The 124,272-nt window shown below is 41.0% G+C and overlaps 2 protein-coding genes across 2 annotated transcripts; both read right to left on the bottom strand.

Annotated features, from left to right (window-relative positions):
- Positions 1-4,925: 4,925 nt before the first annotated feature.
- On the bottom strand, positions 4,926-46,010 carry APH1B (aph-1 homolog B, gamma-secretase subunit). Its single transcript, XM_081227085.1, has 7 exons — positions 45,998-46,010; positions 45,594-45,733; positions 44,058-44,228; positions 38,956-39,026; positions 38,013-38,135; positions 21,929-22,056; positions 4,926-8,833 (listed from the first exon to the last, which is right to left on the bottom strand). The coding sequence occupies exons 2-7, from the start codon at positions 45,704-45,706 to the stop codon at positions 8,666-8,668; spliced, it is 774 nt and encodes a 257-aa protein (XP_081083211.1). The 5' UTR covers positions 45,707-45,733; positions 45,998-46,010; the 3' UTR covers positions 4,926-8,665.
- A 6,354-nt stretch (positions 46,011-52,364) lies between these two features.
- RAB8B (RAB8B, member RAS oncogene family) lies at positions 52,365-119,334 on the bottom strand. The gene is made up of 8 exons (XM_081229378.1): positions 119,142-119,334; positions 71,320-71,380; positions 68,174-68,234; positions 62,920-62,997; positions 61,827-61,916; positions 60,540-60,605; positions 57,581-57,631; positions 52,365-56,660 (listed from the first exon to the last, which is right to left on the bottom strand). The coding sequence occupies exons 1-8, from the start codon at positions 119,263-119,265 to the stop codon at positions 56,568-56,570; spliced, it is 624 nt and encodes a 207-aa protein (XP_081085504.1). The 5' UTR covers positions 119,266-119,334; the 3' UTR covers positions 52,365-56,567.
- Positions 119,335-124,272: the final 4,938 nt, after the last annotated feature.

The following is a 124,272-nucleotide window of genomic DNA, read 5'->3' as shown; positions in this document are numbered from 1 at the left end:
ATTTTGAAACTGGAAGTTTATACCTTACTCTCCCTCACCTATTTCCTTCCTCTCCCCACCCCCCTCTCCTCTAACCACCTGTTTTGTTCTCTGTATCTATAACTGTTATGGCAAGATTTCATTCTTTTTATGGCTGAGTAATATTCCATGGTGGGTGTGTGTGTGTGTGTGTGTGTGTGTATGTATGTATCACACCTTCTTCACCCATTCATCTACTGATAGGCACTTGGGTTGCTTCCGTATCTTGGCTATTGTAAATGCTGCAATGAACACAGGGGTGCATATATCTTTTCTAATTAGTGTTTTTGTTTTCTTTGGATAAATACCAAGGAGTAGAACTGCTGGATCATATGGTAGTTCTATTTCTAATTTTTTGAGGAACCTCCATCCTGTTTTCCATAGTGGCTGCACCAATTTACACTCACCAACCATGCAGAAGGGTTCCCTTGTTCTCCACATCCTTGCCAACACTAGTTATTTGAGGTCTTTTTGACGACAGCCATTCTGACAGGTGTAAGGTGATATATCACTGTGGTTTTGATTTGCATTTCCCTGGTGATTAGTGATGTTGAGCATCTTTTCATGTGCCTGTTGGCCAGCTGAATGCCTTCTTTGGAAAAATGTCTTTTCAGATCCTCTGCCTGTTTTTTTAATTGGATTGTTTGGGGGGGGGTTCTTTTTTCTTTTTTCATTGCAGCATTTATAATAGCCCAGATATGGAAGCAACCCAAGTGCCTATCAGTAGATGAATGGGCAAAGAAGATGTGATACATACATACATACACACACACAAACACACACACACATATACATATGTTGATGTTGAGTTTTATGAGTTCTTTATATATTTTGGATATGAACCCTTTATCAGATATATTATTTGCAAATATCTTCTCCCATTCAGTAAGTGGCCTTTTCATTTTGTTGATAGTTTCCTTTGCTGTGCAAAAGCTTTTTAGTTTGATGTGGTCCTGTTTATTTTTGCTTTTGTCTCCCTTGAGACATATCCCAAAAACTACTACTAAAACTGATGTCAAAGAGAGTACTGCCTATGTTTTCTTCTAGAAGTTTTATGGTTCTGTGTGTCTGTTTTTATGCCAATACCATACTGTTTTGATTACTACAATTTTATAACATATCTCCTTTTTTTCGTTTGTTTTATTAGAGTTTGGTAGAATTCTTCAGTGAAGCCTTCTAGGAATTTCTTTACGTAAACTGCAAATTCGATGTCTTTAATAGATTTTGGGGATTTCTGGTTAGCTCCAACATGTAAAGAGCTTGAAAGCTGTCACTCTCACACTTACAATAAGAAAACACTAAACACATTGTAAAGCAATTATACTCCAATAAAGATGTTAAAAAAAAAGAAAAAGAAAACACTAAACAAACAGAAAATCAGTAATATTTCTCACCCCCATTAGAGAACTGAGGTCTCAAGACAAGCCATCATCCTGAAATCTGGAGAGACAGATGAATCCAGAGAGCCACAGCTGAGATTTGCTTACCTAGAGCAGAAGTTGGTGGAGCCATAAACAGGTAGGGACACTTAAATGCTAATTTTGACAAATTGCTAGAGCCTAAGGATAGAATAGCTTAAAAGTGAGAAATTCCTAAGACTAGAACAGAGTCTTAAGAACCCCACACTTTTGAGGGTTTTACCTCCAGGAGCCCTGCCAAATTCTCAGTGAAGAGCCCTCTGTGGCTCTGGCAGGGAGAGGGTAAGGATAATCATTGTAAAATATGCCCAGAGGGACTTCCCTGGTGGCTCAGTGGTTAAGAATCCTCCTGCAAATGCAGGGGACACAGGTTCAATCCCCGGTCTGGGAAGATCCCACATGCCGTGGGGCAAATAAGCCCATGTGCCACAACTACTGAGCCTGTGCTCTAGAGCCCGTGAGCCACAACTATTGAGCCTGTGTGCCACAACTACTGAAGCCCGCACGCTTAGAGCCCATGCTCCACAAGAGAAGCCGCTGCAATGAGAAGCCCGAGCACCGCAATGAGCCCCCGCTTGCCGCAACTAGAGAAAGCCTGCACGCAGCAACGAAGACCCAACACAGCCAAAATTAAATAAGTAAATTTATCTTTAAAAAAAGAAAAAAAAAGTAAAATATGCCCAGAGCGTTCTCCATAACAAAGGCCTACTTTCCAGGAGAAAAGACAGTACAAGAGCCTTATCCCACCTAGAAGAAGGGCATTTCTCCCACTCCAGCCCCCTTTAGCCTTCCTGTCTCACCTAAGGGGAGAAATAGAACTAAGAGACACTTAGTTAAGAGATGTAGCCCCACCAAAAAACTGAGATTTAGTCTTAAGATTATAGGACATGGCCCCTCTCCCACACCAACCTTATTGCTACCTCAGTAGGGCTCCAGTATAAAAACAGTGGGTTACAGTTCAAAGATCTGCAAGACATAGACTTTCTTTGAGAAGGAGCACAGGGGAAGCCCAAAGTCAAGAGGGGAGACAACAACAAGGACACTAGAGGAACTTGAAGCCTCTGGTACTTAGAGCTGCAGCAAACATTAAATACAGTCCAGGTTTTGCCCAGACTGACATAAAACTTACACTAAAGGCCTATTTACTTCAGTTCCTATTACCTAATACATGATGTACAGCTTGCAATAAATAATCACAAGGCATATTACAAGGCAAGAAAAAACACTCTGAAGCAATATAGCGATAGTCAGATTTTCTAGTTCTTCTTGAGTGAGCTTTTTTAAAAAGGAATTTGTCTACTTCATTTAAATTTTTAATTTACTGCCTTTAAGCTATTCATAATATTCCCTTTTTACTTAATAATGTAGAGGCTGTATTGATGTCTCCACTTATTCCTGATACTCATAATTTGTGCCCTCTTTTTTTCCTTATCAATCTGGACACAGCTTTACCAATTGTATTGATTTTCTCAAAGAACCAGAGTTTCCTTTTATTGACTGCTCCATTGTTTTTTCTGCCTTCTAGCTGACTTCTGCTGTTCTCTTCATTACTTCCTTTCTTCGGCTTATTCTAGCTTTAGTTTGTTCCTCTGTTTCTAGTTTCTTAAGTAGAAGTTTAAGCTCTTGCTTTTAAACATTTTAACTTATCTAATGTAAGCATTTAATGCTAAAAAACTTCCCACTCTATTCTCTCCTTAGGGACTTTGCTTTGGCAACTATCCCCTCTCTTGCATCAATGTTTCCCTTTCCACTGAATCATCCCCATCTTCATATAAACATGCTGTTACAGAGAAAAAAGAAAAGAAAAGAAGAATGCCGTCTCTTGCCCTCACATCCTCCTCAGGCTATCATCCCATTCCCCTTAGTTATACGGTTATCTGTACTCTACATGCTGTGGCTACTTCCTTATCTCCCAATCTCTATAACCCACTCCACTTAGATGTTGACCCCTACACTAAAATTGCTTTTATCAAAGTCACCAGAAAATTCCATCTCTCCATGTGCAGCAATCAGTTCCTACTCCTCATCTTACTCATCGCTCAGCAGCAGTTGACATACTTCCCCCTGGCTCTCAGGCCACCACACTCCCCTGGTTTTCCTCCTTTCCTCAGTGATGACCCCACCTGCCCTTTCCTACCTGTCAAGTGGAGTGCCTCAGGGTTCAGCCCTCAGTCCCCACCTTTTCCTTTCAACATAACTCCATGACCCACCTGCCCTTCATCCACTCCAAAAATTTTAAGTATCATCTTATGTATTCGAACTATTCTATATTATTTCCTAATTTGTAGTGCCTTTGTAGCTGCCTTATGTATTTCCTAAAAACAAAGATCTCCACCATCTTCTTCTTTTCCATCCTTTTAAAGTATCTCTCTTTCTCTCTCTCTCTCTCACACACACACACACACACACACACACACACACAAGATAAAGTATCTAACACAATGTTCTGTGCATGGTAAGCCCTGATTAAATGCTGTAGACTCCACCTCTGATTTTGCTCAAGCACAGAAAATATGTATGGATTTACTATTAGGTATAAGCAGGATTTACAGTGACCCACACTTAAGCAACAAGTACCACCTACTAATTATTGAACCTTAAAGCCAGGACCCACTCAGGGCTCATAATCTACTGTTGTCCCCTTAGAATGTGTCAAATCCCCAATTCTTTTACTAAGGCTGAGACCATAAGCCAGGTGAGTGGTTCCTTCTATTCAGCATTTTCAATAAGGCGAAGGTAAAATATGTAGTTCTTTCCATTGGGGGTTTCTCATATGTTGAGGCTGGTCACAGGGAAATCCCTGTTCCAACTAAATATCAAACAAATAACAATTAAACTAGAGTCACGATTTCAGTGTGGAACGGCCAAAGAAATTGTACGTGAATCTGGGCTGTTACCTGAGGAATGTGCACCTTTTCCATTACAAGTTAGACCAAAGAGTCCTTGATTCCTGAGGATATTTCATCTAATAGTACAATTAACATAAACCTGGAACAGCCTCAGTTCAAACCAGAGTGAAAAGGCATCACATGGTTTTGCGTTTCAGGCCCTAACAATTCTCTGTGTAGCATGTCTGATGGTGAAGGCCAAGCTCAGCCCCTTAGTTGCACTGACTCCTCACCAAGGGAAGAAAAAACAAAACGACTCTACAGGCTGCTCAGGGTCACTGGGTAGAAACTAAATTGTACTCTCCTAGTCAACCAACTCCCACCTTTAGCCAGTATTCCATGATGGTTTATACATTCACTATTTTACGATTACTTAGGAGACTTCTCAAGGGCTTTCAGGACCTTTGAGGATTCTCCTCCATTTGGTTTATGACACCTCAAGGAACTTCTCTGCACCAAATTGCTTCTGAACACACAGGAACGAAACAGGCCTTATAAATTTTAAATCAGATACCAAAGATTTCTCTTTGAAAAGAGTCTCCGAGTTGACTAGTGACAAATAACATAATGTACAGCCAAGTTTTATAAGAGACAAAAATTGTAAAACAAATACTGCAGGATACACTATTCCAAAGAAGAGGAAACATGAGAAACAAGTAGTGACAATCTTTTTATTGTTTACTGAAAAATACAGCTCTGGAAAGAGTCTATTGCATTGTGTACTGAACACAAGGTCTGACATTGCAAGTATACATGACGTAACAGTATAACTTATATAAAACGATACATATTGTACATAGAGACGGTGCCCACCCCTCTAAACACTAAAATTTAATGGAATGAAGTCAAGTCTTTTATTAAATGAGAAATGTAAACATCGCAACCATAAACAAAGTGCTCTAAGCAAAGAACTTTGAGATTGTTTTGTTGTGACATCTATCTACCTGGAGTTAGGAATGGTGTGGCCTAGGAAAAACTTAGCCAAATAGAAAGCTAGCACTCTCAAGAAGCTCGTCCCGGGGAGTGGGCTGCTGATGCCTGAGACAGGCTGCCACCCTGGCTTCTGCGGAGCCCTCAGGTCCACTCTGACCATTAATCCATGTCTTGGGGCTAGTTTGAGGCGAGTGGGAAGAGGACCAGGTAAGAGGAAGCTTCTGTCATGACTCCTTATCCTGTACCAACTCTACAGGATAAGGACACCTAGCATTTTTGACGTGTACCTGCCACTCTCAGTAAACAATGAAATGTGCTTGAGAAGAAACATACTAACATTGGGAACAAAAGCCATCTTCTATACAGTCTTCAGATTCCTTTCAGCCATGTTTTCACTAAGCTGCTTGAAAAGAGGCTGCTACTATATTGCCAGTCACACAGGCTAGGATCAAGGGTAACAAAACTCCTCCCATTACAACTGCTAATTCAGATGAGTTAAAACTAAACACAGGGACTTCCCTGGTGGCGCAGTGGTTAAGAATCCCCCTGCCAATGCAGGGGACAAGGGTTTGAGCCCTGGTCCGGGAAGATCCCACATGCCGCGGAGCAACTAAGCCCGTGTGCCACAGCTACGGAGCCTGCGCTCTAGAGCCTGCGAGCCACAACTACTGAGCCCGTGCCACAACTACTGAAGCCTGCGCTCCTAGAGCCCGTGCTCCACAGCAAGAGAAGCCACCGCAACGAGAAGCCTGTGCACCGCAACGAAGAGTAGGCCCCGCTCGCTGCAACTAGAGAAAGACTGCATGCAGCAACAAAGACCCAACGCAACCAAAAATAAATAAATAAAATTTATATTAAAAAAAAAAGACTAAACACAAATTTATTAGAGAACCAAAATCGATCTCAATTATTCACATGGCAACAGAGTCAGGTGCTGCAACAGCATTCACATTCCAAGGTCAGCTTTAACTATAGCCACACTTCCCTCCAAACTGAGAAAGCCCCGTGTGGAGGAAAACATACAAGACTACCACCACCAGCTCCTCTCCAAATACTATCAGGGCTCAGAAAGCTCAGTAGAGATAACAAACGCAAAAAATAAAAATTAAAAAAATAAAGCACATCTCAATATATACACACAACAGAGGAAGACTACTCTCCCCCTGGGCTTCCTTGGCATTAGGCAAGCAAGGCTACTTGCAATAACAGTGCCTAAGCTGACTATGGCAATGCTCACAAGAGAAATAAGGAATTACAAAGTTCCTTTATTCATAGGTAATCAAGGATTATTAAATGAGCTATTAAATAAAACTAAGACAACAGTCTCACCATCAAAGGAAATTTTCTTCCTGCCCGAGATGCTTTTATAAATGAGATGTCACAATATCCCAGATTCCTTACTTAATATTAAACTATTAATGCACACAGGACATCCTCAGAGCTCAAGCATGAGTAACATTAATATTCTCAGATATTTCTATACTTTACGGATCAGCAAATATTTAACCAGACTATCCGTTTAAGAGATGTGTATGTCACCAGTAATAACCGACTCTATATTTTTCTTAACCTGTTCATCAAAGAATACCATGCTCCAATAGGAATGAAGCCCAGTTCAGTGGGTATCTTGTTCCCCTCAACTCTGCACAATAGATTTCACTATTCAGTCTCTATGTCCTTGCCTCTTCTATGACTCACCTAGTTTAAAAAAAATCTTGTAACAAGGTGGAAAATTGTAAACCCCAGCAAAAACATTGGTATTAGTGCTGAAGTAAGCCTTGGCGGAATAACTATAATTGCTTATGGGACTGTTTACAGCCTTGCTAGAAACCCTATTCCTCCTGAATCCCTAGATTGAAAAATTCAAATAATTTAAACATGAGAGGGGATTTCTCTGATAAAGGTCTAGTTCACGTGTAAGGTTCTGGTCCCTGGAATGATGTGGGGCTATAAGCCAAATACTGGCTGCGTTTCCATTTTAAACATGTCTGTTATTCTCCCCACCACAGTACTGTCAAATTCTCCCATCTCTCACATCACTAGTGAGTCCTCTCGTTCGCTGCTTCTATTTCTTTTGGCTGTTCTACTGCACATAGGGGATTCACTGAGCTTCTCACTTAAATGTGTAGGGAATTTACATTTCACACTATCAGCTTCCTAAAAGCCATCAACTGGGAACAATGGCTCTTTACAAAGGAAACCAAAAGCGTTGTTTGGAAGCTGAACAAACATCTTAGATACTCCTATAAAGGGAATGCTGTATCTGTCAGCAAAACCCAGAGACATTTACAAGATCTAAAGGTTATATGGGCTATGTTAAAAGTGTGAATTTGGCAGTTTAAGTCCAATTTTTCACTACACCATTTGGGGAGAAGTACTAGTCAATATCACAGGAGCAAATTATAAGTGTCAACACCTCCCTACTAGCTTGTTTTCCTCCTGCTTTTCGTAAACTTCTGCCAGCTCCAGGGAAGCCTGTTCCAGGGTACATCACTCAGCAACCTGCAGAGCTGCTCAGAGATAGAACAACAGGCTTCACCTCAACTAATCCAGCAGCAAGCACTCAGCTGGTAAACACTGCCTTGGGGCAGAGCCCATGGAAAGCCTTGAGCCCAGGAAAGACTTACAGAACTTGCACAAAAATTCTTGGTTTTATATCATCTTCCCAGGAAGTTGGAAAATAATTGGTTTTTAGTTAAAGAAACATAATCTATGCTCAAAAATGCGATGTAATGTAATGCTTCAAACAAGCAAAATCGCGAATGAAAAAACTAGAGGAAAATACAGTCTAAATCAATAGCTTACTTTGGTTAAATGATCATAGTTAGTCAGTGCAATGTATTATTATAGTTAGAAGCACGGCCTACCATGTTCTCATAAAACAGGGTACCAGTGAAGGATGTGAAAACGGTTCACAGAGATAATAGCCCTTTAGCCTTCTGTGACTTCAAAACTCGAAAAGACAAAGGCTAACCAGGATTTGACCTTCAGATACTTACTTGCCCAACACAGGCCGAGTTAAGAGACAGCTAAACATCTGATTCTTATTCACTTACGGTGTTCTCAGGGAGTTCCTGTTTGGACACTGATGGTTCTCAACCTGGCTGCACATCAGAGTCATCTGGGAAGCTTTAAAAAATCACCAAATGCCCAGACCAATTAAATCTGGAGGGTGGAGTCCAGAAATCAGTATTCTTTATGCTTTCCCAGGTAGTTCTTTCTAATGTGCAGCCTGGCTGCACACCACTGATGAATCCCTTTCAGAAAGCTGTTGCATGAAAGCCATGCTGTATCTAGATAGTTTGTTTTTTTCTAATTCCACCAGGAAAAGGGATTTTTAGAAAAAGGCACCGTTGCGCTTCCTCTAAAGAGGCAGCTTACTGTTTGAGAAGCGCTGGTCCTTGGAGGTTATCTGGAGCGCTGGTTGAAGAGGAGGGAGTCCTTGTCTTGGCAAAGCAGGCAGAGTTTCAGGCTTCGGCAGCTGCCTCCAGAGACAAAGAAAGCCCAGATGCCCGTGAGCACCAGGATGATGTATGCCAACACCAGATTTAATCCAGAATAAGGACTTATGAAGGTCTGCAAGGGGAAAATAACAGCAAGCTTATTAAACATGTGGAGTAACCAAAGAAAAAGGAAAATATGAAATACTTTCAATAGCTGAGGTGTGTTTCACCAAACATGTGATGTACGTCATGCACCCACAAAGACACATAGGACTAACCTAGTCAACAGACACTAGCCCGTAAGTCTGTTTCTGTGTAAGTGAAATGGGACTGAGGTGAAACTAAAATAACACCGTAAGGCGCTTATGACAGGTTCTGGCACAGGGTATCTGAGAATAGTCCTGATAACAATCATTGCCACGTGGGGCAGAGTTAGTGTTGTCCCAGCTTCCCCAAGTCCTCCGTGTTGGTCTCCATGGCACACGTGGCACACTGAGGGCAGCAGCAGGATGGGCCATCGAGCGTGCCCAAGGTTCTGTGCTGTGTACTTATCACCTGGATCACACATTCCAGTCCCACGATGATAACCTGTGAGCTAAGGGCCCATTTCATAGAAGAACAATCTCAGATTGAAGGACTCGACAGGCTAGGCAGCTAGGAAAAGTGAAGCCAGATCTGGCTCTCAGAGTGAAAAGATGCTGGGTGTAGGAGAGCTTTTGACTAGAGTGAAGCAGGGGGCATCTCTGTCTAGCTGAGGATGGGCAGGGAAGTGCCCAGGGCTGGTGAAGATGCAGGAAGGCTGAGACGCGGAGAGTTTATTTGCCTTGAGCAAAAGGACAGCTTTTTAGAGGTGGGAACTGTAACCTGGCCGCCAAGCTTCCCTTTGGGTCTGTGGAGAGAAAATACTGGGTTGGCCAAAGGTTCATTCTTCTTTTTCCCGTAAGATGGTTCTAGTAGCACTTAGTTGTCTTTCACTTCATTCAAAACAATTTTGTTAGATTGTATGTGACAGCTGTCATATCGGCGTGCATTTAAAAAAAGACATCAAAATTGGTGACTTTTTGTGTAGCCATCTTAATATTGAAGATGGAGAGAAAAAGCAACATTTTCAGCATATTATGCTTTATTATTTCAAGAAAGGTAAAAACGCAACCGAAATGCAAAAAAGATTTGTGCAGTGTATGGAAAAGGTGCTGTGACTGATCGAACGTGTCAAAAGTGGTGGGCAAAGTTTCGTTCTGGAGATTTCTCGCTGGACCATGCTCCACAGTTGGGTAGACCAGTTGAAGTCGATAGCAATCAAATCAAGACATTAACTGAGAACAATCAATTTTATACCAGGCGGCAGATAGCCAACATACTCAAAATATCCAAATCAAGCATTGAAAATCATTTGCTCCAGCTTGGTTATGTTAATCGCTTTGATGTTTGGGTTCCACATAAGTGAAAAAAACCTTCTTGACTGTATTTCCACATGCGATTCTCTAGTTAAACGTAATGAAAACGTTCCGTTTTTAAAACCAATTGTGATGGGCAGTGAAAAGTGGATACTATACAACAGTGTGGAACGGAAGAGATAGTGGGGCAAGCAAAATGAACCACCACCGACCACACCAAAGGCTGGTCTTCATCCAAAGAAGGTGACGTTGTGTAGATGGTGGGACTGAAAGGGAGTCCTTTATTACGAGCTCCTTCCGGAAAACCAAATGATTAATTCCAACAAGTACCGCTCCCAATTAGAGCAACTGAAAGCAGCACTCAACGAAAAGCGTCCAGAATAGTCAACAGAAAAAGCATAATCTTCCATCGGGATATAATGCAAGACAACATGTTTCTTTGATGACCAGGCAAAAAACTGTTACAGCTTGGCTGGGAAGTTCTGATTCATCCACCACATTCACCACACATTGCAGCTTCGGATTTCCATTTATTTCGGTCTTCACAAAATTCTCTTAATGGAAAAAATTTCAATTCCCTGGAAGACTGTAAAAGGCACCTGGAACAGTTCTTTGCTCAAAAAGATAATCAGTTTTAGGAAGACAGAATTATGAGGTTGCCTGAAAAATAGCAAAAGGTAGTGGAACAAAACAGTGACTACACTGTTCAATAAAGTTCTTGGTGAAAATGAAATATGTGTATTTTGACTTAAAAAACCGAAGGAACTTTTTGGCCAATCCAATATATTCAAATGGCAACCCTAGAAGGTAATCAGAAGCCAGACCTAATGAAATACCCAACAGAAGATAGATGTTACATAACCAGGGCCCAGTTTTTAACCATTTCTGTGTTAACTGGCTCTTAGAGTTAGCAAGAAAGTGAGACAAGTCCAGGTTACTTTAGTAAAAATCCTTAGTATTAAGGGAACGTGAGGGACTAGCATCTTTTTCAGCTGCACAATTGCTGAGGGTTCCAAAAGTTCATTTAAAAACTGCTGATGAGATGCTGCGAGGTACTAGTGCAGACCACAGTGCCCATCCTAATGAAGCTTATATGCCAGTAAGGGAGACAAGTAATGAATGAAGAAACAAATAATTCCAAATGGTGATGAATGCCAGGACAGAATAACTACAACTGAGATGGTGCTAGCATAGGTAAGAACAAGGCGATCTACCTACGGGGCGTCAAGGAAGGCGCTGAGGAAGCAGCATTTAATCTGAGACTTACAGGAGGAGGAGGGAGCCAGCCTGGTGTAGACCAAGGGAGGGAACCAAAGGAGGGCAAAGAGTTCATTGCAGCTGAGAACCTGAGAGTTGATATAAATGATGTGTAGGGATGGAAGGGCAAGCACTGAGATAGGAGAGGAAGGCAGGGGCCAGCTACACAGCCTGTTGGTGAGGAGGGTGAATTTTATCCTCAGTGCAGTGGAGGTGCACAGAAGGGTTTTAGGTCAGGGAGCTGAATGATTTTAGATTATTTATTTGTCTATTTTTTGGCTGCCCTGCACTTGTGGGATCTTAGTTCCCCGACCAGGGATTGAACCCGGGCCATGGAAGTGAAAGCACCAAGTCCTAACCACTGGACCACCGAGGAAGTCCCATGATTTTAGATTTTTTAAACTGCAGATAATGGATTCAAGGAGGCTATGGTGAAAGCAGGGGGACTAGTCAGGAAGACTCTGCACTGAATGAGGAGGGTACAGGTTGGTGACTTAGTCCAGGGTAATGGTGGCAGAGATGGAGAGAGCAGATGATAGGAAGTGATGGGAGTTGCTGGTGGATGGAATGTGAGGGAAAGGGAGAGGCCAAGAATGACTTCCATGTTTCTGGCTTTAGGCAAATGGCGGTGCTATTTAATGAGATACAAAAAGACTTGAGGAAGACCAAGCTTAAAAGACTTGGACTTAATAAGAACCTGCTGTATAAAAAAAATAAAGCAGTCTTAGAAGCGTGGTTGGACAGAAGGCAAAATGCGCTAGAAGCATGAGAGAAGAAGCAGAGACAGAGTTTGCGGAGATAACGCTTTGAGAAATTTTGCTGCGATGGGAACCAGAAAAAAAAGTCATAGCTCGAAGGAGAACAGGCAATAATGAAGAGTTTTATTTCAGATATGTCTATATGCTGGTGAAGAAAGGGATAGGCTGGTGATGTAGGAGAGAGGGCACAGTCAAAGGAGTAAAGTCCCTAAGTAGGAAGGAATTAGGTCTGAAGCCCAAGTGGAGGGACTGACTGGCCTTTTTTTTTTTTTTTTTTGACTGGCCTTTGATAGAAGAAAGGATACTTCCTGTGCTGGGCCAGGGTAAGGTGGGGAGATGGGTTCTTCTTAACAAACAAGAGGCTCTGACTGGGTCAGTCTGTCACCTCTGCCCAGCAGGGGTAGCAGGGGGAGTGCCTCCAAGGCACCTCACCGTCCTCACCCTCACCCTGCCTGCACATGCCCTTGGATTCAGGATACAAAGAGTGACAAGATAAGGTCCCATCACTGATGATCAAACTCTAATTAGAGAGGTAGATGCAAAAACTGTATCAAATAAAATAATGCTGGCCGGGGAGAGGGGTTATAACACAGCTGTAAATAAGGGCTAGTGATAGTGCTGAGTCAGAAATGTGCACCTTTTCCAGGGAGGCCTCAGGTGAAATGCTCAGGAGTTTTCCAAACTGACCTAGGTTAGCAGTCATTGCAGATAAACCAGCACGAACAAAGGCACTCCCAGCTGGGGAGCCACACTGGATCAATTTAGATGGAGGGTACGGTGTGAACCATGGGGACCAGCAAGAGGTAAGGTGTGCACCAGTAAAATCAGTAAGAGGCTTACGTCAAACAAAGAAGTCTGGGTTTTACTCCACTGGCCTCTGCTACAGCTCTTCACCCTCTCCTCCCCAGTACACCTGGCTTCAGGACACCTGGCTCCTGGGGCTCTGCTACTTCACTAAGTTGCTCCTTCTCAGTCTCCTTTGCTGGCTCCTCTTCTTGCCCCAACCTCAAGGCTGAAATGCCCCAGGCCTTACTCCTTGGGCCTGTTCTCTTGTCTGCTTATACTCACTTCTTGTAATCATCTCTTCGAGCCTGGATTTCTCTCCCAAACTCCAGACTTTTTCATCCAACTGCCTAACTGACTTCTCCACTTCAATGTCCAATAGGCGCCCCCAAGGTAACGTGCCCAAAGAGAACTCCTGATCTCCCTCACAAGCTTCGCCATCCCAGCTGATGGCAAGTCCATCCTTCTAGTCATCCAGGCCAAAAACTTTGAAGACATCCTGGGCTCCTCTTCTTCTCTCCCTTGCCTTATCCAGTCTGTCAGGAAATACTGTTGGCTCTACTTTCAAAAATATGTCCTGAAACTGAATATTTCTCATTATTTCCACTGCTATCTCACCCAAGTTGTCACCATCCTTCTCTTGATGACTGTAATCTCTTCCCCCATTACAGTCTACTCTGAACACAGCAGTCAAAATGATCCTTTTAAAACGTGATTCAAGTCATATCCCTGTACTCAACACCCTACAATGACTCCCATTTCACTGAGAGTAAAAAGCTCAAATCTTGCATTATCTAGATGTGGTTCTCATTTCCAACCTCTACTTCCACCCCCAACTTCAAATCTGTGACAGTATCTGCTACTAACTTACCCAGGCGCACTGGTTCTGGCCACCCTCACTTCCATAAACATGCCAAGCATGTTCTTTAGTCTTAGGACTTTGCCACTGGCTGCTTTAGTCTTGGATGCTCTTTCTCCAGACAGCCACATGGCCAACTTGACTTTTTTGTTCAAGTGTCATCTTCACAATGAAGCCTACTTTTGACTACATAGTTCAAAAATTCAACATCCCCAGCCCACACAATCTGGAACCCTTTTAACCTGCTCTACTTTCCCTTTTTTTCCCATAGCACCTATCAATTTCTAATATACTATAAAACTTTTTATTATGTCTATTGCTTACTGCCTCTCTCTCCACCAGATGGTAAAGGCAGGGTCTTTGTTTTTTTCACTAAATTGTTTTGTTCGCCTAGAACAGTGCCTGGAATATAGAAGGCTATTTGTCAAATGAATAAATGGCCAACTAGATCCATAAGGATATTTTCTTTTTCTTGCAACTTCCTTTCTGTTTATTAAAGTGTACATAGTAGAAAATTTGGAACATACCAAAAACCATAAATAAAAGAATCCACCCAAAAATGAAAGCTGTTAATATTTTAACACACTCTCTCACCAGTGTTTTTTCCATTAAGATTTGCCTTTATGGTCCTGAACCAAGATGGCGGAGTAGAAGGACATGCTCTCACGCCCTCTTGCGAGAACACCAGAATCACAACTAGCTGCTGGACAATCATCAACAGGAGGACACTGGAACTCACCAAAAAAGATACCTCACATCCAAAGACAAAGGAGAAGCTACAATGAGACAGTAGGAGGGGCACAATCACAGTAAAATAAATCCCATAACTGCTGGGTGGGTGACTCACAGACTGGAGAACACTTATACCACAGAAGTCAACCCAGTGGAGTGAAGGTTCTGAGACCGACGTCAGGCTTCCCAACCTGGGGGTGCAGCAACGGGAGGAGGAATTACCAGAGAATCAGACTTTGAAAGCTAGTGGGATTTGACTGCAGGAGTTCGAGAGGACTGGGGGAAACAGAGACTCCACTTTTGGAGGGCACACACAAAGTAGTGTGCACATCGAGACCCAGGGGAAGGAGCAGTGACCACAGGGAAGACTGAACCAGGCCTACCTGCTAGTACTGGAGGGTCTGCTGCAGAGGCAGGGGGTGGCTGTGGCTCACCATGGGGACAAGGACACTGGCAGCAGAAGTTCCAGGAAGTACACCTTGGCATGAGCTCTCCCAGAGTCTGACATTAGCCCCACCAAAAAGCCAGCTAGGCTCCAGTGTTGGGTTGCCTCAGGCCAAACAACCAACAGGGAGGGAACCCAGCCCCACCCATCAGCAGTCAAGCAGACTAAAGTTGAGCTCTGCCCACCAGAGCAATAGTCAGCTCTACCTACCACCAGTCCCTCCCATGAGGAAACTTGCACAAGCCTCTTAGATAGCCATCTCCACCAGAGGGCAGACAGTAGAAGCAAGAAGAACTACAATCCTGCAGCCTGTGGAACAAAAACCACATTCACAGAAAGATAGACAAGATGAAAAGGCAGAGGGCTATGTACCAGATGAAGGGACAAGATAAAACCCCAGAAAAACAACTAAATGAAATGGAGATAGGCAACTTTCCAGAAAAAGAATTCAGAATAATGATAGTGAAGATGATCCAGGACCTCAGAAAAAGAATGGAGGCAAAGATCAAGAAGACGCAAGAAATGTTTAACAAAGACTTAGAAGAATTAAAGAACAAACAGAGATGAACAATACAATAACTGAAATGAAAAATACACTAGAAAGGGGCTTCCCTGGTGGCGCAGTGGTTGAGAGTCCGCCTGCCGATGCAGGGGACACGAGTTCGTGTCCCAGTCTGGGAAGATCCCACATGCCGCAGAGAGGCTGGGCCCGTGAGCCATGGCCGCTGAGCCTGCGCGTCCGGAGCCTGTGCTCCACAACGGGAGAGGCCACAACAGTGAGAGGCCCGCGTACCAAAAAAAAAAAAAAAAAAACCACTAGAAGGAATCAATAGCAGAATAACTGAGGCAGAAGAACGGATAAGTGACCTGGAAGACAGAATGGTGGAATTCACTGCTGTGAAACAGAGTAAAGAAAAAAGAATGAAAAGAAATGAGAACAACCTAAGAGACCTCTGGGACAACATTAAACACAACAACATTCACATTAGAGGGGTCGGTCCCAGAAGGAGCAGACAGAGAGAAAGGACCAGAGAAAACATCTGAAGAGATGACACTTGAAAACTTAACTAACATGGGAAAGGAAATAGTCACCCAAGTCCAGGAGGCACAGAGAGTCCCATACAGGATAAACCCAAGGAGAAACACGCCAAGACACATATTAATCAAATTGGCAAAAATTAAACACAAAGAAAAATTATTGAAAGCAGCAAGGGAAAAACAACGAATAACATACAAGGGAACTCCCATAAGGTTAACAGATGATTTCTCAGCAGAAACTCTACAAGCCAGAAGGGAGGGGCATGATATACTTAAAGTGATGAAAGGGAAGAAACTACAACCAAGATTACTCTACTCAGCAAGGATCTCATTCAGATTCCATGGAGAAATCAAAAGCTTTACAGACAAGCAAAAGCTAAGAGAATTCAGCACCACCAAACCAGCTCTACCACAAATGCTAAAGGAACTTCTCTAAGTGGGAAACACAAGAGAAAAAAAGGACCTACAAAAACAAACCCAAAACAATTAAGAAAATGGTCATAGGAACATACATATCGATAATTACCTTAAACGTGAATGGATTAAATGCTCCAACCAAAAGACACAGACTGGCTGAATGGATACAAAAACAAGACCCATCTATATGCTGTCTACAAGAGACCCACTTCAGGCCTAGGGACACATACAGACTGAAAGTGAGGGGATGGAAAAACATATTCCATGCAAATGGAAATCAAAAGAAAGCTGGAGTAGCAATACTCACATCAGATAAAATAGACTTTAAAATAAAGAATGTTACAAGAGACAAGGAAGGACACTATATAATGATCAAGGGATCAATCCAAGAAGAAGATATAACAATTATAAATACATACACACCCAACATAGGAGCACCTCAATACATAAGGCCAACTGCTAACAGCTATAAAAGAGGAAATCGACAGTAACACAATAAGAGTGGGGGACTTTAACACCTCACTTACACCAATGGACAGATCATCCAAAATGAAAATAAATAAGGAAACAGAAGCTTTAAATGACACAACAGACCAGATAGGTTTAATTGATATTTATACGACATTCCATTCCAGATTACACTTTCTTTTCAAGTGCGCACAGAACATTCTCCAGGATAGATCACATCTTGGGTCACAAATCAAGCCTCAGTAAATTTAAGAAAATTGAAATCATATCAAGCATCTTTTCTGATCATAACGCTATGAAATTAGAAATCAATTACAGGGGAAAAAACGTAAAAAACACAAACACATGGAGGCTATATAATACGTTACTAAATAACCAAGAGATCACTGAGGAAATCAAAGAGGAAATCAAAAAATACCTAGAGACAAATGACAATGAAAACACGATGATCCAAAACCTATGAGATGCAGCAAAAGCAGTTCTAAGAGGGAAGTTTATAGCTATACAAGCCTACCTCAAGAAACAAGAAAAATCTCAAATAAACAATCTAAACTTACACCTAAAGGAACTAGAGAAAGAAGTACAAACAAGACCCAAAGTTAGCAGAAGGAAAGAAATCATAAAGATCAGAGCAGAAATAAATGAAACAGAAACAAAGAAAACAATAGCAAAGATCAATAAAACTAAAAGCTGGTTCTTTGAGAAGATAAACAAAATTGATAAACCATTAACCAGACTCATCAAGAAAAAGAGGGAGAGGACTCAAATCAATAAAATTAGAAATGAAAAAGGAGAAGTTACAACAGACACCACAGAAATACAGAGCATCCTAAGAGACTACTACAAGCAACTCTATGCCGATAAAACTGACAACCTGGAAGAAATGGACAAATTCTTAGAAAGGTATAACCTTCCAAGACTGAACCAGGAAGAAATAGAAAATATGAACAAACCAGTCACAAATAATGAAACTGAAACTGTGATTAAAAATCTTCCAGGGCTTCCCTGGTGGCGCAGTGGTTGAGAGTCCGCCTGCCGATGCAGGGGACACGGGTTCGTGCCCCGGTCTGGGAAGATCCCACATGCCGCGGAGCAGCTGGGCCCGTGAGCCATGGCTGTTGAGCCTGTGCGTCCAGAGCCTGTGCTCCGCAACGGGAGAGGCCACAACAGTGAGAGGCCCATGTAACGCAAAAAAAAAAAAAAAAAAAAATCTTCCAACAAACAAAAGTCCAGGACCAGATGGCTAAACAGGTGAATTCTATCAAACATTTAGAGACGAGCTAACACCCATCCTTCTCAAACTCTTCCAAAAAATTACAGAGGAAGGAATACTCCCAAACTCATTCTATGAGGCCACCATCACCCTGATACCAAAACCAGAAAAGGATACTACAAAAAAAGAAAATTATAGACCAATATCACGGATGAATATAGATGCAAAAATCCTCAACAAAATACTAGCAAACAGAATCCAACATCACATTAAAAGGATCATACACCATGATCAAGTGGGATTTATCCCAGGGATGCAAGGATTCTTCAATATATGCAAATCAATCAATGTGATACACCATATTAACAAACTGAAGAATAAAAACCATATGATCAACTCAACAGATGCAGAAAAAGCTTTTGACAAAATTCAACACCCATGATATAAACTCTCCAGAAAGTGGGCAGAGGGAATCTACCTCAACACAATAAAGGCCATATACAAGAAACCCATAGCAAACATCATTCTCAATGGTGAAAAACTGAAAGCATTTCCTCTAAGATCAAGAGCAAGACAAGGATGTCCACTCTCACCACTATTATTCAACATAGTTTTGGAAGTCCTAGCCATGGCAATCAGAGAAGAAAAAGAAACAAAAGGAATACAAATTGGAAAAGAAGAAGTAAAACTGTCACTGTTTGCAGATGACATGATACTGTACATAGAGATCCTAAAGATGCCACCAGAAAACTACTAGAGCTAATCAATAAATTTGATAAAGTAGCAGGATACAAAATTAATGCACAGAAATCTTTTGCATTCCTACACACTAATGATGAAAAATCTGAAGGAGAAATTAAGGAAACACTCCCATTTACCACTGCAACAAAAAGAATAAAATACCTAGGAATAAAACTACCGAGGGAGACAAAAGACCTGCATGCAGAAAACTATAAGACACTGATGAAAGAAATTAAAGATGATACAAACAGATGGAGAGATATACCATGTTCTTGGATTGGAAGAATCAATATTGTGAAATTGACTACACTACCCAAAGCAATCTACAGATTCCATTCAACCCCTATCAAATTACCAATGTCATTTTTTATAGAGCTAGAACAAAAAATCTTAAAATTTGTATGGAGACACAAAAGACCCCAAATAGCCAAAGCAGTCTTGAGGGAAAAAAACGGAGCTGGAGGAATCAGACTTCCTGACTTCAGACTATACTACAAAGCTACAGTAATCAAGGCAATATGGTACTGACACAAAAACAGAAACATAGATCAATGGAACAAGATAGAAAGCCCAGAGATAAACCCACGCACCTATGGTCAACTAATCTATGACAAAGGAGGCAAGGGTATACAATGGAGAAAAGACAGTCTCTTCAATTAAGTGGTGCTGGGAAAACTGGACAGTTACATGTAAAAGAATGAAATTAGAACACTCCCTAACACCATACACAAAAATAAACTCAAAATGGATTAGAGACCTAAATGTAAGACCAGACACTATAAAACTTTTAGAGGAAAACATAGGAAGAACACTCTGACATAAATCACAGCAAGACCTTTTCTGATCCACCTCCTAGAGGAATGGAAATAAAAAGAAAAATCAACAAATGGGACCTAATGAAACATAAAAGCATTTGCACAGCAAAAGAAACCATAAACAAGACAAAAAGACAATCCTCAAAACGGAAGAAAATATTTGCAAACGAATCAACAGACAAAGGATTAATCTCCAAAATATATAAACAGCTCATGTAGCTCAATATTAAAAAAACAAATAACCCAATCCAAAAATGGGCAGAAGACCTAAATAGACATTTCTCCAAAGAAGACATACAGATGGCCAAGAAGCACACGAAAAGCTGCTCGACATTGCTAATTATTAGAGAAATGCAAATCAAAACTACAATCAGTTACCACCTCACACCAGTCAGAATGGGCGTCATCAGAAAATCTACAAACAATAAATGCTGGAGAGGGTGTGGAGAAAAGGTAACCCTCTTGCACTGTTGGTGGGAATGTAAACTGATACAGCCACTATGGAGAACAGTATGGACGTTCCTTAAAAAACTAAAAATCGAATTACCATATGATCCAGCAATCTCACTACTGGGCATATACCCTGAGAAAATCATAATTCAAAAAGACACATGCACCCCAATGTTCACTGCAGCACTATTTACAATAGCCAGGACATGGAAGCAACCTAAATGCCCATCGACAGACGAATGGATGTAGAAGATGTGGTACATATATACAATGGAATATTACTCAGCCATAAAACGGAACGAAATTGGGTCATTTGTTGGGACGTGGATGGAACTAGAGACTGTCATACAGAGTGAAGTAAGTCAGAAACAGAAAAACAAATATATTAACACATATATGTGGAACCTAGAAAAATGGTACAGATGAACCAGTTTGCAGGGCAGAAATTGAGAAACAGATGTAGAGAACAAATGTATGCACACCAAGGGGGAAAAGCAGCAGCGGGTGGGGGTGGTGGTGATGAATTGGGAGATTGGGGTTCACATGTACACACTGATGTGTATAAAATGGATGACTAGGGCTTTCCTGGTGGCGCAATGGTTGAGAGTCCGCCTGCCGATGCAGGGGACACGGGTTCGTGCCCCAGTCCGGGAAGATCCCACATGCCGCGGAGCGGCTAGGCCCATGAGCCATGGCCGCTGAGCCTGCGCGTCCGGAGCCTGTGCTCCGCAACGGGAGAGGCCACAACAGTGAGAGGCCCGTGTATCGCAAAAAAAAAAAAAAAAAAAAAGGATGACTAATAAGAACCTGCTGTATAAAAATATATATAAAATAAAATAAAAAAATTTAAAAAAAAGATTTGACTTTACATAGCTGCCGTCATATTAAGGGTAACTTTAGTATCCTGTATGACTGAAAGGTTTTAGGTAAGAAAGGCAATAAGATTGCTTTTTAGACGGAACAGAGAACAAGAAGCCCAGTATAAGAAAACCTGATATGAACTCTAAATGGATGGAGAGGAGAGAAGCATGAGGCAGGCCACCATCAGAAGGAAGCTTTTCAATACTGTAGGTGAGAAATGATAAAGGTCTGGACAAAGCAGTGGCTGGGATAATTCTGATGTAAGTATATGACACGTTACAATTAAACTAAAACCAAAGCATTAAACAGTGCTTAAACAATACATCAAGTATTCTTTTTAAATTACTTTTGAAAACTGGCATTATAATGTCAGTGAGGAGAGAGTAAGATGGGCACTCTTGACATTGATCAGAATGCGTAAAAATAGTACAACCCTTGTACAGAGTATTTTAGGAATTTGCATCAAGGGCTTTAAAAATATCCACACCATTTGACTTCAAAAATCCATTCCTTGGAATCTAAACAATGAATTGAAAAAGTTTCACATACAAAGTTGTTCCAGACAGCATTATAATAACCAAAAGTAGAAAAACAAGTTATCAATCAGTTAAGCAAACTATAACTTTATGTAATAATCTAAAGCCACTAAAACTTAAATATTAAAAGGATTTATAATAACATGGAAATTGTTTAAGATGTGTTACATAACATAAGCATAATGCAAGCCTACTTCAGTTTGACTCTACCCATTAAAAGACACATACCAAAAAAAACCCCAAAAAACTTTTATGAGATCAACCAACAAATTAATAGTTATCTTTCTATGGTAAGAAATAGATGATTTATCTATCATTCATTCATTCTTTCTTTTTAAATGACTTCTGAATTTCCTCATTTTCCTATGAGCATGTATTTCATTCAGAGTGGAATCTACCACTTTAGATATGCAGACTTGAGCTCCAAAAACCAGTTTGAGCACGGTAGCAATACTCACCAGGGCTGACACCAGTAGATGGATCAGAAGAACTACAAGCAGGGTGTACCACTTTTTCTTCTCACAGCCATCAAAAAACACAATGCCCCAGAACGTGTGCAGCAATATGATCACCAGAGTCATGAAAGCTGAAAGACAGGCAACCATTAGTGCCCAGTCACAGGACAACAAACCCCAAAGCCCACTAAACACCTAGTCGTGGGACAACGCTCTTGGGGTACCCCGCACTACTGTGAGGGTTCAACCCTATCTGACAGAAGCGGGACCCTGACCCATATTTGCTTGAATAATAACTGTGAGAGCAACATTCCTGAACCAGGGGGCCAACTCTGAAGCAGCTTCTCAACTAGAACGTGAACTTGTGAAACAAAAAGTCAACTTGGGGGCTTCCCTGGTGGCGCAGTGGTTGGGGGTCCACCTGCCGATGCAGGGGACACGGGTTCGTGCCCCAGTCCGGGAGGATTACACATGCCATGGAGCGGCTGGGCCCGTGAGCCATGGCCGCTGGGCCTGCGGGTCCGGAGCCTGTGCTCTGCAGCGTAAGAGGCCACAACAGTGAGAGGCCCGCGTACCGCAAAAAAAAAAAAAAAAAAAGTCAACTTGGATCTGGCTTTCAAGGAGTTTCTCTTAGGAATGCAATAAAATTACTGTGATATCTAATCAGCTCTTCTCCAAATTAGCCTTCTGCACTAATTGCGAAACTCCCACCCTCCCCTGACACCGCGCCACACAGCATGTGGGATCTTAGTTCCCTGACCAGGGATCAAACCAGCACACCCCCAACCTCACATTGGAAACTCGAAGTCTTAACCAACGGACTGCCAGGGAGGTCCCTGAGAAACTTTTCTCAATTAAAAGAAGTGCCTTCGGGCTTCCCTGGTGGCGCAGTGGTCGAGAATCTGCCTGCCAATGCAGGGGACACGGGTTCGAGCCCTGGTTTGGGAAGATCCCACATGCCATGGAGCAACTGGGCCCATGAGCCACAATTACTGAGCCTGCGCGTCTGGAGCCCGTGCCCCGCAACAAGAGAGGCCGCAATACTGAGAGGCCCACGCACTGCGATGAAGAGGGGCCCCCACTTGCCACAACTAGAGAAAGCCCTCGCACAGAAACGAAGACCCAACACAGCCATAAATAAATAAATAAATAAATAAATAAATAAAAATAAGTGTCTTCAATTTAAACAAGGCTTCTCATTAAAGTGAAATTTCTCCTTGGATTTTTTAAGGACAATGGAAGATAAAAATATTAGAAATTGCAGTAATTATCCAAGATTCTTTCTTTTTTTAACACCTTTATTGGAGTATAATTGCTTTACAATCGTGTTTTAGTTTCTGCTTTATAAGAAAGTGAATCAGGTATACACATACACATGTCCCCATATCTCCTCCCTCTTGCGTCTCCCTCCCACCCTCCCTATCCCACCCCTCTAGGTGGACACAAAGCATGAGCTGGTCTCCCTGCTTCCCACTAGTGGGCTGCTTCCCACTAGCTATCTGTTTTACATTTGGTAGTGCATATAAGTCCATGCCACTCTCTCACTTCATCCCAGCTTACCCTTCCCCCTCCCCATATCCTTAAGTCCATTCTTTACGTCTGCATCTTTATTCCTGTCCTGCCCCTAGGTTCTTCAGAACCATTTGTTTTTTAACTCACTACACATAATTCAATTTCGTTTCTTTTTTTCAATTAATTAATTAATTTATTTATTTTATTTTTGGCTGTGTTGGGTCTTCGTTTCTGTGCGAGGGCTTTCTCCAGTTGCGGCAAGCGGGGGCCACTCTTGATCGCGGTGCGCGGGCCTCTCACTATCGCGGCCTCTCTTGTTGCAGAGCACAGGCTCCAGACGCGCAGGCTCAGTAATTGTGGCTCATGGCCCCAGTTGCTCCATGGCATGTGGGATCTTCCCAAACCAGGGCTCGAACCCGTGTCCCCTGCATTGGCAGGCAGATTCTCAACCACTGCGCCACCAGGGAAGCCCCCTCAATTTCGTTTCTTTTTATGGCTGAGTAATATTCCATTGTATATATGTGCCACATCTTCTTTAGCCATTCATCTGTCGACGGACACTTAGGTTGCCTCCATGTCCTGGCTATTATAAAGAGTGCTGCAGTGAACACTGTGGTACATGATTCCTTTTGAATTATGGTTTTCTCAGGGTATATGCCCAGTAGTGGGACTGCTGGGTCGTGTGGTAGTTCTATTTTTAGTTTTTTAAGGAACCTCCATACTGTTCTCCATAGTGGCTGTATCAATTTACATTCCCACGAACAGTGCAGGAGGGTTCCCTTTTCTCCACACCCTCTCCAGCATTTATTGTTTGTAGATTTTTTGATGATGGCCATTCTGACTGGTGTGAGGTGATACCTCATTGTAGTTTTGATTTGCATTTCTCTAATGATTAGTGATGTTGAGCATCCCTTCATGTGTTTGTTGGCAATCTGTATATCTTCTTTGAAGAAATGTCTGTTTAGGTCTTCTGCCCATTTTTTATCCAAGATTCTTAAGCAACTGAAACTGAACTTGATCGGCACACACAGGTTTTTCTATGGAATACTGTGTGTGTGCATGTGTGTGCGTGTGTGTCCTGCATCCTGGACAACATTCCTTACTTAAAGTGAGCAAGTTTCAGAATTCCCTGGTGGTCTAGTAGTTAGGACTCTGCGCTCTCAGTGCTGAGGGCCCAGCTTCAATCCCTGGTCGGGGAACTAAAATCCCACAAGCCACAAGGTGTGGCGGAAAAAAAAAGAAAAGGAAAGACGAGGTTCCACATATTCTGAAAGTTTCAACATGAAAAAAGGCACACAGATTTTCCTTTTCCACTATTAACACCCATCAATCTGGCAAAAAGTTAAGTCTGACCATTCTCTTTCACACTGCTGGTAGGCAAACTATCTAGCATTACCTAGCGAAGTTGAAAATTTGCATTCTCTATCACACTCTAGCAATTCCACAGCTAGACCTATACAGTTCTCCCTTGGTATCCGTGGAGGATTGGGTCCAGGACCCCCCATGGATACCAAAACCTGCAGATGCTCAAGTCCCTTATATAAAATGGCATAATATTTGCATATAACCTATGCACAGCACATCCTCCACCGTATACCTTAAATCATCTCTAGATTACTTATAATACCTAATATAATGTAAATGTTATGAGAATAGTTGTAAACGCAGTGTAAATTCTACGTAAATAGTAGCTGGAGCCAGGCAAGTACAAGTTTTGCTTTGGGGAATTTTCTTTTCCTGAATATTTTTGATCCATGGTTGGCTGAATCTGTGAATGCAAAACCCACAGATATGGAGGGCTGACTGTATGGACTCTGAAGCAATTTTTGAATCAATAGATCACTAGCACTTGAGCACTTGTTAGAAATGCAAATTCTTGGGACCCACCTCAGACCTCCTGAATCTGACACAATACACCCAGCAATCTATGTTTAAATAGCCCTCCAGGTGATTCTAATGCATGGTCAAGTTTGAGAACCACTGCTGTAGATAAACTTTAGTATATTTGTACAAGGAGATATATACAAGAATATTAATAGCAGCACTGTTTGTAATAACAAAAAATGTTCATCATTACCAGAATGGATAAACTGTGGTGTATTCACACTATGGAATGCTTATATGTTCTATAATATAAATGGTCTTAAGAATATAACGTTGAGTCAGGGAAAAGCATATTGTGGGAAAATGACCATTATTTCAGTTATATAAAGTCAAAAACAAACTATTAAAGACATAACTGTTGAGGCTGGAGGAAAGCAAGTTGTTACATCTAGTGATAGTGTTTCAGAAAATGATGGTAAATTCTTTAAAGCAGAGGAGGGATTTTAAAAAAGAAAAAACTTTGGGACAATGGTAGACGAAACTAAAACGATGCATTTTAATTCCATTGATGATCCCTCAAAGGTCAGTTTCCCTGAAGACAGATGCCTGTTTATGTGATGGTGTAGAGGTGAGACAACTGAAAACACCCAGGAGTTAATTTTATGTCACAAAAGACCAGAGTAGAAATTGTGATCTATAGACACAGATGTTCAAACTCTAAGGTTTTTCTAAAGCCTACACGTCAATTACATGTCAAGAGAAAGAAATGACATCATTAATGAGTCATCTGTTCATGAGCTATGTGAAAGGAAGATCAAAATGGAGTTAGTATTGCTAAGAGAACTCTCCAAATGGAGCCCGGTGGCCATTAAGGAAGTGTAACTTAGGCATGGCTCAGCCGAGATGGAGTCTGACATTTTGACCTGATGAAGTCATCCAGGACACCTGCCAGAAACTCAGGACACTTATTGAACCTTTACCCTAAAATAATTCATGACAGTCTATCCACTTATTGGACCCCTACTCTAAAACAACTTGTGATTCCTTAAGGACAAATATTTTCCGACTTAGGTCAATCACAATTCTCACCAGACAACTTTTAACAACCTCATCGCCTTTTGTCTTTACAAGCCCGAGTCTATTTCTTCCTTGGAACACTCTTTCAAGATTACACGAAACTGTCTCCTGACTTGCAATTCTTTTTTTTTTAATTAATTAATTAATTATAATTGGCTGCATTGGGTCTTCATTGCTGCGCGTGGGCTTTCTCTAGTTTCAGTGAGTGGGGGCTACTCTTCCTTGTGGTGTGTGGGCTTCTCATTGCGGTGGCTTCTCTTGCTGTGGAGCACAGGCTCTAGGCACGGGCTTCAGTAGTTGTGGCATGCGGGCTCAGTAGTTGTGGCTCACGGGCTCTAGAGCTCAAGCTCAGTAGTAGTGGCGCACGGGCTTAGTTGCTCCGTGGCATGTGGGATCTTCCCAGACCAGGGCTCGAACCCGTGTCCCCTGCATTGGCAGGCGGATTCTTAACCACTGAGCCACCAGGGAAGTCCCTGACTTGCAATTCTTAAGACCCCAAATAAACTCTTTTCTTATTTGCAGCCTCCTGCATTATCTTTTGTTTGACAGCTATATCTGCCCTTTCTTCTATGCATTATCACATATATTGAAGCCAGCCAATTATCCTCCTGTGATCAAGTCCTAGAGTTCAGCTACTTGGAAAATGCTCTTACTTATGGACTTTTCAGTTCATTCTCATCCAAAAGAGCATTACTCTGTTTCAGACAAACATTCTCAAGATATCATTAGCCCTCAACTTTCTTTCAAATTCTAGGTGGATATTTCTGTTTGCAAGGCTCTTTCCTGCTAAAAATTATCTCTGATGGATTGACCCTGTCTCCAAAGTAAAGTCCAAGCATCTCAGGTTAGCATCGAAGGCCCTCTACAACCTAGACCCAAATTACTATCCTTTACTAATCTTCAAACATATCCTACATGGAAGAAAACCAGAACTCTTACTTATACTCTGTCTATGCCTCTATGCTTTCACTTTTTGTTTTTTAACTGATTACCCCTTTTGCCTGAATGCTCTACCCCTCACCACCAGCCTACCCATTTCACTCCATCCAAATCTTACTTTTATTTAACATCTAGCTCAGTGCCATCTCCTTGCTGAATTCATCCTGATACCTACTTTTTTTTTTTTTTAAACACTCCACACACATTTACTGAGAACCTAGAGAGTCTGGCCTGAAGATGATGCCTATGAACTATATAGAGTCACACACTCCTGAGCTGGAATCCTAGCTCCATGGTACGGCTTTGGGCAAACTATTCCAACCCCTCTGAGCTTCTGTTTCCTTTATTTCTAAAATGCAAATAATGCCCCTGGGTTGCTGTGCAGGGAAGAACAGTGCTTTGCAAACCTTAGTTTTTCAATAAATGACAACTACTATGTGCTATGGTCTCCAGATTCAAAGATGAACATAAGCCAGGACCTTGAATTTAGTGAGTCTGTACTAACAGGCGGGAAAGTGAAGCAAAGCAGCACGCAATTACCACATTCATCCAAGCTTCCTGGGCACTTGACTATGTTTTAAAATGCACTCTTGTTCACTCTTATAGATTATTTCTTCCTCTGACATTGTATTACTCGCACATTTACTTTCTTCCTCCCCTCTTTTATTAATCCATACAAAGATTTATTAGCACCCACTATGGGCCAGGCAATAAGGCTATCACGGTGAACAAAATACAGTCCCATGGAACTTCCTTTTCAGAAAAGAAGCGCGTCGTTTCAGTTTACTGTTTTATTAACACAATATCTAAAAAGGATCTCTCAAGACATTTATTAAAACATTGTATATTCCTACTTGACTGCTTATATATTCAGCTAGCACTACTTTCTGGCTAGCTTCTATAGTCGTAAGTCTTTACTATTACAATGTGCTATTTAGATTACTGGGATTTATTGTTTGTTTCCTCTGCAACTGGTTAGAGGTCCAACAGAAACTGAGCCCTGGATATCTAAACTATTCTGTCACATACATGTAGCTAGAGCTACACACATACTATTTTGAAACTTCTCTCTAATAAATGGAATTAACTGCAGCTAGAAATGAAGATTTGTTAATAGTATCTCTAGGGTACTATCTTTCAATTACTAAACCTTTCTCATGTCATGTTCCTAAATATATAAAATTCTCAAAGTCCTTCAGTGAGTTTAACCCTAAAATATGCTTTGTTCTTTTTTATTTTTTATTTTTATTTTTTTGGCCACACTATGCAGCATGCTGGATCTCAGTTCCCCAACAAGGGATCGAACCCATGTGCCCTGCAGTGGAAGCGCGGAGTGCTAACCACTGGACCACCAGGGAATTCCCATTGCTTTGTTCTAATATTCTTAAAAGTAGAAAAAACAAAAACACTTTTCTGAGTTAACCATGAGAATATCAAAATTATATCCTTTTATAGTCCAGATTAATAAAAAGGGCTCCCATCATTTTAATGTTTTGGAACATTAATCAGAAAGCTGAAGAGTTCTAACAAGTATTTTACATCTGTTTGTGAAATTATATTTCAATACTTTGTTAATGGACTTCCTTTTCTAATAATCTTTTACACATTCTCTTGGTAGAGAATGTTTCAATCCAACCTGCTTCTAAGCAAAATGTTTCAGTGTTATCTTTAAGATGCTACATTTACTATTTGGTTCTTTAATCCTTTCCTGAACATTGCCCAAACACTCTAGCACACAGATTCATAAATATCTTCATTTTCATGCTTGTCCCTCTCTCCCTCATTCCTGATAGCTACCTTTCTGTTCTTGCAAAGACAATGGCCTAATATAGCTATAGATCCTAATACTGGATCCAGCCAGCATGGAAACTGCTGTCATCTGGCTTCCCCTGACAACTTCAGAGCATCTCTATAACCAGGCCAGAGAGCTCCAAGGCCTGCTGCTGGATGGTGGCAACGACAGAGGAGGACTTCCCAAAGCCAAGGCTTAGCCTCAGCTGCCCAGAGATAGGATGTGATTACCAAAGGGCTTCTGGATGCTTCTTCCGAGGAAGAGAAGGGTCTGGGACTTCAAGGTTCTGCGAAGTGACAGACTCTCCTCCATCCCTCTTGGTTGCAGAAACTCACCAGATTCTGGAGAGATCTCCAACGACCTAGCCCAATTCAGGACCCAGAACTAAACCAGTGTTTTTGAAAATGCCTTTCCTGCAATAAAGATTTAACTTTATATATATATATATATTTTTTTTTTTTTTTTTTTTTTTTTTTTTTTTTTGCTGTACGTGGGCCTCTCACTGCTGTGGCCTCCCCCGTTGCGGAGCACAGGCTCCGGACACACAGGCTCCACGGCCATGGCTCGCGGGCCCAGCCGCTGCGCGGCATGTGGGATCTTCCGGGATAGGGGCACGAACCCGTGTCCCCTGCATCGGCAGGCGGACTCTCAACCACTGCGCCACCAGGGAAGCCCTAACTTTATATTTTTGCTTTAAAAAATGTAACAGGATTCTGTGACCTAGTTTATTGTAATGTAGATGTACATATATTACTAAGCAAGTAACATTCTCCAGATAACATAAGACATATTGAAAACCATCTCATATGACACAGCCATAAGAAAGGCATAGTACTGTCCCTTAATACCAACCAGATCAAAAAGAAAATGTCCTGAAAGCAATCCGAATATAAACAAATATAATGATACAAAATATCATTTCAGATTTATGAAAATGCTCCTGAAGGATGTTCATGAGCTGAACAGACTGCCAAGGAAGCAATGTTACATTTACAGTCCCCCTAGCAGATGGTGAAGAATGATGAAATTCTCTCCCCCAATTAGCCCATCAGTGTGGAGAGTCAGTGTTGGGAAGCCCCTTAGAAGTTGCTGATCTAGTCCCCTGTGCAATGAAAAAGCAGATCCCACAGGGTCCACTTCAAATACTTCCAGTTTAGGAGCTTATTTCATCAAAACAGTCACTGTGGGAAAGTTCCCTCTAAAAGCGAACCCAAATCTGGCCTTTCAACTCGGTGATTCTCAAGTGGGGGGATTTTGCCCCCAGAGGTCACTTGTCAATGTCTGTAGACATTTTTGGTTGCCACACTGGGGGTGGGCTGCTTCTGGCATCTGGTGGATAGAAGCCAGGGACGCTGCTGAATACCCTACAGTACACAAGATGATCCCCCCCGAAAAAAGAACCCCAAAAGTCAACAGTAACGAGGTTGAGAACCCTGCTCCAGCTCCTGATTATTAAGCCTAGGAAGGCCCTTTGAAGAAGCAAAAGTCAACTCTTTTTTTCCATAGTGGCACATTAAGAAATACTTGAAACTCTCTCTATAGGTCAATTATTATCACAAAAATGCTGCATAACAAACCAAGCCAAACTCACTGGCCAGAGCTGCCATTGGGAGCATGGGGTCTAAGGCAGTGCTCACACTGCAATTCCCTAATTCAGTGAGTGTGGGCTCTCAGGATTCTATTACTTTGTATTAATGCTTCACAGACTTCACGAAATTAACTAGGACCTTCTCATGTCTGTCTCTGCCCTGGAGTAGTTTCAGCACCAACAGGTTTACCTTTTCTTTAAAAGTTTGCTCCAAAGCGTCTCTCAAACATCCATGCCTGACTCCATATATAAAGCAAAAGGTAGCCCATAAGAACTTGGATGGAGATTTAAATGGAAGTGGGAGGTAAGATTTGCAGTTGGATTAGATGTGAGTAACGAGAAAAACAGAAGAATCAGGAATTACTCCCAAGGTTTTGGGCCTGAGCAACAGGAAGGATGGAAGTGCTTCAACTGAGATGAGGGAGACCACAGAGATACCCCGCTTTAAAGATGCCATCCATGCCTTCTGTCCTCCAGAAATGCTGGTAAATCAGCAGTACTGCAAATCACTGTTCCACTGAATGTAAGGAGAAAGTCTCCCGAGAGATGGAAAAGCAGCCTACCATCTGAAACAAGGCACTTCATTCTCAAGATTGAAACCGGTCCCTGGTGCCAAAAAGGTTGGGGACCGGTGCCTTAAAATAAACCTCAACCTTGATTAATCCCTTCATAGAACCATGAAGATTTCCAAACTTCTATGCATGTAAGAAAAGTGGTTTTGGGAAATTTAGTTAAAACCTGTTCCAGGAATAGTGTTGGAAAACCTCAGAGTACACCAATGAAACATGTTACAATATGAATGATTCCCCCAGAAATTGTGCAATGCAGCAGCAGTGACGTGCACACTGTGATTCTCTTTAGCAGAGCTGAGGGGAGGTAGAAGAGTGAGCTGGTACGAGCGGCCCCAGTAGTGACGGGCATCCTTGGTGAGAAGCGCGCATGGAGCAACTCAGTAAATGCCGGGACTCCAGCACATCCTCCTAGCACAGCCATGGAGCTGCAGAGGATCAAGCTGAGGTTGCTGAGCAAGGCTAGGCTCATCAATAAAGTTGAAGACAGGATTTTTTTTCTCCTTTCAAATTATAAATATTGGGTATAGTGAGTAAACATATATTCCTATGGGGCTACATGAAGGGAGATACTATGCTGAATGGTATTCAAAAAATATTACCTTTTCCCAATGCAAATCATCTTTATAGGGTACTATCCTGTTCATCACACTATGAAAAAAATCTCTTTAAGATTGACTGAAAACACACACACACACACACACACACACACAAAAGAAACCACCAAAAATTAAAGGCAGCAGTGGATGAAGAAAATAAGGACCAATTCACATGTGAAGATGACACAAGGCCTGAAGGGAGAGAGAAGCACAAGGCATTAGGCTGCCTGAACTGCAAAGGGGTCAGCAGGGGCTCTCCACCCAGCCATGTGAGCAAAGAGATGTCAGTGTCACAGAAGGTGACCTAGAACACATGTGGAAGAGCCACAGCCTGTGTCATTCTTTCAGTCACTCTGTGAAGCAATTCACTGAGCTGCCTGTTTGCACTCTGCCTAAAGATGGCTACCTGGGCTCTGCACACTTGATAATGTATCATAGGCTACTAGAGCCTGTAACAGGCCAAGGTTTGGGGAAAAGACATTCCAAAAGCATAATTTTCCATTCTCAGTTATTTGAGAAGCTTGAAGGAAAGACTATTACACTACTGATGTAATGAAAACATATAATGAAAATATATATTTGGTGACAAAACCAATGACACATTACAGTATATGGAGCATCCTTGTGTCATAAGCAGTGACAGTTGTGATAATTTATTGTAAGAAATTAAGATTCTAACAAATTCAGAAAAGGATAAGAATTGCAGATTAAGCTCTATTGCAGATCATTTTCTCTGTATCATTAACAATGCTATAGTTTCTCTACCTCTCTGGAATTGGTAGCTATTTGAGACAGTCTTGCATGAAAAGTGCTTTCACTTAAAAGTTTAAACATTTAACAAATTGCCACATTGTATTATAGAAATTATATCAATACTTAAAATACTATGGGAAAAAAATGAATGAATGAAAAAAACTCACTGGGTTACAACAACAAGGATTTATTCTCATGCTCACTGGTCTAGAGGTTGACTGTGCTTTGGCTGATTAAGTGAGGCTGGGGTCAGCTGGACGGCTCTACTACAGGCTGCTGGTACAGCTGGGTTTGCCTTGTCATTTCAGGTTGGGCCCAGGTCTGCTCTATACTTGTTCATTCTGTGGTCCAGGCTAAGGGGGCATTAACTATGGGGGCATGTTCTCTGGCACATAATCAGAGCCCAAGAGGGCAGAACCAACCATGCAAGTGCTTTTTATGTCTCTGACTTACATCCACTTACATGCAATTAGTGACTTACATTCACTATTTGGCCAATTTGTGTCACAGGGCTGAGCTCAAAGTCAGGGGTAGGGAAGTACGTTCTAGTCAGCATGAGGTCAATGCAAGGGTGTGGATGTATACTTCTATTATAGCAGAATGACAAATTTGGACAAAAATGAAATCTCCCACATTCCCCTTACTTTTATTTTTTCTCAAGCTCAATATTCCTCTTCCCTGCAATCATACAGCTTGTAGATCTTTCACCATACTAACGATGTTCTTCTATACCAACTTTAGTTCTTCAGTATTCCTATTAAATCACAATGCTCAGAATTGAACACGATACTCTACATGTGATCTGACCCATACTGATTTCTCCTAGTAAAAGGTTTAGTGGCTGAAAAGTTGAAAACCTTACCTAGATAAGAGCACTGCTAAGAAAATAAAATACTGGGTTAGCCGAAGAGTTCATTCAGTTTCAAGTAAAAATAAAAGACACATTTTTCATTTTCACCAAGAACTTCATTGAACAATGTATTCATTAACCGAGCAAACTTTTTGGCCAACCCAATACAAATGAATGGTTTGGGGAAGTTTTAAAAATAAAATATCAGCTATCCTTACTGAGTACTAAAGACATTTTTCTTCTAAAGCATAAGGGAGGCAATTCAGAGTGATAAATCCAGATACCACATAAATTAGAGAAATTATCCTTTCTCCAAATTCTATTCTTCATTTTGAGAACCAAATTCTCTACCCCTGAGCTATTTTACAGTTTATAGAGCACTTAAATATATACTCTCTAATTTCATTTCATTCTCTACGACCTTGAGCTAGGTATTATTTTTGCCTCTGCTGAAAGATGAGGAAATTGAGGGGTTAGATGGAAGTCCAGTATTTCCTGTGCCCCGTGAACAATGTCTTTCTAACCTCCAGGATTACAAGGAAGACTGCTTCCCTCTACCTGGAACATTCTTCCCTGACAACCACCTTGCTTTGCCTGCCACCTACCATTCATCCTTTAAATCTCTACTCAGATAGCTCTTCCTCCATAAGCACTGCCTTTCTTTTTCTTTTTTTTTTTGCAGTACGCGGGCCTCTCACTGCTGTGGCCTCTCCCGTTGCGGAGCACAGGCTCCGGACGCGCAGGCTCATCGGCCATGGCTCACGGGCCCAGCTGCTCCGCGGCATGTGGGATCTTCCCAGACCGGGGCACGAACCCATGTCCCCTGCATCGGCAGGCGGACTCTCAACCACTGCGCCACCAGGGAAGCCCTGCCTTTCATTTTTTTTCAATAAATATTTATGAGTTCATTTAGAAACAAAGAACTCCACAAGGTGCTGGGGATACTGCAGTGAACAAGACAGACAGTCCTTGCACTTATATGGCTGAGCATCCAGCTGGGGAGAAAGACATAAACAAATAACTACACAGTTGATCAATTAATTCCAAATGTGGTAAGTACTCCAAAGGAGAAGTACAATACCACCCGAGGGGGTTACAGCTTTTTTGTGCACTCATGGCTCTTCCTCATCATAGTATTTATCACACTTTGTTGTAATCAGCTGTTTGTCTTTATTCCCTGCTATGAGTGGAACATATAAACACTAACTGGGCTGTTAAATAAAAATACTTAATTATTTGTGGAATGAGTGATTAAATGATCAAATGGACTTGCCCAAAATACTAAATTAATGAGCCAGGGCAAGACTTAAAATTAAGACTCCAATTCCTATAACTTGCCTCTATACAGAATAACCAAGATACAGTAATGATTCTAATAAAAGTTAACGTTAGCCTACTACACAATTACAAACAAAAAGAATTAACTTATAATACATTTAATTTGTAAACTATGCTGACTTGTCACATGAAAACCTATGTACATACAGGTATCATATAGTGTACATCTTGTACTAACATAGACATACTAATTATACCCCATATTCCTGATTATTACTTAGGCATTTATAATGGAGTATGTTAAACTATTTAACTGAAAAATTAAAAAGAAGCTCATGCCTAAGTACATGGTAACAGCAGCAGTTACAAATAATATATGCAATAAACACAAATACATGCAAATTTGGGGTTATTATTTTTAAATGCAATAAGTAGTTTCTTAAGTGTTTAATTCAAAGGTTATGCTCCAAAGAATGATGTTATAACAAATAAACTCTAGCACATGATAAAGTAACAGCTATTCTTGACTCTATAGGTACACATCCACAGCATGGTCAGCCTGCCGTCCTAACTTAGCTAAAGATATTAAAACACTTTATTTTCTTTGAATTTATAGACATCACAATACAATCCCCAAATTGCTAGCACATTTTTTACTTTCTTCCAAAAGAATCATTTTAAGCCAATCTTATGAAAACAGCCTAGTTCACAAAAGGGAATTAGCGCCATCTAGTGACAGAATCTGGTAGAAAAATAAGTTCCACTAGGAGACTTGAGAACCAAAAAAAAAAAAAAAGCTTACGTAGCAATAGACTGATTTAAGAAAATATAGAAAACTGCTGCAGTAACACCCCCTCCTGGTTATGTTTTATTAACTTATATTGGATGCTAACAGATTTTAGCATATTACAGTTGTTCTAAAAATCAAATACTCATTATTATGTTCATTTTTTAAGACTGTCAGAAATATTCTAATTATGGAATGTTTAAAAGGAAGATAATTTGCTATGTTGGGGGCGCAACTAAATAAGTAGGACCCATTCCACTGACATACTTTCCTGTCCTCTAACTTGTAGCCGGCCGTGAAGGGCCCTGAATAACTTGCAGGCCTTGAAAAGCCCTTATACATTTTTGTACAGGGACGAGTCATTTGGGGGGCTGTATACAGGATGGATTCCCATGAAAAATGTGTTGAGGAAAGACTAACCGGGTGGGAGTTAATGGTAGTAATCTAGACAGGAGATACCAAGGTCTGAACTGAAATGATGAACAAGGGTCCACTGGGTTTGGGGATCACGATAACATGCAGCATGTCTCTCAATTTTTTACTGCAGCAATTTGTTTTTTTAATTTGGTCATACCTCCTTATATCTTTTCTATTATGTTAAACTGCATTGACATGCTTAATCACTTTTTTGGTCTTATTCCCTCTACAAGATAAGCTCCTTGAAGACAGAAATTACTTTAGTAAAGATGATAAATTTTTTTGAAAGGATTCTATTTATTCTTAATAAGATGATAAATTAATAATGATTTAATTAAAAGAATCTGTGCATAGGGTCACTTACTTCAACTATACAACTTGTGAAGACGAAAAAATACAGTGGGGTTTTTAGAAACTATTTTTTAAAAGATTCTTCTTGTGTAATTTAGGAGATCTTATATTAATTATATATATTACCAACTCTCAAATGTGTAACCACTGCGTCATGGGGACAATTTTCATCTGGTGGATGAAAAGCAGTTTGAAATGGGTTGGTCCTTTTACCTGCATCTTTGGATAAAGGTCAACTCATCTATTACTTTTTTCCTCTCAATTTCTTTTTTTTAATTTTTTTTATATTTATTAAAAGAGCATATTTATGAATATCAAGGAGCATCAGCAAACCAATGACTGAAAGGTACAATTGGAGACAGTAGTTGAAAACATGCTGAACTTCTAAGAGAGAAATGGCTGCTTGATCAGAGTTCAGTTATAACCAAGAGCATTGCACCAGCAATAAACTTTAAGTTAATGCTAACAATTTTAATTTGTATCTTTTTTTTTTTTTTTTTTAGTTTCTGCTTTATAACAAAGTGAATCAGTCATACATATACATCTGTTCCCACATCCCTTCCCTCATGCATCTCCCTCCCTCCCACCCTCCCCATCCCACCCCTCCAGGCGGTCACAAAGCACCAAGGTGATCTCCCTGTGCTCTGCGGCTGCTTCCCACTATCTATTTACCTTACGTTTGGTAGTGTATATATATGTCCATGCCTCTCTTTCGCTTTGTCACAGCTTACCCTTTCAATTTCTTTTTTTAAAAAAATATAGTACAATTTATTTTTGAATGTTCAAAAGCAAGAATATTAAATTTTCTTTTTTTTTCAGATACACACATGAAGGTAAAACTTTCAGGTTTTACTTTCAAAGTAAAACATCGATACATGTTAAAAACCTAACTTTCAGACCTGGTTAACCCAGGGACTTTATAACACAAAATCAGGGCAACAGTTACCTGTGGGGAAGGAGTGAGGAGGAACAAGGGACTCTAAGTTCCTGCTGGAGTCCCAGTTCTTAAGGAACAGGGAAGATGGATTGTTACAGTTAAAATTAAATATATATATGTTTAAATATATGTTTTTAGATATATGACATTACCTCACATTAAATAAGAACTATTTTCTCTCCTCTCAATTTCAAGATTAAATTATACTTCCCATTCCCAAAAGAGGCCAAGATGACAAATGAACTAAAGATTAGGGCTACAGTGAAGAGAAATATAAACTAATAAAAACAAAAACAAAAAAAGCATATAGCCTATAAAAATTCACTTACAATATATCAGCTATACAGCAACACTGTTAGTACAGTAACAGAAAAATAAATTTTATGCAAGCTTAGTTCCACTCTAAAATTCTACAATGCTCTAACTGTAATTTTTTTTTTTTTTTTTCGGTACGCGGGCCTCTCACTGTTGTGGCCTCTCCCGTTGCGGAGCACAGGCTCCGGATGCGCAGGCCCAGCGGCCATGGCTCACGGGCCCAGCCGCTCCGCGGCATGTGGGATCCTCCCGGACCGGGGCACGAACCCATGTCCCCTGCATTGGCAGGCGGACTCTCAACCACTGCGCCACCAGGGAAGCCCCCTCTAACTGTAATTTTTATTTTCCTAGGTCCTTTCCATCACAGTGTCTAACAGTATCTTGCCTTTAGAAGATATAACATAAATTTCTATACACTTCATTTCCTAAGCCAGGGAACTCCACTAAGGATGATCATTTAGATCATAAATCTGAACATTCACAGCTACCAGACACATACCTGAATTCAGAAAGAACTGGGGAGGGTCTCCATGAATGCCCACTGTGCCCGGTCCCAAGGAGTCAGACAGGGTATTTACAAAGGAAAATACTCCACTCATGATTCCAAAGCCCAAGCCAGAAACTAAGGAGGAAGGAAAACACTGTTAAACCTTACTCATGCTGTGATTTCTCTTCAAATCAAATTCCCAAGGTCTAAGGAACACTATTTTGTTGAAGGAAAAAGGGTGCACATGCTGTTAGAAGCAGTAGAAAGCTGGCTCAGAAAAGGCAAGCACTTGGCTAAATGATGAACCGAGAGAGAAGTGGGGAGAAAAGAGGAAAGGAAGTGGTCAGTGAAATGTAGCAGAGAAATGAAAAAGGAGAGAAAGAGATCCAGCAAGGCTCCAAAGGGACAGGCGAGACAGAAGGATACGATACTGAAGCTCTAACTTTAATTCATGACAACAGAATCTGTAGAATTAAGTTTGATGGAACTGAGCTTGAGGGGTGACTGTATTGTAAAGAGGGATCCCTGGGTCAAGCTGGGTGACTCAATTTAGGGACCCGGATCCAACCTTTAAACCATAATTCTGAAAGAAAAATACAAAGATGTATTAACTGTATTAATATGAAGAGTCCTCTCAGTACAGACAAAGTCATGGAAACAACCCAGAGAAGGTAACAATAACATCACTTAGAAATCGTTAACTAGAGGGTATACATGTTAAAAAACCTAACTGTCAAATCTGGTTAATATTTAATGGACACACAGATAAGGGTCACCTGCAATCACTTTCCTTTACATAAGGGCCCTGGAAAGCTAGAAAAATAAACAATGTACACCAATAGGCCAATGAGGTAGTAAAATACTACTTGAAACCTACAAAGATTTAAAAGATAAAGATGGCTTTTATGTCAAGTCTGATCTTTTATCTTTAAGACACTATGCAGTTCTAACTTACCATAAGCCAGCAATCGCATAGAGGGTGCTTTCTCACCTGGGTTTATACTCTTCAAACCCTCACTGGATTTTCTAAAATAAAACCACACAGATAATTTTTTTAAGAAAAACACATAAGATATTTTAAAAGCCAGATACTTAATGAGGTTTTTGATCACATTATACTCTAAATCTAAAATCCATTTAAACAAACACAGCAAGTTTTCAATTAACTAAAGTCAACCAAAACTTCCAACCAACTTTTGCCTTTTATCTGACATTCACAAAGAGGAGGAAAAATAAGAAGAATATAATAAACAAGCCATCAGGGATTGAGTTTAATAATACAAAACAAAGCAATACTTATGACTAAGCTTAGGAAGTATTTAATTCAACATCATATGGCATCTACCACTTTGCATTTTTCCTCTTCCCAAAGTACTGTATCTTCTATTCCACTTCTTTGGTACTTTGTTGTATTTCCGCCTGGGTTAGACTTATTCTGCCACTCTCCCTTCTACCTTCTACTCGTTAGAACGTAAGTGGTGCTCACTCTTCAAAGTCTAGTTCATGCAACAATTGCTCAAAGAAGCCACCTTTACCAGTGATTGATAATTATTCATCCCATCTCTCCTTACTCTTAAATCCTACAACACTGACAGTGTGAACTCTCATATGGATACCTAATCAAATGGTCTTCTGATTCGAAAACATTATTTGTTTCATAACCCCAGTCAGGCCTCAGGGGAGAAGTAATCAGGGGAGAATAAAATGCTACCCTCAGAAAAGAAGATAAATGAATACCTGAATGAAACATTAGACTACTGCTCAATAAGAAATGATCTTCAGAGTGATCATACCTATGCTTCTGTCGTGGACAATTCGCCAACTGACTATGAGCCCCTGCACCCCACACAAATGCGTGAGGACTGTGGCAGGTCGGCTCCACTCTTGTCACTATTGCTACCCCTTGTTGGCTAGAAAGTCTGCAACAACAATCCTGATGCAAAGGATATTTAAATTATATTTAAAGTATATTTATTAAAGCAATAAAGGAACCAAACATTTTACAAGAATTTTTCAACAAGTGCTGAAACAAAAATGAGTTCAATTAACTATAAGAGTAGAAAATTAACCGGGACATGGAAATTATATTCTGGGTATTGTGTTAATTAAATTTTAAGGTATGTATATTCACTACAGTGAGCCTATCTCATGACATAAATATAACTATTGACTACATTAAGGCAACACAGAATTCAACCAAAATAGTAATAAACATAAGAAGGTCTTTGGGACTTCCCTGGCGGTCCAGCAGTTAAGACTCCATGCTTCCAATGCAGGGGGCACAGATTCAATCCCTGGTCGGGGAACTAAGATCCCCGATGTGGCCAAAAAAAAAAAAAAAAAGGTCTTTTTCTTTTCTAGACTCAAAAGAAACAATTTGCCATTTCAGTGCTCTCCATTTGGAAGCATCATTTGGTAGCAGGGACATGAGCCAAAATTTAAGTGACTGTCATCTTCTTTCTCTGGAGCAGTAACCACCTGAAATGTGCAATTTTCCTAAATAAACTTACCTGTCACAGGAATGTTGTTAAAGGCTAATGAATGCTTAGAGACCTATACAATAGCAGTAACTTCCATAAACAAACAGATATAATGGTATAATAGAATCAATAAATTTTGGAGGATTTCTGTTTTATATAAATTGCTCAGCAATGAATAAAAGATTTTTGCTATTTAGTATAACAAAGTACTGCTATATCACAAATATATTAAAGATATAAATTTAAGGTCTAGGGCCAACATTAGGAAGTGAAAAAGTAAAAAACACCATCAGTTTCCGTGTTCCTGACGGATACATCACACAACTGATGATGTAAGTGATGGTGATTTTTTTTTTGGGACGGTGATTTTAATCTGACCATTTTACTGAAGTGGAAAATTCTTTGTTTGCATTTATTATTGTTTCCAAGAACAAAAAAGAAAAAGCTCAATTTTTTAAATATAAACTTTGAAAAACAAATGATAAATCATACCAGCTTTCTTGTTTGTTCTGATTCACTTTATACGTGTGTGTAAGAGAGGGAAAGTACCAAGGAATATGCATATAAAGTAAATACACCATTTTAGAAAAATTTTAAAATAGACTTATGCCTTTTAAGACATTATAGCAATGATTATCTTATTATTTTTTCTATAAATGATTTTCTCAAATTACCAAATATTTATGGTATCAGCATTATAAGACAATTGAACTAAATTACAAAAGCTTCAATCCAAGACAAAAAATTCTAATGTATGTTTCAGGCAATGTGCAGGACCATAACTTGGATTTTTCTTTTTCCTTCTGATTAACGTAGAAAGGGCTATCACATGTGGCCACATGTCAATTTCTCACAGTGCAACTCTTTGCTAGGCTGAAAGTGACAATTCATTCATTCAAGATGAAGTACTGGTCCTAAGACCTAAGCCATGAAATAAATTTATATTGGACTACAATGATAAATACTTTGATTCAATTCCATATATGTAAAAAAACTGGTGCAAGCTCTCCACTTTTTAATCTTGGCACCAAATTCAGATAGCGAAAATTTGATTGAGGCAGTACTTTAAACTTAAAAGTTCAAAACCTACTTTGGCAGTGGAGATAGTTAAAATATTGATTAAACTGAAGTTCCTATATTTGAATCTAGTAAAGCCTAAGAGAGCAACTTAAATATATCTATATAAATGTTAGTCATGAATAAAATATCATAATAATTCTCAAACTTGTTTTAACATGTAACTACATAACATCCAATATTCTAAAATGTGCTAGGAAAATACTGTACCATATTCCAAAGGTTTGTAGCAGATGCATTTTGTAAAGGCAAACAAAGGCAACTGTTAATACAGGTTTGTCCTATTATTTGTTTGCAAATCTCCAAATGTCCTTTCAGAGAAGCAAACATGGTTTCCCCAGAAGGCCAAAGAGGCTTCTGTAAACTTCCTGGCATGAGAGCCTGCAGACTGACAGCCATAATTCCTCCTGCATGTGGCCCTATGCCCTCACTGCCCTATTAAAAATGGCAACTCTGGGACTTCCCTGGAGGTCCAGTAGTTAAGACTCCAAGAGGCGCAGGTTCGATCCCTGGTCGGGAACTAAGATCCCACATGCCTCTCGGTGCAGCCAAAAAAAAAAAAAAGGGCACCCATGGGGAATTCCCAGGTGGTCCAGTGGTTAGGACTCCATGCTTTCACTGCCGAAGGCGCGGGTTCAATCCCTGGTGGAGGAACTAAGATCCCACCAGACACACAGCCGTAGTCAAAAAAAAAAAAAAAAAAAAAGGCAACCCATGTTCAGCTTGTAGTCCTTTGGAACCTTAGGTTAGTGCCAATAAAGGGTTGCTTTTCAGGTGGAAACCGTGAAGAAACACAATAGTGAAGAACAGCAGATACCCATTTAGTCACTCCAGGTAAGTGAGGTTTTACAACCTCAAGTCCTAAGGGGTTATTAAAGTCACATCCTGATCTATGAAAAACTACTGAAATTAGTAAATGCAAAACCAACATGAGCCAGTGATGTTGGAGACAGGAAAATCCAGTGCAACCCGAGGCTGAGTTAAGAGGACAGTGCCCTGTCAAGGGTGGGAAGGACCCTGCTCTCTGCACTGCTTCGACCACAGCAGGGTACTGTGCTGGGTTCCAGGCACAGGTAAATCCCAGGCACCAACAAAAAGGGGTGTCCACTGACATAAAAGAACAGAGATGGGAAAAGGTTTGGAAGCCACATCCATCTCTCCTGAGGGCCAGCTGAAGAAATGAGGAATGTTTAGCCTTGAAAGAGACAAGATGACAACCGTGTGACAGAGACTGCATTTGCCTGTGCAAGGCAGAGGTCAGAAAGAAGGAGATTTTTATTACCTTAATATATTCTACAGTTAAAATTAAATTTTGGAATAGTAGTAACTGCTGCATACCAGAAACATTCAACCACAGCTGAATGTCCATCTGTTAAGGGTATTGTATTCCCATGGAACCTGAAATGTTATGTTTGATTTTTATTTGTTGTTCCTTAATATTTCCAGGAACTAATGGAAATTTTGTGTTTAAACTTTTTCTCAGATATGACTTTTGCTTCTAAGCAACGGCTTCCTGGTTTTCTACTTGTGATTTACATTGCTTCGTTATTAAATTTCAGTATCTGTTATTAAAAGCAACAAGTAAAAAATACAGAAGGCCTGGCATATTGGCAAGAACAAATTATCAGAAGCCTATTATAAGAGATATTATTGAGGTTCTGTCTTGGTTGCATCCATGAAATTCATGAAGTGCTTTAATTATGTCATTTGCAGAGATGAGAAGACATAGCACTCTATTTATCACTCTATCACCTTAACTAAGCCTTACTACATAATCAAAGCCAATCTCATGACTACCTGAAAGAAAATATGGTTCCAAGCTCAAGCTGTGTTTCAAAACAGTGGTTTCATGTGAGATCCTGATGGATCCTACAGATGACCTACTTTCTGGCCTAAAAAGGGAACTCATGCCCACGGCTTTTTTTTTTTTAATGTATTTTTCTATTCTGGACATGAAATCAAATGACATCACAAAATGAACCCCTGTTCCTCCCTAATACAGTCAAAATAATGGCAGGCATAATCACCATAAGAATTATCTATTTTAGGTGATGTCAAAGAGAAGTGCGTATAAATTCTTTTCTGTAACAGTTTTTGTTCTTCTTGTTCCAATGACTATTTCTCTAGCTTATTTTTCTCCATGGCACTTACTATCTTTTAATATACAATGTCTTTCCTTGTTTATTCATTTGTTGTCTATGTCTTCCCACTATAATATTACCACCATGAGGCTGTCTTTTAATCATGATGTATCCCCAGTACCTAGGGTATGCATGGCATTGAGCAAATTCTCAAGACATATTTTTTTGAACGAGTGAAGGAAGGAATGAATGTCCACAAGTTAAAATACTCAATATTTTCAGGCTGGAAATGTACAATCCCTTGGCTTGGAACTATGTAGGAAGACATGGATCTTCAAATACAATAATACCTTAATGTTTCAAACTACTAAATCATAATTCAAATAAAACTGGGAAAAAAGGTAAAGCATTTAACTTACTTTAAAAGTTTATAATATGCAAACCGGAACATTTCTTGGATAAGGACTGAGATTAACACTCCAAAGATCAGCAGATCTCTCTGTCTTGGTTCATCTTTGTTATCAGTAAGGGTTGCTGCCATGAACCAAATGAAGGAAGAAAGCAGCAGAGACACCAGCCAGAAGAAAGCTCTGAAAATTGGGGAGGCGGGGGAGTTACAAGTGAACAGGACTAATAATGATTTAAAAGCAGAAAAAATCCTGCTTGAGAAGGAAGAGATCTCCTGACAAAAAAAGTGTTCATGAAGTGATGCTCTTAACCAACTGGTCCTAATCAATGGTGCAGTTTCCCTGGTGAAATAAACATGCAGGCCAAGAAGAATTTGAGATTTTTCTTAAAAATCACTTTTTTCAGTGACCCTGCTGTTTGTAAGTACATCTGCAGACTAATTGCCAAGGACTGTCTGTCTGGAAACTTGGTTATTTGCTAAGCTTCCTAATTAAAGCTTTGCCCATTGATGTGCAGATGTCTTTTCCAGGAAAATGTCTACATCTCTATTAACAGAGCGATTGGTTTAAAATCCAGAGGTTGAAAGCCTGTGCTCTGATCTACATCAGTCTTCCAGGCCTGGTTTTTACAACATTCCTGTGGATTTTAATGATTATAACAAGCTTTACAGACCTCTTGCCCAAATCTCTATTGTTTTTTAAATGACACGTCTGATGCAGCATTTTCAATACAGTTGTGAGAGGTGAGAAGCTAAAAAAAACAGCCTGGCCTCGCCTGGCTGTTTCTCTTAGTGCCAAGTGAGACTCAGTGGCGGAGAAGGTCGTAGGGGAGCTCCAATAAGAGCTGCCAGACAGGTGAAAACGGATTATGATCTCATTCGCCACCAGAGTTCGGTATTGACCAAGCTCCTGCAAGGATACGTACTACAGGTGCTGCGGAGTTTTCACAGGTTTCTACCGTTTGGCCGCACACCTGAATCACCTGGGACGCTCTTAAAAAGTCCGAATTCCACCCCCTAGACATTCCTATTCAGTTGATTCAGGGAGGGGTAGGTGTTGGGGATCGGTATGTTTTAAAGCACCTGATCCCCAGGTGCTTAAGGGCTCTTAACTCGCTTGGGATTACAGATGCCTATCAGAATCTGAGGGAAACTAGGGACCTCCCCCTCCAAAAAAATAAAAGATAGATATTTGAAGTTATCCACAATTTTTTAAATACAGTTTTAATGTATGACTCACTAACGCCCACCCACGGGCCCTAGGCAAAACTCGGGAGCCAAGCGTCAGGGTTTTCTGAGACCCACGATGTTATCTCTTTCCCTAGAGCTCGCCCTCTGGGGTCGCTGGGCTCTTGTTCTTTTCTCGCCGACCGTCGGAGGAGGGCGAGGAGTCCCAGGGGAGTGGGGTCTCCGCTCTCCCCCCTCCTAACCGTTCTCCGCTCCAAAGCCCAACGAGGACGAGCCGTTTGGTGAGGACGCCAGGTATCGCCGGTACCCCCGGCGGGGGAGGGGAGCCCCAGGTCCGGGTTTCCCGGCGCAACCGCCTTACCCGATGATGAGGAAGATGATGCGCAACGGCTCGGTGGCGATGGTGAAGATGTAGAGGGCGAGCGCAGGCCCGAAGGCAACGAAGGCGCAGCCGAAGAAAACGGCCGCCGTCATGGCTACCGCAGAAGCCGGCGCGGGGGCCTAGCGGGGACGCGGGGGCTCAGATCGACAACGGGGAAGAGCGCGCGGCGAGGGCGGGGCAGGCCGAGGGGCTGGAGGCGGGGCGCGGCGGAGGAGGCAGGGCGCGGCGGAGGAGGCGGGGGCGAGGCGGGGCGCGGCGGAGGAGGCGGGGGCGGGGGGAGGAGGAGGAGGAGGGGGGAGGGGGAGGAGGGGGAGGGGGGAGGGGGGAGGAGGAGGCGGCGGCGGGAGGGGCGAGAGGGGCGGGAGGGGCGGGGTGGGGCTCACCTCCGGGCTTTCAGCCCGGGAGACTTAGCAGCTTCTGATAAAGAGGCGGCGGTAGCTGGAGACTTTAGGGTAGGAGCTTTGGCACCGCCCCGCCGCCCCCCCCCCTCCGCCACCACCACTGGTACGCATCCATCAGGCCAACGACACCGCCCACGAGGTGGCTAAGAGAAGGGGAGGTCCCTAACCCGCTTTGGAGCCAGAACTGGGGAAGAGTCCAGATCAGCTAACGAAAAATTCCGCGCAGGACACAGGCAGGATTCCATTTCTAAACAAAGGAGTCTTTTTTTGAAGCACATTATGCCATTTGTATAGTTGCGGGAACTTCGTGAAACTATGTACAAAACCCTAGCTGGGAGAGCAGTGACCCAGGCGATAACTCACAGTAGAAGCTGTCCATCTCGGGGTTGTTTTGGCGAGCTGGTTTTATTTGTACCCCACTCCCGCCAAGTCTTTAAAAAGTTGTTTTTGAAGGCATTCTTTGATCACCCCGTAATAACAGTAACATCTCCCTGCTCAGTTTTTACTTGCTCATTTGTCTCCCCCATTAAAATGTAAACTTCTGGAGGGCAGGGTCTTTGTTTTGTTCTTTGTTGTTTTTGCAGCAGCAAGAAGGTGCTGAACTAAATATCTGTTCAATGAATGAAATTTTAAAAGTGGAACTTACAAACATTTACTATTTTATATTAATTAAACAATTTCTGAAAGGTTTACAAGTTAAAACCAGAAGGTTAATTTCCGTAATCATTCACATCTAAGATTTATCTCCATGTCTAATGGGGATAATAATACGTCATGGGTTATTTTGAGGATTGTGCCTGCACAGTAAGTGCTATGTAAGTGTTAGCCATTCCTACTTATTCTGTAATGTCTATCGTGAATAAAGCTCTTGGAAATCAACACTGAAAAGACAAAAGTTGGGACCTGACTGAAGATGTTTTTGCAGCTCACCTCTGAAAAATGGGCCTTCAAATAATACAAGTATTTAATTTTTATGGTAAAATGTCACCTTTGTCCATTTGAAACAGACATATATATTTTCCTATTACTCCACAGAATTTTTCTTCATTTTGAAATGTCTTGTCCATCACCTATTAAAACTCAGGTTGAGACAACAGTTGAAATTGATAGAGTGACTCACCATTAGACAGACTCTTCTGGTTTTATCCTGAATCAAATTTGTCAAATACAATTATATTACTTCAGCTCCATGCAGAAATGCCATCACAGAGGCATATCCTACTCACATCCTTGGTGTAAATTAAGCTTTTTTAATACGAGAAATTGTAAGCAGATAGGATAGGGGGTCCCCAGAGAAAGAGAACCAGGCATGGCTTCATTGACATAAGAAAATCTGTTTCTGGCCTAAGCTATTTTGTCATCTAAGCCTAGACACAATGCTTGTCCTTGAACAGGCCTTAGTAATTAATAGTCTTAAGGGAACAAAAGAATGTAGGACTGTTGTTGGGCAAGAGAAGTGACAATAGCAAAGATAATATATCAGTAATAAAGACGCCCAGCTCTGTTTCAATGGTAAAGATTAGCCTGAAGCCTCAACCACCACATCAACTGGAACCTAAGGGGTGATGATGTTGACCTTTTCTGATCCTTGTGACTTCAATCAACTAAAGCTTGGACTCTGTCAACCTTTGCCTCAATTCTATGCTGAATTCTCCTCTGCTCAAGCGCCTACATAAATATGCATGTACCCTTAGCTTAAAACTTCCCCAGTTTTGCTGTTTGGGGAGACCCTTCTTTGGGAAAGATCCCCAGTGTGCTCCTTACTTGCTGCAAGTAATAAATCCTTCCTTCTCCTGATCTTTGGCTTGGTTGTGTCTTTTGGCTCGACACCCACCAAGAGGCGAACCCCATTTTTTGGGTAGCAAAATGGCCATCTACATTTTTTCTTGCATATTTCATAAACTATTTCATTATCATTATTCAATATCTCTAATTTACTGTTTGAGTTCAGGGCTAGAAAAAAGTTTTGTTTCTCCTGACAAATGCATACGCTCAGCTTGAGAGCTAACTCATCATATTCAGGCTTTATCTTAATTCCCAGGAAGCTTGGAGCTAAATTTAATAGTCAGTTGTAGCAACTATTCTTTTTTTAAATTACAATTACTGCCATGACTTCAGAATATGGCTTATTCTTTTATCCCTATTTTGATTTGACTATCCTGATTTTAACCAAGATCTGTGTCTCCATTAAAGGTGCCTCAAATACTTTGGAAGTAGACAACTCAACATGCAGAGCTATAAATTGGGGGAATTTGCACTTACGTTATCTTGACCATATCTCAGTTCAATTTTAGTCCCCAAGTCCAGTTAAAAAATGGGACGGCAATGCAAAATGTAATGACTCTGCCCCCCTATCTATGAAGACATCTTTAACTGATGTCTGTTGGAATAAAATAGAAAAGGAAATAACTAGACCAAACTGTCAAAATCACCAATAAGGTAGACTTCTTCAGCATTCATGGTTATTTACTAGAAACACTTATTTCAAGTTTTCTCTGAATTACATTTATATGATGTATGGCTGTTTAAAAAGCACTTTTACACTGATTTCCACAATTCTTTTACAAGTGAGGAATGTGAGGCTAAGAAGCAGTGCTATTGACTCCTTAAGTTTTTATGAACTTACTATGAGTTTTCTCCAAAGACTTGAAAACATACTAAGTGAGGGTGGGAGTTAAATCTCTAAAAGGTGCCTGGGGGAAAGAGGCTGGCACACACTATGGATAAGGATATCGACTGCTGGGTATGCGCCTGGAGGAGTGGGAGGGTGCAAAAAGCAATACCACATTTTAGCAATTTATCCAATAAGGCTTGGACATACCTACCAGTAATTCACAATATACTAATGAATTCACTTGAGCTTTATTTTCTGATAGTGCTGATAGATTTATACTCAACCATTTATTCATTCACTCAAAATGCATGCTGCGTGAGTATGAAGTATCAGGCAAAATGCTAGGGATTGGGAGTACACCAATGAAACAGTTGTGCTCCTGTCTCCACTGAGCTTACAGTCTAGTGGAAAAGCCAGACAGGCAAGCAGAGGGGTTATGAGGATATACAGGAAGGGGGAAGGACAGCCAATCCAAACTTGTGAGCTGTTGCTAAAAAAGATGACACCCACTCATTCAGGTCTCAGCTTTGGAGTTAGCAAAGCTAGGAAGTAGGGGAGAAATGGAAGGACAAGTGGAAAGGCCTCAAAGTGAAAGAAAGCAGGGCATTTCTGAGGGACAGAAAGTAGTTCAGGATGTCCTCTCAGTGTGAGGAGAGATAAGACAGAAAAGGCCAGCAGGTTAGAGTTTACCTCAAGTCCGGAGTTTATCCAAGGGAGTGACAGGCTCAGATCTCCTTTGTAAAGAAAATGGAAAATGGGATTTCAGATAAGAGGTCTTTGGCATCTGCAGATGAATCAGGGAAACAGCAGGAGTCTGGAGAGAAGCAGAAAGACTGAAGAGATTTAGGAACTGTGCAAACAAAATTTAATGACATGATGAGCTACATGGAGTGAGGGAGGGAAAAAATCAAGGGTGATGACTTCTGGAAAGGTATATATATTCTAAAATTAATTAATATTAATTAATTTTACTTGTACTGACTGAAAAAAAATGCACAACCTAAAAGTTGAGAATTATGTTTTATTCGGCCGACTTGCTGAGGGCTCGGGACTGCTCTAAAGAGCCAAAGGGAGGAGCCAGATATATAGGAGTTTTGAAAACAAAAACAAAACCCAGCGGTTAGAAGCGCTGATGATTACTGTTAATTAAAGAAAAACCAGACATCTCAAGTTAATGAATTTAGCACTCTTCTATGTGTGGGAAGACGCAAGAGTCTTGGCTCATTGAAAACATTCCTTTGATATGCACCTTAGCTATCTAGGGTCAGGATCCTGCTTTTCTTCATCCTGAGTCCCGTCTGGGTGCAGTTTTGGGGGGCAGCTGCAGTGGCTGAGGGCTTGATGGTCGCAGCATCCTTTGTTTACTGATATGGCATGTGACATTTTTCATCCACACTTGCTATGGGGGCATCCTCATATATCCCTGGAACTATATTGAAAAACCTAAATTTTGAGAGTAGAAAACATGAAGAAAGGGGAAGAGAGGGTTTACTCAATTTATCAATACATAAAGAGCATTCTGGGTGATTTATCTTATTAAAAGAAAATTCTTCTATATTTAATAAAGGATAAAAGAGTGTAAGATATATAACAAAGACTAAAATAGTGTAAGATGAAGGCCAGAATAAAAACCAGATAATGAAGCTTCTCTTTTTATTGCCAAACTTACGGAGGCACTGATGAATTTACTTCCATTCTTTCTTCAAATTACAAGTAAATGGAGAACCAAACAGCTCCTAAATTACACTTAGCTTTCTTCAGCAACGTGTTGATTGTGATGACTACTGAAGTTCACTGATTCTTTCGACATTTATTAAACACATACTATGTGCCAGGCTCTTTGCCTGATACTGTGATTACAAAAACCAAAGACTCGGTCCCCACCTTACAAGAGCTTAGAGTCTAGTGGGGAAGGAAAGTAAACAGATGATTTGAATCCAGGGTAGTGAGTGACACTTTGGGCAGACACAGGAGGGCGTTCCTAACCAGGGATGGGTTGTGGCTGAAGTCTTCCCAGAGAAACCCTTACTGAATGAAGATAAGTAGAAGTTACTGAAAGATAAGGAGAAGTTAGACAAGGGGCAGGGAGTCCGCAGAAGGAGCAGCATAAGGAAAGGAATGACAAAGCATGTTATGTTCCAGGAAATGCAATTACTGGCGCGGTTCAAAAGGTACATATGAGTTAAAGAGTGACAAAATCTAAGGCAGGAAAGAAAGATGTGGGGATCGCAAAGGACTTTGCCAGGCTACAGAGTTTAGTTTTTTTTCCCCAAGGTTATGAGGATTAAATTTGGCAGGGGTGTAAGACTTCAGTTTTAAAAACCTGTCAGCACTGTGAAAACTGTATTGGAGGAAAATAAGATTAGAGACTGGAAGACTGGTTAGGAGAGGTTGCAGAAATCTAGGCAAAAGATAAGGAGGCCTGAACAAAGAGGCAAAAATAATGGGCAAGGAGATAGATTAGAGAGTAAGGAGTTAGGAGGCTGATTAACTGTTTGGGGATCTGGGTAGATGATGGTGCTATCAAGATGGAGAGAAGAAGAGAAAGAATAGGTTTCTCCTCTTGGGATTTAGAGTTGTTGGTGGGAATTGCTGGAGAAGGAGGAAAGATGGAGAGTTGAGTTGGAGTTTCAGACATGTTGTTTGATGTACCTGTAGCAGATTCAAGGGGAGGTGTCCAGTAGGCGGATCAACTGAAGTCTGGCCCTCTGCAAAGAGGCTGGGGCTAGAGATACAAATGTGAAAACTGTATTAGTTTCCTATCGTTGCTATAAACAAATTACCACAAATTTAATGGCTTAAAGCAACACAAATTTACTCTCTTATAGTTCTGGAGGTCAGAATTATGAAATGAGTCTTACCAGGCTAAAATCAACTACTGAAGCCCACGCACCTACAGCCCGTGCTCCACAAGAGAAGCCACAGCAATGAGAAGCCCGTGCACCACAATGAAGAGTAGCCCCCGCTCGCTGCAACTAGAGGAAGTCCACACGCAGCAACGAAGACCCAACGCAGCCAAAAATAAATAAAGACTTGACCTTTAAGAAAAAAAAAAAAGAGTGAAAGGAAAATAAGCTTGAGAGGAATTGTGAAGGTTCAAAATGGTTCTGGGGATGAACGGCTTAAAGCTACCGGGAACATGCACCAGCCCAGGGGTAGAACGCTGGCAGAACATCGACATCCAATTGTGTTATTTGAAAGTGAAAACAACAGAAACTAAACACGCAAGGACTAAGAAGGGAAGGACGATCAATTTAAGGCTGCAGTTCTATAACAAAATAACCTCAATGTATGCTGAATTAAGAATGAGCAGGAGCTCTGGCCATTTTTCTCAGTCTTTAAGGAACTCTAGGGTTGGGGGGGGAGGGATAAATTAGGAGGCTGGCATTAACACATACATACTAAAATATATAAAATAGATAACCAACAAGGACCTACTGTACAGCACAGGGGACTATACTCAATATCTTGTAATAACCTGTAAGGGAAAAGAATCTGAAAAAAAAATATATCACTGAATCACTGTGCTGTATACCTGGAACTAGCATGACATTGTAAATCAACTACACTTCAGTTAATAAATAAATAAAATTTCCCTACAAAAAACCAAGAAGAACTCAAAGTAAGATGTAAAGTTTGCTAAAATATCTCAAGTCTACCGTGGTTTGAGACACACACTTAGCAAATTAGAAGAAACATTTTAAAAATGTGCAATCCATTTCAGAGAGACATAAGTATTTTCATTATGTAGTTTTTATTTTAGACGAACATTATTGTAAAAAAAAGTTCACCTGGAATAAAATCCATTTTTTCTTAAAAAAAACACAGCATCATTATCAGTACACAGTTAATGAATTGGCTTAAACAAGATTAACAACATGACAGGTCCACTTTATCTGCAGGAGCTTTTTCACATTAAGCCATTGGAGCAAAAGTAAAATATGCTGAAACTTACAGTAGGATGATTCTATGGAAAAAATGGATATTTCCCATTAGGGCATGATTTTAGTCAAATAGTTTACAGTATTTTGCTTTAAAGGGACAGTGTCAGCTGCAAATAAACAAAACCCATATATAAGGCCATAGGAATGAATTATAATTAAATTCACATTTTAAAAAAAGGTAAGAAATAAAACAAGAAGTTCTATTAGTTCTTGGCAATAAGAAATGCAATTGCATATGGCACAAGCATTTCAAAAAATGAAGTAAAATTTGAAAATATCCCTAATTGTTTGCTAATTTTCATTTCTGTAAATTTCATTTAGATTTTTTTCATACTGAACATGACACCCATTAATTTTATCAGTCTGAAAAAAGACCAATTCTACTGTAAAATTGTGCTAGCATTTGAAATTTTACTAGTATATCCTGTCCATCTAGGTCCCTCTAGGACAAGGAATTTCATTTTTAGACATTCCCCCACCCCCTTCTTTGGATATAACAAGAAGGAAAAAGGAATGTCCTTTCTGTTAAAAGAAAAATTATAAAAAATCTGACAGCAGAAATGAGTGCTTAAAATCAGAGAAAAGTAAACCAACATAATGAAATGCTATTTTAAAATTCTAAGCTTAGAAGCTCATCTCTAAAGATTAAGAACTAAATTTATAAAGAAATCTAAGTCATGAACTAGGAAAGGAAGTCTGCTTACACGTATCACTTACTGTTCACAGGAAAAACTATAAGCCTTAATACAGATTCTCAGCATTCAGAACCTGTAAAATGGAGTTATAATCTCTTATTTAGAAATTTCTGCAAACATTTATCTATATTGCACAGCTAAATTTATTAATGGAGACAGGAAGATAATACTTTTTTTGCGCTACTGGGTATGACATGTATGTTCTATCCTAAACTATCTGCTACTTTTTCCAATGATGCCTTTAGTTCAAAACAAAACATATAGTCTATATTGTGTTGGATACTTAAAGACTGGCTCACTGTTTTTCTACTAGGTATTAGAATACTAGTTAGCTAAATGAGGTATAATTAAAAAATAGTCCTTCAAAGTAAAGAGTATAGTCTTCTGAAAATTTATAACAAAGACTGCACAAAATGTTCATGTAAATAGTAAGAAACCCTGCAGCACCTCCTAACTGATGCACAGGTGGATTATTTTCTCATAATCTGTCTGAAGTAAAATATAGCTAAAATAAGTTCCCAGTGAAACGCTTTACAATCAACTGATTTACATGCTACTTAGTTACAGCACATTTTCATTGTCTGATACCCTCAGACTCCATTTGAAAAGATCTAGTCCAATCATTGTCAAAAATTAGCACACTGATAATAAAATGCAGCCACTGAACCACTAATACTGCTGCAATAAACCTTCATGTACCTTTATCCATAAAACCACAAAAATGTTCACACAAAACTAGATTTCAGCAGGGAACAGACAATTATCTGCCACTAAATTCATCTACAAATAGAAAAAATAATGCACTATATGTACATTATTAAGCAAAGTGGAATATTTATTAGGGCATTTTACCATGCAGAAAGTGAATCTCCTATGGTCTTAGCTCAAATTATATACAATTTAGCAAAGCTAAATGTAAGAAAATAGCAAGGACAATTTATTTCTATATAACAGTATATACCCCCAGTTTGCTGCTACTTCAAAGAACACTTTTAGACTCATCTAACTTTTATAGGCTCTTTCAAAGGGAAGTTCATGGAGACTAGTTATTAACCCATATGAGACAACAGAAGAGAGAGGGAAAAAAAACAAAAGCAAAGCATTCTGTTTAAAAAAAAAAAAAAAAGGCTAACCACAGAATATGTCAGTTTTGGTTTGCAGACAACCCCTGAGATATAAACCAAAGTGTTAAGACACCAAAGAGTTGGAGGTAAATTACTAAGAGAGTTACATTCATACATGGTGTCATAGCACTTGCCTTTTAGAAATTACCTTGTTACCATCCAGAAAGCTTAACTGCTGGGATCTTTTTCTGAAAATCAATGAATACAAGATGTTTTTAAGAAATTATCTTTTTTGTTCCAGAAATCTATCTAATTTTAAGATGGTAGACTTACAGTCAACTTTTGATCAAGGAACTACTGATTTTACTGGGACACCAACTGGTGCCTTTAAGCCTATAAGTAAGTACAAAAAAAAAAAAAGAAAGAAAGAAAAAATCAAGGAGATTGAAATTTGTGAACAATAAATTTAGTGAACCCATCAAAAATAGCTCTGGTATATATTTCCTGCCACTAAATTGTGCATAAGTTTTCAAACAAGTAGTAAAGGTTGACTGGTCCAAGTATTCTAATGATACATCTTAATTTGAAGCAGAATTCTCTGCGGCAACAAGCAATCCATTTCCACTTTCATCTCCCAGACTTAACTATCAAGCATCATGGTAACCTTTGTGAAACAAAACAGGCCAAACAGGAAGAATAATTATTATTTCCTAATCACCTCTTTATTACTCCCTTCTGTGTTATGACACTGAAGGCTAGAATAACAACAATGAATTTGGCACTTTAACACTAAATACCCTTTTTTCTCATGTGACGGTTTCATCTACAAAAGGCATACCAGTACCAGTGTTTGGTGAGAAAGGCAGCTAAGTTTTTTGGTTGGCTTTGGTCCAAATGGCTGGACCAGGTTCTATAACAATGCACCTGAACGGATGGAACTGGGTTCTACACATTCAACAACAGCTGTTGTAAAACTGAAACCACGCTCATATTTGCTCTAATGAAAAGGCAAGACTTTTCCTAGAGGCTGCACTAGGTCTAATTAATCTTATTTTTTAAAAAAAACGCCCAAATTAAAAAAAAATCATTATTTTCACCATTACCAAGAGCTATCTCTATGAAATTTATATCCACAAATTAATCTCTATCCCTATAGGTAAGCGTTCTGTGAACTAAGTCTAAATATAACTCTTGTTAATTCTTGTAGACAGGGATTATGATAAGAATTGGGCATTACTACTAAACCAACAGCTAAGGAGTGAATCTAAGACAAAATATATTATGTTTGCTGATATGACAGAACAATTAGATGCTGAAATAAAACCCTAAATAGTGTGTCTCTCTGTCTATGTAAAATTTCAGTTTAAGAAGCTTACACTTAGAAACAGACAACAATGTTCAATATGTTATGTTTTAGGTGAGTGATTATAATAGGTCAAACATAGGAAAGAAGAACAAATACAAAACTCAAGAAAAGCGACATTAAAGGGATTTCCAAATGCAGTGTCAATGGATTAGGCAGAGGTAATCAATAAATCACCTGAAAAAGTGATTTATTCAGCTACCCAGACTCTCTGGCAAAAAAGTCAGGAATGAAGCAAAACTCTAAACAATCTGAAGAAATAAAGAAACTGTGGCCTTTGATGAACAGATGGGCATTTTTATGAATTTTTAAGATAAATTTTATCAGAATTTAATGACTCTTTTATTTAAGAAAATCAGAGCCCTTAAATAAATGCTATCAATGCAATAACATTTGGCCATATGAACCTAAGCAGATATGCTATAATTTTCGTATATTAACCTCTGCTTTAAATGTTCTACTCTTTTTTTAAACATTCCCGAATGCAAATTTGTCTAGAACCTCATCAGACAGAAGTGTGCAGATATGAATCTCAGATTGTGCTGTAACAAGGAAAGGCTAACAACTGATGTGCAAAGTGAAAAAGAAAAAGATAGCAGCTTCTGCAACACGCAGTAAAACAGAGGAAAAACAAGTTAAGTCCTGCACGTGTCTCCACTTCATTGTTTCCACGTTTGAAAGAAGAAGCCTGTTATCTTGATGGGCCATGAGATTGGAATCCACTGCACATTCTGTGTGCAGAATCTAGGTCTAGGTTCAGCGGTGCTCTCAGTAGCAGCCAGACAAGATGATTCTGAGGCTGGGTGACCTGTGCTTTCAGAGAAGCAGGAAAGGGTCCTCTAGGTGTGCTGCAGTCTCTCAGAAAGAGTTCATCAAAGTAGCGAACAACGGAAGAAACTGGTCTTCTTTGATCGGTTTTCTGTTATTTTCACTGGTCCACCTGCCCCTGATGAATTGCTGTCATTCTAAAAAAAACAGAAGATGGAGTTAGCAAGGAAATCAAAGTTTCATGGTTTCAGCCCAATTACCTAAGAAATAAAAAAATATCTAACCATGCCATAAATGTGTCCTCAGTAGTGTTGTTAATTAGGAAGGGAACTAGTTAAGCTCTGATGTTGTCTGTTTCTTTGGAAACGGTGGGTTAATATAGGAAAAATATTTTAAGGCTAGCACCTAATATATTAACCACATATTAGGAAGTTCCTAAGTCCAGTTCAAAAAAATTATAACCAAAAGAGTGTAAAGTTTCAAGGGTAATAATGGAAACAATGTTAAGATACTGGTACAGGCAACCCCTTTCTTGGAGGTAAGAAGAGTTGGTAACATATGGTATACAATTACATGCAAGATTCAGGTTAAACCAAACTTTCCGGGATGTCGTAATGGTTCATCACTGAGATTGTTTCAAATTTAAGCAAACTTCAGCGACTTTGAGATCATAATTATATACTGATATAGAGACAGATAAAAAGTTTAATTTTGCCATTATTACTTTAATTATTCTGATCAAAATTCAATTAAAGACCACTTAATGGGGATATATGTATATGTATAGCTGATTCACTTTGTTATAAAGCAGAAACTAACACACCATTGTAAAGCAATTATACTCCAATAAAGATGTTAAAAAAATAATAAAAATAAAGACCACTTAAAGAGCCAGAGGAAAGAACTGAAACAACTGCAGCTCTGAAATAAGAAATTTGAAGAAACAGAAATAAGAATCAAAGTTTAAGCGGGTGAAAATGTAAGTCAGAGAGAAAACGGGTTAATGTGAATATATTATAATCAGGCCTATCCCTTTAATTAAATAAATAAACAACACAAATAAGAAAACAAATTTAAAAACAGCATAAGGAAAATAAAAATTATATGTCATACAAACCATTTTTCTGTTGAGTTTTGTCATTATATCCCGTGCAAGTGTAAAAAATGCCTAAAGGTAAACCAAAGATTTCATTATTATATGTTTATAATATCTTTTAAAATAGAAATGTAGCCTTTTTTTATTATTTCATTATAAAATATAAATATATTACTTTGAGGTTTTTAATTGAGAAAAGAACATAATTGCAATCACAGTAGACACATGATTACTGTAACTTACTTTTCATTTATCATATCATAAAGGTTTTCCAGTATAATCAAACTGTCATTCATCAAATATTTTCTGCACATAACATCTGGCACAAGTTCCTAATATGACACTTGTTGAATTATGGGTATAATAAGATCACTTGGGAGGCAGAGGCTCTAAAGCTCCTGGGCATCCCCAGAGTGGGGCATAGTTCCTGGTCTAGGAGATGCTGAATATCTGTTTGATAACTGAAGGAATAATTATGAATTACCCTATAGCTCTAAAATTTGTTTTCACAAAAATCTCCACCTTTTATTCCCAACCTCCTCTCTTTCAAATTGCTTTCACTCTTATACCTGAGAATATATAACCTCCCGTGTCGCAACAATCCAAAATCCAAACAGTTCCTACAGCTCAGCCTAATTCCCCACTGTGGAAATCAGTGAAATAGAAGCAGGACAAATCTCACTGGCATTTTATGCCTAGCGCCTCTTGACCCAAACCCAAGCCAAACGTTTTTAAAACCTATCATCCCTGGGACTTCCCTGGTGGTCCAGTGGTTAAGAATCCGCCTTCCAATGCAGAGGACAGGGGTTCAATCCCTGGTCGGGGAACTAAGATCCCATATGCCTCAGGGCAACTAAGCCCGTGCACCACAAGTAGAGAGCCTGTGTGCCACAACTACAGAGCCCATGAGCCGCAACTATTGAGCCCGTGCACTCTGGAGCCCGCGTGCCACAACTAGAGAGAAGCCCAACTGCCGCAATGAGGAGCCTGCCTGCTTCAACGAAAGATCCCCTGTGCTGCAACTAAGACCTGACGCAGCCAAAAATAAATTAATTAATTAATTAATAATTAAAAAAAAAAACTATCATCCCTACTTTGTTTCTACATGACTCTTAAGGCTTCCTCAGTTGTCTCCATGCTAAACCCACTGGTATGTCAGTCTGTTCCCAATCACTTCTAATGCCCCCCAAAAATGTTCAGCAAAAGGATTATTATTAAACCAGTCAAAAAGAAGCAATATGATAACTACTATTATCACTCATTGTCAGTGTCTCATTGTCACACTGGTCACCTGTGAGTCAAAGTTTCTAAGTAAGCCCATCTCAGTTTTTGAGGCTAAGTTAAAGCCCCGAGAAATCTGCTAACTTCTGCAGACTACCTGGCCAGAATAAGCAGCTTGGGCAGTCCCCAGGTCTATATTTCCATAGCTCAATGCTCTCTTCTCTCTTTTTTTTTTCGGCCACACCAAGCGGCTTGCAGGATTTTAGTTCCCTGACCAGGGGATTCCCAACTCAATAATCTCTCTAAGTCACAGGTATGATCAGGGCTCAGGACTAACAGAGACCGAAGCCTGCTCCATTAAGCCAGGGTACAGAGCTCATTCTGTGGCAGCAATCCTACGTGGGCCATCTCAGTGAGCAAGGTTTTCTCCCGTCTCCACCATTAAACCTGACTGAAGAGGCTCCCCTCTTTCTGATGAAAGGAAATCCTTTTGTAGCAAGCAGAAGGAAGCATTTTTCTGCATATCTATGGTTGAGTAAATAAATCAGTAAAGGCTTCCTGTTTCTTAACACCCATTAGCCAACCTGAAAAAATGACTGTTAGTTATTTAAAAGAAAGAAAATGTTCTGATCAGTGTCCACTAGTCGAGTCACTTAAGTCTCAATTTTTAGCCATATGTCATGGTGAAGAATGAATAGCTTGAGAAATTAAATGTTTATGAAACCATCAGTTTTATTGTTAAATAAATTATGTGTATTAACACATAGTACATGTATTATTTTTATGATCAGTTTTTAAAATGTTTTTAAAAAAGAAAATATTATCAACAACTCTGCGCTTGGTAAAGAAAATCTATTCTTAGAAGACCTTAGATAATTTGGTCTTAACAGTTAACTTACTGAAAACTTATTAAAACTACTCTCTGATAAACACACTTTCTTATTTCTACTTAATGCCATAGTGTTAAAATGTATCATGCTTAATCGACTTCAAACATGGACACTAAGGGAATCTGTTCAATAAGCTAACAGTTTAATTCTCTCTTGAGAGAGTGCAGACATGAAAGTAATTAAGACTCTGTGCTACACGCTACTGTAGGATGACATGGACAATGATAAATGAGCAGAGGACAGTGTGCTTGGTCGGCCAGAGAAGGATTTCCAGCTTCCCAAACAAAGGGCAAAACTGAACTTAACCTGAACTTCCATCTTCTGTTCAGTGACCATTTTTGGGGGTTTTTTTGGCTGTGTTGGGTCTTCGTTGCTGCACGCGGGCTTTCTCTAGTTGCAGCGAGCGGGGGTTACTCTTTGCAGGCTTCTCATTGCAGTGGCTTCTCTTGTTGAGGAGCATGGGCTCTAGGCACGCGGGCTTCAGTAATTGTGGCCCGCGGGCTCAGTAGTTGTGGCCCGAGGGCTCAGTAGTTACTCCACAGCACATGGGATCTTCCTAGACCAGGGCTCGATCCCGTGTTCCCTGCACTGGCAGGCAGATTCTTAACCACTGCGCCACCAGGGAAGCCCTGTTCAGTGACTCTTAATTGAGCAATCTAATATATCCCATGTGGAGGACGGGTGTTAGAAATCCAACAACCAGGATCCACATAAAAGTCAGAAGCATAAACGTTTACAGAATGGAAGTGGATTTCCCACAAGGCATTCACTAAGTCAGAAAAATATCAAGGCTTGGAGAGTTGCTTGAACACAGGCACCTAAGACACTAATGCTACTACGTAATAAGTCACCAAAAAATTCCTTCTCACCTCTTCTACATTCGTACTGGATTTTGCGCTTGTCTCCAAGAATTTAATCCCATAGTCAATTGCTAACTGAAAGACAAAGAGAGACATTTAAATTCAGTGCACGTTTCTTGAACATATAGAGCATTTATATTTTTTAGGTTTTTCAGAGTCCTAAAGGGAGAGTACCTAGTTCAGAACTCCTGTGGTTCTCAAATTTCTTTGCTTTCTTCTACTGTATCATGTTTGAAATTTAGATATCTAACTTCATCACCACAAGTAAGTAAAATGGCACCACTTCCACTCAAAACATAAGTTAAGTACTTCCCTTTTTTTCGATTATACCTGTAGTTCTCTAATAAAATCACTAGCAAACCTATGAGACGCTCACCCCTATCATTAATTTGGGATACATTTGCCCCTTTCATCTGCTCCCAAAGTACAAACCTCCAACGGTTACTATTGTAACTTTTCATTATTTTTTAATAAATTGGTGCATAAAAGAACAAAAGCTTAAAATACTAAGTACTCACTGCTTGGGTTTCTATTGATTGTGGCAAATTGTGAACTCTTCTACATTTCCATCTATTTCCAAAGAGGTCCCAGTTCATTTGCAACACCAAGATTAAGTGAATGTTTTTAGGGGAAAAAAGTTCGCAGTCAGATTGAAAAACAAAATGCATTTTGCACGTATCACTAAAAGAAGTCTAAAGCAAAATTCCAAGACAAAAAATTGAAGCCTCTAAGTCAATTTGGAAAATGTCATAGAAATGAATACGTACATGTAATAAACTCTTGTTTTGCAGGACATAAAATAGAGAAATGCCTACAAATGATATCCGTAGCTTAATGAAGAGTTTAAAACTCCATAATGACCTAAATCTAATATGTAGTAAAATATTCTTAGAAAAAAAAATGAATTGAAAAATGATTACTGTTGAAACTTCACCTATCCTACTACTTTTTTTTTCAAAGAGAATGAACTGGTTTAACTTCAAAACTGGGCATTTACACACAGATATGGAAGAAATAGCCTGAACTCTAAGCTGCAGGAATCTGAAAAAGGACCAATTTGTATCTCCCAGAAAACAGCAAATTCTTTAGGAATGAGTCATGACTACACAGTATATGGAGTTGGAGCTCGAATACTAATTCATACCATTCAAGTATGGATTACAACCCTTTTGTTGTTTTTTTAACAGATTAAAATATAGATGTTTTTAAAACTTAAATCAATAATTAAATAATAGTAAGAAAATGAATGCTTAACGTGAGTAGATTCCAATCTTTATGCATTCAGTTCAAATTTACCTTCTCCCCTCTTTCTTTTGACACTTGTCTTTTGTCATTCATATCACATTTGTTGCCCAGGATCATTCTTTCAACATCTGAAGAGGCATGCTGCAGGGAGAAAACAGTATGTCAGACAACCTGAGAAAAACACAGTTACTCAATAGGCAAATCTTAACCTGTCAGAAACAGATCCAGAAATTTAATTATAAGACAAATAATCTTTCACTCAACACAAGGCCTGATTCACAGAAAAATTTTAAAGATGAGAGGAGGGGAAAGCTGCAGCGTAAGAGTCCATGCAAACTTTTTTCCCAAAGGCTTGCAGTCATTCTCATGTCTTTTTTGGTACATGAACAAACAAAAATAAAACTTAAAGTTATCTAACAAAAAAACTTCCAAATGTTAGTTTGGGTCAAAGAAGGGAGAAAACCTCAGTACTAAGTGAGCCAATGCAGAAGGTATTCTGGATTCTGAACTACTTAAACAATAAATTCACGTAGGTTAATATAAATGTGTACGAAATTATTTCAGAGTCAGATTTCTTTCTGAAACGTCAAAGACATTTAAAAAAATCTTCATACCAATCAAACTGGAACTAAACCAAATTTTAAATATATAAGATGAAGAAAATCTTAGAAGGGCAAAATGATAAACTGCCAGAATAAAGATATATTTTTGTCCGTCAAACAGCATGGTGGAACAGACAGAACCTGAGAACCAGAGGTTTTAATCCTCGCTCTCCTTTTTAAAGGCTCTATGAGCACATGCAAGTCACCTCTTTCTGGCCTCAGTCCTCTCATGTGTAAAATGGGGGCTTAGATTAAATTATTTTCAAGATAAGGGCCAAGTTTAAAATTCTGTGAAACTGCTCCTCTGTCTGTACCCCCCCAGTCCAGCAGAGAAGTCAGACTGGCGGTACCAGAGATGTCACCCTCCCTGGCACTCCTCAGAGCAGAGGGCCTGACCTGCCTACGTCCTACTTCCTAGCAGCTCAGCTGAGTAATAGGGAGACACTCCCTGAGTGTCTCCCTGAGACACTTATAAAGGGAGGAGCCCTTTATAAGCACCCAGCAGGACTCTTCTCTAGTATCCATTCTCTTTCCATACATACCTCTTCAATGTTTCTTATCCAATTTTTAATATTGTCAAAGGACTTTTCATTTGTGATGTCATAGACCAGCATAATTCCCTATAAGAGGAAAAAAGACCATTATTTAGTACTTTATACATTTAAAGTTAAAGAATATAATGTCAATGTACTCTTTTCCTCCAGAAAGCTTGTGTTTGTCCTTTTTCTATCTTTATAAAAGGAATTTATAATAAAAATTTTAAGTACAGAGAAACAGAAATAAATAAAATCTTCCATTGTCTCACCATGTAAAAAAATACTCTGTTAACATTTATTTCACTTTTAACCTTTAATGAATTAGTGATTATGGTAAAGATGATACACCCTTCCTACCTGGCCTCATATAATAAAACTGGCACCAACTGAAGCTAAAAGGATACTTAAGTTAAAATAGAGATAACATTGAGAGTAAGAGGTAATCGTTTCTGTTGTGCACTTGTTTATTCTAAGCAGAAATTATCTTGTTTCTGACTCTTATACTAAGATTGTAACCATATGGCTTTAGATTTCTTTCTTTTTATATGAACTGACTGAAATGTTACTAAACTAAAAAAAGTTACTATTTGTCTAAGTAAATCACAGACACTTAAAATATAATGCATTTGTTACACAGTTTAATGAAAAGCATCCTCATCATATTTTAGAAGACCCCACGTCTGGTATTTTTAAACGGTTTATCTTCTAAATGTTTCAACTGACACCTGTATGCTACCTATTCCAAAATCTGTATCACAAGACCACACTTGTGTATTAAGTGCTAGATCCACCCCCCGTCCATCCATTTCAACAAATATTTAGTGAGCACCTACTATGTGCCTGATAGTACACCAAATGCTACTAGTAGTGAATAAGATAGGCAAGGCCCCTTCTTCTCACGGATGGCTAGCAAAGAAAACAATGAACCAATAATTATATAATTAATTATAATTTAGACAGTCGCTATGAAGAAGCATGAGGAGATCTGAGTAAAAATGCTAACCTAATCTGGTTGAGGGGCTGGGGTGGCTCAGGGAAGGTTTCCCTGAGAAAATGACATTAAAGCCAAGGCCTGAGGGCTGAGTAGACTTGAACTGGGCAAAGGGGTAGAGGCTGGAGTGAAGAGGGGAAGCCCTCAGTGCCTGGGACATAGCAGAAATGTGATAAATATCTTGCTCACCAGGAAGGCCCAGAACCTACTAGGTTGAGTAAAAGACTGTCAGCTTGGCAAGACTGCCCAGATCCAATGGGAGAAGGGCACAAGATGAGGCCGAAGACATAGACAGGGTCAGGTGTGCCTTGGAGAACACTGACAGGGCATCGGCTCCCAGATGGCCCCTGTGGTCACCGAAAACTCAACTAAGTGAAATAGGAAGTTTTCTTTGTCCCCTTCAAATCTTCTCTTCCTCCTTGTACTCTCGTTTTGAAGAAGGGCCATACATCCCTGCCAGCCAGCCCAAGCAGACCCCTGGGAGTAATCTGCTCCACCACCAGTCAGTCACTAAGTCCTGTAGACTCAACAACCTCCACATTTCCGCAGTCTGATACCCCACACGCAAGGCCTTACTCACATTCTCATCAATTAGCCTTTACCTGGATGACTTACGTCTCCCTGCTTTCATTCTTAACCTCCTCTAATCCACTCTCCATAAGGGCACCAGAGTTATCACTTCATTGCTTAAAATCCTTTGGCATCTCGCCATTGTACTCATAATTAAAATTCCTTAAATAGCAGACAAAATCTTTCAGGGTCTGGCTTCCAACTTTGTAAATAAATACAAAATATAAATGTAAATAAATATAAATCATATAAAATACACATAGATAAAAGAATCCAGGAAACATAGCAAAATGTTAACAGAAGTTATCTCTTATGGTGGTGGGATTTCAGATGATTTCCTAGGATTTTCAAAGCTTTCTATACTACATGTAACCTTCTGACAACCAGAAAAATATACATTATTATTTAAATTTAAATGACAAACAATATTCTTCTCTATCCTCCCTCCTCCTAGCCTCAAATGCAAATGTTTAACTTTGGCTACATTGTAAAGTAGATTTTACAACTACCAAGGTAATTAAAAAAAAACAATCAAAGTGGAGAACTGTACACTTAAATGTTAAATTTTATGTCACATCTATTTTACCATAATTTTTAAAAGCCTCAAAATGCAATCTGAATAATTCCTGATTCAAACAGCTTAGCTACCTACAATAGTAAAATTAAGCAAAAAATTGCCAGAGCTTTACTTCCCTTTGGGCTATGTGGACAACCTTGATCTTTACTGCCGTCTGTCAAGTAGCACTCTGGGTGGTTAGCACAGGAAGTGTGAACACAGTGTAGTGGTTAAGGGCACAGATTCTGGAGTCAGAGGCATCAAGTCTGGGCTCCACCACATGCTACCTGGGAGATCCTGGAGAAGTTATTTTATCCCTCTCAGTCTGTGTTTGGGAAATGAGGACAGCACATCTTCCACACTGGATTTCTGAGGATCTACTGAGATATTATTTGTAAAGTACTTTACCTAGAATCCAGGACACAGCTTGGACTCAATAATTGGCAACAATTATTAATTTATATCTTTGGTTTCAGTAGAAGAAACCCTTTGACTATTCCCTATGTTTGTAAGCTAACTGATATTATGAATCAGCTGGAAATACTAGTTCCGGTATACCAAGTAAAAACTTTATATATCTGGTATACATACCTTTAACAACGGCCTCCTAAGAGTTCACAAGACAGTACTGAGAAATGGTGATAATGCAATGATATGGTCCCTTTTCCCCCCAAAGCCCGATTGTCCGTCAGGGTTACTGCTATGCCTACAAATGTAGCTGAATAGTTTGAAATAGACCAAAGGACTCTGCCACGGTGTCAGACTCAGTACTGTGCTTACCAAAACACCGCATACCTGAGCCAACCAAACTAAACCTGCCAGAACCACCACCTGTTGAAATGAGAACACAACGGCCCCACATCCCACTGGAACAGATGACACGCAGGATCCAAGACTCAAGTAGAGCAGGATTTCGTGAACATGTATCTAAGATTGTTTCTAGGTCTGAAATTGTTCACTGATTCACTCCTTCAGCAAGTATTTACTGAGCATCTACTATGTGCAAGGCACTGGCATTTGTAGTAAAACAAGAGACAAAAATCCCTACCTTCAAAATGAAAAGGACAAGATATCTTAGAACAGCAACAATTTCTAATTATTTGCCGTCATGTGAAAAAAGGCTAGGCAGTAGATAAATGAAATCTAAATTAAAGAACACATTTCAGTGATCTCTTTCCTTATACCATGAACTAGAGCTACACAGCCAAGGAAGACACTTGCTCCACATTCTAAGTGTTCTTGCCCACTCTGTATTGAAAACAAGCTTGCAAGTGGTATCAATACATCATTCCTAGAAAATAAAAAAAATTGGTCAATATAAAGGCCTGTGTTGGGCTTCCCTGGTGGCGCAGTGGTTGAGAGTCTGCCTGCCGATGCAGGGAACACGGGTTCGTGCCCCGGGCCGGGAAGATCCCACATGCCGCGGAGCGGCTGGACCCGTGAGCCATGGCTGCTGAGCCTGTGCTCCACAACGGGAGAGGCCACAGCAGTGAGAGGCCCGCGTACAGGGAAAAAAAAAAAGGCCTGTGTTTATAAGATGCCTCTAATCAAAATTACCTATAAACTATTCTAAATCATCCCTGTTAAGATGTTCTTATTTACCCCCAAAATCCTTTCTGGAGGAAATAAACAACAAACAAACTTCTCCACACAAGGTAAGTCCCTTCCCTTTGATTCCAATCTAAGCAAAGTAGAGAGTAGCTGACAACTGCCCTTCTTAAAAGGATGACCTTTTACAATCTTCAAAGTATTATAGGGTGGAGAACACATACATATAAAATGGTTAGTGGTATAGAGTCCCAAGGTGGTAGAGCTTCAAAAAGGAATTCCCGGGCCTCCCTGGTGGCGCAGTGGTTGAGAGTCCGCCTGCCGATGCAGGGGATATGGGTTCGTGCCCCGGTCTGGGAGGATCCCATATGCCGCGGAGCGGCTGGGCCCGTGAGCCATGGCCGCTGGGCCTGCGCATCCGGAGCCTGTGCTCCGCAACGGGAGAGGCCACAACAGTGAGAGGCCCACATACCGCAAAAAAAAGAAAAAAAAGAAAAAAAAAAAAAAGGAATTCCCAAAAGGAATCTCCAACTTCTGTGTGGGGATGTCACTGGCACTCAAATACTGGAGGGTGAGTGGCAGTGGAGGAGGGAGAGCAGCATAATAGAGGGATCTGTGGATTCAGATCGCACCTTCCTGTGGCAAAGGGACAGCTAAGACCCCTACAGCTCCGTCATGTCCACACCACTCTCAGAAGCACAACGGTCTTTTATGCAATGAGCTGGGTAGGTTGGCAGCTGGCACCTCAGAGTCTACTAGGCTGGGCTACGTGATCTCAACTGTTCAACCTTCCAAGACTCTCTGAGCATATTGGGTTTCATCATCATTTAAAGCTCCAAGTTATACCTGGCTTAGGCCTAAAAGCCAGAGATAAAGCCTGGTTCTGGGTCAGACGTTTTAGGCTTGGTTCAGTAGAGCTCAGCTTCTAAGCTGCCTTATTCACCACTGTACTCACAGCACTACACAGAATCTACCCTGAGCCAACAATATAATGGGTTGTATAGATGAAGCATCTTAGGATGGAAAAGAGCCAAGTGATGAGGTTATGATAACAAGGATAAGGCTAGGATGTAGCACAGAAGGACTTGGTAGTCAAGATTCACCAGATTCTAAGCCTCAGAGAGTCACAGATCATTTGGCTACTTCCTGGCCAGCTGGCAGAATGCTGGTGGAGGAGACTCCAGAGAGATGAGCCAATAGGAGTGGATGTTGTGGAGCTGGTGAGAGCTAAGGGATGATGGTGGCAGGGCTGAATGGGGAGAGGGTGCAAGAAATGAATATTTAGTCACAGAGCTTGTGGTTTGCTAAGATTTGGCAAAGGTATTAATAAAAGGACAAAGCACAAAAATACACGATCACTCAGAATGTGTGGAGGAGTTCTAAAACCGCTCCAAGCTAATTACATGATTAATATAATGAAGACCAATGGTAGAGTACACAGCTACTAAACACAAAACATAAAAACCCCTTTAAATGTCTTGTTTGCACATCAAAAAATCTATTTTCTCCAATGTACTAGACTCTAGCTTGAATCTTACAAATGTGACGAATGAATATTCATGTTTTACTTCCACAAAACCTTAAAACACACTCACCATAGCTCCTCTATAGTATGCTGTCGTGATGGTTCGAAATCTTTCCTGACCCGCTGTGTCCCTAAAATTTGAAACAAAGGAGAGAGTGGTTTGCAAAGTCATCACAAGAATCGCTGAGGAGACACTCGAAGCTGTAGGAGATATAATTGTGGTCTGCTCACAAATGCAGTGGTTTCAGGGAGATGGGGAACGAGACCCAAAGGGAGCCTGTTGCGCCTCTGGAAGCCTGTCGGGAGCTCACAATGACTTGGGTGAAAAACTTGGACCTTGATGACAAAAGCAGCAACAGGAAAATGCATGGTCCTACTAGGAACTGGCATGTTGTGTTCGTCAGTCAGATGAGGAACAGAATAGAGAATAGTTCTAAATTCTTGGACTCCTAGAGGCAGTTCTAATCCTTTTTATAAATGCCCAATGATTAAGGCATTTTGCTCTCTTGACTGAAAGTCTGATTTCTGTACAAAGCAAGCAGTTGGGCTGGACTTACTACCGTGTAAATTCTGCTCATCAGAGCACACTAAAATGGGTCTCCTCAAGAATTTTTTCAGCTCTAGAGCCCGTGATTAAATGAGAGTGTGGAGTTCAACACATAATTGTTGACAAAGACTTCAAAATATGAACAATACCTCAAAATTACATCAACTTGCATTTATTCTTGGTTTTCTGGAGGATGACGTACCATTTAAATACATTCTGAAAAATGCCAACATTTCGAATTACATTTACCAAAGCAACCCCTATAAAGGAAGACAAATTTCCTTGATATCTGGGAAAAATCAATATTCCTAAAAGGAAAAAAAAGCATTTGTGGAAATACACTAAAAAAGAAGCATTTGTGGAAATATACTAAAAATCTAACACACACCAAACCCAAATGAGATAAAGGCCTAAGGGAAATATAGTAAATTTAAAACATTAATAAATACCTTACCATTTATGTATACCTTACATAAAATGTATACCTTACATAAAATACTTTCACATGGTGCTCAAATGATGCCCACCACAGCCCAATTTGGTGGTATTACCATCACCCTTGTTCTGCAGAAGAGGAAACAGGCTCAGGTGGGCTGTGGTCCCAGTTCTGCCACTAAACAGCTCATACCCTTGAATGAGACTCAAGCATTCTAGACCTTGGCTGTTTAGTGCAGGCCCTGGCCTCACACTACCATCATCTTATCCTGCCATCCTCTCACTGATCAGGATTAGATACACAGGCACTTGTTTGGGACTCAGCAAACAAATCATGAGGAAAACAGGGGCCAAACACCATTGAGCAGACTAACCATATTTTATTTATTTATTGATTGATTTTTGGCTGCGTTGGGTCTTCATTGCTGCGCACGGGCTTCTCTAGCTGCGGCAAGCGGGGGCTACTCTTCGCTGTGGTGCGCGAGCTTCTCATTGCGGTGGCTTCTCTTGTTGCGGAGCATGGGCTCTAGGTGCGCGGGCTTCAGTAGTTGTGGCACGTGGGCTCTAGAGCGCAGGCTCAATAGCTGTCGTGCACGGGCTTAGTCACTCCATGTCATGTGGGATCTTCCCGGACTAGGGCTCGAACCAGTGTCTCCTGCATTGGCAGGTGGATTCTTAACCACTGTGCCACCAGGGAAGCACAGAATAACCATATTTTGATTCTAACATGCTACTTGATTTAGAACCAACTCTGCAGCAAGGATGGAGGAGAAACCCTACCATCCTAAATGCAGGTCATGAAGATTGAATGGAGACTACTTTGCTGCCAAGAGGACTGATAAATAGTGCCATGGGGTTCCAATTAGCTGATTACCCACAGGCTCCTAGAAACATTCCTTATTGTTATGATCAGGACTGTACAGCACAGAGTCAGAGATTCTCTTCGCTTACCCCTTAAAAAATTTTTTTTTCTTTAAAATATTTGACTCTTATTAAATACCAATAAATGAGAAGAGTAGCTTGTGGTGACCTACACAATGTTTTCCAGTGAAGTATACGGGGAACCTCTATATAAGGCTAATACATGAAGCTGACACAAGGTTCCAGGAGATTTGGGTAGGTGTCCCAGCTCCATCACTAACCCAGACATATGCCTTCAGATGAACTTAACCACTCTAAGTCCCAGTTTCCTATAAAAGAAAGGCTGGCGGATTTCAATATAAGGTTCTAGTTCTATCCCGGTTCTGAAATTCAAACAAGAAAAACAGCCTATGGAAAAAGCTGATATATATGCATTACTTTATAATTTTGCCCTGCTTCCTTCTTAAGTCTATGATGCTCTAAATTTCTAAGCTTTGTTTCCTGCTGTTATTGTCACACATTAGGTCAGTAAACATCATCAAAAACCTTCCTCAAGGCTCCAAATCTATGTGGCTCCATGGAAGGCCCTACACTGAAAGCAATTAAGGAGGTTAAAAAAAAAAAAAAAGAAAATCTAAGAGTTTGAGTTCAAGCCAAAAATATTCAACCAGGCAATCTGCAGGAACCATATTTATTCATTGTAGTATGACAAATTCTTGAGGAATTAACCAGTTGGAGTTGGCTGATCATGAGATCTTTGCCTTGCATATTATAACATGAGAGATGACAGGCATGCCTTTTCCCTTCCTATTCCCCAGTGCAGTGTTCCCCATTTTTTATTTATGGAGAAGAAATATGCAAATAAATGAGAAAATATCAGAGCTGGAAGGGAACTCAGATGTCATCAGTCTGACCAATCAATTTACAAATGAGGACAAGTAGTCCCTAAGAAGGGAAGCAAATAACACCAAGTCTTTAATTTAGAGGCTGGACTCCACATCAGCACTCTGGGGTAGGAACTTTGGGGTTCCTACCACTTGACTACTTTGCCTTATCTGATTGCACAGCTGCAACAACTACAACGGAAAAATAACTGACACGCTTTAGAATTTAGTTTCCTCCCCTATAAAATTAGCATTTTGGAAGAATGAGCTCTCAAATTTCTCCTGGCTGTGAGACTTAGTGATATCATCCTTACCATCCCACTCTTGGTGAAGATACCTTTGAACACCTACCCATTTCCCCTTGGTTCTGATAAAGAAGTTTTAGCTACCAAACGATACCTCTAATTTACCACAATTCACCTTTTAATTCCCACATTCAATTCCTGATTAAGGTAGAAATTGTGTGTGCATATATATTTTTTTACTTACCATATCTGAAGCTTAATTTTCTTTCCATCTAGCTCTATCGTTCTGATTTTAAAATCAATTCCTGCCAGAAAAAGAAAGAAAGACATGCTAAATTTCTTCAAATATAATCCAAGTCTTATTAGGAAAAGGACAAAGATTTCTTTTGAAAAAAAGCTCTCCAACGCACTGGAAAATGTGAACACAGAGAGGGTGTGAATGGTATGTTTCCTCTGAATACAGGCTGAAGAAAGGAATGCTAATTACTCTGCAAAGAATTCCCACACGTGTTAAATGAAACGTATTATATGCCTCATTATTTTGACACAAATGGAACACATCCCTCAAAGGTACCTAATTTAGATAGATGGAGAACATGCCATATTTTCCACTTCCTGAAATACAGATAAACAAAGCTTCCTACCCACCCCTCATGCCCCGTCCTTCCCTAAAGAAGGCCGTGAGGCCTCTTTTTGTTTTATTTCCACCTCCTTCCATTTGTTTCTTTAGAATCTGCAACTGGCTAAAAGAAAGAAAAAACAAAACCCACCTATCTGAAGGCAGGGATGAGAAAGCCTGCATATTTATTTTATACAGTTAGCAAGTACTTTATATACATGTTAATAAATGTTCCCTGCATCTTTCTGGCTAGAGCTGAAATAGCTAAAAGGGCTTTTAGCCCTGGCTGCACTTTAGAATTACCTCAAGAACTTAAAAGAAAAATAAAAATACTCATGACTAGGCCTGCTCCCTTCCCCAAATTCTAGATTCTAACTTAATTGGTCAAGGATGGGATCTGCGCACTAGTAATTTTAAAAGCTCCCCAAGTGATTCCAACCTGAAGCCAAAGCTAAGAAGCATTCAACCAGCCTGACAGGTAGCATGTGAAAGTCATTTGTGGCTCCAGCACTCAACAGTTCAACCCCTCCCTCACCTACTTCCCCCCACTATGGTAGCTCAAAACTTAACTCAGCAATTTCAACTACAAAGAACCACAAAGTCCCTGACAAATATCAGCATCCTCTACCATTTAACAGGAACAGGCTGCTGCTCTTTCTGAAGGGACCAGTTAGTGAATACAGCTCGGTTGCAATTTGCTAAATCCTCATCATCTGGCTACTCAGCTTTGTTTCAGATGTTTCTACTCCTTCACATTCTCTATAGAGCCCCTTAAAGTGATTTCCAAGACATTTCAAGAAAACGTCAATTATGCATCCTCTAAAGTGACTGAAACATTAACTGCAGCTATTTCGAGGGAGAAAAGCCTTCAACGGCTACATTATTACAGTATTTCTACAAATTAACATTGAGAACACCCAAAAAGGCTGCTTGCCGGCTCCAGCTCCATATATGGCAGAGGCATAAACCAAGTGGATTTGCCCCTTCTTCTCTGCGTGGCACTTTTCCCCCAGGGAACCTTTTCAGGTACGCTTGTGAATCTTGAAATACACAACAATCACACCCAAGCTAATCCAGCAGAACAGCTTCTTACTCTTTCCCTTCACTAATAACCATGTAATGTTAACAAATACAATCTCATACCCAATACCCCCAGGTTATCTGGCTCACATTTCCTCCTCTAAGGTACCTCAGTATTGCAGGGTCTGCAGTCACTGAAGCAAAACTGAGCAACACAGCACAAATATTATTGTTAGCATCACACAGAATTCACTGAAACCATCATTCATTTAAGATTCAACACACATTGATTTTTACTGTGATTTATCTTTTTATATACCTCCAAATCCAGTGTAACAAAGACCCTCTAGGGATTATCTCTAGCCTTTATCTCTTTTTGGTCCTCGCATCAAGAACAATGCCGAACACGCGGTAGGCAAGAAATAAATGTTTCTTGATGTTAATATTTTTTAAAAATTCACAATTTTCCAAATTCATAGAAACAGAAAATAGACTGGTGGTTATGAAGGGCTGAAGGGAGGGGGCGGGGAAGGAGAGCTGTTGTTTACTGGGCATAAAGTTTCAGATTTGCAAGATGAAAAAGTCCTGGAGATCTATTTCACAACAATGTGAATATACTTTACTGAACTGATCACTGAAAAAATGGTTAAGATGGTAAACTTTATTTTATGTGTGTGTATGGGGCTTTTTTAGCACAGTAAAAAAGAAGAAAAATTCATGACTTTCAAAATGCTTACTGTATCTCCAGAAAATAACTTTCTTAACTGGAAGACTAAAGTCATCCAACATTCCATCTTTTAATAGTTCATTCACATTTTAAGTAAAAGATGATGTCTGTCAAAATGCCTGCCAAATGAGAATACTTTTCCTTATTCTATTTTATTAAGATGTAACTCCGGTTCTTTCAAGGTTGTTTTTTACCTGTAGTCAGGAGTCATGGGCAACTTTTCCACCTTCATTCAACAAAGCCATTTTGAGGCGCCCTTAAGTCTCAGTTACTCTCCATTCATGTGAAACATTGAGGAAACTTTCTACTGACCCAGCCTTTTGTTTTTTGTATTTGTTAGAAGGATTACCTTTCTGTTATTGGAGGAGGTTCTACCATTATCTGTGATACTTAACCATCTGTTTACTATTCAGAGATTTTCAACATTTTATAAGAGTTGTGAACTGGTATTTAGCTTTGGTTGACGCTGCTATCAAGAGCCAGGTGACAGACAAATGCTGCAGAGCACAGTCAAATTAGCACAACTTGAATTTCACTAAAAATGGGAAATATCACTTATGTTATTATTGAAAAGCCCTGGCCCTGGAAGTCAAAAGACCTAGCCTGTAGGTTGGGTTCTGTCATTAACAACTTTTAGGAGGTTGCCTATCTGTTCTGAACCTCCACATTCTCATCCATAAAAAAGGCTGAGAGGGCTTCCCTGGTGGCGCAGCGGTTGAGAGTCTGCCTGCCGATGCAGGGGATACGGGTTCATGCCCCGGTGCGGGAAGATCCCACATGCTGCAGAGCGGCTGGGCCCGTGAGCCATGGCCGCTGGGCCTGCGCGTCCAGAGCCTGTTGCTCCGCAACGGGAGAGGCCACAACAGTGAGAGGCCCGCGTACCGCAAAAAAAAAAAGGTTGAGAGAATCTCATTAGATAAATTAGATCATGTGCTTGACTGTGCTGTGGGAACTCTGAAATACCACACAGATGTAAGATATTACACATTCAGATGCTGTTATCCGGCAGATCTTGTCACCTCATGCATGGATTATGGTAATAGCCTCCCCGGGCGCTGTGCCAACACCTCTTGCTGGTCTAATTCCCCTGCATGCAACTGTGAGAACAGTTTTCAACAATCCCTGTGGTAATGTCACCTCCCTATTCAAGAAGCCATGGATCCAACTTCCTAGGCCTGGCAATCCAGCCTTCCCCCAAGGTGCACCGCTCTCCCAACGCCACCACCCTCCCAGCCTCTCTCCAACTTTGGCCTGTGTTTCTCTCACTGGGCCCCGCACCTCCTCCCCTCTGCCCGTGCATGGCTACCTCACTCGGCAGCCTTCTCTGAGGGCGCCACCCTACCCTGCGGTCCTCTCCACTCAGGCCTGTCCATCCCTACCTCCAGGCCTGGCTTTTGCAGAGCAGTTCAATACTGTGTTACTGGGTTTATTAACATATGGTCCTGAATTGCTCTCACATCAAGCAAGGGTTCCATCCTCTTTGCCAGTTAGGTTGCACACAGAAACATGTATGCAGTAGATCCTAAATGAAAGGCTAAATACCCCTGTGTAATGAAGTAAAGGTTAAATTCTACTAAGTGTGGAGAGAGCTAAGAAAACCTTGCAAGTTCAAAGTTTTGTCAGCATACTCTCATGAGAACAGCAGGGATGCTGAGAAATCTTATGACACTAAGAAAATGAAGATCTCTACAATTAGTTTTGACAATAATATCAGTAGAATATATAGTGCATTAATACTTACTGTAAAGGAAAGACAACTTTCTGAGGCTACTCCAGGATTAAAAGAATAACCAGTCATAAGAATGATAATACAATTTTCTCAATTAGGATGCTTTCTGCTGCAAATAACAGAAACCCTAAATCAAACTAGCTTAAGGGGCTTCCCTGGTGGCGCAGTGGTTAAGAGTCCGCCTGCCGATGCAGGGGACACGGGTTTGTGCCCCGGTCCGGGAGGATCCCACATGCCACGGAGCGGCTGGGCCTGTGAGCCATGGCCGCTGGGCCTGCGCGTCCGGTTCAGAGATGGCTCAATCCAGTAGTTCTGGCTCATTTCTCTGTACCTCCTTTGGCTCTGCCCTCATGGGAGTATCAATTTCATCCTCTGACTGATAGCAGTTCCTGACTACAACAGCGAGACTGAGAAGAAAAGAGATCATCTTCCTGTGTCTCTCTCTTAAAAGTGAGGAAATGTTTCCCCAAAGCCTTCAGTGACCCTTCCTTCATGCCTCATTTCTGGATCTATAACCAAGGGAATGTCATGTTCTGAGGGCCAATACTGGACTCCTCAACTAATCACTGCCCTGGGCAGTTACCAAGTTTGGATTAGTCTAAACCCATCCCTAAATTGAGATTAATCAAGGCCCATCCTTGGGGCTGGGTCACTCCCCCTGATCCTGCTAAAAATAGGAGAGAGGGGAAAGCTGTTGGATCCATCATAATATCTGTTAGAATAATACAAGTTTATTTAATAAAATTTTATATTCATAGCTACATGAAACAGAGAGATCCTAACAGCTATCACTACTACTCTGGCACAAATGTTATTAAATTTCATGATAACTATAGTACTTCTCTGAAGGTAATTTCTCATGTTCAGCCATGAACAAGAAGGAAAAAAAGGACAACGAGCAACCCAAGTAGCTGCCACAACATCTCTGGGCTAAACCATGATCTTCACTGTTAGGAGAGTTCCCAAGCCCACAGCTCCAAAGACCTGGCTTGTGCTCTAGCCCCAGATAGTTAGAGATTGCAAAGGAGGAGGCAGTCATCGGCAGCAGCAAGAACCAAAGCTCATCCTAGCAGTAAGGGAGCAATTTTTCCCCCTCCCTTTAAAAGGACTACACAATCTCAAAAAACACAGCTCCTGAAGAGGATTACATTTAGGGTCAAAAAGCCCCATGTATTTCTTTTTTCTTAATAAATTTATTTATTTATCTTTGGCTGCGTTGGGTCTTCGTTGCTGCGCGTGGGCTTTCTCTAGTTGCGGCGAACGGGGGCTACTCCTCATTGCGGTGCAAGGGCTTCTCATTGCGGTGGCTTCTCCTGTTGTGAAACACGGGCTCTAGGCGCGCGGGCTTCAGTATTTGTGGCTCGCAGGCTCAGTAGTTGTGGCTCGCAGGCTCTAGAGCACAGTCTCAGTAGTTGTGGTGCATGGGCTTGGTTGCTCTGTGGCATGTGGGATCTTGCCGGCCCAGGGCTCGAACCTGTGTTCCCTGCGTTGGCAGGCGGATTCTTAACCACTGCGCCACCAGGGAAGTCCAGAGCCCCCTGTATTTCAATAGTCTTTTAGAAAGCATCATTTTTTGGCAGCACATAATACAATAATTCATGTTCAAAATGACAACCTTGAGTCATCCCACCTCATGAGCAATCCATGAGCCACCAGGCTTCATGCAGCCTACCTGGCTGGCAGCACAGCCAACATCTATGCTCAAGAGAAGACTCCATCGTTGCTTCCATGTTGTTTGAATATGCCCTGACATTAATTTTTTGATGGCTTTAAAGAAGCGCCAGTTTTCTCATTAATATTTATCTAGTCAATAAAATAGGAAATCTAAATTGTATGAAAACATTCGCAAGGGACTCAAAACCATTTTTCATTCTGAATTTAAATACATACACACACACACACACAACACACACACACACACTCACTAATAGATTTTATTTTTTCTGAATTGATTCTCATGCTAAACGGTTGCTCATCACTGATACATATTATGTAGCATAAGGAGGCACCGAGGGAAAAATGAAAGGAATCACAGAATTCTAGTGACCATTGAGTCCAGTCCCCGCCCTGTGCTGAAGAAAACTGAGGCTCAGGGAGACGCAGCAAGTTACCCAGATTCACAAAGGCCAATTCAAAACGGGGTTAAAATCAAATCTGGGTATTTAAAGATCAGGCCTTCCTGAAGAGATGCATACAAGAATGTCCACATCTCCCTGAGGAGGCCTCCTCTTTACGGGTCGTAGCAAAGCACTAGCAACAACAGGAATGCCCTGGTATACAAGGCCAAGAATACCTTGGTATATAAGGAAATACTAGGGAGCAGTGAACATGAGTCACGTATATCAACATGAATGAAGCTCAAAACAACATCCAGTGAAAAGAGCAACTGCAGACATGCACACAGAGTCCAACCATTTCTGTAAAATTTCAATACCAAAAACAACAGTATGGATCATTTATACATCCATCCATGTGTAATTAAAATACAAAAAAATACGCAAGAATGGTTATCAACAAAATCCGGATAGCTGTTACCTCTGGAGAGAAATGGAAGAGGAGGGATTAGGCAGGGGTTCACAGGGACTTCAGCTCTACTTGTTATTTATTATTTCTAAAAGTGAGGGGTGGTTACATGAACGTGGGAGTGTTTTCTATTAGGTATACTTTTGTATGCCTAAATTTGTTCATGATTTTTTAAAAGCAATGGCTAGGGCTTCCCTGGTGGCGCAGTCGTTGAGAGTCCGCCTGCCGATGCAGGGGACGCGGGTTCGTGCTCCGGTCTGGGAAGATCCCACATGCCGCGGAGCTGCTGGGCCCATGAGCCATGGCCGCTGAGCCTGCGCGTCCGGAGCCTGTGCTCTGCAACGGGAGAGGCCACAATAGTGAGAGGCCCGCGTACCGCAAAAAAAAAAAAAAGCAATGGCTAATTACTGAAAAAATGACATAGGGAGGCACACATTTATTCATGGCAGGAGAAAAATCAAACCAAATTTGAGAGATGAAAGGCACCCGAGAAGATTTAGGCCAGGGAAGAACAGGCACCACCCCCTCCCCAACTTGTTCAATACAAAGAGGGCCTTGGTGCTCAGTTCAATAGACTGAGCCCTTGGTGACCAGTTACGGGGTGACAGAAAGACTGGATCAAGCTCAGAAAGTGAGGGGGCAGATGAGTGGTTTGGGGCTGCAAGGAGTGCTGGCCACTCAGATTTCCAGTAGGGGTATCAAGGACATTTCCTTCCCCAACTGGAGGAAAAGGAGCTTCCATGTGGGCCAAGGACAAGGGAGGAATACACATGTGGTCACTGTTGGGAATGGTACCGTGGGAGAGGAACAAAGGAGCTCTGATTTTCCATCTCTAATGCGACAGGGAAGAGGCTTCGGCTGGGGGAGCAGGGGTCTGCCCTGCACCTCTGAGGAGAAGGTGGAGTATACTTGAGGCTTCTGCATTGTTCAGGGCGACCCACAGGAACAAGACCTGGCAGAGGCTGGCAGTGAGGCTCTAGCGAGGGATATGAACCAAGCACGTGCCCAAAGCACTGCTTATCAATCATAGCTCTCAGAAACGAGTGGTGGACCTGGAGGGAGGGCTTGACCAGCAAAAGAAAGGGACAGAAACTTTGAACTTGGCCCAAGTCCACAGTTAACAGACCTTAGAGGGAAAAGGAGTTTGGAATAAGCAGTCTTGGGCCTCCTTTCGTTCCGCAAGTTAGATACGATTTAAAACATGGAGAGCGAACAGATGGACAAAATTCTTTCACACCAAAGTCAGATTAGTCAGCCAACAGATATAATAACAAAACCTTTTCTGTTTCAAGAGAACAGGGAGGTTGCCCAGGTTTCTGAATGGGTAAAAGGATACCATTGCTTAAGTGTGGGAAAAGAGTACGAAGAAGGACTTTTCCCGGCCTTCAGAACTAACTCTGGGGGGCCAGGGAGTTGTCTCGACCTTCAGCCTAAGCTGTGACTTGATTTATTTTTGCTCTATGGGTGCTGGAGGTTAGAACACACACACACAGCTCTCTCTTCTATCTTGGGTCACTTGGTCACTTTTTCTTGCCCGGCCCAGGAAAATCAGGGGTGGAGAAACAGTAGGGACCTTCCTTCAACTGAAGTTTTAGACATGTGGTTCCCACTGATGTTCGTCTAAAAGTCCAATTTGGCTGAAGTCAAGAGAGCCATGAAAAAAATAAAATCAGATTTCTGGGATACTGAGCCTTTCAATGAATGACAGCAATGTAAGATTCCAATGCTGGGTTTACCCCAGTGTTGCACATGGAGGGAGAAAAAACACGGGTCATCTATCCCCTTTGACCCACTTTAAGAAGTATAAGTTTAACACTGCACTTTTACAATTAAAAAGAAAAAAATGTACTTTGTTTCAAAAGTACATTTGGGAACAAAAAACATCTGTGATTCCAGGCTATCTGAATATGAGTTTTGTGGTTTCTCTATTTACATTTCAGAGATACTCCAGGAATAGAAAAAAAGTTTCTCAAATATTGGAATCCACTTTAAAGAAATGTTACATTCACTTCCTTACTCAAGACTTTTATTATTAATAATGAATATACAGTATAGCTGGATCCTGCCAGTTTTGAAACTTTGACAACCATATTTTGCTTATGTTTTTTCTGTGGACTTTTAAACATGCAGAATAATAAAATTTTAGAGTAGCTAACTTCAGGATAATTAGCTAAAAGCTCTAATTAGAAAAACAGATTAATGAAATAGGATAAAATGTGAGTCATAGATTGAAGCTTTAAACTATTTTTTTTCCAAAATAAAGAAGGGACTTGGAAAAAATGTGTAAAAGTAGAAATAAAGTTAAGAATGTTACTTAGATTGAAAGAGAGGCATTCAAGGCATTGTTCTTTTTTAAGAACACACTCTATAAGTTCATAAAAGCACATTTCCACCAAGTGCCAACTTTGCTGCATATATTTAGAACTATTTTTTATTTTATTCACTTATATTCAAATTTACTATCTGTTTTCTTATTTGAGAATTAGAAAATCTAAAGTTCAAAAGGAAAAACACATTAAAAGTAAATTTAGAAGACGTTTTGACAACAGCGTGAAATGATCATTGGCAGCCAAATATGTTAATTTTGTTAAATCCAATATTAGAAAAGGGGGATTTTTTTTTTTAAAGATGGACTAACAAGTGGTCTGCGAATATTATTTGCCCTTAAAGGAAAGGACACCTGATATACTAAAAAGAAGACAGACTAGAAGTTTTCAGATTTCATTGGTTCCTCTACTCTGTGAATAGGAAGTGGTAAATGAAACCCCATTTATGGTGTAAATCAGCAGTAACACTTATCACCACTTCCTGCTGAAAAAGCTGCACATCTTTATACTGTTTTGGAATTTCCTACTTGTTACTGAATTAAATTCAATTCTTGGCATTCTTCATTAGACAGCTGAACCCATAAAATCTAATCATGCCAACAAACGATAACAAATTCATAAACTAATTCTAGAAATTAGGAAGGATTTACTAATTTTTCTTTGAACCATAAACATATGCCTGACATATACAAAAACAGTGCATTTAAGAACAGCTTTAGAGGGACTTCCCTGGTGGTCCAGTGGTAAAGAATCCATCCACCTTCCAATGCAGGAGACGTGGGTTTGATCCCTGGTCAGGGAACTAAGATGCCACAGGCAGCGGGGCAACAAAGCCTGCTCACCACAGCTACTGAGCTCGCGCGCCTCAACGAGTTGCAACTACAGAGTCCATGCGCTCTGGACACCGCGCGCCACAACTAGAGAGAGAAAACCTGTACATCACAACTAGAGAGAAAGCCGGCGTGCCACAACTTGAGAGAAGCCTGCGCACCTCAACGAAAGATCCCGCCTCAATGAAGACCCTGCATGCCACAACTAAGACGTGATGCAGCTAAAAAAATACATAAAATAAATATTTTTTTAAATTCTTAAAAAAAAAAAAAGAATAGCCTTTAGGGACTTCCCTGGTGACGCAGTGGTTGAGAATCCACCTGCCAACGCAAGGGACACGAGTTCAAGCCCTGGTCCGGGAGGATCTCACATGCCGCAGAGCAACTAAGCCCATGCACCACAACTACTGAGCCTGTGCTCTAGAGCCCGCGAGCCACAACTACTGGGCCTCCGTGCCACAACTACTGAAGCCCACACGCCTAGAGCCTGTGCTCCACAACAAGAGAAGCCACTGCAATGAGAAGCCCGCACACCGCAAGGAAGAGTAGCCCCCGCTCGCTGCAACTAGAGAAAGCCCTCACGCAGCAATGAAGACCCAATGCAGCCAAAAATAAATAAATAAGTAAATTTATTTAAAAAAAAAAAAGAATAGCTTTAAGGAATCTCTATATTGGCGAGTCTCAAAGGGCTTTATAAATTAAAATATAAAGATTTAATTAACCCTTAAAATGTCTTTGGGCAACGAAAGGGCAAAATAACAAATCACTATAATACCAAATGATAACTACTAAAATATAATTGAATTACAAATGAAAGGGTTTTAATGCTAGAGCTGCCAAAATGTCAAGAGAGAAAAACAGAATTGGCAAATAAGGTGTAATAACACAGCTACAACAACTCAGATAAAGTATGCAGAAACACCTAGGAAGGACTGAGAATTTTAAATCTGATTAAGGAGCCAGCAGCGATTACCCAGCATTCAACTGACAATTTGAGAATGGCCAAAGAATGCACAAGTCTCTTTTGCAAATCTTGCACTTTTAAAAGGAAATGTGTTTTAAGTGTTACTCAATCTGGAAGTAGCAATGTGCTTGAAGTTGTCAAAATGTGGATTTTAAAGGCTTTCAATGAACAGATGTTTTCCCTTCAATAAAATCTCTTTTCATAAAAAGCCTAATTTATGAACTAGACTTCCTTGAAGGGTAAAAGTTCAGAATGCCTCTGAGATTTCCATCTCTTTTCCCGCTATTAATTCATGACCACTCCAAGAACCAAACTGCTCCCCAATGAAACCAGCTGCATCTCCTCTGCTCTATTCACTGTTTCTGAAAAACTGTACCTTTGTAACAGGCAAAGCCCTCCAGTACGAGTCCTAAACCTGGAATTTCTTTGTGTGTACTTTGACAACTCAGGGTCAGGTCTGTTTCATTTAAGGGTGAAGGGAATACTGTGGTTATTCAAAAGATGTAGATAAAAAAAGCAAACCCCAGATTTTACATATTATTGCCATGGGAAAACCATACTGCCAAATCACTGGAATTACCACTGGAAAAAATTACAACTACATTCCAATGATGTTGCACCAAAAATGCAGCAAAACTGATCCTTTAAATCTTTCCAAGTACTGACTATGTATCATACTTTCCATTCGTTTGGAGGTAAATGAAAGCTAAAAAGAAAAAAATAGTTAAGCAACAATATTACATGGTACAGCTAACTAAAAACAAATGATATGTATTTTCCCTTTGAGAATGAGCTCTTAAAAGAGGAAACCCAAAAAAGACTGCTATCAATGTAATATACCAGTTAGCAACTAGGGCTGAAATAAACTTTAGCTACGATTTTATTATTTTCCTGGAAAATACCCAAATCACTTGTTTAAGGTTTCAGCTTATATTGGTTTACAATGTAAAAATTCAGTAATTTTCCTCAGCCAGTTAATACAGATCAACGTATAATGGGGGAGGAGGTAAGGGTCTGAACCAAATTACTGGAGGCTGGAAGAGAAGAATCATCTAAAGTCATACAGTACCCACTTCACCCCTCCCCCATCCTCTTCTTCCACTGACTTTTCTTTAGATAAAAGGAAGATGATCAGAGATTATAAAATAAACAAACATAACTGCAAACTCACACTGCTCTGAATCTAGTTAGCAAAAAAGGCTTTTCTTGATCAAAACCAACATCAATGCCACAAAAAGTACAGTAAAATTAAGATGCATTTACAGCTCATTGGAGCCAGGGTAGCAGATGGATAATTATAATAAGCTATTGCTAATGAGTAGGATTTAAAAAGACAGATGGGGTATATGCAAGCAAAAGGATGAGACAAAAATCAACAAAAATGGTACAAACAGAATACAGTTTTCCCAATCAAAAATGAAAAACTTTTTCAGGTGATTATATCATTCTGATTTGTAAACACACTTCCCTACGAGACAAAAGTTTAAAGTTGACAACACCCTATAACCTTCATGCATGTAATAAACACTTCTACCAGCCTATTATGCATATCTCATAGATATACAGCCATCCACCTCTAAATACTTGAGACATTTTTGTAACTTTACAGGGTGATAAAGGATTATGCCGCCTACTACTTCCTTAGCTTGACTTTTATTTATTTATTTATTTATTTATTTTCATTTTTTGCGGTTACGGGGGGCCTCTCACTGTTGTGGCCTCTCCCATTGCGAAGCACAGGCTCCGGACGCGCAGGCTCCGCGGGATGTGGGATCTTCCCGGACCAGGGCACGAGCCCCTATCCCCTGCATCAGCAGGCAGACTCAACCACTGCGCCACCAGGGAAGCCCTTGGCTTGACTTTTAAAACAGAATGCAATGTTACAACTGGGCTGGTAAATCTTCTCTAACCTATAGTCTGGACCAGTGAAGCAGCTAGAACATGTCCTATTTTTTTTCTCCCTTGACCCCCGGGGCTAATTGCCACTTTAAACTTCAAATATGCAAAGAATGAGTAATAACTATATTCAAAGCATAAAATGAGTGGGCTGTCAAGATATGCTACAGGGGGTTCACATTCAGTCATTATTCTCCCTACTTCCAAAGCCCTGTGTTTTGGTGAGGGGGGATGCTTGGTGGCGGGGTGGGGGTGGGAGTGGTAGAGGGGCCTGGGGAGAAGGAAACCTAGACAATATTGACAAGAGACCATTTTTTAAAAGCCATCCTGATACTTTAATGGCTGGGAGATTCATCCAGTGCCACAGAAAATAACTTTTCTAAAACTGACAAAAAATCTATTTCAAATTATATTTTTATCGGCGTATTTTTATAAAACCAACTTCAAAGTGGAATATCCCATTCAAGGTAGCCCACCCCCAGCCCCAATAACTAAGGCCTTGAGCATTCTAGCAAGAAACTACCTGCACAGTTTCCTCTGACTGGTCCTCAATCTTGGATAGGAGAATTATTTACCTTATGCTTCTTTTTACCCATTTCTTTCAAAATAGACAGCTCTTTCCAAATCCTGGAGAAACACGTTAAGGATCAAAGAATGTCCGTTAGCACCTATCTTTCTCGGGCAAGTGTTTCAAAGTTACAAATACAAGTATTTTCTTTAAACAGGTCATAAACAGGCAGTTGCCCCAACCAACAAGCCATGTAAGATACAAACGACTCATTCAGAAGTCTCCTTGGGTCCTGGAGGGCAATGCCCCTTATTTCCCACAACAGAACACCAGGAGTCAGTGACCAGAATGAGTGAGTGACCAAGAGCTACATCTTCTCTTAGACAGGTACAAACACAGACACACCTCCTTGAAAACAGCATCTGCCTGCTGCCCATCCCCCCATCGACAGTTCCTCCCCTATTTCCTATGCTAGAGTAGCCACTGAAGTCTTTGCATCTTTTTCACCAAGAGGGAGTATTTTAAGTCTATTAAAAGTAATCCTTGGGCTTCCCTGGTGGCGCAGTGGTTGAGAGTCCGCCTGCCAATGCAGGCGACACGGGTTCGTGCCCCAGTCCGGGAAGATCCCATATGCCGCGGAGCGGCTGGGCCCGTGAGCCATGGCCACTGAGCCTGCGCGTCTGGAGCCTGTGCTCCGCAACGGGAGAGGCCACAACAGTGAGAGGCCCGCGTACTGCAAAAAAAAAAAAAAAAAAAAGTAATCCTTGATCATTATCAAGATTACACAGAAACTTGGAAAGTATTTATGTTATAATTTGATAAAAGTAGCAAAATATAAAAGGCACTATGTCTGTAACTATGAAGAAAATATATATGGAAAGCAAAATATAAAGCAATAAAGCAGTTATGTTAGGGTATGTTACCATGAGATGATTTTCACATTTATGAACTTAAAATGTTCACATACTCCTGTATTACCTTTGTATTAAGCAATTTTGAAGAAAATGTTACTTATGCTGTAGATGAAATAGTACTCACTACAACTATACTTCAAATTCTGGATTAAAGAAGCTTTGAGAGACTGCTCTTACAAAATCTTACCAATGAATATAATACTGTTTCTATGGGGGGAAAAAAAGCATAAAAAGGCACACCAAATAAGTAATTCATATGCTCCTGAAAGAGTCTTTAACTGAAGACTGCAACCATTATCTACCAAACAGCCTGGACAAATGTGTCCCTTGTCCCCTAATTCCTTCAGTTCCAGTTTATGTGCTGTCACCTGCAACAGAATGTGTGGGAAGACAAAGAAAGGGATAAAGAAATGTGAGCTTGCTTTCACATGATGCTTCTTAGTGGCATCGGCAGAGCAAACACAGGAGGAAAGCCATCATGGGCAGGTTTCACTTTCCCATGCTATCCCTGTCCCTAATTAACAAGATAATTCTGAGTTTGCTGTACTATAATTTATTCATCTTATTCAATTAATCTAAGCAGCTGTAAAACAGGAGAAGGCAACAGTGCAAGCTTTTTTAAAAAATAAATAAATTTATTTATTTATTTATTTTTGGCTGTGTTGGCTCTTCAGTGCTGCACACGGGCTTTTTCTAGTTGAGGCGACTGGGGACTACTCTTTGTTGTGCTGTGCGGGCTTCTCATTGCGGTGGCTTCTCCTGTTGTGGAGCACGGACTCTAGGCGCGCGGCTTCAGTAGTTGTGGCTTGTGGGTTCCAGAACACAGGCTCAGTAGTTGTGGTGCATGGGCTTAGTTGCTCCGTGGCATGTGAGATCTTCCCGGACCAGGGCTCAAACCCGTGTCCCCTGCGCTGGCAGGCAGATTCTTAACCACTGCACCACCAGGGAAGTCCAACAGTGCAAGCTTTAATAAAGGGAGCTCACTGGACTTTAAAAGCTGCTCAGCTGAGGCTCACGATGAATTCCCTCCCACACACATAGGGCACGAGTGGCCTTGGTGAATAATTTGCTTTGTATATTTTTAACTCATCTTTCTACTTAAGGCTCCATATTAGAATGTGGTTTAGAAAAAAGAAACAGCAGGTATATACAGATTATTTTAAAAGTAGACTCAGGGGTACAGAGGGTAGATAATTCCAGGTTCTTGGGTGTGTAGGGGTGGATCAAGCCAGAGTGCTGCTACATATAAACAGTTGGGAAAAAACTAAACAAAACAAACTTGATCATCAAGCTGAAAATTTTACTTCTGCAATTGAAAAGGTGGTATTTTACAATGTTAAATTCATCTACCCAGTTTCTGACTGATCCAAAAGTACACTGGCAACACCCTAACTGTAACCCTCAGTTACTAAAGTGGCAAACAAAAACAGAACTCTCCACGCATGTGATCATTTTATAGACACACTATCATTTCAGTGATGTCCTCGGGCAAGCCTGGGGCAGGATTTCCACATCTGGTGGTCACAATGTCAGTGCTCCCAATTTGGACAGTGTAGTCATTAGGTCAGGAAATGCATACGACAGTGATGCAAAGAAGTTAAGAAACATGATACACAATGACTGTGTATTTTTAACCCCAAATGGTCTGTCAGCAGAATTGAGGAGGGTGAAGGATAATGTCACTGGCCATTCTGGGAACAGAAGAGATCACACCCATTGGACTGCAGTTCTTTGAATGAATTTCTGAAAGTGACAGAAGAAACCAGAAAAAAGTCGTGCATTCAGAAAAACTGATATTTCATCTACTTCAGATAAGTCTTTGCGGACCTCAAGGCTGCAGTCCATGTGTGGAAATTATGATACTGAGGCAGAGAAGTGCCAGACATGGCCCCCTTTTTGACTGTGAAACCAGTTCCTCAGCCTGTCAGTAAGTATAATCCACGACGCAAATTATAAAACAGAAAACTGACTGAGACTGCTTCACTTTGGCTACATAAAAGACATGGCTAAAGAGTGCTCAACCACATATGGTAGATACAATGAAGTTTAGCTTAGTCAGATGTTAAGTCACACTTAATGAAAATCAAGTTGACTAATGAAAGGGCAAATTTCAATATTTAATTTGACAAGAAGTCCTGAGCCTGACATGACGCTACGTGCTGAGGAATACAAAGATGAAAATTTATGGGTCTCAGGGAGCTCCCAGGCCAGTAGGCACTAAAATCTCCTAATGTGAAAATTCCACGTCATACTTACATATTTTGTTAAAGATAACATTATAAGGTTTGCTCTTCGGGAGCAGGAACTAACAGATGATAAACCAACAGAAAACATGATTTCCTAAGATATGAAACTGCCTGCTTTAATTCTGTCTTTTCTACAAGCAGGCATACGATTATCTCCCGAAGGCTGAGAGTAAACAAGTGGCATTTGTCTATCACAAATGGCAAAAATGGTAACAGCAATTTTTCACTGTTGTTTAGAAGCCAATTTGGCTTAGGATTTAAAACAGTTTTTTTAAAAAAAGGACTCATTCTACCATCACCTTCACATTCCCTCCCAGCACTCCAATATATAAACGATAGTCTTGGTCAAGTTTGACATTTTCTCTGAACTCTAAGAGCTTTGATGACCAGCTAAAAGTCAAAATGAGCAAACATCACATTTACGAAGAATGGTAATATTAAAAACTGTCAGCTTTTGCTAGACAGCAGAAACTAACAAAACGCTGTAAATCAACTATACTCCAATTTAAAAAATTAATTTAAAATGTTTTAAAAATAAAAACTGTCAGTTTTTAAGTTATATTAGCAAAGGCTAGAGGGCTCAGCTACCCTCTGTAGCTCAGTTGTAGTCTTGAGCCCCTGACTCAAAAGTCTTTTGTCTGATAAGTATGATGAAATGATATTAAAGAGCTACCATTTACTGTGTACCTACTATGTGCCAGGTATAACCATAAGAAATAGCCATGATTATCCCCCATTTCACCACCAAAGAATCTGAGGCTCAAAGAAGTAACTTGTCCGAGATGACAAGCTAGTAAGAGCAGAGCTGGGATATTTATCTGTGCCTGCCTAGCTCCCTTCACTGGGCTATACGCTATGAGAATTCTGGGACTCAAGTGGCACTAGTAGGGGAATCACCCTTCAGAGTCAGCCTTGAAGGTACCAACTCAGATTACAAAGGATTTGGGAGGAACCAGTTTCCAACAGAGCACTGAAAGTTGAACCTAGCTCTAGGTCATCTCTAGATCACAAAAGGAGAATGGGTCCACTCTGGGTGGACCTGAATACTAGGTATTAGTTCTTTGAGCTCTCTCAGTATGTTTAGTATAGCCATTCCATAAAGAATTCTTATTCTATTGATAGATTAATACAAAATAGATCTGATCATCCTGGCATCTTTCAAACTGGAAAAGACTCCATCACAGCAAGTCTGTTTTGAATCAAAGCAAACCTCTCCCCTCCAGCAAGGCCCCAAATAGTGGATGTTCAGGAGAAGGGGCAAGAGGCAACTTTTGCTCCTGAGATGGAAATCCATCTCAAGTCGGCCTGCAAGACAGGGATTGTGACACTCATGCTGCCCCAGGAAACATGCTTTTGGTTCCACAGGAAAGCTAGGAAGAACCAAAAAATTTGGAATACCTAGGGTATCATCAGTGGTCAAATGTATTTCCTGGCCATTTAGAGAATACCCTTTAAATGCACATAAATTTCTTCCAATATGACATGAATGCTTTATATAATTTTATAATTGTAGGTGCATCTTCCAATTCTGAATTTATAATGAGAAAGAAACTGTGCTGGAAATAACTACAAATGATCACAAAAAATTAAAATAGGACCAGCTGACAGACTGTTCTGTGACATCAGTTAGGCTCCAAACCCAGTGCTCTTTTCACATTACACTGCTTTACTAGGAGATGTTTTATGGGATAATAAAATGGGTTGTTTGATACTTATTTCTGAGGCTGCACTATAGAAAGAAAAACATAAAGGACAAAAGAAATACTCCTTTTTTGGAAAAATGTATCAGTCAGGATCTAACCAGAAAAAATAAACCACTTCAAGTATCTACACAGGAGGAATTTAATATAGGGAATTGGTTACACAAGCCATGAAGTTGCGGAGCACCAAAGAAGGGATGGTGAAAGGTTTAGCAACAGCAGGGAGCCACTACCACCCCCAAGCCAGACAGACTAAAGAAGGAGATAGTGTTACTGGAGCTGAAGGCCTATAATAACAAGAGGGTGGAACCATGGTGGCCCTGTCCAGTGGGAGCTGGAGCCCCAGCTGGAGAAACAGTCTCTGCTGAAGAAGCCACCTGAGGCAGAAAGGGAGGAGAAATGCCCTGATTGCTCCCCTTCTCTTCCCCTCCAACCTCCCTCCAGTGTCTCTAGTTGGCTGAACTCAGTCTAAAGCCAGCTGACTCATGAGCCTGGGCAGGGGAAGAGGGAGGAAATGGATTTGATGGAAAACTGACCAAGGATATGATCAGCCTTTAGCTACAAGAATTAAATGTGTGTTACTGTTCTAAGCCACTGAGATTTGGGGGCTGTGTAACAGCAAAAGTTGATTGATGTATACCTCCACAAACAACACCAAGTAGGTAAATAAATAAGCAGACAGAAGTGTCAGATAAATGGAGACTCAAACGTGAAATCATATGAATAATTGTTTTCAATAATTGCTTTAAGGAAAACATCTCCACCATTAATATGTGAGCCTGAGGCAGAGGGCAAGCACCTGTATAGATCCCTAGCCACTCCCTGGTCTTGAAAGAAAAGCACATTCGGGATCTCCAGTTGGGAGTAGAAAGCAGCCCTGGCTATTACTATCTTGCAGTTTCACAATCAACTGGGCAGTTCGGGACAGGAAGACCTGGTGAACTTAGAGTGTCATATGCTGGCAAGTCAGGAGCCAGGCTTCCAAAAAGGAAGTTTGTCACTGAGTCAGCAATGTTGCTAAGCCCTAAGCCAGAGCAGTACCAATATAGCTCAAGGGTAGCCACCGACATGGTGGCTCCAAGTTTTTTCCTTATACTACTTCCATCATGGTACCAGCCTCCATCACAGTATGCACAGGACATCCTGGTTAGTTATTTATAATCCCTTCTCCCAAAGTACACTGTACACACCCACAGTATGTGGAGTGCCTTTTGAGCTTATGAATCTCTACAATTACCCACATTAAAGTACACAGCCTCACCCAACATATCCAACCCTAGTTTTCACAGTGCCTCAGTGCACACCCTCAGAAATGTCTCCCTCAAGTTCCACTCTGATATTCCCTGCCTCAAAGCATTTTCCAGGATTCCCCCACTGTCTGGAACATTCTCCATCCTTCCCACTGGAATCCTGACAGTGACTTAAGACTCAGTAACTCCACTTCCTCTGTCCTCCAGATATCCCAGCCAGCCCTGCTTAATCTTTACCTTAAACTCCTACTGAATTTAGAATATCACTAGCAGTGGCATTTAATTATTCTTGTTTCATATGATGTTTTGCCTTCCCGATTAGATTTAGGCACAGCATCTGGCACAGTATGCAGCTGATTAAGTAGGTGCTCAATACATGTTTAAAGAGATGAATGAAAGTTAAGCTTCATCTTTTACAAGCTATTCTCTTTGTAAACTTCCCTCCCATGCCAAGCACATCACAGGCACTCAATAAATACTTCTTGACATTGATTAATCACTTCTGAAAACAATTAGGGTCACATATCTCCAAACTGATCCTACTGGAATGCATCTTAATGGGTAACAATTAAGTTACATATTTGGAAAACTTTAGGTGATAAAGAAAGAGAGAGAGAGAGAGAGAAGGAGGGAGGGAGATGGGGAGAGAGAGAGAAAGGGAAAGAAAGAAAGAGAGAGAGGGGGAGGGAGGGAGGGGAGAAAAAAGGAGAGAGACACAAACACTAAATTATTGAGAAAAGAACAAATCAAAAACACAGTACTAAGCACACATAAAACAGATGTCTTTTCTTTTTAGAATGAAGAAGAGACAGCAATGCAGTCTCTTCTAGAGAAGTGGAACTGAATTAAAGGTTCTGTTACCATGCACAATGGTTAAGAGTCCGCCTGCCAATGCAGGGGACACGGGTTCGAGCCCTGGTCCGGGAAGATCCCACATGCCGCAGAGCAACTAAGCCCGTGCGCCACAACTACTAAGCCTGCGCTCTAGAGCCCACGAGCCACAACTACTGAGCCCACGTGCCACAACTACTGAAGCCCATGCACCTAGAGCCCGTGCTCCGCAACAAGAGAAGCCACCGCAATGAGGTTCTCTTACCATGGTCTCAATTCTAACCCTTAAAATCACATGTCACTTTAGATAGGCTTAGGAATCTAGGTGATTTTTAAAAATACACACACAGTGAAATAAATACCAATTCTGTAGTTATATTAGGAGGACCAATATACCACCCAGTGGGGGTGTGGGGGGAAGGGGGAAGAACTGGGTATTTCATGTTGGTTAGAGAGTTTTACTTTCTTCAGAAACCATAATTTTCTTAAAACTTTGGCAACAACCACAAAACCATATGTTACAGATGTCTCTGCTGTGTGGGAACTTCTGCCACTGCTCCAACAATTAGAATGGCTTCCACTAAGTCCACTTAGAGTGAGAAAAAGCAGAAAGCCAAGAAAAGGAGAGAGACAATAGGTCGATTACCCAAAAGACCCTAACAGAGACACAGCAGGTCAAACCATCAGTGAAAGCCCTCCATCAATAAAAGTTTGACAGTTAAAAGGCCCAATTTTCTTTCACGGGGGGAAAAAAAAAAAAGGATTTATCCGGGCTTCCCTGGTGGTGCAGTGGTTGAGAGTCCGCCTGCCGATGCAGGGGACGAGGGTTCGTGCCCCGGTCTGGGAGGATCCCACATGCCGTGGAGCAGCTGGGCCCGTGGGCCATGGCTGCTGGGCCTGCGCGTCCAGAGCCTGTGCTCCGCAACGGGAGAGGCCACAGCAGTGAGAGGCCCGCGTACTGCAAAAAAATAAAAAATAAAATAAAATAAAAAGGATTTATCCAATTAAATACAGCCTCCTTTAAGAGTTGGCTTAAATTTTTTTTTAAAGTCTTCAGTGGCAAAAGCAGCCACACCAGCGGCTTTCTAGCTTTTCTGACCCACAGTTTAGAAATACTTTTTATATCACAGTACATTACAACACATCTATACATACTTACATAACTGAAACAAAAGTTTCATAAAATTGGGACTTCCCTGGTGGCGCAGTGGTTAAGGCTCTGCGCTCCCAATGCAGGGAGCCTGGGTTCGATCCCAGGTCAGGGAACTAGATCCCACATGCCTGTTGCAACTAAGAGTTTGCATGCTGCAACTAAGGAGCCCACCTGCCGCAACTAAGACCCAGTGCAACCAAATAAAAATAAATAAATATTTTAAAAAATATTTAAAAGAAAAAGCTTCATAAAATCACATTTGACCCTTACCCCTGCTTACTCTTGTATATGCAGTGGACTCTGTACTTTCTTTTCCTTCCTTCCTTCCTTCCTTTCTTTTTCTTTCTTTTAAATTTTATTGAAGTATAGTTGATTTACCATATTGTTAATTTCTTCTGAACAGTAAAGTTACTCAGTTTTGTGTATATGTGTGTGTGTGTGTGTGTGTATATATATATATATATTCTTTTTCATATTCTTTTCCATTATTGTTTGTCACATGATACTGAATAGAGTTCCCTGTGCTATACAGTTGGACCTTGTTGTTTATCCATCCTATATATAATAGTTTGCCTCTGCTAGTCCCAAACTCCCATTCCTTCCCTCCTCTACCACCCAACCCCTGCCGGCAACCACAAGTCTGTTCTCTGTATCTGTGAGTCTGTTTCTGTTCCGTAGATATGTTGATGTGTATCATATTTAGATTCCACATATAACTGATATCATATGGTATTTGTCTTTCTCTTTCTGACTTACTTCACTTAGTGTGATAATATCTAGGTCTATCCATGTTGCTCAATGGCATTATTTTGTTCTTTTTGATGGCTGAATAATATTCCATTGTATATATATACCACATCATCTTTATCCATTCATCTGTCAATGGACATTTAGGTTCTTTCCATGTCTTGGCTATTGTAAATAGTGCTGCTGTGAACATAGGGGTGCATGTATCTTTTCAAATTATAGTTTTGTCTGGGTATAGGCCCAGGAGTGGGATTGCTGGATCATATGGTAACTCTATTTTTAATTTTTTGAGGAACCTCCATACTGTTTTCCATAGTGGCTGCACCAATTTACAGTCCCACCAACAGTGTAAGAGGGTTCCCTTTTCTCTACACCCTCTCCAGCATTTGTTACTTGTAGACTTTTTAATGATGGCCATTCTGACTGGTGTGAGGGGATACCTCATTGTAGTTTTGACTTGCATTTCTCTAATAATAAGTGATGTTGAGCATCTTTTCATGTGCCTATTGGCCATCTGTATGTCTTCTTTGGAGAAATGTCTATTGAGATCTTCTGCCCATTTTTCGATTGGGTTGTTCATTTTTTTTTTTGTTGACTTGTATGAGCTGTTTGTATATTTTGGAAACTATCTTTCTTTTCTATGTACTTTATTTTCTATTCTTATGTTATGATCTATTCTCTTCCTTTCCATAAAAAAAATAAATAAATTAAAAAAGTAAGTCTGGACGCACTAAACTGACTCCATGACCCAATAATGGATTGCGATCCACACTGAAAAACACTGGCCTAAAGAAGATTCTGGAAGTCAACCAAAGGTTACATGCCATTTCTTTCCTTTTAAAAAATCCTTTGCTGATAAGGAAAAGCCACTCCAGCTTCACTTTTTAATGAGAGAGAGAGGAGGAAAAAATATGACAACTTTAGGACTGTGCTAAGTACTTAATATACCTTATCACTAGTCTCAAAACAAGCCTGCATGGGGGCTGTTATTCCCATTTTACACAAGAGGAAACTGAGGTCCAGATGGAGGAAGGCAGGAGTCTAAATCAGAGAGTGGAAGAGGGATGGGTATGAGAGAGGAAGGGCCCTGGGACTGAATTATGCAGACATCAGTTTTCAACTTCCAGACTCCCTGAGCCCCAGTTGGTGGTTTGGGACCAACATGGTATTTGGTCACAAACAGGAACAGTAGGTATGTGGCCCGTCTGGAAAGGGGAAGCAGCTCAGAATCCTATAGAGACTGCAGACACCTTACTCTACACTAATGAGGTGGAAGGTATGAGGACATGAGAGCTCTTCAATTTTAAAGACCTCAGTAAACAAGAAAAATAAATACTATATATATTCCACAGAAAATATGTTTTTCTTTAGAAATAAAAAAATGCAGTTTTTAAGTTAGGAGGGAAAAAAAGGAAATGTGAACACTCAAAAGCAGAAACTCAAATCTCGATTGTTACATAAGAAAAGAGAAATGACATGCTGCTGAAATTGGAGGCGGGCAATGCCCGCCCTGGTCACATCCATTGTCAAATGCACAAGCTTTGGAAAGTGTTAGCAGCTGAGCACACCCATTTCCAAGGAATTCAACATCATTGCAGAATTCTTTTCCAAACTGGAATTAAGCTCTCAGATGACTACATTAAACAGACCCTTTACCCCCACACTGTAATGCTTTGAAAGGAATGACCACTTTGAATTTTTAAACACTGGAAATTTCTACATTATACAAAACTGGTGGAGAGAAGGAAGCCACATTTGTTTTGTTCTTGAGAGCAGATATGAGAGATAGGGATAAATGGAAAATGTAGAATGTTATTTGGAAGACAATTTACTCATTTTAAGTTTCAGTACTCATAAACAAAAGCGGTTGGAAAGAGACCTCGTGCAAGAAGTCCCCTTAATCAGAGGAAGATTGTTTTGTTTCCTCATTTTTTTTAAGTGTTCTTATTACAACATAAGCTGTTATCATCATTTTTAAATGAAAGTTGCTTTATCGGTAGTCATAAATGCACAGCCTACTGAATTTAAAAGAGGCACACATTAATTTTAAGCATAAGTATGAGTTACTAAGTGAACAAGACATTCTTCAGGCGGTACAGTGGCTTTTCTGGGCATCTGGCACTATTTGGAGGAAAAAGATTTACCACACACTGATCCACTGACCTAAGTCATATTATGATTGCTTCCCTAACCTAAGCTGTGCTTCCCTTCCCAAGCCCACCTCCCTACGTATCCACCTGTCTGGGGCAGCGAAATAGTGTCTAACAAACATTTATCCTTCAGATTTTATTTGAAGAAAGATGTCAGAGAGCAATTATCTAGTATAACTCAGTTACAATTTCAGGTACTAGTTAGGAAACAGAGAAATGAAAATTAATTTAATCTGTGTCCAGGCTGGAATTGTCCCTAGTTTTGAAAAGAGATTAGTCAGAACCTACGAGAGTGTCCTTTTGATTCCAAAGGGGAGGAAGGGAAGAAGGAAGGAAGGGAGAGAGGAAGGGAGGGAAGGAAAGAGGGGAGAGGGAAGACTCTGACACTAAAACATGCTTTAGGTTTCTGACAAAGTCTTATAAAAACTTAACACAGCAAAAAAAAAAAACAAACAAAACTTAACGTGAACCTCATAGTTAACTACTGACAGTGGCATGTGCTTTCAATCATATTCTGAAAATGTGCAAGAAAGCAAGGCAAAATTTTATCATGGTTCTCATTTACATTTATCATTCCCTCACTATGGGAATATATAATCACACACAGACATCTGTGGATGATTATATATGAAGATGGGCCTTTCAAGTTCAAGTGTGAGAAAAATTAATGCACAGAAATCTCTTGCATTCCTATACACTAATGATGAAAAATCTGAAAGTGAAATTAAGAAAACACTCCCATCTACCATTGCAACAAAAAGAATAAAATATCTAGGAATAAACCTACCTAAGGAGACAAAAGACCTGTATGCAGAAAACTATAAGACACTGATGAAAGAAATCAAAGATGACATAAACAGATGGAGAGATATACCATGTTCTTGGGTTGGAAGACTCAGTATTGTGAAAATGACTATACTACCCAAAGCAATCTACAGATTCAATGCAATCCTTATCAAACTACCAATGGCATTCTTCACAGAATTACAACAAAAAATTTTACACTTTGTATGGAAACACAAAAGACCCTGAATAGTCAAAGCAATCTTGAGAAAAAAATGAGTTGGAGGAATCAGGCTCCCCGACTTCAAAGTATACCACAAAGCTACAGTAATCAAGATAGTATGGTACTGGCACAGAAACAGAAATATAGATCAATGGTGCAGGATAGAATGCCCAGAGACAAACCCATACACATATGGGCACCTAATTTATGACAAAGGAGGAAAGAACATACAAAGGAGAAAAGACAGCCTCTTTGATAAGTGGTGCTGGGAAAACTGGACAGCTACATGTAAAAGATTGAAATTAGAACACTCCCTAACACCATACACAAAAATAAACTCAAAATGGATTAAAGACCTAAATGTAAGGCCAGACACTATCAAACTCTTAGAGGAAAACATAGGCAGAACACTCTATGACATAAACCACAGGAAGATCCTTTTTGACCCACCTCCTAGAGAAATGGAAATAAAAACAAAAATAAACAAATGGGACCTAATGAAACTTCAAAGCTTTTGCACAGCAAAGGAAACCATAAACAAGATGAAAAGACAACCCTCAGAATGGGAGAAAATATTTGCAAATGAAGCAACTGACAAAGGATTCATCTCCAAAATTTACAAGCAGTTCATGCAGCTCAATAACAAAAAAACAAACAACCGAATCCAAAAATGGGCAGAAGACCTAAACAGACATTTCTCCAAAGAAGATATACAGATTGCCAACAAACACATGAAAGAATGCTCAACATCATTAATCATTTGAGAAATGCAAATCAAAACTACAATGAGATATCATCTCACACCGGTCAGAATGGCCATCATCAAAAAATCTACAAACAATAATTGCTGGAGAGGGTGTGGAGAAAAGGGAACCCTCTTACACTGTTGGTGGGAATGTAAATTGATACAGTCACTATGGTGAACAGTATGGAGGTTCCTTAAAAAACTATAGATAGAACTACCATACGACCCAGCAATCCCACTATTGGGCATATACCCTGAGCAAACCATAATTCAAAAAGAGTCATGTACCAAAATGTTCATTGCAGCCCTCTTTACAATAGTCAGGAGATGGAAACAACCTAAGTGTCCATCAACAGATGAATGGATAAAGAAGATGTGGCACATATATACAATGGAATATTACTCAGCCATAAAAAGAAATGAAACTGAATTATTTGTAGTGAGGTGGATGGACCTAGAGTCTGTCATACAGAGTGAAATAAGTCAGAAAGAGAAAAACAAATACCGTATGCTAACACATATATATAGAATCTAAAAAAAAAAAAGAATGGTCATGAAGAACCTAGGGGCAGGACAGGAATAAACACACAGACCTACTAGAGAATGGACTTGAGGATATGGGGAGGGGGAAGGGTAAGCTGGGACAAAGTGAAAGAGTGGCATGGACACATATACACTACCAAATGTAAAATAGATAGGTAGTGGGAAGCAGCCTCGTAGCACAGGGAGATCAGCTCGGTGCTTTGTGACCACCTAGAGGGGTGGGATAGGGAGGGTGGGAGGGAGGGAGACGCAAGAGGGAAGAGATATGGGGACATATGTATATGTATAACTGACTCACTTTGTTATAAAGCAGAAACTAACACAACATTGTAAAGCAATTATACTCCAATAAAGATGTTTACGGAAAAAAAAAAGATCAAGTGTGAGAGTTCCAGTGTCTTTCTCTCTATTCATACACCAATTGTGAGGCAATTCACTAGAGCTGGCTTAGTGAATGAGGAAACACGTGGGGAAGTCCAAAGGTTCTTTCCCCACCACATATAAAAATTCTATAGTAATTTCCCTGACCCACACCCCCACTCCAGTAAAGCTCAGAGGTGAGTTTCCTTTCCCCTATCTGTCTATAAGAATCACTGTGTACTTTTCAACACTCTCCTTTGTAAGGGTTCTCTATTTTTCCCTCGAGTCAAAAGTGATGCCAAATTATCACTACAGTATCTTGGTTCTTCTGATCCCCAATCAGCATTTCCCCTCCCCTGGTTGATAGTGACATTTTCTACTACAGAAAAACTTCCAAGCAAAAATTAGGTTAGACTAGAATAAATATGAGTCACAGCTGAAAATGAACTGAAACAGCAAATGTGCTGGTGAAGTCCCTCCCTTAAAAACTATCCTTAAGGGCTTCCCTGGTGGCGCAGTGGTTGAGAGTCTGCCTACCGATGCAGGGGACACGGGTTCATGCCCCGGTCCGGGAAGATCCCACATGCTGCGGAGTGGCTGGGCCCGTGAGCCATGGCCGCTGAGCCTGTGCGTCCAGAGCCTGTGCTCCGCAACGGGAGAGGCCACAACAGTGAGAGGCCCGTGTACTGCAAAAAAACAAAAACAAAAAAAACCCAAAAAACTATCCTTAAAAATGATAAACATGGTGACCTATGCAACAACCTGGATATCAACTTTTTGTTGCTGTTTGCTTTTTGCTGTGAACTAGTTCAGCATGCTCTGCTTGTCCTGCACCAAGGATGCTTCCACGACAACTTAGAAGGCAGGACCACAATGCACTGTCCTAGGAAGACAGGGCTCCGAATGATGTGGAACAATCAACTAGGGGCATTTCATCTTCAGATCTGGTACGTATGAGATGCACTGGTCAGTTGATATGTGGTGAGACTAAGGAAAATGTAGGTGCCTGGCAAAAAATCCACCAAAGCCATAATTGGATTTAAGTGGAAGTTAATTTTGAACTCTACCAGATTCACGTTAACTTTTAACAAGATCTATTTAAAGGAAGTATTTGCTAAATACAATATCAAGAAGCTTTATAAGGAAATTTTCAAACTATGACTCTCTCTAAAGTCTTACACATTCTTTCCTGTTCAAAAGGCCATCACTGTTAAGGTATGACGGGGTTACATAAGCCTGTCAATGAGAGATACAGTGAGTGAATGCAGCCTGGAGCAGAACACAGTTATAATAGCCCAGTAAGCGAGACAGTACTCTCAAGCTCCCAACACGTAAAGGGGCAAGAATTCACTCAATGTGGCTGAGTTTCAGGAACATCTGTAAAACATCTCCCCCTAACCCCAGGAATTTCTATACTTGTGATCTACCAGTAATATTCTATTCATTTGTTCCCCTGTCAGAAAAGTTAGGCCAAAAAAGCCAGAAGAGGTTTAAATGTAAAACACTTAAGCCAATGAGAGCAGAGTTGATTTTTCACTTTTATCTGGGCTTTTGCAGATAAGACACACATCTCAAACAAAGCACAGAATGCTCCCCAAACTCTACGCCTGCTTTTATCTTTTGATGTTGCAAGAACTCCAATGGGTCACTATGCAGTGGTATCTTACGGCAAAAAAAAAAAAAAAAAACCCAAAACATTCCTTGGGAGGAGTTAAGTCCTGGCTCTTCAAAGCTAATTAGAACCACACCACATAGCACTGTTCAGCACGCTGCAAGAACAGGCCTGTCGTATGATGTTAAGCTTTCATCCTCTTCAAGAGATAATTCCATTTCTCATCTTCTATTTACACACCAGTCACTCAGAACACAAATCCAGCCTCCAGTTTAGAAAAAGAAGGCCAAGAACTACCCACAGCTGCAGCCACCACCATTACCATCACTATTCACCACACTCTCCGGCCCTTTTTCAGTAGAAAAGACAAGACAGAAGAGGCAGTGGCTTCCTCTTCCTTCTCCTTTCAGGGTCTTCCATGTTAAAAACCCTGCCATTTTCCCCAACTCCAAAATAATCTCAGTGCTTCTGCGGAAAAAGCTGAAAAATGGCTCCAGCATAGGAGGTCAAGGTAGAAGGTACTTTGCACAGAAGGTTGTCTCGGGCGTGTATACTAGGAGGCCCAGCTGTGGTGCTACCTATCTATCTCCCAGCCAGGTTTACTTTCCACAATCCAAATTCAGTAACAAAAGATTCGGTGGGAGAGTGCAGATGTAGACAAAGTGGGAAGAAACACCAAGTTCATACAAAAAAAATTTTTTTAAAGAAGAATAAAAGTGACAGGCCTGTATATAGTTCAAAGATGGCTTTCACACAGACACAGAGAAAACCTCATTGTCTAGATCAGGCCAATTGCTGACAGCTCTAGAGAAAGCCAGAGGTATAGAAACTGTAGCCTATCACCTGGGAGAAAGAAGATTTTCAGGGCCTCCTCTGTCAAAATGAAATCAAAATCAACGTTCCAAAAAAAGTTTCACAGAAAAAGGCCAAATGAAATGTGTAATTTCTCAGCTCAACCACAGCAGACCTTCACTCCACACTGGGATATCTAGAGTTGCAGTCTAAGATTATTTTATCTTTACAAGATAAACGGACAATCATTCTTAACGTGTTTTAGTAAGTGACTGTAATTTGGAATCATCAAGAAAAAAATTCTGAACTAGTACCTTTAGGGGACCCCTATCCCCAAAGATGAGAGCTTTACTTAATCACTTCATCAGTATCATCCTGAAATTTCAGTTTGATGACAATTTTTCCAAGCACCAACTATGTGCCAAGGACAATGTCTGACAATGCAGAGAACACCAAGATAAAACAAGCTTCTGCCCCAAACGAAGTTATCATGGGAGTGGGAAGTTGGGAAAGTGGAGAAGGAAGCCGGCTCTACTTCTAACACAGGAAGAACACGGGAAGTGCCACGCAAAAGTCTGAAGTACTACAGGGCATAAAGTACCACTGAGGAAAGAGAAAGCATCTTCTAGTGCAGGGAGGGGGCGGAGAGAAGGCTCTGACATGGCAGCATAAAGAAAGTTAACACCTGAGGAGCATCAGGAAGGAAAGGTAGGATGTCAACAGGCAGAATGAGGTGTATTCGTGGAACCATCCATTCTGGCAGAGCAGTGATTCTTAGACTCTTTAATTTTGTGAATTAGTAAAATCTTCAGGAAAAAAAGAAGGGTAGTTGTAGGGAGAATGAAAGAAGTTAAAAGACAGAACATACTAAGCTAGGAACTGTGTATTCCATAAAATTTGCTTGGGGAGAAAACTGGACTGGAAAGATTTTTCTCCCTCAGAGAAACAAAACAGCAAGAATTCTACTGCATTTTTGTTTTGCAAATGATAATGAAATAAATAATGGCTATCTATTAGCCTCGTCATTTTATAAGTAAGGGAGCATTTTCATTCCAAAAATGTAGGAAGCACATCGTCTCAGAAACTTAAAAATGGCATTCCTTCTCATGCAAGGGCAGCTAGTAACCTTACACTGGTCAGGTGAAAACTTGGTCACTACCCACCGGGTACCTCTGTTTAGTAGGAGTCTGTGGGTTAGAGTCTAGGACTCCTGTAAGGAGCTGAAGGAAATACAGGTGAAGCCACATGGTAGGGATCTGTCTGGAATGGTAGACTGAGGAAGACATATTCAATTCGGCAAAGTGAAGAATAAGACTTTTTCGGGGAGGGGTAAGGGATGAACATGATGTATAATCAGGGCTATGCTCCACAATTAATTTGATCAAAATGTGTGGGATGGAACGGAGCGGGTAGGGGGGGTGCTGCTGCCCAAGTGAGACTGGAAGTGCTCAGGCCACCTAGGAGAATATTGCAAAGTCCAGATGAGAGGGGTTGAGGGCCTATAGCAGGGTGCTGGAAGAATGGAAAGGACTTAGCAACAGATTACATATATTGAATAGGATTTGAGGAAAAGGACAGAGTCAAAGAGATTTCCAGATTTCGAACCTAGATACATGAAAAAAAAAATGACTAGTATCAACAGATATATGAAAATTCATGAAAGGGTACTAGATGTAGGGGACTAGATAAGAGGAGGAAATGAATTCATGCTGGGGTGGGACATACAGGGCAGGAGTTCGGGAAAGGGTGGGGACATGAGACAGGATGCTGGAGAGTCAGACATGGAAGGCTTGGAAGGGGGCAAGCTTACCTCCCTCATCACTTGGGCATCTCTGAACCCTCACTACATGCCAGGCACTGTACTAGGTGCTACAGATATGCTGAAGACCAGCAGACCTGGGACCTGCACTCATGGGCCTCCAATCTGGCAGGAAAGACAAACTTTCACGCAGTAACCACACAGGCAGTTTGTGATTATAACTTGCATTAGAATGTCTAATTTCCAAAAGAGGAAAAAGGAAAAAAAAAATAGAGAACAGATACTTGGAAAATGACTTCAATTAAAAAGCAAAATGAGACCGCCACTGGAACCAGAAGGCAGTTAGTAGGAAACAAATTGAGCAGACAATTCCTGGAAGCTGGTGGAGGAAGAGTTTCAAGGAACAAGTGACAAACGGTGCCAAGTGCTGCTGAGAGGCCAAGGGGGATGAGGAATGAGCAAAGGCCACTGGCCTGCTCACTGAGGACAGGACAACCTGAGCGCAGTGTGGAAGCAGGCAGGGCAGGATTTCAAGGCGTTAATGAGTGAGGAGATGGTAGAAAAGTGCAAGTGACAAGACTTCTCTTTCAAGAAGTTAAACGACAAAAGGAAAGGCGATGGGGAGAAAGGTGACCTGAGGAAGGGGTGAGTTTAAGCAATCTCTTTATCGAAATGGGGATGATTTCAACAGGATTGAAGGCAGAGCAGAAAGGGCCAGCAGAGAAAGAGAAAGAGGAGAGGGAAGATGTAAGAGAGGAGGACGACGACTGCCAGGGTCCAGCCCCAGGAGTAGGAGGGTATTACATCAAGAACATCAACCAACAGGTCAGCACCGGCTCCTTGGAGAGAAGGGGAAAGGAAACAAGGGGAAGATGAAAATACGCAGAAATTATAATGGCAAGAAAGGATGTTGAGGAAGCTCTTGTTATGGGGTCATGGGATCTTTGCTGGAAAATAGGGGAAAGTGGGGAGACACTTGCTGTGATTTGAGTGAGACATGAACAGCTGGAAAGTGCCATTGGCCACCAACTGTTCATTCACGCCGCAAACATTTACGGAGGGCCTTCCAGGCACCAAAAACTGTGCATTTACACATGGGCATAAGTGAAGTCAGCAGGCATTTCTTACCATAGGCAAATACTCTGGGTAAAAGAGAAACAGGTTGATTTTATCATTCTCACATCTAGAAAAAAAGACCATAAGCAGTAACAGGTGACAATTACACATCCTTTGAAGCTTATGTATGTGCTAATGGGTGAGATCTCACTATTACAGGAGCCGAAATCCATTCCTCAGAAGGAAATATATGGTGTTAGTTCATTTATTCCACAGATACTGCATGCCTGAACATCAGACAAATGAGCTCTGAAGAGGCGAGCCATGGTTCCTGTCCTCCAGAAGGTCACCATCAGATGGGATGTCCTGAAAGCTTCCGCTCATTCCAACATTTTGGCACATCTGAGTGCTCAGAACATTAACTGAACCAACCCTCACAATCTTTATGCTTCATTAGGAGGTAAGACCGGCTATCTGAACATTTTTAACAAATACTTTTCTGGATGCAACACGATTTTAGGGAATGGACTGGACCAGAAAGTTCCATGGCATGGTTTTTCAGTGCCATTAAACCCCAAGATGAACCCTCTTCATCGCAGCTTTTAAAATTGTAAATTAAATGTGTCACTTCCCTGCACATAACACTACATATGTACTTTCAACTACAGTCACAATAAAAGCTATCCTCCTTAGCCCTTCCCCTTCATGACTTGTTCCCTGTCACCTCCTGTACCATCCTTGTGTGTGTGTGTGTGTGTGTGTGTGCATGTGTGTGTGTGATTTTTTTTATAACGTTTAAAGACATTTTTAAGCTAGTAAGGAGCATCTCACACTTCACCTTCCTGGTCCAAGCAAGCACTGTACAAAACCAAACCCAGTTTTGGCTTTATTCCTACCATGTACATTTAAGCATTCAGTATGTACTAAATATCACAGGGGGGGAAAGGGTTAAAAGGGGGGAAGATCACGCTTTACACTCACACTGACACATTTATTTCCCTAATTCTCTTGATGAGGCAGTTTAATGATTAAAAAAAATAATAGCATGTATCAATATTGCAAAAATATGATTAACGACTTTTTTGAGATGAAAGTATCATCATCCCGATTATTAGGTAAAGAAAAGCCTATTAACTAACTTTCAAGTGGGGTAATTTACTCCATTAAAATCGGCTACGATGTTTCAAGATTTAATGTATTGTTCAAATTCATGTATGCAAACGAACTCATTAAAATTCAGGTGACCTCACTCAGAAACTCACTGCACTTAAAATTCAGGGCCCTAACAGAGGACATTGAGCTGGAATATTTAAATTGAAACATTTGTCCTTTCTAGACAGGGCATTCGACGGTGATTTTGTTTTTGTTTTTGTTTTCACCAGAAGGAGGAATTCAAGATGTCTGAGAGTTTGCAGCAGCTAAAAGGTTCTGAAGAACTTGCTGCTTATATCATACTGACACCCTGCACCCAAGGTCAAGGGCTGTGTTGGACACCTCCTTACACCAGCTGAGGCCAAGGACAATCACCTTCACTTTGGAAATGAGTTTAAAGAAATACTTCTCACTCTAGCTTAGTAAAACGTATGTAGTCCTAAACTTTAAGGACTAATTTTCTAGAAAACTAAAGCACACCCCATTAAGCAACCAAAATGTCCCCATTCATATTTTTTTTTTTTTTTTTTTTTTTTTTTTTTGCTGTACGCGGGCCTCTCACTGCTGTGGCCTCTCCCGTTGCGGAGCACAGGCTCCGGACACACAGGCTCCGCGGCCATGGCTCGCGGGCCCAGCCGCTCCGCGGCATGTGGGATCTTCCGGGATAGGGGCACGAACCCGTGTCCTCTGCATCGGCAGGCGGACTCTCAACCACTGCGCCACCAGGGAAGCCCCCCGTTCATATTTTTTATGGAACTTGTTCTAGCAGGTGTTTCTTAAGTCACCTGGAGAAAAACCAAACCCTCACCACCTACTGACCCTGGCTGCGTGCGAGGCCCTATGCCAAATGCTTCCCTACAGTACTTCATTAAACTGCCTCACGCCAATTCTCTGTAGAAGAGGGGACAGGGACCAAGGAGGTTTAAAGGATGTGATGATGTCACCCAGCTGGTAAGGAGTAGTGCCACAGTGCACCTTGCACCACATCACCTCCTTAAAGATAGCTAATCTTTTTTTGTTGTTTCTTTTTTAATATTTCTGAGTCACTGTTGGCGCAGAAAGGCATAGTGGTTAAAAACATAGACTCTGGAACCAGACTGCCTGGATTCAAATTGGGGCTGGTTCCACCAGTTACCAGCTGTGTGACACTAAGATGTTATTCAACCACTCTGTGCATCAATTACCTCATTTGGAAATAGTGGAAATAATAACAGAATATACCTGAGAGGTTGTTGTGAGAATTAAATGGGTCAATCCATGAAAAATGTTAATTCATGTAAAATGCCTAGAACTGTACCTGATATATAGTAAACACTAGGTAAATGTAAAAGCTCTTATCATTAAAAGCAAGTGTTAGAACAATGAAGCCCCATGGATCACGAAGGTTCTCGGAGCGAACCCACCCTCAGGGAACCAAGACTGAGTTTCACCCACACACAGTCGCACACAGACACACCTTTTTGTGTATCTCCCATGTGCCAAAGACATTATGCACACAACAATGCATTTCATTCTCGAAATAAAACATAACAAAACTCCTGCAAGAGAGTCAGTACCCTCCTTTTATCAATAAGGAAAATGGTTAAATAATTCACCCAAGGCTCTCAAGTAGGAAGTAGCAGAATCAGGATTGGAATTTGAGAGTTTCTGTCCCAAAAGCCCAAGTTCTTTTATCTACACAATGTTATCTTCAGTTCTTACGGCTACTTTTCCCATTGTGTTGGTGAGTCCACAGCTATCAATTAGGATTGGAGTTTTGGAAGGGACTTTTGTGTATCTAGCACAACATTCCCTGTTTGCTCATGAAGAAAAATGGAAGCCTGGGAGGCTCGCTACTGGTTTGCCCGAAGTCACATAATCAATGTCACCACCACGGTGCCATGCTGCTGCTTTTTCCTCTTGGATGCCGGTGGCCTGTCTCTAGGAGGCCCCCAGCACGGCTCCAACGACCACTGTATGAATCAAAGGCTAATGAATCAAATGCAAAGGCTAAGTTTGGACCCAGGGGCTCCCCAGTGAGACAAGTTCATTAGCAAATGGACTTTGTTATATCCAGTTTCGCTGCTTGGACCTTTCTGCTTTCTGGCTCACAGCAGCGTTCTGGAGACTAAGGGTTAGCAAACAAATCAGGTGTCAGTATGGCCTACAATGTCACTGTGAATCCGAGGAAAACTGCCGAACGAGGCTTTACAAACAAAACCCAGAGTAGAGACAATTTCACCCTGGAAGAAAGGAAAGGACAGGCTAAGGAGAAGTTTAATTTGTCAAAGGAAGGAAGCTCACAATTAAAGCAGCTGTTCCTAGCATACAGTCTATCTGAGGCGAACAACATACATACAAGCATAACAAACCATCGGCCCCATGTGGAGAAGCAATGCTGAGATTTCTGACATAATTAGTTCCCTTTCCACAAAAGAGCTGGATTCACAATTAAACTCTGTCTCCTCCTGCCCCCGTTCTGCTGTGTATATATTTGATTGCTTCCTAAGGGACTGGGTTAGAGACCAGGAGACAACCTGAAACCACAGTTCACTGACGTCCCAGGCCAACAGGCAACACGATGCATGTTTGTATCAGCTGTTACTGGGCCTTGTCCAGGGAGAGGCTGATTTCACCCTTCCACTCAACACACTTCTCAAGGGTCTGCTGGCCAGTTTACACAGTTCTTACAGACCACTGGAAGTGACCGCTAAGACAGGCTAAGTGCCAGGGCACTGAGTCCCACGGAAAACTTCAGGGCCCATTCTGAGAGGAGCAGGTTGCTGTGGACAGACTATAGTCCAGAACTGAAGTTCAAGACTCAAGTCTTGGCTCCTGCACCTACCTACTTGATTGATCATGAGTCTATCCCCCTCTCAGAACCTTAGCTTCCTTGCCTAGAACAGGAAGACAATCTCTGTCCATGGACGTGATTACGGAGGAGTTTAAACAGAGACGTAAGTGAAAGTACTCTGTAAACAGTGAAGGTCCAAGCGAAGCGAAGGGGCAGCTGAGGAAGTCTGCTTATCTCCTAACTGGTCTCTGTGTGCAAAATCCCCAGTGACTCCCCACTGCTCTCAGGATATAAGTCCAGACTCCTGAACAGGTGTAAAGTCCCTTCTCAATCTGCCCTCTAACTACCCTTCAACTTGACCTCTCGTCACATGCCCGTCACTTGAGGAGTTCTTCCAGGGGCTGTGACTCCCACACCTGCAGGGGACAGCCCTCCCTCCTGACACTCCACATTCTACCCAACTAACCCGTCCTGGGGGCCTGATTTTAACTTCCACGTCATTCCCTCCTAGACACCCTCCTCTACCTCTCCTCTATGCTCTCCTAACCTCTTCATTAATGCCTTTGAAGCCCTTTTCATCATTGTGTTCAAACTGCCTGGATACTCGCTACTCTTTTCTCCTCTCAATATTTCGTGGACTAAAAAACACTGTTCACTGAATGAGTGAATTTAGTGAAAATGACTTAGTGTCTGACCCTAGTAGCCTACTAACAAATCACTACAGTTCCCAACCCCAGCCTCTCCTTTTTACTGATAAGACAAGAAAGGCCAAAAAAAAAAAAAAAAAAAGACCAAAGAAAACAAAGGCCACGAGAAGCTAAAAGACTTGCCCAAAAGCAAATGGCTACTCACCCTACGTCTCCTAGTTCAATCCCTGACTTTTCTCCCACAAACTACTTACTATGTCCAGGTTTTATGCTACACCATCAATGTCTTTCCGCGGCAAGAGAATTGAAGGTAGAGGAGTTGTAAGAGAAAAGGGACTTGAAATCAGAAAACCACTGCTCGAGGCCAGGCTCTGTGTGACCCTGAACAATCTCCATGCCTCTGGGTCTCAGGCCCCCCAACTGTCAAACAGAAATTTAGCTTCAGCATACCTAAGAAGCAAAAGGCTTCCTATTATTTTAGTTTATTTTTCACCTACTTTGCCATGTTTTATGTGACAAAAATGAGGTAATCTGAAAATACTTTATATATCTCAAAGAAATATTTTTACAGCTTTCAAGTACAGTTATCCCTTGGTACCTGTGGGGGACTGGTGCTAGGACACCCCTGCCCCAAAGAGTATGCATACCAAAATCTGCAGATGCTCAAGTCCCTTATATAAAATGGAACAGTATTTGGCATATAACCTATGCACACCCTCCCATATACTTTAAATCATCTCTGTATTACTTAAAATACCTAATAATACAATGTAAATGCTATGTAAATAGATGCTGGCGCATGGCAAATGCAAGTTTTGCTTTTAAGAACTTCCTGGAGTTTTTTTTCCTCAGTATTTTCAATCCAAGTTTGGTTCAATCCTCAGATGTAGAATCTGTGGATGTGGAACCCATGGATACAAAGGGCTGACTATAGTTATTTTTCTGGTGACATTTAGTTTTATTGTTTAAACCAAGACATTTTTTTTTTTTTTTTTTTTTTTTTTTTTGCTTTACGCGGGCCTCTCACTGCTGTGGCCTCTCCCATTGCGGAGCACAGGCTCTGGACGCACAGGCTCAGCGGCCATGGCTCACGGGCCCAGCTGCTCCGCAGCATGTGGGATCTTCCCAGACCGGGGCACGAACCCGTGTCCCCTGCATCGGCAGGCGGACTCTCAACCACTGCGCCACCAGGGAAGCCCTAAACCAAGACATTTTTAAGGACAGGATTCAAAAACATTAAGCAGTCTCTTTGGTACTATAAAAAGTTTAATCAAATTACAAGATCAACATAGGCTCAGCTTGAATTAACTAATGCTACTTCTTCTTCCTTCTGTCTTCATGTCATCAAAACCTTAGCGTGTACCTGCAAAAAGAAACCTCCCCACAATCATTAACTGAAAAAGGACAAACCCTTTTTTTCTTTACAGACACTACTTGATTTCATAGACTCACAGAATGCTGCAGCCAGAAGAGACTGAAGACCATTGAAGCCTGAACTTGCCTCTCACAATGAGAAAACAGGCCTGGTCTAATGTCCTTAGGAAGGACTTGTGCCATCACTGATTGGAAACGTGCAACAATTGTTTTTCAGAGTACTATATACTTTATTTTGCAATAAAAAGGAGATGACCTGACCAAAAAAATGTGGTAAATCATATGAGATTCCAACAGAAAATAAAACACAATGGTGTTTATCGAAGTTGAAGGGCCAAGACAGAGACACACCTCTGACGATATTTATATATACATGTTTTTAAATTTAATTGTTATGGAATTTTGTGGATGTGAAAGAAATTATTTTGCTTGTTTCGTTAATTTTTCATGCTTCTATAAGACTGGACATTTTCAAAACAAAAGTAAGTAGACAAAATAGGAAATGCACTCACTCAACTTATTTTGTTCATGGACAACATCCTACTCTGTTCATTGCTGGTTATGACTGAGACATGGTTATGACCATTTTTTATTATTTAGTTTTAAACAATGTAAGAAAGCAGTGCAGTCAAAAGTCACTATATCTTAGGCAGAAGTTTCTAACTCCTCACCCAACAGTTTACTCCAACTGTTAACAAAAGCAAAAGAGACTGAACAAGTAGTCAAAGAAACTGATACAGGAGGAGGGTGGAATGCTGTTTTCATTCTTCTCTCCCCAATCCATTCCCCTCTCCCCAAACCCTGATAGGGGTGAGGTGTTGGATGGAGAGTGAAATGAGAAAGTGGTCTGAATCATTCCAAAAATGGAACAGTTAACTCTCAATAAAGAATTGTTTTCCATGCTATCTCAAGATTTTATTCAGAGACCTTAAGAAAAGAAAAAAAAATTCCTTGTTGAAAAACATAAACAGCTATCCCATCCAAATTCATAAGCAACAAATTACAGTAGGGTTAGTCACTGACATCTCACAATGCAAACTATTTTTTTCGTAATGGATTTCGTGTATGAGATTTGCATGAGATTAAACTATTTTGCAATACCTATTCCAGCTAAACAAATATTGCATAGGGTCATAAGAAATGAACTCTTATAATTCAACTTTTAAGTAGACCACCCTATATTTCAGGTCAAAAGTTGATCATACATTTTAGAGACTGCCCTTCTACTTTACACATCAGGAAAATATCTATGAATTATTAAACGAATTACTGCCAAGTTCTTCCCTCAAATATGCAGAATTACAACATGATGTGGGGAAGTCACGCCAGTCCCAACTTTGCCAGCAGGAAGCTGTGAAACACGACATACTGCTTGACGACTTTGTGGTTGGTTTTTACCATGATGAGGTGGGATTCCATACCTAACCGAGCTTCTGCTAAGTGCTCTGAAATCCTGCAATGCCGTCATGGGACTGCAAGCAGCACTGTCATCCAGCCTGTCTTAGCGACAGCAAGCCTAATCTAATGAATATGAGGACGTGCAGAGCTTTCGCACTTTCTCCTGGGAGCCAAGAATTAAAATTCTGGGCTGAGGAAGATGAGAGCTCTGTGGAAAATGTCCAAAGTTTCAGCAACAGGTAAATACCAAAGTGCCTAATTAAACTGATGCTGAATGCTACAGGCAAGACAGCAAGAAAACACTTTGTCACAGTGCTGCAAGAACTGTTTCCAAGTTGTTTCCATCACTTTATGTGGCTTCCCTAAGGAAGTCCTAAGTAACTAAGTAACTTTAAAAAAAAAAAAAGCAGTGCAGACATTTCTTCCTCTAAGGACAACCAGGCACCTACTTCCTTTAAGGTTCTTAATAATTCAACGCAAAGTAAGGAAAATCCCAAAAGTCAAAACTGAACACAGGAAAAGGACACATCTCCAGACACAATGTATCCAATAGGGACTTCCCTGGTGGCTCAGTGGTTAAGAATACACCTGCCAGTACAGGAGACACTGGTCCGGGAAGATCCCACGTGCCGCAGAGCAACTAAGCCCGTGCGCCACAACTACTGAGCCTGTGCTCTACAGCCCATGCTCTAGAGCCCACGAGCCACAACTACTGAAGCCCGCATGCCTAGAGCCGGTGCTCCGCAACAAGAGAAGCCACCGCAATAAGAAGCCCGCGCACCACAACAAAGACCCAATGCAACCAAAAATAAATTTATTAAAAAAAAAATATATATATATGCAATAGTCATTGGCAGATAATATTTTAATACTGAAATTTAACCATGACACACTGGACAGCAGATACTACATATTCAATTTAGAAAATAGATAGCAGGGACTTCCCTGGTGTCCAGTGGTAAAGAATCTGCCTTCCAACGCAGGGGACACGGGTTCAATCCCTGGTCAGGGAACTGTTGGGTCAGGATCCCACATGTTGCGGGGCAACTAAGCCCGTGCACCACGACTACACAGAAGCCAGAGCGCTGCAACAAAAGATCCTGCATGCCTCATGAAAGATCCCGCATGCCTCAACGAAGATCCTGTGTGCCGCGACTAAGACCGACACAGCCAAAAAAAATAAAGAAAAGAAAAGAAAAAGAAAAAGAAAATAGAGAGCAAATATGTGGGATGTTGCCATCCACTCTCTACGTCCATTGCCCATGGCCCACATCAGGAATCTATCACAGCCCTCGGTCTTGCTGAGCTCAGACAGGACCTCAGAACTCTATACAGCACAGCATGCTGGGAGGCAGCTACCAACCCAGCAGCATCGACGTTCATGCTGAACCCCATTTCGTCCCAGCTTTGCACAGTCCTCAACCCACTATACCAAAATACTGAAACAGATCTTCAGAGAAAGCCACTACATGATAGTTTCAAGACTATCCAAAAACCTTCATTTAAGCCATAAAAAGGTATTTTTCCATATTATGTAATTTCTAAAGGATAATAAGAGGAGAAAACTTAACTGCAAACATTAGTTTTACTCTAGACACTATGCTGTTCCACTGAGATACACAAGCGGTTCTATATAATAAATGTTTATATTCATCTTTTTAAAAATAGAATTTGGCTTTATTCAACCCAAACGCCCAGCCCAATTCCAAACCACTCACTACCCTGTCACTCAAACAGTGCTGGCCAGAACACAGACACAAACATAGCTCCATCTGCTAATTAAAACCGGGCATGAAACTGTTAATAGGCATCTGTTGCACTGTTTGAAGCTAATGGGCAGAGACAAAGCTGAAATGGCTCTTCTAAAGCAAACCCAGTGATTTCACTCATTTTCTATTTGGTATTTATGTTACTGGGGGGTTGGAAGCAGGGTGTTAAATAGCTTATTATGGAGACTGAAAGACAAGTGAAATATCTTTCAGAGTCTAAAATATCCCTTTAAAACTGATTATAGAAAGGCAGCATTTTACAGTGGGGGAAATACCATTCTTGTATTGAGAATTCAAATTAAGCACTTTTTTTTTTTTTTTTTTTTTTGCGGTACGTGGGCCTCTCACTGTTGCGGCCTCTCCCGTTGCAGAGTACAGGCTCCGAACACGCAGGCTCAGCGGCCATGGCTCACGGGTCTAGCCACTCCGCAGCATGTGGGATCTTCCCAGACTGGGGCACGAACCCATGTCCCCTGCATCGGCAGGCGGACTCTCAACCACTGCGCCACCAGGGAAGCCCCAAATTAAGCACTTTTAATCTTGCCTCAGACATCGTCTAGTTATCTAAAATATTAGGAAAGATAATAACTAAAATTTAAGCAATGCTTTATAGCTCATATAGTGCTTTCATAATTCATTCATCCAATTGATTAGTCATTTAATAGAGGCCTTGGAGACTTAAAAGGTGAATAAGATTTGATTCCTGCCCTAGGGAACTCACATCAACCCTGAAAAGTTGGTATAGTATTAGTATACTCTAGTACAGATAAAGGAACTAAGGCCCTAGAAGGACAACTGACTCACTAAAGGCCAGAGATGTAGGAACGGCAGATGTCAGGACATGAACCCTGATCTGACCCCAGACCTATTGCTCTTAATTGACCATGCAATCTCCCTAACACCAAACATGAACCAAGCTGCTACATCGGCTACTTAAATTTCAGAAGATCCATATTATGTTATGTTCCACAATATTACTCACCAGCTAACAGCTACTTCCCCATTCCCCACTCCCACCCTCTTCTCATCCTGCTATGAAAACTCTTTCCTGCCGAATTTTCCCACGTAGTCATTCTAACACACACCAGAGTGCTGGTCTCCAGAACGGTCCTGTGTGCAGGCAGGCAGGTCTGACCTAGAGCCAGCCACGTCCTCATGCCATGTCGGCAGCTCCCTGGTCTCCCACTTCTGGTTCCATGGTTCCTTCCAGGTTCAGTTATCAGATTCCACTAAAATATCAACTGCTAAATTTTTCCTTGTCTTCAAAGACCAGACATTTTCCTCTAAGACAATATCCAAACCTATCTCTCTCCAGCTTTTCTTAGAGGATCCAAACAATCTTGGTGCTGTTGCCAAGAGAACCTCCTCCCTGGTTTGCTGCCATGCGGAACAGCTGGTGAAGCTCTTTGTTAAAGTATGCTTATTCTTAAGACACATCTAGGTCTGTCTCCAAGACTCATCTCCATCCTTGATTTGTTGAATAGCTTTTTGCATTCGCTAGAACACTAACTGAGGAGATGAGTTTAACCCTTTATGATCAAGTATTAAAATCTTTAAACAATGTTCTTTTCAAAGCTATCACCTAGATAGGAAGTCTATCGACAGCTTTTAAAGAAAGGGCCATGGGGCTCTCTCCCTTTCTCCTCTTAGCAGAAGTCCAGGTTCCCAAGCAGACTTTCTGCTGACCCCTCTGTCACCCACCGCCAGTCAGGGCAGTTCTTCATTCTGCCTTAGGGGTCTGGAAGAAGACTCTCCCTTCCCTTCCTTTGCCCAGATGCTGAGAATTGGAAAAGCAAAAGCAGATGTGTGGTCCAAAACTGCTCCAAAGAAAGATGAAAACAGCTTAGGTCCTCCTGCCACTGTGGACAGCGATGGGGAGAGTGATAACGCAGACAGTGCTCCTGTGCCCAGTTTCCAGAATTCCTTCAGCCAAGCTATTGAAGCAGCCTTCACGAAACTGGACACGCCGGCTACTTCAGATCCCCTCTCTGAAGAGAAAGGAGGAAGAAAAGAAAAAACAGAAACAGAAGCTCCTGTTCAGCACCTCAGTCGTCCACACCAAGTGACACTACTGGCCTGGCTACCTTCTCCATCCGGTTTTCTTTTTTCTGTGCTTTTGTTTTGCTGCTGTAATTTTTAAGTATTTGAGTTTGAACAGATTAGCTCTGGGGGGAGGGGGTTTCCACAATGTGAGGGGGAACCAAGAAAATTTTAAATACAGTGTATTTTCCAGCTTCCCGTCTTCATGCCAAAATAAAGTACTGACACTCACAAGAGGAAAAAAAAAAAGAGACAGTGACATTAAAATAAGGCTTTATGTACAAACTGTTCAATTTGAAGTTGCCTGTCCCTTACATATTTTTGTTTGAGAGGTTGAAACCACGGAAAACAACTATGAAAATTAAATCTACTTGTACTACATATCTGGATTATGCTCAGCCAAATGTTGATATCATCTTGGATAAAAATGTAAATATGACAAAGTTTGCTTTTCAGTCAATCAGTCTTGATTAAAACTTTGAATTGCTACCAACCAAAAACAGTTTTTAATTTTAAGCTGGGGTCAGCAAACTCTTTCTGTAAAGGAACAGTTAGTAAATATTTTTAAGCTTTGTGGGACACATATGGTGTCTGTTGCATATTCTTTGTTTTGCGTTACTTTTTAATAACCTTTAAAAATGTAAAAACCATTCTTCACTTGTGGACTGCACAAAAACAGGCTGCAGGCCGCAGGCCACATTTGGCCTGTGGGCCATAGTTTGCCAACCCCTAAATGAAAGTTAAGTGAATCCAAGAAAAAAATGTTAGGGAATAAAAATGTTAGGGAATAAAATGTTAGGCATTAGGTTGCAACGATTATCAGCACACATTAATATGACGTCATTAGGTATTTTGCACATGGAAGGAATTTTAATGGCAGGATACACTTTGATCTCCTAATGTGAAACTACAGACATAGAAAGGGCAAAGGACAGTTATAACACGCCGAGTTAGCCCATATAAACTCCTATAGGACTCTGAGTTGTCTTAGCATTTACTGTTTCCCTAAAGTGATACAGCACTCCAAATGGGAACACCTTAACTTTCCTCACATAAAAGCAAATGTGCAAAATCGAATTCCTCCCTGGAAAAGATGGTGACTTGAATTTATGGTGGTGATCATACTGATCAGAAATAGCAGCAGCTCAGTTGTGAAAAGTGATCCAGACTTGAATCTGGGGTTTCACTAGAGGCTCTTCTACAACCAGCTGTGTGATCTTGACAGTATCAACCTAAGCTCAGTTTTCTTACTTATAAAACTGGGCCATGGGCATAAGGTAGATAATTTCTAAGACTCTGCTGTCAAACTATGACTATACTAAATAATAAAACCACTCAGGAAATACCCTAACAGGAAGAAGGGGGCAGGGCAGGGGAGAGACAGTTAAGGGAGGAAGCTTAGACTGTCCTGTTAGAGGACAGGGCTGGGTTTTCTCTTTCTGTTCTCCCAGCACCTTGTTCGGTACAGGCCATTCCAAGACATCGATACGACCCTCGCATCAATATTAAAATGTACCCACACCCCATAGGAAATATAATTCAGAGCTACGGTATTACCGTTTCCTAGTTGTCTTAATGCTACATTTTATATACATTTAATTAATCATTATTAATGATCATGTAAGGGGCTTGGGGAGTCAATCAAAAAAATTTTTTTTCAGTTCTTAAACGTTGGAACTGAAATGCTAGTTGGTTGTTGGTCCTAGACACTGGGCCTACAACTTCAAATGGAGAAAACATCCCTACTCCAAAGTTAAATATTATCTGACTGATATACGAAAAGAGTCCCAACAAGTCAGTTGAAAACACTGTACCCTTTACCACCCCCAAGAGCAGAAAGGAAATGAGGGGAGCTGGGACATCAGAGAAGATACCAGAACCTTAGATACATGAAAGAAAAAAGCATGTGAGACAACTGTTTCTGTAATCAAAATGACTAATTGTCTCCTTCCTTTCATGAATGCAGAACCCCTATCAAAACAGTGTCTAGAGGTGGCAGATGTCCTTTTTTAAAACTACTTAAATTTCAATAGAGCAAAATTAAGACTGTAAATGTATCTCCATGGGAAGAAACAGGCATCCATACATATCTCCCAAAACACACACACACAAACCCCATGTAGTAAGAAATGCCCATTAAGGAATGGACAATTCCTGGGACGTAGACCTTATCAAGTTTTGTCAGCAATGATGTGGCAGTCAGAAAAGCCCTGGAAACTTCCACACTGAGGTGCCTCAAGAAATAATTATGACTGGGAGGAGATGGGCCACCAACTCTCCCCTCAGCAACCTCAGATCACCTGGAAACAGGGGTGACGGCTGGAGGGGGGTAGATATTGCTGCCAGAGATGTGGACACTCCAAGCCTATGTGATCAGTGTGTGTGGAACTTTTCACTAGAATGATGTTAACATTCACCTTATTTTCCTAGCTTAACTTCAACTCCAAAGCATTAGGTTGCAGGTATGTACAGTTTTTGTGCTCTTTGAAGGCAGTGGGCCACCACTTCCTGTCAGAGCTCTGGGGCTAAATAAGAGGCATGGGATTTCCCCCCCTCCGTGTCAACTGAAGACCCAGCTCAGAGCCTCTCTTTACCACATCGACCCCACGGAAAATACAAAGGCCAACATGACACATGAGATTCACCCCATTTAACATCTACCTCCAGTTCTAAGCTCTTTCAGGACACTTGTTTTCCTGCCTTAATAGCTGCAACCCTCCACAAAACCAAATTTCAATCATTAAAAAAATAAATTTAAAAATCCACGGAAGAAAGATTGTACTCCTTCAGAACGAAAGGTAACTTTTCAAAGCTACTATTGTAAAAGGAAGCAGGCACCCTCACAGAAAAGGTGGGACAAAAATTAAGACCAAAAAAGAGGAAACTAATAAAACTATTACAAACAAGCAGAAGTCATTTAAGGAGCTTAATGGAAACAGCATCAGTGAGATTCAGTCACTTTCAATGCAGGGGAATACTTCTGGGAGGGTCACTCATAGAACGGACAAAAGGCGACCCACTCGACTTGTTAGAAACCGTCCTTTACCATCTGGACTGCAGTGTGCATTCCACAATGAAAAAGGGTTATGGGGTTTTGAAATGAGTACCAGCATCAAAAATTAACGCCTTTTGGTTGCTGCAACAGCTCCCATCAAATCTCTTAGGAATATACTTGAGACATGACATTTAAAATCTGCTTCCTCCGAAGAGAAAAAGTCCCACTCAAGAATGACTGCCAAGAACTTGCAACTCAAACTTCCCTAAGCCCAGACATCATAACACCCGGGACGTTTCAGACCACTCAATCCATATGAAAGACGCCAGAACAAACAAACCATAGCCTTTCCTAGTGCTTGGCTGAAGAGTGCTCTAAGCCCCAATATTCTTTTATAAATGCTAAATTATCCTTAAAACATAACTCATTACCATAGCACTAGCCCCCTAATAATCCCAGCAATTCATGGCGAAATATGCTGTAAGAACCATTTGAAAGATGCTTAAGTGAGCCGCTATGAGAAGCCATGACATTATCCAGACAACCAAGAGCTAAGATTCTTAAGGTACTTAATTAACCGCAGCTATTTAACAAGGGAAATGATGTTAAGGTCACTAGTACAGGCAGCTTAAAACCAGTTCTGATTTGCTCTTCTTCAGGTTTATGTTAAGTTAGAGATCTTGTTACCTGACTAGAGTCTTCCAAAAGTAGGAGGGACAGCTCCCAGCCAAGACCAGAAAAATCAGAATCAATTGAAAGTAACTGAGGGGTATATTGCATGTTGTGATTCGTTTAGCAAGTAATAATTAAAACCAAAGGAAAATATACAGGGAGGCAGGCACAATGTAAGATCAATTCCCCAGCTGAGAATTATTAAACCTTCAAGGCTAAGAACTTTAAAAATTGAGAAGTGCTGTGGCACAGGAGATAGTAAAGGAATGAACCACATTTTCCTGACCACACCATTCCCAAAGTCACCCATCCTCTTAACACCCCTTAACACTCACAGAACAATTTAATGCTCCATAGACAGTATCTCATTATTAGTCACTTTTTGCTCTTTCTCCTGCACTTGATCCAAAGGGAGTAAAGAGAGAGAAAATGGTAACCAGTGCTCCCAGTTACTGGAGAAAGTCCTACTTTCCAGTTCCTCTCCCTTTCCCATCTTCTCTCTTCTTTGCTCAACCTCTCTACTGTATATTCTGCTTTCCTTTTTCCTTTCTATTTCACAGCCAGCTCTCCTTTACTTTCTCCACCAAGTATCCTCATTCCATCCTCTGGCCCCTGAACTCATCTTCTACCTGCAATTTTCTTCTGGCCCCTCCCATGATATCTATGACCAGACTTCTTGTAGCCAGTGCCCCTCATCCCTTACCTCCTGATCACTCATTCCTCCGAACTCCTTCCGGATTCCCGGGTTCTCACTTCTCTTGTCCCTTGTGTCCTCTGTCCTTTACTTCATGGGCCTCCCATTCCCATTCCCCCAACCCTTCATTTCCCCCTTCACATTTCCTTCCTCTTTCCTGTCTTTTAATCCATTTCACACCCACTATTCCCTTCTCTCTCTCCATGAGATTTCCTGTGTGCCCCCCACTCTGTCCCTCTAAGGCCCCTCCCTGTCACACCCCCAACCCTCTCATTTCTCTCAACACCCCTAGTCCTTGTTCTTCTGGTTCCTCCTCCCCTCCCTTTGCCCCCAAGTTCCTCCTTTCAACCGCCCGACCCCCAGCCTCACGTCCCCACCGACCCCCCCTCCCTCATGGCTTCACCCTCTCCCACTGCCCTCGCAGCCCTGCTGTCCCCGGGGTCCCTTCCCTGGGGCTCCCAAGCCCTCCCACCGCTCTCTCCCGGCCCCCTCGCACCCGCTCCCCATTTCTCACTCCCCGTCCCCGGCCGCGGCCCCTCCCTCACCGATGGTGGAGATGAAGGTGGTGTTGAAGGCGTCCTCGGAAAAGCGGAATAGGAGGCAGGTCTTGCCCACCCCCGAGTCGCCGATCAGCAGCAGCTTGAACAGATAATCATACGTCTTCGCCATCTTCTCGCTCCGGCCCTCTGACCGCGGAGCGAGAGGAACGGCGGAGAGAGGAGCGGAGGGGGCCGCGGGCGAGGGGGCGTGCCCGCTGAGCCGCCGCCGCTCGCCCCGCCCCGCGCCCCGCCCCTTTCCTCGGAGAAGGCCTGCGCGCCCCGCCCCGCATGGCCAATCTGCGGAGGCTTCGTCATCACCGCCCGCGCCCCAGTGTTTGGTGGGGCTTGTAGTTCCTTTGAGCAGCTTCGGGCGTGCCCGGGGCAGGCTGTCCCCGCGGCCCCAAAGGATAAAAGAAGAGCCGCTCTGGGCTGGGTGATCGGGGATTAGGCGTTTCCACTCTAGGTAGGCAGGGAGGGCCGGTTTCCAACTCTGCGTGCCCTACCAGCGGAACTTAACTTCGTCGTTTCTTTGTGTGCTGGTGCCTTTCAAATCCAGGACCTCGGAATCTGAGTCCAGCCGATCCCGCATCTCTTCCACCGCGACCCGCAGCTGAGATGCTTTCTTTCCTTCCCGCTGCCCTGGCGCAGGCTGTGGATTATCTGCAGAGTGCCTTATCTGGCTTCTCCTCCAGCTGCTGCCCAGCACCACGTCTGAGCCCCCTCCCGCAGGCCGCCAGTTACGGAGCTCGAAAAGAATGATTGCGGTTCTCGCTTGAACCCCACTCCTGTTCTCTTCTTCACGCCTCCAGAGCAGAGAGAAATACATGGGTATTTTAGAGGATCTGCTATGCAGACCTCTTACCTCCTCCCGCAGGAAGATGGACAAGAAATCTGGGAATTGAAATTTTCAAGGCTTGTGCTGCAGGCCTGTGCCCTATAAAACTGCAAGCATTCATGCGAGGCAGGAACTATGACCGTGGGAATCTGGAGGATAAGATTTGGATTTTGTCTTGGCTCATCTGCTTAACAGCACATAGGCTTTCTGCACCTCAGTTTTCTCATCTGTAAAATGGGTATAAAACAAGCTGTTTCATAAGGTTGTAGGAAAAATTAAGTGAAATACTGAATGTGAAAGCACTTTGAAATCCTTAAGGCAATGTAGAAAAATGTTAGTGGTGATGGTTACCTTCTTCAACCCTCTGTAGGCTCTCACTTTTACGGATAACAAATGGGGGAAAAGCAGCATTCTGTTATACTCAATTTAATCCTTTATTTCTTGTCTTAGCCTATTCTTTGTTTTGTGGATGTATGATTCAGGCCTCTTTCAGTCCCTAGGGGCAGAAACCCAACCATATCACACTCTCATGAAAGGGGGATTTAATGGCTCAGGTAAAGCAGAAGGGCAAGCGAATAGCTAAGGAGGTCTGGGACCAGAAGCTCTATCCATTCAGGGCTCTCTGTCTCTCATCTCTTTTCCCTTCTAATTTCTAACATGTCAAATACCAACAAAAGCTTTTTAGAGTCCTCAATAATTTTTAAGAGGATTAAGGGTTCCTGAGGCCAAAATATACGAGAACCACAGTCTATGGTTCTTAGGTCTAAGGAAACACCTTTTGGAAGGTTAGAGAAGGTTATTAAGGGAACCAGTGGACTCAACCATTAGTAGACTAAGGCGAAAACTTGGGCAGTTAGTTGAACAAGACAGCAGGTTTTTCTGAAACACAACTTGTGTGCCTTGTGACTTTATGTTCAATGCCAGTGATATTCCATTCTTTGTCTTGTTGTGAGACAAGAAAGACCAGAAAATTCAGTTGGGCCTAGTAGCTGCTTTCACCTTCTATGTGAAAAAAAAAAAAAAAAAAAAAAAAGATAAAATGTGTCATTAACTCACACTTCTTAATCATACAGTACCCAGAGGGTTGCTGCTAATCTAATGTCTAATTTCTAGAGTCCACTTGATGGGAACAGATCTCTAAGAAGGTCAGAGTCACAGTTTCTATCCCCTAATGAGGAGGGATTCTGTCCTCTGGCACAGGCTGAGCCTCCTTGTCCCAACCAGTTCTTGGGCAAGTCTGTGAACTTGGCCTCAGCCAGGGCTGAACAAATGTGGACAGCACCTTCCTCTTCATTTGGAAAAGAAGTGAAAAAAATCTTCAAAGACCACTGGAATCCTCTTTCTTCTGTAAAACGTGTACTGATTAAAATAACTTTTAGTTCCACTACCTGCATGCAACTATTGGCATTCTCTCTCTGTATGAATAAGAACACACTGATGTGGCAAAGAACTTAAGTTCATAAGAGAAGCTAGGGTTAGGAATTTTAAAGTCCCTAAGTTTCCTTAGGGGAATTTTGTTAATTGATGGGAATTAAAAATTTTTTTGTCTTGTTTTCACTTCCCTGGCTTTTCTTTATTAGCAAGTGTGTATAACATTTGGGACTTTCTAGCTGATAAGTTTGTATACCACTGTTGAACCATTCAAGCATTTTGATATACTGACACTACTTCAAGAAGAATCCAATATTTTCCTTTTGTGAATTATGAATTTTCATATTTTGTATAACAACATGTTACTTAGAGGTCAGATTTGGGTGGTAGTAACTACTATTGAATCAAGGCACTTTGCTCAAAAGACTGGACAATAAGTGTATTTGTAGACCTAAGGGTCCCACAGATCACAGGCTGCTGGCTGCCACTTTCTTTTCTTTCGACAAGTGGCACGTTACTATGTTCTGAGAAAACCGCATCAATACTTTTTTGCCAGTTGTCCAAACCCACCCTTAAAATGCTATGTCACTGCAGATACTAAGCAGACCAGCACTTTCAATTTAATTATGTAAATGTTTATTGAAGCCTTTGATAAGTTTAACATGTACATGGCAGCTTGATGTAACAGGAATCTAGCTGTCCAAGGAGTTTACCCTCTGTGGTTTTTGTCAGGCCAGTATTCTTTTCCTCCTGCTTTTGGGCAGCCGCTCCTCCCCCTCTGGTGGCTGTGAATCATGGTACTTTATTCCTTCAGCCACAGAGGTGGGCATATGGCCAGGCTAGGTCAAACTGAGTTCTTACCTGTGAATTTTCTAGGAAGGTGGGGTGATGATGAAAGGAGTTCTCGCTGATGTGAGGTCTTCATGAGCTTCAGGCTGATTGATCAGAATGTAGTTCATTTTCCTGTATTATCTTGTTGCTGCCCTCCTCTATATGGTTACTTTGTCCTCAGTCTGGCTTTCCTCATGGTAGCAAGCAGGACTGCCATGTTGTACAATTCCAAGAGCCATTATTCACTTCTTACAGTAGTTTATTTATCCTGGGGGTCTTTAACCCCCAAGAATCTACAAACACATTCTTGAGGGTCTGTGTGTTCTCTAGGCAAATTTTCAAATTAATTCAAGCATTCCTTAACTGGTTTAAATTGTTCCATGACACTTGAATGGGAGAAATGTCACCTTTCTTAATTGCTTAAGTGAAATTAAACTTGGCTGAGACCCCTACTTGTCAAGGGCTGGCAAAACTGGTACCAAACATTATTGGGACTTTTCCTCCCCTTAACTGTATCCTACAAGAATCCAGGTGCTTACATGGTCCTGAAAAATTAGGGACAAAGCAATCTCTGGTTGTCAGTCTGTACCCATCAGTGCTGATGCTTCTGTCCAACCACCCTTGGGTTCTGGTCCTCTGCTATCTGTTGAGCACAGCTGTCCCGGTGGGCTACAGAGATGTCCTTCATGGTGATTATTTTCAATGACTGATGACTCAGTCATCGAATAAGATCTCTCTCTGTTATCTAAAGTTTGTGTACTTCTTTGTCTTCTCCCTTAAAACTTGAGCCTTTTGAGGAAAGGGACATTGCTGATTTCTCACTGTGTCACCAGCATGCCTAGAATGATGCCTTACACATAGTAGGTACTCAGTTGTTGAGCGAATGAATGAACATCTGACTATCATGCCAGAAGTCTAGGTTGTTGTTGGTTTTTTTTTGCCACACCGCATGGTATGCAGGATCTTAGTTCCCTGACCAGGGAAAGAACCTGTGCCCCCTGCAGTGAAAGCGTGGAGTCTTAACCACTGGACCACCAGGGAAGTCCCCAGTCTAAGTATTTATAAAACATGTGGGACACCTTCAGTTTATTATTTGCTATAAGACCTAGGTATTTTTAGCCTCACCAATACCTTTCTGGTTGTACTTTACCTTGTATTTATATGTTATTCATTTTGTAAGTATACTATTTATTGTTATTTTTAAAAAATCAGTGTGATTATATATTATTTCTCTAGCTTGTCAAGACCATATTGAATGATAACTCCTCAAAAATACCAATTTCTCTTATCAACTGTCTGTCATCCCAAACCATGCTATTTGTTTAGTGATAATCCAGTGGGATAATTCTACAATTATCTTCATCAGAGAGGGACACACTGTACTCTTTCCACCCACTGATGTTTCCTGAGCAATCACTGGTTGAATAATGTCTACTCAAGCAAGCTCACACTGTGAAACCAGCTCAGCAAGGCCTACCTGGAGGATGCAAAGGTATCTGTCATGTAGTCCCTGCCCTCAGTTTGCTTCCCAGGTAATTGAGGGGAGATCCCACAAGTGAAAAGTTCAGTGATAAGTGGGAGGCAGATATCTGGCAGACACACACTTCATCTATTCTGGTGGGTCAGGTGTCTGTTCTGATTGGTTGGCTTTTAACTCGGATTGGTCAGACATCCAATCTGACAGGTCAAGTGCTTATGCCAAACTGATTGTTAAATATTTTGCGTATCTCCACTGAATGTAAAATTTAAAGAAAAAGGACATGATAATACCAAAAAATGGCGACATGAAATTTACTCTACTATAGGGTGGATTGGAAGGAATCTATTCTAATACACTTGTATTATTTCTTTCTCTAATAATGAAGTTTTTGACAATAAAATATGTTAGTGAAATTCATTCCTTTCGTTAGCTTGGGCATTGCTATGTAGGATTTTGTGTCAAATAAGGCACATACACAGTAAGTACTATGTGCTTTGGGTAGAGTTTCTTGTTAGAATGAGTGATTAAAGAAAGCCTTTTGGAACCAACTTTAAAATGGACTTTGATTCAATGGCAAAGTCAAGATGTTATGAAACTCACAATCAGCATCATAAGAGGTA

This window comes from Mesoplodon bidens (assembly GCF_964165515.1).
Source record: "Mesoplodon bidens genome assembly, chromosome: 3".
NCBI classification, from domain to species: domain Eukaryota; kingdom Metazoa; phylum Chordata; class Mammalia; order Artiodactyla; family Ziphiidae; genus Mesoplodon; species Mesoplodon bidens.
The sequence above is the reverse complement of the archived record's forward strand: the minus strand, read 5'-3'. Positions and strand labels throughout refer to the sequence as shown.

What these genes read in the sequence shown, in the direction of transcription:
- APH1B (XM_081227085.1), bottom strand. Translation starts at nt 45,706, where the DNA reads ATGACGGCGGCCGTTTTCTTCGGCTGCGCCTTCGTTGCCTTCGGGCCT. An exon ending in ATCATCTTCCTCATCATCGG is followed by an intron (nt 44,229 to 45,593) that starts GTAAGGCGGTTG and finishes CCCAATTTTCAG; the next exon opens with AGCTTTCTTCTGGCTGGTGT. An exon ending in TATGCGATTGCTGGCTTATG is followed by an intron (nt 38,136 to 38,955) that starts GTAAGTTAGAAC and finishes CTTCCTCCTTAG; the next exon opens with TTTCTGGCTTGGGCTTTGGA.
- RAB8B (XM_081229378.1), bottom strand. Translation starts at nt 119,265, where the DNA reads ATGGCGAAGACGTATGATTATCTGTTCAAGCTGCTGCTGATCGGCGAC. An exon ending in CATACTATAGAGGAGCTATG is followed by an intron (nt 62,998 to 68,173) that starts GTGAGTGTGTTT and finishes TTCCTCTTATAG; the next exon opens with GGAATTATGCTGGTCTATGA. An exon ending in CAAAAGAAAGAGGGGAGAAG is followed by an intron (nt 60,606 to 61,826) that starts GTAAATTTGAAC and finishes TTTGTCTTTCAG; the next exon opens with TTAGCAATTGACTATGGGAT.